The sequence below is a fragment of the Phlebotomus papatasi genome, chromosome 3 (assembly GCF_024763615.1).
Source record: "Phlebotomus papatasi isolate M1 chromosome 3, Ppap_2.1, whole genome shotgun sequence".
Lineage (NCBI taxonomy): Eukaryota > Metazoa > Arthropoda > Insecta > Diptera > Psychodidae > Phlebotomus > Phlebotomus papatasi.
The window spans coordinates 31498493-31625697 of NC_077224.1; the positions used below are offsets into that span (position 1 = coordinate 31498493).

Genomic DNA, 127205 nt, shown 5'->3' on the forward strand with positions numbered 1-127205 from the left:
ACCAAACTCACAATTGTGAGAGTCGAGTCAGAGATCTCATCCACCCAAGACCCAACGGTCTTGCCTATTGCGCCATTGAGATCACCGTTGGAATCTCCGTCTCTTCCGACGACGACGGTTCAAAGTCGCTATCTTTAAGAGTTTGGCCTCTAGCTCTGGTAACGCACTAACGAACTGACGAACAAACACCGTAAACATCATTTTTCAGAAATTGTCTGACTCGCAAATTTCAAAAATATTAAAAAAAAAATAATGATTCTCAGTTAAAATGGTTCTCAATAGATTGAAAAATGCAATATTCGAATTGTAATACCGCGTAAAACTCAAAGTCAAGCAATGAATTTTGGTAAAGACTACTGATGGATAGGTTACTCAAGATAAAGGTGAAGAATCCCACAAACAATCGCCAGAGTCAGTTAATTAAATTAAGTTAAATATGAGTGCTTAATTGTTGTTCGTGCGTCTGAAAATTCCATAAATGGCGGAAAATACAAGAGCAAATCAGCAGCATTTTTTACATTTTTAGGTATATGATACAGCTATAAATCATCACGATGATTTCCGCTTTTTGACACAATGGTAACAGTGGTGCACATTTTTAACAATTACACACATTACAGTGTTATTAATGTAACAATCGCAGTGCCAAGGTGGCGGTCTCAAATGTTGCAAAATATTAAAATCGCACCATAAGTCGCACCATCGAAGTATCGTGTTCATTGGAGAAAATTCATAGAATTTCCGGTGAAGTGGCAATATGGGTCGCTCTGTGTTAAGACATATCCTCCGGCTATCACCTCATCGTACCACCAATTATAATTCATTCCCACATCACGTCTTAACAACCTTCTACTATATTCCAATCAAATGTCATATGCTGACAATTTTGTTCGGAAAATTTAAGTGAAAGAATATAAGCATCATATGTATATATGGCACTGTGAGACCCTCCTAAAAAGGCATTAAAAAACTGTTCATTTTGGAATTTCCGACCTACAAATCCCATCCACTTGCAATGCACTTCAATTTTTCAATCTCCAACACAAACATTTCTCAGATACGCAACAGTGAATTTTAAGTTTTTCTCGTGTGGTTTCATGTATATTCATAGAATTATTTAATTCCAAATTTAATACCAATATGTACATGATTTTGTCAATAATGTAAAATGAAAGCAACCTAGTGAGACACAAGATATACTCAAAGTTTAAATGGTATTTCAGGTTTTATAATAAAGAAAATCAAGTCATTTTAGGGGTTCGATTATTTCGAATAAATTCAAATCAATTGTTGTAAATTGAAAAATTACGAACTACGAACATTTAAAAAAACACGCAACTTTCCTTGCAAAACCTATGACTATGATATAAGTTGCACACGTGTTAGAAAGTTCAAAGTACAGATTTATTCCAATGTTTTAAAAATATGGGCATTACAACTTTCGCACTACATTAATTCTAAATCTAGACACGTTTTTATCGACATAAGATATCATTTTGGAGCTTAAAAATAGAAGCTGTTTCAAACAATTCATAAAATTATGGAAGATACGGAAAAGCAAAAAAGTCAGAACAAATCAGGATTACATAAAAATGTAAGAAATTAAATACTTACATTCTTACTGTAATGTTGAGTGTAAATATCTGCACTGAAACTCACACTTCAGGAGGGCAATACATACAGTACCCGCTCTCTAATCCGGATCGCCGTAATTCGGACGAGTTATCGACGGTTACATTTAAAATCATTTTTAGGTCATGTAGGCATGTGTGTTCAGCAATGAAAATGAATTAATAAATGAAGTATGGTAGCATAGAATTCTCTAATTACCGTCGTTGCGGGTGACTTTGCACTCGGGGGGTGACTGCACTCTGCTGTTCGCGAGACTTTCATTAATTCTAGAACTTATTGATACAGTAGAGTCTTCTAAATTCGAACACTCGGGGGGTATTTTTGACATTTCTTACCTCCCAAATTCGAACGATATTTTCAAAACTAACGAAATTTGTGTGAGATTAAATTGTACTTTGAATCAAATTCCCGTACTTTCTCGCAAATCTTAGTGGTAACGTACTTCCTTTTCATTTTATACGTAATGTACGTAAACATTCGGGAAGAAGCACATAAATATGATTTTCATTCACCTAGAATACGAACTTTCTAACATAACCTCACAATTGACATTTTGAATCCAAACAGCGTTCGAATTTGAGAGATTCAGATTTGAGAGACTCTACTGTAGTCTTCGCCGATCCGGTCTACCATGTCAAAGTATATAGGAATATGTTATGTATCAAATAAAGTACAATGGTCCTCAAAAAGATTCTTGTAGTTTCAGTAATAGTCAATGAAATGCTAGTATAGGTATTTTGTCAAAAAACGGCTCCGTGAAAAAGTTATCTGAAGGTGCAATTCCAAAATGGATTTCAGAGAACTAAATTGCACAAATATATTCTAAATTTATCTAGCTAGAATAATCCACTTCGATTTTGTTGATTATTTTTATTAAAATACTTTCTTTCACTATAATCTGCGTAAGAACGCATGATTTATATTATAAAATTGTATGTAATGGGCTTTCTAAAGCTTTATTATAGAAGTATTTGGCTAAAAATTATCCAATTTTTGATAATTTTTGATAAAATGACCGAGATCTACAAGATGTTGTGGTCGCCATCTTGATTTGACGTTTCTGTCCGCCATTTTGAATAACTGTCAAAACAAAAATCTTATCCGATTGAGCTGAAATTTTAGTATGTTGTAGCTGATGTCAAGGCCTTTTCAGAACATATATAAAATCTGACCTAGGTCAAGTGATTGTCTGGATATATAGGGGCTCCAAGTTTAAAATTTTGACATTTTCATGAATACAGAATTACAGGGAGCCTTTTTTATCAAAACCATCATAAAAAGGCAGCGCTATCGTTAGGCGATGAGATCTGACAAACAAACAAAAAGAAAAGTAATGTTTTTCTTTATAACAGCGTATTATTTGAGAATCTGAAAAACTGTTTTTGCAAAGATTGAAAATAAAAAAAAATAAATAAATGCACTTTTCGTGTATTTGTTTTTAATTATGTAAGAGCAAATAAATATATAAAATAAAAGCCTCAACAATTTTTAATGGTTACTGAGACATTTCGTTTAGGTTTTAAAATTCAGGATTAGAAAATAAAGATCGCCAAAATGTATTTCAAAATTTTAAACTTTGAGCCCCTATATCTAGGTAAATACTTGACGTAAACTGGAACATAGATACGTTCTGAAAATGTCTTGACATCAGCTACAACATACTAAAATTCCAGTCAAATCGGACAAGTTTTAGGTTTTGACAGTTATACAAAATGGCGGACAGAAACGTCAAATCAAAATGGCGACTATGCTATCTTGTAGATCTCGTGCATTTTACCCTTAGATATGAAGATCTTCATTGTCGTTTATTATCGGAAATCGTTGATTTTTTAGTATAGTGCAAAGTCACCCGCACCTTATCTCAAGTGCAAGCCTTTTTTCTTGATTTTTTTGAACATAGTAAAATTTTATTAAATTAATGTTAGTGGCACAAAATCCATTCATTAACAACTGAATACAAATAATTTTATCCATTAACCCCCCTCCTTTCACTTTAACTATCCACTTTCAGAGGGCAAAGTTGAAAAACAGTGAAAAAACGTGCAAAGTCACCCGCAACGACGGTATTTCTAAAGGCAACGGGATTTTAATGTTATGTAATTTAGATAAAAAAAAAACAATTGTAGATTTAATTTAAATAATGGAAAGGTCCCCAGATTCCTTTAGAAATATGCGGAAAAACGTATATCAATGTTGCCTCACCTGCCTCTATTATAATTTTCCTTTGGGTACCCAAGGTCCCAAAATATACAAATGAATTAGTTCAGTTACCCTTAAACTGAAGGGCAGGACTCTCATCTTTTTCTTTTAGTGCACAAAACACTTATAAACATTGTAAAGTCACAAGCTTATTGATGTATCATATCTACTACAAATATTGATTTTTAATTATTAAAGTAAGGATTAGTGATGAAATACAATTTTGAGTTATCCAAGGTAAAGTGCCCTCACTCGACCGAGTTCCTCGACTCGATCGGTGGATCAATTTTTGAATGTTTGATCGGTTTGATGGTCAATTTCTATGAAATTGTCACTGATTCGTATTATTTATGTAATAATTGTCCTATTAATGTTAGATCATACGCTAAATATTACAGCAAATATAAATAAATTGAATAAATAATTCTGCCGGTCGAGACGAGGAACCGGTCGAGCGAGGGCACTTTACCTCATATGCTTTCAGAAGTTCTTTATCGATTTATCCTTAATTACAAATTTTTACACCTGTTTTGCAACTCATTCTTAAATTTAAAAATTGTCCAGAATGAGTCGAGATCTACCAATTTTTGATGGTCTACTGACTGGCTATCTCTAATAAGTCATGCACAATATTTCTCTGAAATAGATAGTGCACAATCTCTGATCCTCATGTTCTTCATTTGAGGGTTAAGAATCTCATTTAACGGACAGTATTCATTTCAAGATGAGACTACATTTTTGCTGACTATAAGCAATCCCGTATATTGCACGCCATAAAAGATAAAATAATTTACATAAAGCTCATAAAATGAAATTTTCTGTGATTTTATTGACAAATTAATCCAAATTAATTTTCATTATTCACTTTAATCTTTATCACTCAATTTTATTGCATGCTCATTAAATTTGTTTCACTGTAGTAAGTAATAGCTGTTTTTTTTTCCATTTTAATGGCAGAAGAAATATTTATGTGAAATTTTATTGATAAAGTTGCTACTTGATGTTGCATAAAATTTTAGCTGCAGGGGAAGCGTGAAGCAAAGTTGAAACACAGATGAAACATGATGGTTTCCCTTTAGCGGAGACACAGTGACTGTTATAAAATTTACACAGCCGATGATAAATATAGGTACAATTCGTGAAAATAAAAGAAATCGTTATCAGATAACATTTGTATTATTTCCTCTTTATAAAATAGAGATATATTTTGTTAAAATACATAATAATAATACATGTACCGTTTGACTAAATATTTTCTCATTTAATCCATAAAAGATAAAATAATTTACATAAAGCTCATAAAATGAAATTTTCTGTGATTTTATTGACAAATTAATCCAAATTAATTTTCATTATTCACTTTAATCTTTATCACTCAATTTTATTGCATGCTCATTAAATTTGTTTCACTGTAGTAAGTAATAGCTGTTTTTTTTTCCATTTTAATGGCAGAAGAAATATTTATGTGAAATTTTATTGATAAAGTTGCTACTTGATGTTGCATAAAATTTTAGCTGCAGGGGAAGCGTGAAGCAAAGTTGAAACACAGATGAAACATGATGGTTTCCCTTTAGCGGAGACACAGTGACTGTTATAAAATTTACACAGCCGATGATAAATATAGGTACAATTCGTGAAAATAAAAGAAATCGTTATCAGATAACATTTGTATTATTTCCTCTTTATAAAATAGAGATATATTTTGTTAAAATACATAATAATAATACATGTACCGTTTGACTAAATATTTTCTCATTTAATTTATTATGTAATTTCTATTTGGTATCTTGTCAACAATTGGAACTATTTTTTTCAAATTTGGATTCAATTTGATAGATTCTAATAGTTTAAAAACAATATTAAATAAACGTAAAAAAATTAAATTTTCGCCTTGTAGTTAATAACAATAACTTAGTAAACGTTAGGTAAAATTGTTATAATTTATAAACTAAAACTGGTCTATAGAGTGCTTTGGAGAGGGTCCTTTTTCACGTGAAATTAATTTGCCATATAAATCAATATAGTGATTTCTACGTGAAAAACATCTACACGAAGCAGGTTTATCAAAGCATACAAAAAAAACTGAAAAAAAGAAATAGTTTACTTTAGTATTGATATGTTAAAATTTTGGTTAATTTTATTATATAAAGAATTACGACACAAAATAATGTATAATCACAGAAAATATCTCCTTTTGATTGAAATTATTTCGTTTTAATTTTTTATTTACTATACCTCGAATTTAAGAGAAAATAGGCCACAAATTCTTTTTTTTCCAATGCAAAGTCAAAAAGAATACAAAATGTTTTACGTACAATCTCTTTTAGGTATTTTTGTTGCTTTTTTTCTTCTCTTTGGCAAATACACATAATCATCGAGAGCTAAGATTACACTTATTTTAATTTCATTTCAAGTTAAAGCTACATTTCTTTTGATCGGGGCTGCTACGTCTGAATATGTGTACAATACAATTACATTTATCATTTCACTTTTTTCTCAATTAGTTGTATTTTTCTCTACAATAATATATTATATATAAAATATCCATGATATTTGTCAATAACATACAAATATATAAGACAGACATTTTCTTTTAGAAAGGGATATAAGTGAATTTTTAAAAATATCTTTTGTGTTTTTGCTTCAAGAATTTTATATTTATTTTTCATTATGGCAAATTTAAATAAATTCTCTGAAATTATTTTTCTTTTAACTTTGTTGTTGATAAAAGTTGATTCTTTGAAGATTAAACCATCATTAACCTTTCAAAATTCACGACTTACTTTAAAGTTATTTCGTCTTTCCCTTCAGTACAACAATTTTATTAAAATATTGTCTCGTAGCGCGCACGTCTCTAATAAAGAGGGCTCTACTAAAAGAGATTTCCAATTTAGGTATTTTTTTTTCAATTGCCTCCATTTTTAGATAACGCCAAAGCTAACCTACCATCTTTGAACAACGCTTACTGCTCAAAGTGGTTCTTATTTACCTGCGTTAAAATATTTATATTCTCATTTGAAGTCTAACATGATATTTTCGTACTTTAGTAAATTTTCTTTAATACTTTTTTTTGTTGTATTTCTATAGACGCATTTTTATTTGATATTCTAACATCCAAAAACACATTTTGTATTCTCTTTAGTTTTGTAACAATTTTATTTTATTCGCATCAATTGATTTATCCTAAATTGTGTTATTATATTAAATTGAAATGTTACATTCCTTGTATCGCATTCATATAGTCTAGTGGGATTCTTATTTACTAATATCATTAAATTGTTTACTATTTGATAAATTTATATGAAGTGCCAGAAAATGGAAATTTTCCAACATTCATATTTAAGTCTCTACACACATATACTCACAATCTTAAAATGTTTAATGAACAATTTCTTTTTATCTTTATTTTGTTTGTGTCTCTAAGAGAGCATCATAAGTAAAAGTTTATTTATCATGTAGATTCATGTATCAGAATTATCCATGAAACTGTCAAAGTGATAAATGTTACAATTTTCAGTTCCTGTGATAGATAAAAGTTCTACCATGTTGTCCCTGTAATTGAGAGAAAATGAGCTTTCGCGATTCATATTCAAAACTTTACAACGTGAAATTAAATTGATACTTTATATTTCTAATAATTAAACATTAAATTGCACACAATATTGTGAAACTCAACTACAGTGCTGAATATGATTTTTATTATAACTACTCGATTGTTCTGTAACTCTATCAATACTTTTATTTTAAAATCCAAAATCATAGGATTTGAGCAACGAACGGGAAAAATAATTTGCAAAAAAAATTAAAGCTTTAATGACTTATGGGAATACGATAAAGGTTAAATTGTGAAGAGGATATTATATAAATATCTTTCCATTTAATCTTGATTCATTTCATTTTCTGGAAAACTTAATGTTAATTGATTCACTTCTGATATAAGGGATGATTAAACTCAATATCTGTAGTGGCCAAAGACATTTAATTTGACATGTTTACCCTTCAATTCTGAGATAAAAATGACTTAAAGTTGTAAGCAAGATTTTTATGATCAAATTTTAAAGATTTCTTTTCCAAGATTAAGTTTAATGGTAATTCTTCATCTATTTCAATCTGCCTCAAAATATTTTTTTAATGTACTTTCCGTCAGTTTTAAAATTAAAGAAAATTTAGCGATATTTGGCATTCCTATATCACCTCCGTTATTATTAATTTAGTTACATTTTATTTAAAAACATTATAAAGAAATTTGATAATTTAAAATTACAGATCTTTTTCAGGGAATATAAATCAGCCTTTAAAAGTAGATTTAAAGATTTAGCACTCAAGAACTTATCTCAGAATTGAGGTGTTATTCCCAATGCGTGGTATAATTAGGTAGTAATTCTAGCTGTTCTAATTCCATCCAGGATAAGATTCTATAAGCACTCGACGGTGTCGCGGTGTCACAAAACAAAAACAAAAAATGTGTTGAAAAACAAAAAAAAATTATTTAAAATCGCTTGAAATGTCAAAATATTCGAAAATAAACAAAAATGAGCTTTTGAAGAGAAAGATTTTAGGCGCCAAAAGATAGGCAAAAATGCAGCGGTCTAAAGCCCGGTGGGGGATTTTTGTGTCAAAATGGCGGTTTCGAAATAAAATTTTTATTTCAAAACCGCCATTTTGACACAAAAATCCCTCACCGGGCTTTAGACCGGTGCATTTTTGCCTATCTTTTGGCGCCTAAAATCTTTCTCTTAAAAAGCTCATTTTTGTTTATTTTCGAATATTTTGACTTTTCAAGCGATTTTAATTTTTTTTGTTTTTCAAGAGATGTTTTTTTCGTGAACTTTTTTCAAAAAAGTCGAAAAGCAGGTGAAATAGGGACACGGTATCGATCACTTTTCCGAATGTATCGTTTAATCTTTATTAGTATATGGTCGAATTGTTAAATAGACATCCTTAAATAGAAATAAAGAAATAGTCGAAATAGTTAAATAGAATAAAGTTGATTTATAGAAAAATAAAAACTTGGGATATTTTCTTAATTTAGCAACAATATTGGCATAAAATCCTGCGGTAGGACGGTTTTGATATAGAGGTTGGGTGCCCCATCTCCTCTTCCTTATAAAGTGTTCGTCACCAGGCATAAATATTAACTTTACCACTCTTTAACAAATTCCTTGATTGTAAAACACTGTGTGATTGACGTTTGAAACGTTTCGAAATAAAATAGAAAGTCTTCCAGACTATCTACTTTAGTTAGAGCACACTTGGAGAATTTATAACAGAGGGTGGAGAAAATTTATCTCAGAAATGAACCACTAGGGGAGATTTCCCGAGACTCACCGGTGCATAGTACAGAGGAGTGCATTTCGAAATCCCCCCGTATAGGAAACGCCTCAAAGTAGAAAACAAGGACATGTTGTAGACTTTGGTCTCCAGAGAAATTTGGCTGGATACTAAAAAGTCGTGATGACTATAGTTTCTAATTTTTCCAACCTGGATGAAATCCTGACCACTAGTCCTGGCTACATTTGACAAAGTTTTAAAGTTTGATCATACTCAATACTTTACAAATTTGTTTTAATTTTTTACCGATTGAATAGAAACACTAAAGATGTTCTATAAATAGAATTTTAATCTTTGTCAAAGAATAGAAAAAAAAGGTTTCAAAGTTCGATTTGAAAACTCATTATAAAACATTTAGAAAAATATGATAGATAAAATCCATCGTTATATAATATAACAGGATTTAAAGAAAATTAAAAAAAAAAACCTGAATATGAAAAATGTTTTTCTAAAAATGGGAGGAAAATGCTTTTGTAGAAGAAAATGGGCTTGAGAGAGGGTAGGCAGTTATTTATGACTTATCATTTGACAATAACCTGGAAATTCTGAAGTAATTTTTGTAACTATTTATCCTAATTTCAAAATTTCACCAAATGGCCTGAAATGGGACTAGTAAACCCTTACGTCAAGAGTGTCCACATCCATTAGCTACAAATAATTGCCATTTTCTATAAATTCACTTCCAAAGAGATAGCTATTGATTTAGTTAATGGCAAATTCCAGCACTTGTAGAGGAATATTGCGATACTCCCTGTTTTTCAACTGTATACCATGCCTTGACTCGTACGAGGGACGGAGTATCCGATGCCTGAAGTCGCTGAGGTGCCAAAAGCTGATGCTGCGGCGTTTGGGCGCGCCGTGGCTGAATCAGATGTGGTTGTTGTGTCGAGCAGGATACAGTGTGACGTCGCGGAGGCCGTGGAGGATCCAGGAAGTGAACTGAATTACAGGTGCTGGATTGTGCAGGCGATTTTCGCACCGTGTTAGTGAGACACGATGCTGATGCCGAGGCCGCAGCTCCATCGCCTGCTGATGGGCTGGCTTCGGGTCAGAAGGATCCGTCGAAGACGGCCATTGAACGTGAGATAGCTTCGTCGTTTAGACAACAATCCAAAAACTCCTCCAGTGTCACAACACCATCACCATTTACGTCCATTTTCTTAAAAAACAAAAAAATAGAAGAAGAATATGAGAGATATGAGTTATGAGAATATAAAATTTTTGAAAAGTGTCCCAGAGTATGAATTCTGTGATTGTGAGTTTATCACGTGATAATTCCACCAATCTGAGTGAGATCGTCTTATCTAAGTGTTTCAAAAGACTTTAACAAATATTATCAGGTAAATTCTAAATTACCGTGAATGTTTCACGTGACACTTTATATGAAAAGCTTACAAACAAAACGCAATCTAACAGATGTGAATTTACCAGGTGAAAAACCCACGAATTCCAGCATTCAACCTCAGGGATGAATAAATATAAATAAATAATGAAAGTATTGCATTATGCCCTACGCACAATAAATTTTGTTTTGTAAATATGTTTTTGATATTTCTATGACAGTAAGTGAAATCTAGACCTAGTCATCTCGCTCACTCATATAGACATTTACGAAAATAAGTTTACAAAACAAGAATTATTGTGTGCTAGGCATTATCCATAATCATAAAATATTTTCTTATAAGCATTTATCATGTGAGTTTAACTCTTTAAAACAAAAGAATTGGAGTAAGGTTTGTTGGGTAGACATAAGGGGCTATATATACAACCTAGGTGTCTGCGGCCCACAGATCGTACCATACTCCCTATTCAATCTATCTAACCCTTTAAAAATGAAATTTTCGCGCATCTCGAATAGATTCGAGCAAGAACCCCCAATTGCAAGCACTTCATGGTCCCCTGTAAAGAATCTAAGCTACCATAAGCTTATCTGAGCTTATCACTGATCACTTTCTGTTTTAAATGGTTTGAGTACAGAAGGCAAACAAAAGAAAAAAATCATTGAAATCGGTTAATAAACATTAGAGATAGAGTCCGGTCCATTTGGATATAATAAGGGTCGGGGTACATTGAAGTGGAGTTGAAACGGATGGAGCCTATCTTTAGAAAACTCATAAACACCGAAAATACAATTCGGTCAAAACATTTTTAAAATTATAGCTCACGTCAGTGAACATCGAGTGAAGAGTGCGACCCATCGTTAAAAAGGTCTCACCTCAGCTGCAATATACTAAAATTTAAAGAAAAGCCAGTTTTCAAAATGTCTCAAAATGGTCTGAGGGGGTAGTTTTGAGAACACCAACTTCTAGCCACCCATCGACATTTAGTCTTTTCCGAAAACCACTTATCGATATCTCATTCCGTTGCCTCTCAAGAAGTGGTTATACGACGATGGATGGACGGACGGGACTCGTGAACGTCCTGAAATCGATTTTTAGAGCATAATACGATATTCGTGATCTATGAGTATCACAACATGTACATAGATCTAAAATCTGAACGAAATCTGACGAGGTCGCATTTCACCTTGGATCACAAAATCTGAGATTGTAAAGTATTTCAGCTAAATGTCTTCTTCGTGACATTCAGATGCACCGGAAGAAATTCAAACTCAGAACTGCGAGGGGCGAGTCGGTCGAGTTAGAGATGTCTTAGCCAATTAACTGACTGGACGCTCTAACTTATTGCTCCCCGAGATTTTCAATGAATAAATCATAACTAATTTTTATTAGAAATTCCATTGTATAACTCTTGAGATATTTTAGGTGATCTTTTTAGTGAATCAGTTCAAAGTTAAAATTGGTTGTGAACCAATAAATTCAAAGCAAATTACGCGCTGAGAAAAACTTTGTAAAATGTTCAAACTCGTGAGCACAGACTCACTCCAAGTCCAACTCTTTATGAGTTGGACATTTTCAAGAACTTAATTAATATTTAAAAAAATGTTGAAATAAGACATTTGTAGTATGAAAGAGTTTGAGGATTACGCAAAACTCAGACGTTTTGTTAACCCTTTTAGTTATTAAGCTTCGAAAGTTTGACAAAGTTTGAAAGCCAATCTGCGGACATTAACAAATATTGTGTGGATTATAGTTAATGGGATTGTAAAAAATCTCACTTAATATATCACTTCCTCAGCTTTACAACCTTATTGATGATCAAGGGAAGTTTTAAAAATCAAAATTCATTGTCTCACTAAAAATATTACAGTTGTAGACATATAGAATCGTCGTTACCACTTTTTCGAGAAGCCACCACAAAAACGCGATGGTGGTGACAAGTACTATAATTTGAGTTCGCTATTCCATCGAGGTGATAAAGGGGGAATTACGACGAGAATTGCTGGTGGCGAATGATGTGAAATGAAAGCTATACTGACATAAATCTCACGAGTATTTGCAGGATTTTTTGATTATGTGCAAGCTATTACATGGAGAATGAAATTCTAGCACATTTTTCTCTCATCCCCAAACTTAACCACAGTACCACATCTGTTGTGTACATGGTCTGCCGTGTTTACTGCATCAATGAAAGCTTCAGCTCTTTTTTTTTTGGCAAAAGTAACACATTATGCATAACATGATGATTTGTAAATTGTTTTGCTCTACTTCACATATCCCAGAATTATAGATAAATGGTTTATATTACTTGTGCAATTACGATTATTTTTTGTACAGAATCGAAAATGTGTTTAATTAAAATAATAATAATAAGACGAGAATAACGAAGATTAAAATCAAAATGATTTATTAATATATTGAAATTTGCTAATGCTTCTTGATCCGTGGATGAATATTCAAAACAGATCTGAGATATTTTATAAAATAAATTTTTCAAACATCAAATATTGGTCGCTTTATCGAAATCTTTGCAGAAAACCGCAAATTAATATATATTCTCGTTCTCTACCTATGGACGGTCAGAAAATATATTTTTAATAAAGTTTGAGTCTGATTGAATTGTGCCGGTCTCTCGTTGGAGCACAGAATCTGATATATTTAAGAACTTTAAAAAAAAATTTTGTAGCATTATGTGCACAAGAAATGATAAATATTTTTAGGGATAGAAAGTGAAGTAAACATAGAGTGTAAGAATAACTTCCTATTTATTGTGCTGGTTGGAAAACGGGAAAAATGTATGTCCCAAGTGTTCTTCTCCTAAAATTTATATGGATGTTTCAGGATTTCCGACAAACAAATCACCACCCGTTTCCAATCGCTGGGGACCATGCACAACTCTACTGACCACCATTCGAGCACGTATAGCCATTAGCCAAACGACCAAATGTCCGTTTCCTGGCATTGTCGATACATCAACTTAGAAAATCACTAAACGAGTTGACGCGATTGAACACTTATTCTATCTATACAATACTAGTTTTATTGCGATTGTGTTGTAAAGTACTAAAAATGCGCCTCACCTGAAATATTCGGTCTACCTTCTCCCTAATTCTATCCTCTTCTGATGTTGCTGTGGGATCGATTGGTAAATGACCAACAAGATCGTAAATGGCAGTCGCTATATCAGTCATTTCCTCTCTGGTTATAAATCCATCCCCATTTATGTCGTACAAAGAAAATGTCCACCGCAACTTTTCCTCGAGGGATCCTCGTGATAGTATTGACAATCCCTGCACAAATTCCTGAAGAAGATAGAAAATATTATTTGTCAATAGTCTCTAGAGAGTTTGATGATGGAATGAATATCAGACATAATTTATCTGGGACAAGGAAAATTTATTATTTTCTCAAAGTAGGAAAAAAAAAGATTTATTATTTTTGGTATACCCTTTAACAAATTTATTGGACTTTCTTTCAATTCGGACGATAAGAGTTAAATGTGACTAGAAAATGTTCCGTATAGTAAATATGACAATAAATTCATTTATGTCCTTAATTTCTGCGAAAATAAAATGAATAATATTTCATTAAACATTTTTCACTATAGTTTTCATTATAAAGTATGTCGAGTTCACGAGCGCTCTTTTAAAATTTCTTTTTTGATAGAATATAAATTGCATTTCAGAACCAAACCATAAAGAAATACATTACATATAATTCAAGTATATAATGCTTTTTTTATATGTTGTTTATAAACGTTTCTTATATTTGTTCTAACGCGACTAAAGTACTTAAGAACGGATTATAGAAATGTATAAATCAAAAGGTTTCAGTCAAATTTAACTGCCATGTTTTAGATAAATCTGAAAAGACCAGCAACACTACGAAATAATCTCAATAACTTAAACGGGTGGCAAAGCGTTGTAAAATGCTCCAACTCGTGATTTAGATGCCGTACCTCAATGTACTTTGGCATCATCGTTTACCGATTCACAAATACTTTTTAGTGATTTATAAATCATTCAAACTTTACTGTTCTCAAGCGCTTCTGCAAAATTGACTTTTCTTTGTATTGGTTCTTGTCACAAAACGACTGTGTGGTGGTGTTAGAACACGGCAAAGACTGAGGAAAACAGTCGAGACCGCAACCAAAAAGAAGAAAATTCGACAATGCAGAGGTATATTTAAGAACAGTAAAGTGCTAAGAAAAACATATTAATTTTTCATTGGAATAGCACCATTATTCCCTATTTTGTGTATTTTTGAATTTGACAATTACTTAATAAACCCATTCATTACCATGGTATTATACATCATACGCAAATTGAATGATTTTTAGATGATTTATTTCTGGGCAATTGATATTCGAATTTCTGTCGGGAATGGATTTTCAATTGCTTTAGTCCTTCAATTACTTGGGAAAAATAGTCCGACAGAGATGGAAACACATTTTGTTTTTCTCTTCGCGAAAAGTCATGCAAAATTTTTGCTCAAAATGGTGGAATGAAAATACGAAATCCCGTCGAATTTGTTAAAATTGGCATTCATCCTCTGCCCTGATTTGAATTCTGATTGCCAATTTGTTTTTTTTTTGTGGTTAGTTACTCTATCGAAATCAATAGAGTTTGTAATGAATTAATGTACAGAATTTAAATTCAGCGACCGTTAAGATGCATGTTTGAGAGAGGCTCCCCGCGCCTCCATAATAGATAAAATTTTTTTCTTTTTAATAAAATCATCTATTAGTCTGTAGGAATATAATTCCAAAATATGAACATTCTATTTTAATCAAGTATTTCTACATTGAGAGAAATCCGAAAAAGTTAAAATAACATTCCGGAAATGTTCATTTTACCCTGCAGTATTGATCCGAAATCGGTATAAATATTACCCTTTTTCATGTTAATTTTACCCTTAAAAAGGTGTAAAATTAACATTAAAAAATGTTGATATATTTTTACACCTAAAAAGTGTTAAAGTTATGAGAAAAAAAAGTTAATCGCACCCTCCTTTTTTCTCAGTGTAGTACATTGACTGAATGGGTTCATGTAAAAAAAACCATAAGATTTTGTCAATTACTCAATTTTGGTAATTATGCAAACGGTAGACTTTTTATACATGCTAAAACTTATCTGAATTTGAAATTAAACTTGCAAAAGGTTAAACTGCCCAACACCTCCCTAAAATTTTACCTAATTTATCAATTTTATAAAATATTTTCTTTGGAATAAAATGATGTCAAAATCAAATGTTCCTGTTCAGGAGTGGTTCTAAATGAAAGAGATGTAAAAGTTGATGGTCGAAAAACATCGAAGAGATTTAACAAGGAAAAATTGACATAGTGTGATGAGGGTTAGCATGGAGCACAGAATTTATCTCTTGAATTAGAAAAGCACCCAATTATTCCTTGTCACCCGGATGACCTAGTTTGTTCTTGTATTTCTGGTTTTGCGCAAAAAAAAAGTATGATCACGTTTCTGACTCCGTTCCCATTTCGATATATGAAGCAAAAATCTCTGTTGGTTTCATATAATTTGACTTTATATTTTCTTCATTTTTTTTCCACGACACAAATGACCAGTTTTTCTTTCAAGGAAACCTTTTCGTCAAGAAACACAACATCTCTCCTGACGCAAATAAATAATAGATAAATGGGGTCACAGATCTTGACATGCAGTGGTAAAGAAGCCGGAGACTCGATACAAGAACTCTATACTTTTGAGATATATTAAATAAATGGGGTAGATTTGTCGCCAAAGGGCTTCTCATATTTCTCTCTTCCTCTTTCACTTTGCCACCCCATTGCTGCCTATGCTTGAGTTATTTGATAATTGAGAAATCTCTCGTAGTAATTTGTGCCTTAAAGCGCATCTAATGTATATTTCAAGAGGGCAATATTTTGTTAAATGACATATAATTATTTATATCACAGTCATTAAATAGGAAGAGATTGTTAGGTTTCATCAAATATAAATGAAAAGACTATATTTATTATTTATAAAACAAGTTAAAATTTTCATTAAAATTATCTAAATTTTCAAACTTCAATAACGATTGATTTTCCAATTCAATACGAGAAATATCTTTATTGTGAAACATGCTAATATAAATTTATCTATTTCAATCATTTCATATAAATAATTTGCATTTCATTTATTTTAAAAATTAAAATATATCCAGTATCTCACCTCGAAACTAACTATTCCACTTCGGTCTTGGTCCAACGTATTGAAAACATAATGCGCATACTGTCCGCTATTTGCTGAAATATAAACAATAATATATATTAATCATCAATAGTGCATAAAGCCATTAATACTAAAAGGTTTTTTTTCCTAACTAAACTCTCTTTTCGACAGCTTTGTCCCTTGTAATTAATGCATAAATAATTGCACGTCGTCGTTTCTACAGTGTAATTTCAGTAGAAAACTTTATATGTTACATAGAATACTTTTTGTTATCCTCCAAGTCAACGGAAGGAACGACAAAGTATAGCCACACATGCTCCAATTTATTTCACAGCACATAGTATTTATACAAAAGAGCACAACACTTCCGAAGAGGAAATTTGATAGCTTACTCTACTATGTATATTTTTTACAGCTGAGGCAATTGTATAAAACATCTGTGAATTCGAAACTTAGACCATTTATAAGCAAAATATAAGACTTAGTATGCATCAGTTCAATGCTTTCTCTATATTATATATAATATATAGTATATACACAGAAATACACACTCATTATATATGTAGGTATATAATATACAAGGGTTAGGACCGTCATATCTCGTGTTTTGAGTGTATCGTATTTTCCTACGGACCGAATAAAATGAAAGCTCATAGTGGGTTATTTTCTAGATTATTTGTTTAGTAAAATATGAGAATTCTTCTTCATTACGGCAGTCATGATTCAATTTTCCATTTTCCCTCTATATATTAATCTTCTTCAGAATTGCGAAATTTTTACAAGGGGATTTTTTTGCAGTTTAGCAAAAAAAAAATGCTGAAGGGATGTCAGCCAAGGGTGAGAGCGTAAAAGCGTTTCACAAGAAATAATGCTGACTGACGACGTCCTTAAGCAAAAATATATATGTATATAAAAGTCGCAAAAACATTTTCTACAACTCCTCAGAACGACAATCTTACAGTGAATTTAATCCATTTTGAGAAAAAAAATAGAATATGGTATTGTATCGCAGTACATACATAAAAAAAACCAACGTCTGACCTAATAAGTTTCTCATAGAAAATTCCATGATGCACTTTTATAAAAGTAAAATTGACCTATATTTAAAACGTTTACCCTTAAGGCGAATAGAGATAGAGCTTATACTTAATATCTCAGAACTTACTATCGCAGAATTTAAGCAAAGAGAAAATATTTGAAAAGGGTGATCTGATCATGTATACTAACTTTGCGAAATGCTCGAACTCGTGACTTATGGCCTCTACACATTGGGAGCAATTTTTGTCAAAAATTGCTTTTTTGAAGTTAATTCCCTGCAGCGTTATAAACGTCAAATTTCTGTCAAAAACTCAATTTTTGACGAAAATAGCTCCCAATGTGTAGACGCCTTTAAATTCTATACCCCAAGGTCGGTTTGGCATCATTCATAAGAAAGAATTTGATAAAGCTTTCGAGGAATTTACTTAGTTTTGTCTATTGCATAATTTGTTTGTAAGTTTACCGGTTTAGAACGGATTTATAAATCACTCATAAGTGCATCCAAGAAATTTTAGGATCCTAAAACAACTGAATTTTGGATATAAATTAATTATCGGCTTATAATCGGTTCATTACTGGTTTAGAACCGATTTGAACCAATTCAGATTTGTGTTGTATATGTATGTGTATGATCAATGTACCATCAATTCAATCAAAGAGTTTACACCGACCATCAAAGAAAAAAGATTGCTTTAATAAAGAACGATCCCGATACTTGTCAAGAATTCTAAGATTTTTCCAACGAGCCCAAAAATAACCCCATTTCGGTTAACAATATGTTGATAATTTTCTTCTAATACTTAATTAATTTATTCTTAAATGAGTTAAGATCTCTTACACGATTTTTTTCTTAAATTTGATTTATCTTTATAGGGTAGGTGAGCCAAATTTCGGCATAGTTGCATGCAAGCGTCAAAGTCTCAAGTTTGAAATGTAATATTTTAAATTCAAATTGATTTTTTTATACTTTCTTCCCAAAGAGTATTGCTTGGAACCTTGTAAAGAGGTTACCGTCTTTATATACTATAAAATTATTCTTAATACATTTAATGAATGAAAATATAAACATAGCTTTGGTGCCTTATTTCGGTCACCTTCATTCTCCACTTGTAAAAATAAAAGAATCAAATTGATCCAAATTTGATCCTTTTATTTTTACCAGTGTCATAGTTCCTTGCCCTTCGAGAATTATTCCAATATCTTTTTCACGTCATCTCGTATGTCGAAGCTACATTTTTTGTTATTCTTTTGCATTGTATAATCTCTAGAGTACGTAAAATCTAAAAGTTCATGGAAATTCGAGGAACAAAAAAGGTGGCTGAAATTGCAAGCTGGCCGTAATTTGGCACACTTACCTTACACTAAATCGACTAAACCTCATTGGTAACACCTCCACGTATTATTTTCTCACACTCAATTAAACTACAGCAAAGGGTGTATTTTTCTAAGCTGATTGTGCCAAGTTTTGACTCGTTTACACGGAATTTGCTTTAACAACATGTTTGAATTGGTTCCAAATTGCTATAAATCGGTAATAAAAATTGGAAGTATGCCGATTATGCTTGGCTGATTTTCGTTCTGTCCTCAGTTCTATAAATCGTTTTTCTAAACCAAGATTAAAAATGTTACAATGAATACCGATATCCACATAGTTCGCGAAATCTTAATGAATACTTCTTCCCATTTTTGCTTACATTTTTTAATTTTCCCAAATGGTATTTAATTTAATTAATATCACACCATTATAGTCGAACTGTGCTGTCTAATTGCTTAAAGCTTAAAAATGTTCAAAGCTCTAGCCAACCAGCGCTGTTGATAATAATACGTACAGTACATTTATAAATTAGCACCATACCGTAAGTGCGCGTGAATTTGACACCCTCCTGTTTGTAAGCTTTTCTTTAATTCTAATGTTTAAGAACGATTCTCACCGATCAGACATGGTAGATCGGATCAGTATAGAGCATCCTTAAGTTCTAGAAGAACTAAGGAAAAACTTACGAACAGGAGGGTGTCAAAGTCACCCGCAGGGGACAAAGTCACCAGAACTTATACGCGCTTCAGACCTAAGACTTAGCCATCTGGCTTAACTCCTCTAATTCCTTATCAGGCACGATTTTTTAGAAAATTGTTGTTTAGGATTGGATTATAAGGACAAATGATTCATTAAATTTTTTAAAAGTCAATGAAATTGCTTGTTATTTAGTTTTTTGTGACCCTCGGGTACTGGGCTAAACCTCCAGTATGAAGCTGACATTACGGTAGTTTTTAAAATTCTTTTTCTTAACCGGACAATCTAGCAAAAAAATGTTATATTAAAAAAATGAGGATAGCATATGCAATTCTAAGGAAAAATGCCAGCAATATGAAACATAAAGAATTTCTCATTATCCTTTAAGGATATTTAAAAGACACCATCTGGATGGAGAAGTAAATGATCACGGGTGATACATTTCTACCATCTAAATGAGAGGAAAATGTTCTTCCTCGGGAGTGCTATAAAAGATAATGAAATACGAGTTGAACACAAACAATTCTTGGAATTTTTTTTGCGTTCATCCTACTTCGCAATCAAAAGAAAAGAATTCTGACTATTTAATTGTTCATTAATTCATCGTTGCAATTAAATTGAACAGGCTTGGACCTCTCCTTACATACAATATTGTATATATATTTTCACGAGATACTACACATCATTAGCATTTAGTAAGGGCTTTAGATGAAACAATTTGGCAACTAATTGCCTTATCACTCATGTCATATACCAATTCTGGAGAGGGAATTGATGTTACTATAAACTTAAAGTGCTTCTACTAAATTACTTTGTGTGTGAAATTAAATAATTAAAATTTTCCTCAGCGTATGATTTAGTGTTATTCAAATTGATATTGAAAATTATTAACAAATTAAAAGCCAAACGATCTAAAAATGTGATCACCTTGCATTATTTAAAGTAAATATTTAAGGGGAAAAATTTCTTAATTACCGTACAAACCTGCCTGAGGGAAGAATTGTGAATAGAAGACTTTAAATGTGTCTTCCCGAACTACTCCAGTTGGACATTCAGCCTGAACGTAATTGAAAATTTCAGTTCAATTAGTAAGATGTAGATGCTTTTGAAAGACACTGCACGTTACCTTGAAACCACGATAAATTCGTTTAATTTCAGCTTCGGAAAAACGTGTTGCTCTGCATAGGGCACTTAGTGAATCTGGACGATATCGTGGTGGTGTTTCCAATTCCTCTAGTTCAGAATCTGCAGAGAATGTGAAGAAAGATACTATAATGAATTAAATGTTTCACTGATCACCCCTGCGGGTTAAAGTACAATTTCCTCTTACAAAAAAATGTTCATGAAAAATGGTCTCAAAGAAGATTAAAACGTTAGAGGAGAGTTTAGAACATATTTTATGCTGTTATAGAAAAGTTATATGTAGCTAAAGCCAAAGTTCACTCAATATTCAACAGAAGGTCGTAGATAATGAAAAATAAATGTTGGTGAACTAAAAAGCCCTCTGCAATTAATTTTCCCCCAAATTGAGTTTGTACACAATTCACATGGGAAAAAAATTGGTACGACCTATGCAGCTTACAGTAATTGTGATTCTTTTATCATTGTTTTTATTTCATGAACCAGTGTAAATGTCGAGTTTGACCAATGTACATTAATTTAGAATTGATTTTTAATTAAAATGAGAAATTCGTTATTCTTCTTCAATCAGGCTGGTAAATATTGGGCAATATTTTGGTAAATTTGCAAGTAGAATTGAAATTTGATATGTATATAAATAAAATGAAAATCAGACTTCAGCTTCACACACACTCTCGTTTCGAACACTTAATATTGTTCCCATATTTCTTTAATGAATCTGACTTAATTTTTTCAAGAAATATGTGACTTAAGACCAGATTAAAGAGATAGATAAGTCAGATATTCATTAAAAAAAAATATGGGATAAACTATGAAGTGCTCGAAGCCAGAACGTGTGTGAAACCAGAAAGCCTTCCCCTAAATTTTAAATGACTAAAAATACTAAAATATATTCTCGACAAGAGTAATTTTTATGTTAATTTTGACTAAAATCATATATTTACTGCTCATTTTGAATTATTTGCAGATCAATTTAATTTCTTTTCTCATTAATAAGCTAATTTATCAACAAGAGATGTTCATCCTTAGTCAAATACCTTCATCCAGTTTTTTTTAGGAAACATCTTTTCATTTGTGAGATAATTTTTAACGCTTTATATTTTTAGCTATATTGATGAGTGTTGTTTCTCTAAGAAAATCATTCGAAAGTCACTTTAAAGAAAATAGTCAGTTTGAAAGTCAGTTTAAATATCGGGCATATTAATTTCTGTTAATTTTTTACAAGGAGGTCAAATGAAATCTAAATCCTATTAATGTACATATATCATATTTCTCGTCATATTATATCTTCACAAAATCTTTCAGTAACAACGCACCTTTCTTAATATGATGTTGTAAAAATTAGTTACAAACTAAAAACTTTTGGACACTGACTAAAATATTCTAACACAATTTTTTTTGGAACAATTTTTTTTTAGAACAAATATGTACCTGAAGAAGATATTTCTTTGTTCCAATATTTTTCTTTACGGTTTTGTTACGAAATATAGTGACAATTGAGTTTAAGTTTGCTTTTAGAAAGGTTTTGATGCGGTGGAATAGCTACAAATTTGAGTCGAATTCGTTTTATATAAATTTGTTCCTAAAGGTTGGAACCGATTATAGACATTTTGTTCCCATTGCCAGGTCAGGAACAAATTTGTGTAATTTAAAAAAATTCATCCGTTTCGTATTACAGTTAAGGCCTATAGTTCAGTGAGATGGGTTTCGGTGACAAAAGTTCATAAAGAACATCAAATAGAAGTCAACTTAACGGTATTTTACACAGACGCGTGCATTAGAAAATCATATGAGAGTGCTGGCAGCAGGAGGGTAAGGAAATCTCGGGAAGGTCGAATTAAAAAAAACAGTGGCGTCCAAAACAAATTTGGCGTCCTCCTCGCTTCGATGATGGCTTTCGGAACAAATTCGTTACTAATACTGGGTGTCTTTTTGTTTCTCCTAGAAGGTACAAATTTGTTCCAAAAATTTTCGGTGTCCATGGACGAGCCAATTTTTGAAACAAATTCGTTACTAATTTTAATAAGTATCTTCTTGAGTTTTGTATAAAGTAATAAGATTGTGCAAAAAAAATTTGGGTGTCCGTGGACGAACTAATTTTTGGAACAAATATGTGCCGCAATTTTTTTACCGTGTAGAAGTAGTTTTCTACCTTTTTCTAGAAACAGAAGTGTTCGAGTTTCATACAATAAATTGGTACTGAAAGTTCCTATTATAGGCGTTTCTTAACCATTTTAAGAACTCTTTCTTAATTTTGTTTTACATCGTTTTATACAAATCATATGCTTAATTTACCTTTATATTCAAGACACTTTTAGAAAAAAAAGAAAAAAAACAAAATAGGCAGCTGCAAAATGTAATTATTTTTATCGTATTAACTAAACATTTATTAATTTAAACTTTGTCAGAACTGAAAAATTACGCATATTTGCAATTAGTTGCATAATTAATCCAAAGAGTTACATAGACGAAGAATATTCTTCGAAATACAAAATTAATTCGGCGCTATTTTTTAAATAGAGCCAAAAATAATACAAGTTCCCCAATAAACATTCACATGTTAGAATATTCAATTTTGCCCAATAGTGAGTAAAAGTGTTTAATCGTGTGTTACTAATCGTGTTGTGTTACCAATCCTGATGTATTTAAACAACAAGCAATTACTATGGTTTTTCGAAACCTGTTAGATTAATTGTCCTTACCATATACAATCTATTGGCAAGATTTTCTCAAAAACTGGTCCGAATACCGTTTCGATGAAGACTAATTGTTTTTATTTTAATGAAATTCTTTTTAAATAACCTAAAAGAAGATTCGAAATTCAATACTTATGGTCAAATAATATACACCAAGCGAACTCAGTTCAAGTTATAAACTTATTTGTGTTTTCTTTTATTTCAAATTTGATAAAATTAGCGTTATTTTAAAATACAGAGTTTCACTATTTCTCATCTAAACATTCCAATAAAATAATATATCATATAATATATAATAATTTAAATGTATAAGAATTTCAGTTTGCAAAATTGTGGTTTTAGATTGCAATATCTGTGAATTCTTAAGAAATTATGAGTCAACAGAGGAAAGGGATGAAGTTCAAAGGGAATGCGAAACTCCAGAGATACATAAATTGATTACGTCTCTTGTATCACGCACTCGGAAATTTTCACGATATACCCAAATGATGATAGCCAGACGTAGATAAACCTTCAATTTTTCCGCCCCAGAAAACTTTTGGTGTTTTCCACAAAATTGAAATTCGACTGCATTCACGAATTGGTGCATTGAAAATTCACACAAGATAAATATTGCAAAAATATTCATGCAGAAGCGAAATTTAAGTAAAATAGACTAACTGTTGAATAAATTCATTATTTCCTTCCCGATGATTGAATGATCACGAAGCGAAAAAGGCGCACGTATGATATTGTGGACTCCAAACACAACACTGCAATAAATCATCAGAGGGAGTCAGTTTGTGACTGTTAGTCTAACCAAAGAAAAAAAAACCTAAAATTAAAATAAAACAAAAAGAATTAAACTGTGAAAACCGCAGCTGATCAATAAATTCCCGAAAAATGTCTAGTTCAGCTATTGTGGGAGGATTTTTTTATACAGTCAAGCAATTATTTATCTAATGGTTTTTTCTCTTTCAGTTTGGCCTCTTATTGAATGCTCGCAGTTATGACTCCTCAGCATCCCGTGGTGAAAATCAACACACATGTTCCACGAAGAACTCATGATGTTGTTGATGCATCACTAATTGTACAATTCAATCAAATTCTAAAATTTGTTGAACATGTTTTGATATTAACTGAGTTTATTTTCACACTATCGTATATCTCACAATAGAATTTTCGTCTATTAGTAAAGATATGTGAGAATAAAGGTCTGAGAAAAGTTGAAATTGGTGATTGACTTGAAATAATTTAGATCTATTTTCTAATTAATACAAGTTTTAATTCTTTTACGTGTATGGTGCAATAAGTTACCTCCGTTGCTTGATTATTATTTTTTCTTTATTTATGAGAAGAAAATAATGTTAACTAAACAACAAGTCATAGGGTAAGTGTGCCAAATTTCGGCATAGTTGCATGCAAGCGTCAAAGTCTCAAGTTTGAAATGTAATATTTTAAATACAAATTGATTTTTTTTTATTCTTTCTTTTGTAAGAGTGTTGCTTGGAACCTTGTAAAGAGTTTATCGTCTTTATTTACTCTAAAATCATTCTGAATACATTATAAAATGAATAAAAATGTAGGCATAGCTTTGGTGCCCTATTTCGGCCACCTTCATTCTCATAGTTTCTTGCCCTTCGGGAATTCTTCCAATATCTTTTTCACGTCATCTCGTTTGTCGAAGCTACTTTTTTTAGTTATTCTTTTGCATTGTATAATCTCTAGAGTACGTAAAATATAAAAGTTCATGGAAATTCGAGGAACAAAAAAGGTGGCCGAAATTGCAAGCTGGCCGGAATTTGGCACACTTACCCTATGTAAGAAATTTTAATTAAGATTTAAATTAAAGTTTTATGGATATTGCGAGTTTGTAAGGAAAGTTTGTTAAAAAAAAAGGTGGCAAAGCGTCCCAGGCTTTACAAACGAAATGCTCGAACTTGTAACTTAGATGTTTACCGGTTCTCAACCGATCTGATCAGTTTTGTTAATCACTCAAAATAAAAGATCTTACTTAATAGTTTTAGTAGTATTAAAAATAATTTTCAAAAAAAAATTACTTATCGGTTCACAACCGATTTGAACCGATTTATAAATCACTGAAAATATTTCCAAAAAAACCCTAGAAGTAATATAATTGAATTACAGATTAAAATTAGTTACCATCAGAAATATATATAAAAAAAGTCAGAGCTGACTGGAACTTGTTCAGTTTTATTAGAAATTCCAAAACCTTTTCACCAAACGCAAACTCAACAGCATTCAGTTGAGAATTATTAACTTTTAGAGCCTTTTTAACTTTTCACCTTGAAAAAGGTTATTCATTATTGGGAGTGATTCAACGGGGATTTCGCATAAGGGCGAAAGTCCGCCTGGGTAATCTCTCTCTCCCTCGCTCGTGTTATCGAGCAATCCCAAAAAAAAACTTGTTTTGGAGGGGAAGGGAGGGGTTTGAGAAAAATAAGGGGCATATTAGCGATCCTCAGATTCGACTTTCGGAGGTGGGGGTTCCCCCCGAAGGTCCAAAGTCGCTATCTCTTGCCGTTTCGCCTCTATAGTTCGCAACAGCAGAGACGGACAAACAACATGACTCCATCTCTCAAAAAACGTTCGAAACGCACAAATTTGTTCTGAAAGGTGGAAATTTTGGAGAGTGAAAAAATCGAGAGATTATTATATTTATAATACTGTTTTCTCTATGGAGCTGGAGCAGTAAAAAAATATTTTAAAATTTGTTTATGTTGTTTATATTGAGGGTAAACTCTTCGTACTTTGCTAAATAAATATATAATGAAAATAAGTCATAATACATCTTTGTATATGAAAATAATCAAACCAAATGTAGTATAAATTTCCTCGTATATTAATTTAATAATAACCCTGGAAATATTTCATGACATTGCTATAGTGTTATGTATATAGTGCATTAATTTACACTCGAAATATGCCATTTTGCATACAATTAAATATCGTGACATCATTGTTAAAGCACACACAAATTTAGAGTAATTTTCAAAAGTTTAAATAAGCGTTCACATATTTTACTTTAATAATAATGTAGTTAGTTATGGTAACTGCTGGACGGATTAGATGGAAGGACAGACTGAGAGTTAAAGAGCCAATTTTCTGGAAAATCTTCAGATTAACAATGATATATATGCTAAAAAAAATTCATCCCTGTAAGGAAGAAAGGAGAGAATTTCGAAGAAAATAAAAGTCAAGGGATATAATAGCTCTTTTTGTAGAGTTCGAGTAATAAAAAGTTCATTGACACAATATTTGCAAAAAAAAAATGAAGTCTATAAAAATAAAAATCCCCGAAGTGCCGATGGAGACGCCAGGTCCCCAGAAAAGCTACTATATAGGTAATTGTTTGTTTAACATTCAACACAATTACATGTAGAACCTACCGATATATAAACAACTCTTGTATTTCCAAGTTTTTATTGTATAAACCTTGTCTGTGTTTTTTTTTATTGCTCAAACTCGAAGAAAGAGAAATCGTAAGTTTTCCCACTCTCCTGCATTATCTCAACAACTCTGTTTCATTCTCCTGGATGTTTTATTTTGACATAATTTCGAGAATTAAAATCTTAAAAATATGATAAAATGGAAAAACTTCACGGATCGCTTTTGCATGTATATGTAAGTTACAACATATCACCCAAACATATGAAGTTGGATATTTTATCTGTTAAAAGCAGAAGTATGAACTGTAAAATTGTTTAAATTAGATTTAAATATCATTGTAGGTTTTGATAGCCATTTGTCGAACAATTTTCAGCTCTTGTTTGAAGAATTTCCTATGATTTTGACAGAAAATCTCTTATGTTATTTACAAATTTAAAGTGTTACCGTTGTTGCGGATGACTTTGCACGTTTTTTCGCTGTTTTTCAACTTTGCCCTCTAAAAGTGGATAGTTAAAATGAAGGGAGGGGGGTTAATAGATTAAATTATTAGTATTCAGTTGTTAATGAATGGATTTTGTGGCACTAGCATTAATTTTATAACATTTTACTATGTTAAAAAAATCAAGAAAAAAGGCTTGCACTTGGGATGAGGTGCGAGTGAGTGCGAGTCATCAATTTCTGATATTAAAACGACAATGAAGATCTTAACATCTAAGGGTAAGATGAACGGGATCTACAAGATGACGTGGTCGCCAACTTGATTTGGCGTTCCTGTCCGCCATTTTGAATAACTGTCAAATCTTAAAACTTGTCTTATTGGGCTGAAATTTTGGTATGTTGTAGTTCATGTAAATACCTTTTCAAAATGCATCTTTGTTCCGACTTAGGTCGAGCCATTACCTAAATACAGAGGCTCAATGTTTAAAATTTTGAAATATTCATATTTTGGCGATCTTTATTTTCTAATCCTGAATTTTGAAACCTAAACGAAATGCCTCAGATACCATTAAAAATGGTTGAGGCTTTTATGTTATATATTTATTTACTCTTACATAATTAAAAAACAAACGAAAAGTGCATTTATTTACATATTCTTCAAAAGAAGCTCCCGGTAGTTCTGTATTCATGAAAATGTCAAAATTTTGAACTTGGAGCCCCAGTATCCAGACAATCGCTTGACCTATGTCGTATTCTATATATGTTCTGAAAAGGCCTTGACATCGGCTAGAACATACTAAAATTTCAGCTCAATCGGATGAGATTTTTGTTGTGACAATTATTCAAAATGGCGGACAGAAACGTTAAATCAAGATGGCGACCACACCATCTTGTAGATCTCGGTCATTTTATCTTGCATTCCCAAAAAATTGGATAATTTTTAGCCAAATACTCCTATAATAAAGCTTTAGAAAGATCATTATATGCAATTTTATAACATAAAATCATGCGATCTTGGAAGAAAATAGTGAAAAATAAATATTTTAATAAAAATAATGAACAAAATCGAAGTGGATTGTTCTAGCCAGATAAATTTAGAATAGATTTGGGCAATTTACTACTGTGAAATCGATTTTGGAATTGCACCTTCAGATAACTTTTTCACTGAGCCGTTTTTTAACAAAATACTTATACTAGCATTTCATTGACTATTACTGAAACTACAAGAATCTTTTTGAGGACCATTGTACTTTATTTGATACATAACATATCCCTATATACTTTGACATGGTAGACCGGATCGGCGAAGACTATCAATAAGTGCCAGAATTAATGAAAGTCTCACGAACAGCAGAGTGCAAAGTCACCCGCAACGACGGTGTGAACTATTTGTCTTAAGATATAACATGGTTTAAGACGATTAAAAAAAAACAAAATATTTTCTCAATTTTTCTTAACATAATAAAAAAAATAAATCAAGCTTTTATTAGACGTTATAAAAATGTTAGCTGTATTTTCTAAAATTTTCATTTAAAAATTATAAAAACCCAACAGTATTAACATTACTCTGGGAAAACTAACTTTACGACAGTCACGATTACACTTTCCCTACCTTATTCTTTTTTTATTGTAAAAATGTATATATTTGATAATTTATGCTATTCTTTTTTAGACTTTTTGACCCGTGTGACCCCTTTATGGGTATGTTATAAATAAATGTAGTGATAATTAAATTAAATGACCATTTTGTCTTAAATCGAATTCAGGAACATTAGAGAGGTCTTAATTTTTCAGTGTATCATATCATTTGTCCGTGAGACACGTTATGATCTTCTAAAGCTTTAGTTAGTTATCGTTAAATAAAATCGTTCCGAAAGCCCAACTTATGGCGTTTTGTATCACCGTCCAGAAATCAAGCATTCTGCCAAATCTTATTCTACACAACCAGTTTTTATCAGTAATGGTTTCATTGAAGAGCTTTGTTTGTTTTTGAATGAATATGGATACAAATTTGAGTAAGAGAACTTGAAGAAAAATTTATGTGCATTTCCAGGAATATTTAATTAGGTGTTATCGCGCATCGTTAGTGTTCTTTATGTTTTTTTTTTTATAAATTTAAAGTTGCTATCTTGTTGACTGATTGGTAAAAAAATATACTTGTCAGAGGAAAAGACGTACAGATTAATTTAAATGTCCTTTATGAATTTAAAATGAAAGTGAAAAAAAATGATAAAATTGAAATGGTAATTTACATGAAATTCTGTACCTCCTTGGGCAGAAAAAATATATATTATCTCCTTATTCCTACACGGAACTACATGAAAATTTTAAGTGAAACACACATGTATAAATTATCAAAGGTAAAAAAAATAAAGTTAAGTGGCATCGTGAAATGAGGCTCTTCCTAAATATTCATTTCAACATTGACAATTTTTATCTGGTCCTGTAAAAAGCATAAACCCAAAATGTATATTTGGTCATGGCTATGACTAAAAGTCATTACCATTTATGAATATGTAATACCTATAGACTTTCTCATTTTCCCAAGAGCTTTTTATTCTTTATATTAAATGAAAAACAGTTTTTTCTGTAGTTTTTCAACTGTTGTAAGCACATTGAGATATCTTATTGCATAGTGGCACAAAATAAACATGACGGTATGAAAAATGTCTTCGCAATGAAGTAAAAAAAAATCCAATTTCAAAAATTATTTATTTTTAAACAATAAAACTTTGAAAGATGTTTGAATTGAATCATTTTAACTACTCTGCATGCAATTAACCTTGGCAAGATACTAATGAGGAAAAAAATAAATTTGGTCATTGAAATACAATTAAATTTTTTGTCCATAAAAACTTAAATCTTTACCAAAAAATAAAGAATTGAATTCACGGAATTATCATCCGAATTAGTTGCAGGTAAATTGAAAAGGGACAGATAATCCTAACCGGCTTATGTAGGTGAGATTCTTAACGTGAGCTAACTCGGAGTGCATGCAAATTCGATTTGATGCTGAAGTAGGGAGACGCCATTCAGTTATCTTGAATCAAATTCGTGAAATTATACAAGTTTTGTATTTGAACCAAAATGTCAAGGATTTTGATGAACTGACAGAAAAGTGTTATATGGGTGAAATGTAGACCAGAATGTTCTCTATAATTTTGCCGTAGAACTTGAACTCATCGATTACTCAGAAGCCAAGATAATCGAGGTTTTTTGTTTCTTAACTCGTTTTTTCATCCAGAGTGCCCCAAGTAGTCATTTGTTGAACTTCAACTATATCAAAGAATTATTGTATTTTGTGGGACTTTCCATTTAAAACCCTATTTTAAGTGTCTTTGTGGAGTAGAGGCAGTCAAATTGGCATCTGAGTGATTTCAAAGCGTTATTATGGGAAAAATCAATTTTTTCACACTTAAACGGAAAAATCGGAGTGATAGCGTAGTCTGAGCGGAAAATGATGTATGGACGAAATGTAGAGACAAATGTCCTCTACAATTATGTTGAAGTAATCATCAAAATCGGTTCAGTGACAGTCGAGATAATTGAGGTTATGTGATATTGAAATTGGTTTTTCGACTGTGGCGCCCCTGGTGTTGGTCCCACGAAGTTCAAATATTCTAGAAAGTTGTAGCATTTAGTGAGATCTTTCGTTTAAGCCCTCATTCATCAAAATCGGTCACATAGAACCGGAGATATGATTTTTTGAATTTCGTGAACTTTGACCCCTCATATCTCCGGTTCTATTGAAACCACAGCGCACATACGCACCATTTTGGAAACGTCCTAGACTGGACTACAACATACTAAAATTTCATTAACTTGCACAATGCCGTTTTTGAGAAAAGTGACTTTGAATTTCGATGAATTTTGACGCTATCACAGCGCCACCTGTGGTGACTTTTTGAACTTCCATCTGAAAGTGCTCATCGAGACGAAACCAAAAAGGTAAAATTTAGGTCGCTATGTTAATTAGAACCGGAGATAGAGGCCGGTCAATGTTCGAACTTTGACCCCTTATAGCTCGGGTCAGGGGTTATGGATCGACTTAAGGTTTTTTTTGTTTGATAGGTATAATCAACGGCTACAACATACTAAAATTTCAGCCCGATTGCATAAGGAATTTTTGAGTTATTTAACTTTTAAGATTTAAAAATTTTCTTTTTAATAATAGCGCCCCTAGCGGTGGTTTTATGAACTTGCGATGTTAGAAGAGGAAGTGGCATTTCACGAGAGCTTTCCAAAAAGCCCTCATTTTTTAAATTCTGACAATTAGAACCGGAGTTATGGCCATTTTAAAAAAAATTTTTTGGACCCTTATAGCTCGGGTCAGGGGGGTCAGGGGACCTTAAGTTTGGTATTGATGGAAAGCTCTAAGGCCCAGCTATAACATACTAAAATTTGAGCCCGATCGATGCCATAGGGGCGGAGCTATTGAGAAAACAAAAAAAGGGGGGTCTTCAAAATGGCGGAAGGAGGGGTGGGGGGTGGGGGGTCAATGCATCAAGTTGCAATTTTCATGCGATATATAACCTTTGCCGAAAACCGCAAGTCGATATCTTTTTTAGTTTAGGAGCTATTAAGCTCCAAAGAGCGGCCGGACGGCCGGACGGCCGGCCGGCCGGCCGGGAACGTAACTTAGCCCCCCATATATTCGTGATCAGGAAGTGGCGAAACACATTTTGGCCAAGTTTGAGCGCGATCGGAGGACATGAAATTTTGTTAGGATTATAGTAGGTGAGATTGTTAAGAATCTCACCTAATATCGATACCATTCCCTTCGTCAAAACTTGTGTGAAAATTTCACTGGTCATTTAGATTTATATTAAGCTGATTAAATTAATTTTTTACTGCTCATTTTTGTACAGTGCTATTAATTTTCGCTTTATGCAATATTGTCGTAAAATATTAAACAATCAAAAGTTTAATGCGTCAGAAAATGTAGTAAAGTATTGTGATAAAATTCACCATACATGAATTTCAATAATATGATATTGCTATTAATTGAACGCCGTAAAATCTACGTTTGTTCCCGTTAATTCATGTAGGTATAATTGAACAATCTCAAAATTTCAAATTGCTATTGATAATTTATTGCTAAGCAATGATTTAATTGCTACAGAAGCAGCAATCTCTCTTATGATTGTTTAAATGAGATTTTCAAGAGCTGTATAAAATGAATAATGTGCGTACGTCTAATCCAGTTTACATTGCTACTAATTCGATTAACGACTCACTTACTGATTCCATTCGAAAACTTCATCAAAAATCCATCCATCATTAAAATTTAGTATCCATTTCGCGGCAGATGAGCGTGTAATTCTAAGAAATGGGGCGCGTTGTAGAAACGATTTCGCGGATTACTCGAATTCATAAGTTTTATTACAGTGCTTCATAAATTGGTTTAATATTGATTAATCTACGTTAAGGCCACTACACACGTACACTAGAGAAATTTATGTCCATATGCAAGCAAATTCCCTACGCTTGGGTAGAAAAAAACTCTTGGACATAAATTTCTCTAGTGTAGAGACCGTTTTGCAAAATCTACTCATGAGACTTGTTGTTGTGAAACTCCGAACCCCCTAACCCGAACCAGAATGGGTCATTTTTTTTCATAAAATGACTCTTGCTCCGGTTCTAAAATTCTAATTATTCATATTTGATTAACGAAGGTATTTTGGAAAGCCCTCGCGGAGAACTCAAGAATTGACAGGATTCGCGCATGTCTAACTTTTTTTTTACATAAAAAACGTTTTAATCAATGAAATGTTTAAATCAATTAATGAAGTTTTCCTGCTTGAATTAAAGTCTTATCTTCATTTTATTAAAGTTTCCTAATAATATTGATACTTAATTATGATATAAGAAAACATCATTTTGCTATTAAAATTTTACTGTTCTTAGACAGATATTCACACAGCATAAAATATAAAAACCGTTGATCATTCAAAAATCTGAAAGTAATTTTGTCCCCTCATCAGCCGGATAACGAAGAGCTCAGCGTGTATTATAGCTGGACCTTAAAGCTTTCGATTAAGAAAACAACTTAAGACCTCCGACCCATCTAACCAGAGTCAGAAGGGGTCATTTTTTTTTATAAAATGACTATAGCTCCGGTTCTAAAGTGCTGATTCTCCGAATTTGATCAATGAGGACGGTTTGGAAAGATCTCGCGAAATACCACATCTCCATATACCTACATCTTTGTAGTCTTGGTTATTTTCAAAAAGTGGCGTGGGTTAGCTATGGTTACAATAGAACGGGATATATTTGAACTCAAATTTCACGAAATTCAAAACGCCATATCTCCGGTGCCATTTGACCAAATTCACGATTTAAGGGGCAAATAAAAGCTCTCAAAAAGCTCTACAACTTTCTAGAACATTTGAACTTCGTATGACTATCACTACAGGCGAGACATTTTAAAAACGAATTTTTATAACACAACCAGAATTATCCTGACTTCCGCTCAACATATTTTGTTGATTAATCATATACTTTGGCATTAATTGTAGAGGACATTTATATCTATATTTCTTCTAGATATGGTTTTTTACTCAGATCATGCCATCTGTTACGATGCGAAAGAATGCAGGAAATAATATGAGCGCTTTTGCTCGACCACGTTATTTAAAATAAGGTTGAAAAGAAAGTTCTCATAAAATTCAATCATTCTTTGCTATTATTTTAATTCGTCAAAAGGGCACAAGGGGTTCTCAGTACAAAAAACGAGTTCAAAAATAAATAAATTGAATTATATCAGTTCCAGGGTAACCATTATATCAAGTTTTGAAGCAAAATTACAAAAGAAATTCTCGTATCATCTTTCTGTCAGTTCATCCAAATCCTTTGATTTAAGTAAAATCAATTTCAATTGCAATTATTTGAGAAATTTGATTATAAGTTGCCACATAATATCTCTCAAATTAAGTTCTAAATCGAATTTGCATGCAGTCCGAGTTTGCTGATTATTTTAGGAATCTCACCTACAATAAGTTGATCTATAGGCTTATCACTAGTTTTTATGCTTTTAGAAAATTATTATAGACAACTTCAAAGCAGTAGTAGAATACTACAATAAATTAATCTATAATTACTCTTATTAAGAATCTATGTAAGTCTCCAATTTTTTGCCTTCTCATTGATTCAATTCAAACAGAGACCAATATATTATTATCCAATAATATTGAGTTTTTATTTGATTTTGCTCCCAATTTTGATTAGAATTAAATCAAATTAAATTTGTTATGATATTCAAAAGAAGAAAGAGGCTTAAAGAGTGTGACTTAAACATATTCAAAGCATTTGGGAAAGAAAGTGACATAAATTTTGACATTATGAAATGTTCCTGATATAAAGGTTGGTCCAGAACCACAAAATACCAAATTTGTTAAAAATAATATCATATTACATCAATACGCATTTTATAACTTTAAAAACATTTTAAAGAAAAGTTTTTATTTTACCTAAAAGTATCTTTGATGCTAATAAACTGAACAAATTCTAGCTCGGTATTATTTCATGAAATCAAAATTCGCGTCTCCTCCTTTATCAAAGGACTTTCTGACCAAAGTTGGTTTATTTGATAACCCAAATTTAATTATTTACTTTGCAGTAATATTAGTTTTAACCCAAATTTTATATTAAATATGTTAACTTTAAAAATGAAAAAAATACTTGTTTATGTCGACTGTACTTTGTAAACTATAATCTAATTTCCAATAAATTACAAAAAAAGGTTTCTTCTCTGGACTAATCAAAATAAATCTACTGTTATTCTATGGAGACACCTCCGGTAATCGCCAGTGGAAATTTTGTTTCACCCCAAGAAGAAAAACAAATTTTCTGTCATGCCCAGAGCTTTCGGTCCCGGATGTGGACTAGGGCGTTTCAACTAGGAAAAATTTTTTTTGACACTATTCTCACGGTGCTGTATTTGATGAGACAAGAAAGTTTTTCTTCTACGACCATATGATCAGACGCTGTTTAGAGGTGGCTGAACGATCCTCTCTGTAGAAAAAATTTCTGATTTTACCGGATTTTACACTACAGAGAGGGTCGTTCAGCCACCTCTAAACAGCGTCTGATCATATGGTCGTAGAAGAAAAACTTTCTTGTCTCATCAAATACAGCACCGTGAGAATAGTGCCAAAAAAATTTTTTCCTAGTTGAAACGCCCTAATGTGGACCTTCTTCAGTGGCTACAAGGTATCCTCATTATACTACAATAAATGCCAGCTCATTATCCTACAATAAATCTACTGTCTTCGATAAATAATAAACTTTTTTCCTTGGGACATGAAAGAGGATCGTTAGAATTAAATAATATTAATAAGTTGAATTATTATGCTTTATGTCTAAAACTCACTTTTGAACTACTTTGAATAGTGCTTGCAACTTACGATGCATTAAAATTATATTGTGAATAGAATCTGAGCTGAATTGATAGATAGTGTTCCTTCTCCTTTCAGTTCGAGCAATAACATCTCCATAGAGAATTGTTTATATAAATTCAAATCCCCTGTGCATACTCTAAAGAAAATCATACAATAAGAGAATTTTCAATAAAACAGTTAGCAATCTCTACAATACATCTGAGGCTATGTGACTCATTGAAATTAAGAAAACCTTTTTAACATATTTATCGTTCTTCTAATTAGATATCTCGCGAAGATATTTAATATTGTGAGTTTGTTAAAATTATCTTTTGTAATATTATAAAGTACTTTAGAAATAGTATTAAGTATTTATATCTAGTTAGTAAATAAATCTTTTCTGTGAAAGTCATGCAATCATTTTTTCAATCACAGTATTACATATCTTTAAAGTTTAAACTATGGTATTGTAAACTCTTCTATGCTGCAAGTTAATTCAAATTATTTCAAAGGCATTTTTTTGTGAAGTCCAGGAAATAGAGAACGAAGGGGTGAGATGAATGGCAGTTTTTTTTTTCTGAGTCAAAGAAAAAGAAGAAAAAGTCGGGAAAGAACTTCTAACTGAGAAATGTGAAATATGTGTGCGTAGGACTATTGCTCGGGGGCGAGCCAGTCAAGACGAAAAAGGTTGATTCTTCAAATTTTTCTTCTGCCATAAAACTGCCAAGAAATGTAAATTTTGGAGAATATGGAAAACAGATGGATATTCGTTAATTTCTGTTGTGTGTGAGCATTGGTCTACTGAAAAATACACAAAAGTAGAATCATTAAATTTAAAATAGGAAGAATTGTGAGAAAATCCATTGAGATTGGGTTTACTGTGTGCACAAAAAGTTTTATTATATCGCATATAAACATGCCAAAAAGGTTTTCTTGATTAATTTCCCTCTTCTGACGCCCCTCAAAATGATATCACAAACAGTTTGCAAGGTGTGAGGCTGGGCGCCAACCCCATTGAGTACCTCATGCGGTGGGGTTAATTAGTACATGGAGAAACTTTTCCATCGTCGCGAGGAAGATTTTCCTCCCCAGAAAAGCAACGGGAGACACTTCCATTGAGTGAGTTTGTGTACAAATTGTGAAGGAATGATTCGGCATTTTGTGGAATGCAATAAACATATGTACATTTACATAGGAAAACCTATTTTTGAAGCAAACACACAAGAAGTCTTTGATCCTAAATTAGAAGTGCCCGATTTAGCACAGAAAATTTTCTAGATAATCTTTCTGGTAGATGGTTACAAACGCACCTGCCAATATTGCTTGAAGAAGACAGATAAATTCTTTATTAATTGAAGAATGTTGTGAATATTTATAATAAAACTTTTTGAAAATCTTTGAGTAAAATATACAGATGATTGGTCAAACGAATTAAAAGATTTATCATCTTAAGGTTATAAGGCTGACAAGCTATTTTTTTTTTGCAAATTTTTACAAATTTAGTTGATCAATTTAAAATAAAGTGCACATGTTTTGAACTCTCTCTCTTTACTGTAATGTATCCCATCTAATCCAGTTTCAGTGCAATTTAATCCTAAATCTATGATCAAGTTGAATCTACTGATTCAGAGTAGACACTCTGTGCATTGATTGCTTTAAATCGGGCCTGATCAGCGGCATATGTTTCACTTTCTTTGACTATTGATAGATGTTTTGTGGCAAGGTTGCCACAACCGATGATCGATTTGCGCGGGCCCCCCACGCTACTTTCAATTTGTAATTGGGCATTGAAATGGAACTGTAATTACCATTTCCTGAGGAGAATGTGACTCCCGTCCAGGCGTTTTTAATGTAGCTGAAGAGGCGCCGGTAGAATGGTTTGTGTTTGAGACGGATGTGCCTAGAGTCTTCGTCGGCTGTGTCCTCCTCCACAGCAATCTCAATGTGACGCCGACGTATGTCGTCGCAGGTGACCAACTCCAACGCCTCCCTCCTGTGATCCACCCGATTGGTTTGATTGAGCAACGGTTGTGCCGCCCGTGACGCACTCGTTTGCTGTGCCTGCGGGCCGGCCATGCTCTTGGCATATCTGATGGGATCCTGGGCACAGGGCCCCCTCCCGTCACCGGGAGCTCACACTACACCTCACTCCGCCACATGTTCACGCGCACTTGCACTCTATTGGCGATGGTATTCAAATTTTTACGATTGTTTTAATTATATTACTTTACTGCTACTAAAGTCACTCACTTAAATGAGAATTTTTGACCACAGTGACAAAGATTTTCTATTACATTATAACATTGCCAATTTTAATACTGCAAAGGATCCTTAACAATCAGTCTAATTAAAAGAGAAGCAATAAAATAAGATCTTCTAACTAAGTAAATAGAATGATTGGTCTTAATTCTCTTGCTGTTATGAAAATAATTTCATGTTTTAAAATGAATTGACTAAAAATTAGAATTGACCATCACACATTTTTACTATATACACTAAGGGACTATCACTTTGTTGTAGCCACACTAATTTCATCCCGATCAGGAATTTATTTAATGAAGTAGGTAGATTTTATGAATCCGTGGATTGTGCTAAGAACACAATTGACCAACGAAGAAAATCTATTGTTGACTCAATAAAGAATTTCTTCCAAGTTGAATCTCACATTCAACTGTTGACCCATCTGACCTCGATGGTATGTTGTCATTGGGTCAGCATTGCAACAGGCGATGTTGCAGCTTTCTACCGAAATTTACAGTTCATTGCAGAGTAGATCTGCACTTGTTGGCGAGATGATGAACACCCGGGAAAAGACTGAAGTCACTCCACCGGACTGCGATGACCACGGCTCTGACTTCCTTGTTGCGTGAATGCCTTCCCTCAGTGTTGGAATTCAAAACTCAACAGTGCGCTCAGTGCGATTTGGAACGTATCACTAATTTTGTATGTGTATTGTGCCAACAAGTGAATTTTATTGTAAATTCTGTGAATTTGAGCTGCCTCTTTGCCTTGCGAAATACAATGGAAGCAACATCGTATCGCACTGAGTAATCTAGAAATATCCACACTCACAGCCTCAGCATCCAAATAATCCCACTGATATAGAGTACTTCCACCTCCTCGTGTTCCAATGTTAATATCAAGTATGTAGTCTATGAAAGTTTGATAAGTGTTTGCCTCCTTATTTACTATACTGAAGAAAGAGTTGTGTGATTTAAGATCTTGCTATTTATAATCAAAATTCCAAAATATACGCTGATGGTAATCCCAAAATCAATTTAATACAGTTAGATTGCAATGAGTAAGATCCTGTTATACTTTATACGGTCATGTACTTTCCATTTGAATACATGCCCGCAATATTTCAATTAATATAAGGTAAAGTACCCTTACTCGACCGGGTTCCTCTATTCGACCGGTGGGTCAATTTTTGAATATTTGATGGTGAATTTCATCAATTTCTATGAATTTGTCACTGATTCGTATTATTTAAAGAATAATTGACCTATTAATGTTAGATCATACACAAAATATTATAGCAAATATAATTAAATTGAATAAATAAATCTACCGGTCGAATAGAGGAACCGGTCGAATAAAGGGTACTTTACCTTATCTGTATCGAAAAATTTGAAATATTTAATCACAAAAATTTTTATGCCAAATGTTAAGGTATTATTTTTTAGAGCGCAGTATTTGGATAGATGGTGTGAAAATTTCTATTTCAGTAAATAATGTGCGTGTCTGTGCAAAGTTGTCAATCTGCGGAAAAGAGTGAGAGAAAAAAGGCGGAATTAGTATCATAAGCATAAGCAGTGTTTGCAGTATTTTTTTTTTTCTTCTTAATTACATTAGTAGAACCTGTGACAAAATGTGACAAATAGATATTTTTAAGTTCGATGATTGAAAAAGACGAAAGCTTTAATTTTTCCCATAGATTTCATATCATTTCATTTTATTAAGGGATTTTCGTCATTATTGGCGATTTCCCTTTTCCCTTAGATAGTTTCTCTTTATGAACCTCATTTAAAGAATAAATTAAAAAAAAATCAAGCAAAGAATGTGGAAAATTTAAAAAAAATGACACTATTTAATCTACATTATTCTATAATATTTATTTTTAATCGACACTATTTTATGACACTAATTGACACTATTTATGACATTATTTATTTAACTTAATGTTGTAAGTCAATTTAAATCAGTTTTTGCAAGCCAAGTCTACTTTTTAATCAATACCATAGTTCAAATTCTAAATCTTAGTTAATCAATGACACAAATTACATATATAAAAGCTCATTAGCAGTAATTCGTTTTAAAATTTTAATGTCCAAGTGTAATATAATATATAAAAAAATAGAATAATAACGGAAAAGAAAAGAATAATAAATAGAACAATAATGTAAAAGGATGAAATTGAGAATTGCTGGGACTTTATATCACCATTCTTTGGCATCCGATCGACTTATGAAACTTTTCAGAAAATCAAAAGTCAATCTTTGATATTGTTCTCATTCAAATATTGCGGAAATACTTTGATGTTCATAGAGTGTGATTCTAAAAATTAAACAAAATTGAAAATTAATTGGCTCATCATCTAAATAGTATTCTTGGAAGAAAATTAGAAGATTAACTTGTTAGTTGATGAAGTATCATATTCGAGAGAATTTCTATGAGGTAAACTATATCCACACACCATAAACCTGACATAATATTTCATGCATTATAGCCATAATATCAATATACTTTCCCAAGAATTTCCTCCCTTGTCAGACAGAATTCTTGGTAACCACAGTAGAAGTCAAATTTCCGATATTCATAAATGGTTCACGATGCAATATTGGCTTCTACCATCTCTGTAACTCTTTTTGCACTATTATATGAATATGCTTCTAAAGAAAATTACTTTTTTCCGCCATCTTTAGCTTATCAGTGTTCTTGGAGGTTGAGGAATTCAGTGCCGTCTCTTTTCTTTTATCATCCATTTTGCCTCCAATCATTGAATGGGAGTCTAGAAAGAATTTACTTTAGCCACAATATTAGTATAGTTGCTGTTGGTAGAATAGTCATTATACTTTGGCAGTTGGTGGACTCAAGAGACCATCAGAGGGGTTGGTCATGCCCAAGGGTAATACAGAAGTACACTTGACCCAGAAATCGGGTCAACTTGCACTTGAAGTAAATACTCATATAAAGTAACATATGGGAAGATTGTGGTGAAACTTTTCACATGTTACTTCAATAGTCAACATTTGCCACCACTTTGTAAACAAAATATCCATTCAGAGAGACCAGTATAGAATATCTTTATAGGCTTAAAGAATATTGCGAAATGAAACTGATCTTTATGAAAAGGGATAATTTAATTAAAACAATTCGTGCATTTAAAATGTTCATGAAAGCATAAATAAATTAGAGTGGCAAACTCGACAAAACTTCGTAAATTAAAAGAACATGGTGAGACCAATGTTAATGCATCTTAACTTAACTTAAAAATAAATCGACTTCAATCAACCAAACAACCAAAATACAATATAACTCACGATAGAGCTACTGCAAAGTTTTATTCAAGTCTCTCCTTTTTATTAAAGATTCTAAAACGTCTTTTATATAAGGCCTTTTGTCTGCCTTTCCGCACTATTATGTCCCTCTTTCACGCTATGAACCGTCGTCATCGTTCAAATCACTATATATTATGTTTCGTTATGAAAGTCTAGCTTTGGCGGAAATAGGAAAATTACAATATCATTTCCATGCAACCACACAGAAAACGACCGACAGCGGTAGGGACAGAGGTTATCCCCCATTCTTCGATACGATCCAACCACCATGGGAGGCTGCGTATGATGACACGTTTATCATAATAAAAGTCTACCATTAACGAAATGGTTTAGTTACAGCTTACGGGCAATGCAGACGAAGCGATATAACAGGCAAAAATTGTAAACGGAAACCACGAGAAAATAATGATGACGCTGAAAGTTGTGATTTTATCGCATTAAACCTAGTTATATTGCCATCTACCACTGCCATCCGCAAAAGGCGCCAATTTTTGCCCATGGGTTCCAAAAATTCCACACAATATCGCTCCTTATACTTTAATGAAGCAATATACGAGGTCACACCAGGCAAAATGGAAAGTCACTTGCTGGAGTTCATGGGGTGAACACACCCTCTCATCCGTATACTTTCGTCACTTATTCAAATTAAAATATAAGGAGTAAATTGCTCGTGCAATACTCGACTTGAGCTCCATTGCTCTCCGGATTTTCTTTTATATTATATTTAACACAACTGTTATATCAATTTGAAAAATCATGAATTAATTTGCAAAAAATAAAGTGTTTTGCTTAATTCTTTTTTATTATATTCAATGAACCAAATTAAAATTGTAACTTTGTAAGGAAACATTATATACAATAAGTTTGAACAAGATATTTCGTAATTAAATATTATAACTGTCTGTTCTACAGAGTTTGCAGATAAAATTTTATAGCTCGAACTCCTTAGAAGCAATAATAATAACAATAGGGGAAACTGGGGCACTACCGAATATGGGGTAGCACCGAACACTTATTTTTATTTCTAACTTACTTATTTTTTCTTTCGTGTCGTTTCAAAACAATTTAATTAGCTTTCTTTTGGTGAAATTGTTGTTAAAAAATATTGAGTTTTGACTAAGTAATTACAAAAAGATGGAGAGGAATTAAAAGGAGGAATGGTTTGAATGAAAACCTACAAAGTTCCTGATGCTCCTCATCGGACCGACAAACATTCTATTAAAGAAAAAAACCGAAATCCCAGAAAAAATCCCAATAAAATTATCTTTCTGAAAATACATTTGTTTTTTCATATATACTGTGGTTAACATCTGAGAGCCTTTTTTCAATGGGGAGAACTTTTCTTCAATACGCTTTAGTAACACTTATTAGCACTTTATGAACTTGTATCATGACCTATTGGCATCATCAGTGGGTCATCAGTGAAAGAACTTTAAGAACTTGTATCATGACCTATTGGCATCATCACCTATGGGTCATCAGTGACCCAATCGTCCAATCGGAACGCAATCAATTTTTTCCTACGGGCATCTAAAGTTATCGTCGGTTGCGTCTACCTCTATCGTATCTGCATTTGTTTTGTATCTGCATTCGGTGCAAACTGCAAACTACAATACAGACGTCCCCTCTTGCGTTAAATCTTGACACAAAATAAATCCGGATACGACAGAGGTAGACGCAACCGACGTTATGTTTCACTCTAATGATGTCTACAGACTAGAAACAATTTTCGTTAAAACTTTCATTTAAAAAAAAAAATGTGACTTTTCTGACTACAAGGATAGGGGAAATTTTCTTTAAAAAGGCATTTTTTTTTAAAGAAATTGATGCTAGTGTGCAGAGGCCTTAAAACGTCAGAAAAAAGAAAAAAAATGATTTTTTAATCCTCAATTTTTTTATCTTCTCGTCTTTAAAACGTTAAAGAAAACACAACATATTTTTTCCATTTAATAGATAAATTAAATTTGTAAAATACAAAATTGACCTATTTTTAATTTTAAAGGGTTCATTGTTCTTAAACCTTTAAGCTAAAATGTAACAGACGCTTCTCAAGAATTGACGTCAATTGAGAATATTATTTACAAAGTGGTCTTTAATTTGAAAGTTGCTCACGAGGACCTGTTAAACTATAAAAAAAAACATAAAAAGTAAGATAAACATGGAAATTTTAAAGTTTTACTTTATTCTTATCGAATTGAGGAGAATATCTTTGAAACAATGACATGACGCTCATCTAATCAGATCACTGTCTGATCCATATTGTCTGTCAGACAATGATCTATATGGGAGAAACAGCACCTTGAAGTCTTTAAGAATTCCTCCTAAATATTAGAGAAATCCATGTGTTGGGACATGATTTTCGGATGTCGTGTTTTGAAAAAAAAAAAAAAAAAAAAACAAACGACTATGCAATCTTTGCAGTCAAATTCGCTTTTTTCTGTTCAAACGAAACTTTGAAGACTTCAAAAAATTAGTTTAAGTTTGGTTGTTGTGTTTTCTGTGTTGAAGAGTTCGAATTACTATTTTTTTATTTTACTTACATTATATTAAAGAAAAGTATGCTATTTTTTAGTCTTCATGACTCCCTTTAGTCGATTATAATTTTTGAGAATATTTTTCTGAACACCATTCGAAAGTTGAACTTTTGGATACGAAAACTCAAGTCAGGTAAACTGGTCTCTTTCGTTCTCACTTCATAGATATTTATACAAAGTTAGGGTTCGATAGGTTGAGTTTGAGTTATACTTTATACGCTTTATACCACTGAAACAATTGTAAAGAAAATGTCAGCCAAAAAGGTTTAGTTTTTTTTTGAAAAAAATTGCACAAATGGCAATTATTTAATTAAAAATATTTCAACATCAGCAAATTCATGCATATCTTATGTATATGTATGCTCGGTATATATGCTGTAAAACATAAAAATTGTTCAGCATCTAGGATAAATATTTTAATGAGAACATTGCAGTAATTCTAATGAAGAATATTGCAATGAAAGAATGTCCTGCCAACTACAAAAGGGGACATTTCATATGACGTGTATATGGATAAAATTATTTGTAATTAAATTAACATCATAATTTAGCTGGAAGCTAAAAAAGGCTTTTTGCTTGTTGGGCCAATAGTTTGTGAACTACTGTTGAACTTTGCCAATTTTTCTAATATACATATACCATACCATATATTTTGCTTCAAGATATTAAGCGGCCTCTCACAGCGCATATATCGATGATTCCGTTTCATACTATTCTTAGTCCATTTAAAATACTTTTGCCTCTTAGGATATATTATTTACAACTATTGATATTAAGTTCTAGGAATAAAATTTAGTTGTTATCGTATGACAGGAAGAAATGCACATATGCAATCTTTCCAACTTCGAATGGTGTTTTTTTTTTACAAAATTCTGGGAGTAAAATAGTAGAGAATGGAATTGTCGATATGTGTATATAAAAGTCGAAAAATGAATATTAAGCATCTCAAGGGTTCCATTTTCGTATCTAGAAACACACACATGGGTATGTGGTAGACTAGTATAATAATATATATAAGATATATATACATTGGCAAGTGTCCAAAAAGGGCCAACCGCAGTGTTAAGCGAGAATGCACAATAAATTTTTCATGATTCACCATTCCAATTTTCAAACTTTAGCAGAAAATAACCACAAAGTCACCCTCAATTTGGACAATAAGCTTTTTAGGGGAGAAAACGTTGGGTATAAGACGAAATATAACCTCTGGTCGGACACATTCTTTCATTCATTAAAATGTCTTTTACAGTCACATACAGTATAAAAAGTGTTCTTGGGCCAAATATCTTAACACAACTTCGACAAAAAGAAGCGAAAATGAGGTAGGTATATTGCGTGATTTTCAAGAGTGAATCACTCACGCAGAAAACTTTCCGGCAACCCGTTGAATACCAAAAGAAAGGCAATTTCGTGTGAAATGTATGACATGAATACAAATTCTTTCCCAAATTTCTTCACACAAACTTAATTCAATTGCGATAAGAATTGCTGATTACGACTTTCGAATTTTAGACGTTGTTTCTCTAGATTAAGCAAAAACTTAAATATTCTTCCTAGTTTCATTTGTTTAAATCGTTTTTCACTCGAGGATTTATTTTAGCATAAAATTAATGAAATATATTTGTGTTAGCGTATGGGGAACCGATAAATCATTAGAAATTCTTTTTGTGAATCAACTCAAATAAAGTGGTACTTATTTTCACACAGGAGAATTTAAGAGAAAATGTATCAAGTAGAAAATTTCAAAATTCGACATCTTCCACGATAAAAGAGCCTGAGACCTCAAATTGTCACTATAGATTGCTATTAAGAATCTCGAATAGCCTCTAGGTCACCAGGAATTTTTCTAGCCAGGCATTCGAATTGCATTCAATAAGCTTCACTGCAATGCACTTGATGAAGAAAAATCGCGTCGAGCTGATTTTGTCTATTTCTGCCGCCGAAAACAGTTTGGTCAACAACATTCTTTACCACCTAAATTCGAATTTTCAAATATTTCGCTAATATTTGAAAATATTTGCAATAAATTTGAATACATTCGCAAATATTTTTCTGATTTTATTAAGCAAAACCTTTATGAATATAGAAAGTAAAATACCCACGCATTAATATTTTTCATTAGAGTTAAAATTATCATTCATTGGAATTGTTAGAAAAATTATTTAAATTACTGGGCTATTTTTGTTGCCATCGTTCATAGAGGTAAAAAAAATACACCTAACCATCTGTAATATACCCACAACCTGTTGGATTTTCCAAGGTTAGATGAAAGACGTTTCATTGATTTTGTTTATCAGTTACATTTTTATTGTTGATTTTTTCAATCAGTGAAAACTGTTTCATCCTTAAAGGGTTAAAAAATGATTTTATCAATCTATAAAACTCTGCTTTTACTGATGTATTTCCATTTCGCCTCTTCCGTATTACAGAAAAATGTTCTGCAATATATTAGTATAGAAATAAGCTTATTATAAAAATATTTTACTTATTGATATGTATTTCTTTTAGGAAACCTGCAATAAAATTTAGTAATAGTTAAAAACTAACCTGCCTATTAATACTTGCACCAGTACTCTTGAAATGAAAACAAAGTTTTCGAAATGCCTCTAAAAGCACATTTCTAATCTGGAGAAAGGATAATGAACCTCGGCAGAGTTGTAGAGCGATAAATTTCCTACAAGGATAGGCTGATTCTAAATTTTTCTGATCTTAGGGGTTGATAGAAAAATAAAATTCTTATTTTGTCATATTTGCCCTATATCCTTTACAGCTTCATATATGGATGCATATCTAAATTGTTACAACGGTTACAACATTCTAAAAAAAATACAAATAGCTTTATTTAAAATTAGAGTATTGAGATGATTGAGATAAAAGTATACTATAAAAATGAGAATAAAGTGAAAGATTTGTTGGAAAATCTCTAGATTTAACTTGTTGAATTTTAATTACGTTATAACTTTCTGCTTTTTTAATCTTAATCTTAGTTTTATAACAATATAAAGCTTTATGACCACACTTTTTACAAGTCAGTGCAAATAATTGTGGCATTATTTGGGGTAAAAAATTTAATCTCCTCTTTTTTGCACCCTAATTTTGTATGCCATTTCGCAAATGCTTTAATTTGCTCCGAGTTTTCACCCCAAAATTCACAAAAATGAACTAATTTTTAACCACCAAAAAAGTGTAGTGAGAGCAAGGAGGTGAACGCCTCTCCGGAGTCGTTTTGAATTTCAAGCCTTAAGGGACTTCATAGTGCTCTATATTTATCACATTGCCACTCTTTCTCTGCCACATTCACCCCATAATTAATTAAACAATTTAGTTGAGTTATGAGTATTAAATCCGCTAGGGAAGTTTAATGAAATTGGCTATTGAGATTGTTCTCTATGTCACTATTCACTCATGTGGATTTTCTAAACTTGAGGTTTAACATTGTTTTATGGATTTATACAGTAGGGTTCGTAATTCGTACTCATGGAGAACAATAACTATGATGTGGTATATTTGCTATATAGTCACGTATTTAGGACTGAAATTAATGAATTTCAATGCATTTATACTTAATAATAATAAAACCCTGAATATATAATCCAATGATAAGTCCTGATAAGCTATTTTCGCCCTTTACTGGCCCTTATTTTACAAGTGTATTGAGACGGGATTCATCAATTGAAACGGGACCACAAATCAATATGTGAACGATAGGAAGTTTTTCGCAGTCAAACTAGACAGCTGCCATATTCATATTCATAATAATATTCATATTAAATTATGTTGATTATTGGTTTTATGTTAAACTTTCCATCGACTAAAAATGTTAGAATTTAATCTTACCTCTAATTCCTTAAATTTCTTTAAGGACGAGAGGGTCAAAAATTGGGAGTCAGAAAAAATCACATTTTCTGACTTCTCAGACTAAAACATACCTTTAGAAGTCCGAACCATACGAAAAAAAATGTTTTTGGGACACCGGTGTCCCTATCGCCTTTATAGGTTTAAGTTAAAACGTATTAAACTTCACCATAAAGAGTCTGATAGTAATGTGAAATTTCTTTAAATTTTCTTTAATTTTGAAGCTGATGACGATGATCTTTTCGAATGTTTCAAGCCCTTGCCTTAGATACTGTAAATTATAATTAAGTGACCACGTTGCCCTCACAAAGGGTTAAGTGTAAAAATCGCACTCAAGCCAATATACTAGGGTTTTTACCACAAAACTGGTATTTGAGAATATGATGGACCCAAGGGGCCCAAGGGCTCATTGTGGAGTTTGGGGTGAGGTGGGGTTTGGGATTATTTCACTATCTCTAGCCATCATGACAACTTTAATACGAAGTTCAACCTGGTTTTAAATGATTTTCTTATTGACAAAGTTAGATTAAAACTGACATTTATTTAGTTATAGACGAATTTAACTGAAGTTCAAATGGATATTCAAGAACCATCACTGCTCATTTGTGTCATCTGTACAAGTGCCAATTTAGAAGCCTAAAAGAATGTGTGGAAAAGACGTTTGAATTAAATATACTTAATTAAATGTTCTGCAAAATACAAGAGACACCGTGTAAAAATTAGTTTTTATTCTTTAGACAATTTGGCGTAGCTATTTTCCATGCTGTTTCTATACATGTTTTCTATACATGTAAATATGGCTCCCCGATGTTAGTATCACAAAGTTTTCTAATTCTAGAGATTCGACAGCCACATAAAGGCGCTTTTCTCTAAATGAAGGATAAAATTTACTCTAAAGTACCAGAGCTATAATCACTTGAGTTACAATAGATGATGAAAATTGTTTGCTAAATTACAGGTGCAAAAGTGAATGTATGAAAAACAATAAACATTTTTGTATAAGATAATTGAACTTTGCCATATAAAGCAAATATGAGGAATACTACAAAAATGACAAATTTCAAAATTGTTGTATAGTATAAAGATGTGGGTATAAAAGAATCCACAGAAGTACAGTAAAGGGTTGCGAAGTGTTTTTCCACAAAAATAAAACGTGACATGCCAATATAATTTCATATATTTACAATGTAGATGCCTTCATATCTCTAGTATGGCCCACCTCAAGGCTCAACTTTCGCCGTAAATACGTATATATCTACATATCAGTACGTTATCGCGATATGAATATTTGTAAATTGATCCTGCATTGAAAATTTATGAGGCACATAGTATTTGAATTATGGAAATATTTATGAGGGTGGGGTTATGTGTTGAAAATCTCATGGGGGTTGTTAAAATTTTCCACCATCATAATGTAATTTCACTCTCGAGAAGATGTCTGAGTAGTAAAACGTTACTTGCTTAACATGATGAATAAATTTTCTAAATTTTCATAAATAGCCTAGTTTCTGATTCTGTGAGCGTGGTTAAGTTTTTCACACACAGAAAAGATAAAATGTTACTTAAAGGAAAATTCTCCATGAGAAATTTCAAGCGAAAGGAAACTCTAAACTATGATATTTATCAAAAAATCATTTTTTAAAGTTTGGTGTTGTTCGAAAAAATATAATTTTTATATTTGTTATATGAAAAATCGAAAAGAATTACATAAAATATATAAAAATGGGTGCGACCAAGCGTCATATGATTTGCGAAATACTCAAAAGTAACTTTTGCGTCATTTACCGATTACCGATTTGAACCAATTCATGCATCACTTAAAAGTTTGCCAAAATAGCTTAAAAGAAATAATAGAATTTTCAGAAAATAATTATTTATCGGTTTATATCTGACAGAATTAAAATACAATTAACGTTTAAGCTTTTCTCTCCTTTACTCTCTTTACAAACTTTTGCAAGCTCTATTTCTTCTTTCCTCAGGTTTACAATAGATGATTTTCACAACTGTGAAACAATTTACAAATTTTAAATGAATAAAGATTCTAAATGGAAATTATTGGGGAGGGAAGGGGGCGGTAAATTGTAGGAAAAATTAATGTGGTTCAATACCTATTTAAACTATTTGAGACTGGTTCAGGCTTGTCAGAAATTCCAAAATCTTTTTCACGAGCTCTCACAAGCTCATTCGGTCAGAAACACTCACTCTGGAGCCATCTTAGCCAGACTTAGAGATGCAACTGTCCCGGATTCGATCCTCTTTAAAAAGCCAAATATTTTCTGACATAAGAAGGTTTCGAATTCGAACCGTATACAGAGAGCATTCTCAGACTCGCCAGTTTCAAACAACTCAAATTCTATATGATTTGTACTGATAACCTGTTACTCATAAAAGACAAAAATGTTTTTCAAAACCTAATCAAGACCTAATGGAGCTGTTTCGCAGCCAATTGCAGAGGTTCTAAATTAATTTAAAGTTTTGAGATGTCTAACAAGTCTGAATCAATTCCAACTGGTTATGAAACTGATAAATTAATTTTATCGAATATCACATTGAATTTCAAACTTTATTATCTTGAGACACTTTCTTTAGTGTTTTATGTATCAATTCAAATTGGTAAGCTGTAAAAAAAATATGCGCTGTGGAAAAATATTTCTCCAAATTCAGATTCATGATCTCGGGCTGGTTCCGTATGAGTTGGATCAGTACTAAACTAATTCAAACAATTAACCCTTTAACGACGAGACACTTTTCATGGACTGAAAATCAACAATAAAAATTAAACTGGGAAATATAATCAATGATAAGTCTTACACCTAACCTTGGAAAGTCCAACAGAGTCTGATTCGGTGTATTTTGTACATCTTTGAACGATAGGGACAAAAACAGACCAAAAATTTAAGTAATTTTTCTGACAATACCAATGAATAATATTTTTCGCTTTAATGAAAAATATTACGTATGATATGAGTATTGTAGTTTTTATTTCCAAAAGGGTTTTGCTTAAAAAAATGGAAGTATAAAAAATAAATAAAATCAATTATGAATTTGAGAATTTAAAAATTCGCCATTTTTGAGCTTAAATATTTACTACATAGCAAATAGCTAGAGACTTGCAAAAAAATATTTTAGATTCCTTCAACCTTCTACTTTACAATTATGTACAGACATAAGAAAAAAATAACTTTATCGGTGTTCTAATCGTCCTTAAAGGGTTAATGCTAAAGTACTTTCCACGTATAAAAATTGGGTCACTAGAATGAGCATTCTTCAAAAGTTCTTTATGACTTTTAAGAAATTCATATAATTATTTAATTTATTTGTTTTAGCCAGGATGCTTCACCCTTTAAGAAAGAAGTATTTTTCACTGACCAAAAATTTACAACAAAAAAGGAAACCCAGAAACAAAATTAGTGAAAACTCTTACATCTAACCATGGAAAATCCAATAGAGTCTGATTCGGTGTGTTTTTTTGTATCTCTATGAACATTGGGAACAAATTCCTACTAACTTCCTCTTTAAGGTTACGTACAAGCATTAAGAAGAAATAACCTGAGGTAGTCAATAAAAATTATTTTCTCTATGGGTCACTGTTAAACCAATCGTCCTTAAAGTGTTAAGGTATAAAGTGAATAATAAAACTGTCACAAATTAAAATAAAATACGAGTTTGAGGTAAGATAATTTAGATTTTTCCTTTTCGAATTATATACATATTACGTATCATGTCAATGATAAAGACTAAAAAATTAATCATTGTACGATGGAACAAAAATTGCATGTGCTTGCGTGAAAAATTATTTAAAAATGGGTGTGACGTTTTTTGCAAATAAAATAGTCTGATTGAATTTTAATGAACACCATCCATTAAGTGCTACTGCACCATTTATAAAATATTACCAAATTTTCACCCCATCGATCTATTTACCTATAACCATTACTTTTAATATATCAATATAAATATAGCATTAATTTGAAAGCTTCACGCGATTTGAGTGGTAAAAAAAACTCTGAGGTATTTTCGTAAATGTGTTGATAATGATATTGCGATAAGATGGATATCTATTACTTTTATTCAGCTAAGCTTGTTGAATTCCTGTTAACTCGCAATTTATACAGCTCTCATGGTTGTAAATCAAACGGAATGATGGATAGGGGTATGCAGAAGCTCTAACTCCTCACTATCACCTCTTACTTTTGTGACTAGGGATGAAAATTTCGTGAATTTGAGGGTAAATTTCCTTTTACTTATGCTTTTTTTCTCGTCTCACACAAGCGGAAGACTTTTACGACTATATTCAGATATAAGCTCAATATATGACTTCCCTCCCTTTACTACCACACAGTTTATTGAAGTAGGAAGCCATTTTTAGGGAGATCTTATCACAACACATATTCACCTTTAGACTTTGGATAAAACGTTGAACGCACCTGAAAGATAAACTTCCTGTTTTCACACAGCGTTTATCACTAGCTTTCACACAGCTTTATACATATCAAGATATAAGAGTTGCTATGCGGAAAACATTGAAAAATTTCAAGCAAAATTACTTTATTCAGATCAAGATATTTTAAATAGAATATTATACGTAATTATGCTAAAAGTATCATAATCAAATAAGAATTTCTTAAGAACAAGTAGAACACACTTCACAGAAATATCACACCCGTGAGTTTGATATTTATGTAATAAAAATTGGTTTTATATTGTTTGCTTGCATAAAGAAAATTGTTTGGTATTTTAACTCCTAAGGAAAATCAACTGAACAAATTTACAACCGACTTTGGTATAATAAATATTTCGCTCCGAACCTATTGGATACACAAAACAGCGTCCCAGTTTTGCAGAATGAGCTGAGCATACTCAGGAGATAAAGCTGTTCATGAATTAACCTTTCACGTAGTCTTTGTGGTTTTTGGATAACAATTTGGTCTACAATCCATTATCGAATATACTAAGGTAAAGTGCACTTAAGTCGACCGGTTCCTCAATTCGACTGGTAGAATTATTTATACATTTTATTTATATTTGCTACAATATTTAGTGGATGGATCTAACATTAATTAGGTGAATTATTTCATAAATGATACAAATAAGTAACAAATTTATAGACACTGGTCATAAAACATTGAAAAGTTGACCACCGGTCGAGTTGAGGAACCGGTCGACTTAAGGACACTTTACCTCACACATTGTCAGAAAACCAATTGAAAATTAGTTAAAAAGTGGTCATATGATTGGTTAGCACCGGTCGTGTGACTTCCAGATTAATTTAACATAACAAAACTTTCAGCACATCAATAGGGAAATAAACTGCGCTTAAGTTATAAGTGTTTATGGATAAAATGTTCGCCTATACTACTTCCATCAGAAAATTAGTGAAATCATTTGGAACAATTTCGAGAAAGTAAGCAAAAAAAAATAGATGGAAAAGCGTTCCAGCTTTCTGTAATATTGAAACTCACGATATACATATAGAGCTATCTGTTAATTATCTTTTTGCATGTTTTTTGGTGTATACCAGTTTATTACGTATTAAATTCATGCACAAATCGAAAAACAATTCTGAACTAGAAAATTAGCTAAGAAGTGTATATTTTAGAATGTTCTTGGTATTAGCAACATGCTTACACGCAAATAAAAAGAGATATTCGAGAAAATTAAATAAATTAGGACTCCTTGTGCAATTCATTATCTATTATTGATACTGATACACCGGATAAGAAATATCAAGACTTTTCCAAAAAATCGAAAATTAACCAAATTGCTTAAAAAATGAGCCCCCCAAAATGACTGACCTTCAAAAATTCAAAGTAACTATTTTCCCGGTCATAGGTATATTTGGACGAAATACTGGCCTAAGCTACCTCTAAACATATACAAAAATGAAAGAAATCTATATAGGATTGCCAAAAACCGTTAGTCAATATCTTTTGCTGTTGATGTTAAAAACTGATGGCAAATTGAAAAAGCGGAGTATAAATATTTACTGCAATCTTTTTGAGTTCGAATACTCAATAGCGTCAATAGCGTTCGAATACTAAAATTCATCATATCGGAGTGGATAGGACGGTTCTAGCGGTTCAGGCAGTTGAAGATTTTTTCTGCACTTCTTTATCAAGCATAAGGTCCCTGACAGACCTGAGGATTAGCCGAGAGACGGCTAAGCGTAATTATATTAGAAATAATGGTTAAACAACATATCCATCATTTTCCACTAAGTCGTCTCTCGACTTAAGTCACAAGTGTGTCTAGGGCATAAACTATTTATTTTAACTAAGTCATGCTAGTTCCCTTTGGGTAATTGAAAGTACACTGCACATACACTTTTCATTATAAATTTATTATTAAAGCGTTCCATAATTTTCGAAGTCATTCATACATGAAATTTCACCACCCTCATCCCTCATACTATGTATTGAGACCGTGTGCAAAAGGTTTTGTGATTTTTTTTTGTTTAAATTGATTCTTGTAGTTGAGCTCATAATACCTTCCCCGAAAGGATAGAATTTCTGTAACATAAGGTTCTTTTTTATATTTCACATATTCATTGTTCCTTTCTTCTTATCAATGGACTACGTGAAGACGATGTCTTATCAGACTCATATAAAAATGTAGTCCCATTTGTTCAAAATTATTTTACTTTTGTTGCATACTCATAGTTCCACCAAGCGTATAAAGGATTGAAGATTCTATGATGTTCACTTTAGCGTTGTAGCATATTTTAGATAAATCAAAATTTCGAATTTACATAAAAAAAACAATTCGGTGCTAACCATCATGCTGGAAACTTGACAATCCCAAAGCATTCGGTTAATTCCAGAGATAATCCGAAATGCTAATTTGACTTTATTATTTCCCAAGTGGGAGTGCAATTCTTTCCAATATTTGCTATATTGATTTTGAATTGCATTGCGTGTCGTATCTGCAAATCACGACAATAACGTACAAGAGCGGGTAGGTGGTAAGATGACGTGAATCTTAATGAATTACATTTTCCTCCTCGTCACTTAATCACAAGTACGAAGCATTATTAAGGAGTATAACATATATGTGTATATTCGTGATATAATAGAAGTATGAAGAATTTTCTTCACCCTTCAAAATTGGCACTTGTACTATGTATTAAACGATCCAACGATGCTGAAACCATAGCAACGGCATTTAGTCCATGGGGCTGCTCTTTGTTAGTGGAGTATCTGCAAGGGCTCGACAAGCCACTGCCTCAGCCGCACATTAAGTATATATACAGTATTTCTTCACCAAATTTTAAAGATCTTTTCTACAGATAAATGAATATTACTGAAAATGATTCTATTCACTGCTTCATATTTAATTGTCCATGAATAGTCTCCGAAAATATTTTCTCCTTTATAGAACTGAAGAACATTTACATAGTATTTCATTTGAAGATTTTAACGATGAGCAAAGAAAACTTGCTCATTAAGAAACTAAATAGAAACAGTTAAACGGAGAAAAAATTATAAACGTTTTAATAGAAAAAGGAAAAAAAAATGAAATACAAAATAAAATTTGAAAAAAATAAGAAATTGCATTTGTGAGTAATTGTGTGCCTCTACTAAAGAAATATCCATATTGTAGCAAATTGCTTACGCTTTTTTAGCTGAGATTCTTTACAATCTGAGCTTTTGTGGTCACAGGTGAAATCCGACCTCGTCAGATCGGACCCAAATTTTGGATACACGCGTTTTGACACTCATAGATTACGAATATCATATGCGCCAAAAATCGATTTTCGTTGACGTCCCGTCCCGTCCGTTCGTCAGTCCGTCCGTCCGTCGTATAACCACTTCTGGAGAGAGAACGGAAAGAGATATCGACAAGCAGTTTTCGACAAAGGTTAAATGTCGATGGGCGGCTAGAAGTAGGTGATCCACCCCCCACCCCCCAACCCTCCTTCCGCCATTTTGAATACCCCCCATTTTTTTGTTTTCTTAATAACTCACCCCCTATGGCATCGATCAATCTCAAATTTTAGTATGTTTTAGCTGGGCTTAAGAGCTTTCAATCAATATCAAACATAAGGTCCTCTGCTGACCCCCCTGACCATCAAAAATTCAATTTTCAAATGGATATATCTCCGGTTCTAATTATCGGAATTCTAAAAATTTTGGTGTTTTGGAGAGCTCTCATTAAATACTACAAGCTTTATGACACCCCAATGTCATCCGATTAACTCGAAGGTCCGATTAATCGAAAAACCAATTTTCGATTAATCGATCTTAAGCATTCCGAAAACCAGACGATGCTATTTCTTTAAATTTTAATATGTTGTAGCTGAGGTCGAGACCTTTCCAACGATGGATCGCACTCCTCCCTCGATGTTCCCTGACCTGAGCTATAGTATTGTCATCCAAAGACAATGGCTATAACCAAAAATGTCTTGATCGAACCATATTTTCGGTGTTTATGAAGCGATTTCGATGAAATTTTAGTATATATTGTATATGAGATCGAAATCTTTCTAATGATGCGGTCCCATCCGTCCCTACTCAAACCCACTGTACCCCGACCCTTACTATATCCAAATGGACCGGACTCTATCTCTTATGTTTATTAACCGATTTCATTGAACTTTTCTTTCTTATGTTGGCCTTCCCCACTCAGACTATTTAAAATAGAAAAGACCAGAGATAAGCCCAGATAAGCATATGATAGCTGAGATTCTTTACAGGCGACCTCGAAATGCGTGCAACTCGCGGTGCTTGCAACTTGGAATGCAAGAAAATTCGATTGTGAGTTGAATTTTGGGGGTAAAGAATCGCGTCGAGCCAATTTTATTCATTTCGACCGCCGAGTACAGTTTACTCGTAGTCAAAATTGTTATTAGAATGCGCACTGCAAAAATTATTATACACTCAAAAAAGAGCTTATTTGAGGCAAGGTTTAAAATCGACTATAAACAGGGTTAGCCACGGTTTAATTTTAAAAAGGTTTTAAACTGTAAACATGAGTTAACCCTGTTTCAGCAATTTTAACTCCTTTTTTTAGTGAAGGATTTCACTATTAACCTTAACACATCGGTTTAAATCTTGCGCAAGGTTTGAATGGTTTTAAATTTCTATCATGGCGAGATTCTTAATGCATTTAAGGGTTTCTCGTGTAAACTTGTCAAGTGGAATCAGTAAGAGAAAAATGGTGTTTAGTGTTCAGTGTGCCTCAAAGAATGGAGGCATTCGCGTTGACATTTCTGGGATTGGGGCTCAATATGAGCCCCCACAGTGACCACCCAGGGACATATCAGCGACAAGAAGAGTAAATTGTGAAAAGTTCTGTGGTAAGTGGTGCTTAATTTTCTTTTCAAGTTTGTAACCAAACGTGCGCGTCAAGAATCAAAGTGCGGAGTTTTCTTTCTTTTTCATGAGATTTTCACTGAATTTAGTGTCAATTTTACCGTAAATGTGTAAATAAATGGTGAGCAATATATTTTCTAAAAAAATCTCGGTGAAATTCTTGAAGATTTTAGTGGAAAAAGCGTGAAAATTCTGTTCACTGAGGATTATCCGCACGCCTAAATTTTAAACCCTGTCAAGATTAGGATTTTACCCCTGTTTTAACCTTGAGTTAACCGTGTTTTAATCTCTCAAGGGTTGATTTTCATCCTTGCCACGGTTAGTATTGGTGCAATGTGTGCGCGTCTAAAGCCATTGTGCGGCGTTTCCTCAAGTTTTCACAGAATTTATCCCAATTTTCCACCATCAATGCCTAAATAAACAGTGAGAAATTAATTTCCATAAAAAATATCGGTGAAATTCTTGAAGATTTTAGTGGAAAAAGCGTGAAAATGCTGTTCACTGAGGATTTTCCGTACGCCTAAATTTTAAACCGTGTCAAGATTAGGATTTTACCCCTGTTTTAACCTTGAGTTAACCTTAAGTATTTTAATCTCTCAAGGGTTGATTTTCATCCTTGCCACGGTTAGTATTGGTGCAAAGTGTGCGCATCCAAAGTTAAAGTGCGGCGTTTTCTGTATTTTTAACGGGATTTTCACGAAATTTTAAAAATTATTATTTTCTTATCTTTATCTTTATTTTCTAAAAAAAAATCGATAAAATTTCTCGTAATTTTAGTGAAAAAACTGTGAAATGCTGTTCACCACAAAATATTCTAAAGACTTTTGAATTTTAAACTGTGTCAAGATTACGTTTTAACTTCTTTTTTTAATCTCGAGTTAACCGTTTTATACGTTTTCTATTTTCCACGGGATTTAGTCTCATTTATTGCTAATGAATAAACATCTATCTATCTATCTACATGTCTAAACGGTTAAGATAAATTTTGTAATTTTAGTTTATGTTACCATTTTTTCTTAGATGTCGGAACTCCAGATTTGCAGAAGTTCGAACGAGAGGATCATACTGAAACATGGAAATTCTACCTAAAATTTCAAGAGGAGAGAGCAGAAGCACGCCAGCATAAAATAATTGCCACCGTCCTGCTTACACATCCTTTGAAGTGGTGCAGGCTGAAGCAGGATTGATTAATTTCAGGAATTACGTAGGTTTCAGAAACCAAAAAATATGCCCTCTTTAATTTTTTTTAAATATAATAAAGAATATTTCTTCAAATCCAACTCTGAAACATAAAAGTACAACATTAGAACAATATTTTCTAAAATTTTCATTTACAAATTTTAAGAGGCTGATCTTTTAAAATGATTTTCGGAGACATAACTCACATAATTTTTCTCTGAAATCAGAAAACTAAATATTTGCTATTAGCAATTGAGTAAAAGTTATATTTCAACGAAAGTTTAAAAACATGAAATTTGTTTTCAATAGCATTTTTTATAAGAAAAAATTGCGTATTTTACACTACATTTCGCCGTGCAAAATAAGGTATGATCAAGGAAAAAAAACAAATCCTTGTTTAAGTTTTAAACAATCAACTCTAGAAGTATGCAAATTTTCGATGAAATTGATGCATTAGTTTTCGAAAAATTTTGCATATAAATCTCACAAATTGAGATTTTTAAAAGAGCTTTAAAGTTGATGCTTCTCAATTGGCTTTAAATAAATTTGTAAAGGCTCTATCCTAAAGTTTCTCACTGGCTTCAAGCTTTGAGATGAGAAAATATTCTTCACATGTTGTACTTTGTTATCAAAGAATATGTATATATTTTTTTAAAAATGCCTTTTTAAAGCAAATTTCCCATATCCTTGTAGGTAGAAACGTCAGAAGTTTTTAAAAAAGGCATTTAAAAAAAATTCTACTAGTGTGTAGACGCCATAATGCTGTTAAGGTAATCTAGATATATTTACTTATTTTTCATTGAGATAAGATTAAATATTGAAAAAGAATATATAGGTAAACAAATACTGTCAATTTTTCTTGATGGATTTTCCTAAGTTTTTGCTTAATTGTTTTGAAAATAACTTTTCTCATGCTGTTGTAAAATTTACTCCCTAGTTTTTGCCAATATTGTTTAAAAAAGCTTTATATAACAGATATTTTTACGATACCTTAAAAAATAATAATATAATAAAGTTTAAAGTAATGAAATAACTAGGAGTTATAAATTCTTATATTTGTGTTAAATTGTAATTATTTAATATTAAAATAAGGAATTATAATGATATATTGTTAGAGAAACAAGTACTATTTTATTGTAATAAATTCTAAATGTTTACTTAACCTAATTATAATTTTTTTATACTTCTACACTGATGTATGTATATGAGAAATTCAAATCTCACTTAAGTAAACTTCTTGGAAATCATTTTTCAATCTTTGTTAGAATTTAAGTCAAATTTACGTGTAAAACAATTAAATAAGGCTTAGAAATTCCTTTTATAATATTTTTCTTCACTGAGATAATAAGAAAATAACGACTAAAGTATAAACTTTTTATTCTAGCCGTTACTTTTTATTTCCTTAGTGATGCAAAATATTATAATAAGAATTTCTAGTTTTATTTAATTATTTTCCAAGTAAATTTGATTTTAATCTTAACAAGGGTTAAAAATAGTCATCCAGGGGTTGAAAGAGGCGAGATTTGAATAAACTCATGACAAGTGTTGTTTTTCCGCTTGCCAGGGGTTGATGGAAACAAGGGTTGAGTGTAACCCGTGTTACGGGTTAAGCCATACTCCTTCCAGGGTTTGACGAAACAGGATTTAAGGTATAAACATGCCGAGGATTGGTCTTCATTCTTGCCAAGGTTTACTGAGAAAAAGGTTTTAAAATATACCCCTGACAAGGATTATAGTTTACTCTTGCCAGGGTTTGACGAAAACAGGGTTTAAAATATAATCGTGACAAGGATTGGTCTTCATTCCTGCCAAGGTTTACTGACGGCAAGGTAAATCAATATCCATAACAGGATTTGACTTTCTACCTTTTCAGGGTTTGGTTGAAACAGGATTTAAAAAATACTTGTACGTCAAACCTTGCCACGTTTAGGTTGAAACAGGGTTTGGCATCAGTTTGATAGACAAACCCTGTTTTACATACCCATTTAACCGTGGATTTTTTTGAGTGTATAGTGCGCGGTGCGCATTTTAACAAATTCTAAAAGTTTTGATTTAAATACGATATTTTTTCTTACATCTGGATTCATAAATATTTCACTGATAATTTTAACTGCACGAACTCCAAGAGAGAGCAGTTTCTATTTGAATTATCTTCCGCAACTTAAATTCTAAATCAAATTTTCATGATATCCTTCTTAGCTCACTTTGAGAATCTCACCTACCACAAGCTGATCTAGGCCTTATATTGGTTTTTAGTGTGCTAACAAAAGTTGCAATATATAGTTGGAATATTTGATTGGTAAGAGAATGATGCGAAAACCACCGAAGCAATAGAGCAACAGCCACATTGGCAGCACTAGAAGTGATGAAGGAATATGAAAATGCTATTTCCCACTATTTGTTATATATTTTTGAAGGGGTGGAGTAATAAAATACCACAGCATGACGAAGTGAGTATTTTGCAACAATGTGACTCGCAACTGTGAACCCTTAACGCGGTTTATACATATTTGCCATGACACAATACACAGGAACTGAAATGGAAAAGCGTATTGAATTGTGGTGAAGTAGTGAGATATTTCAGAAAAGTCACGCATCGTGCCAGATAAATGCATTTATTATTTGAGAAAAGTTGTGCAATTTTTCACATATTCACCGAAAATCCTATTAAATTTGTAAAAAAAAAAAATGTGCAAAACTTCCAATGTCAATGCAAATCCCCATGAATAAGCTGAAAAATCAGTTTTACTGAAAAATTCAGATTGTGAGAGAAATTGGGCAAATCCGCAAATAAACCCTTTTCATGCGAAGTGATTTATTTTCTGAAGAGCTCAGTGTCCGATAGTCTAATGAATTTCCACACTCCCTCTTCTCTGCACTATACACACTTGGACCATGATTGGAAAAGTTTCTATCTCTTGTTTTCGCTTCCAAACACACAGTCAATTGAAAATTAAAAGGATTGACGTTGTAAAGGATTCTTCAGAGCATATCCTTAAAACCACGCAGATATCATTAATAGTACAGTCTTCACAATTTTGCAGTCCCTTAAAGATTATCATATAAAATCTTTCCATATCTTACTTACAAACTACTGATTATATCAGTGTTTCATATAATTTAAATACACAAGGTGATATTCTGCTAGGTGTCAATGAATAATTTACCTCAATTGCAATTACAGCTGTATGTTACTGAAATCAAATATGTAGGTCATGAAAGTTTCTCGTCTAATGGGTTTTAATCATTAAAGAGGTCTAATGGACAAATGAACAAAAAGAATGATTCATCCAATATACAATTATCTTACTCTTCTCAAAATAACGAGCAAAAGTCCGAAAAAATCTTTCGTCAACCGTATATGCAGTATCCACAGTCTTTACGGATTTTCTTACGATTTCACGTGGATCATTAAACAAGAGTAGTTTGTCTGGTCTATAGTCTTAAAATTAGCTCTCAACATTAAAAGAAAAATCACACCCATTAGCAGTAGGAACTTAATTTATCGTGTGCATTGGATACAAGCTCCGGTACGTCCAAACTTATTTTGTTTTTTTTCCTAATCCATAGTATTGCTAAGCTCATCTTTTCAATTTAGTCAGTTACATTTGTCATTAAACTAATTTCAATTTCGAACCGTCATTCTTTGACAATCAGCTTCTAAAACCTACCGAGATTTTTATATACCTATTCCTACCATACCCGGTCAAATTGACCTGTACTGGAAAATGTTATCAAGGACAATACTATCACCTCCTTTCAGTCTTGGATATTTTAGAGAGGCCCCTAGAGTCCATTTCATCCATTTACAGCAAAGATAACCAACCCCTCCTTCCCCCAGATAGTAAACAATCGGTCAGAAGGAAAGAATTTCTTCTGATTTATTTTTTGACCAAAGTAACAGAGCTAGCCACTTAGAATGTGCTCACAACCTCCCCAAAAGTTAATGTAAGGAATCCAAATACCATGTGAATTTTCTTCTCATCCCACTCCTTCATCTCCAGAAACTACTCTTTTGGAAATATCTCAAAAACTAAATCATCGATTCCTTTCATTTTTTGATATTTTTTAGACGTGGTCAAGGAGGACATTTCGTCCTTACGTACCAATACTCCCCAAAAATTCTTTCTTGCAGTTTTCAAGGTTAGTATTTTTAAACTATTTTAGTTGTTCTATAACATTCTAAAACTGAATAAAAGTGCTTTAGGCTTATACAAAATTTCTAGATCTCTGAAAATAAATAAAATATTGTCCAAATCCGTCGAAAATCCAGTTTCATAAGCATTGATTTGATTCATAAGTACTAATTGACCACTAACCTTTAAAAAACCCTGAAGGAATTTTCGGAGAATTTTCTGAGAGCGAAATGTTCGCCTTGACTACCACTAAAACATATCCATATTGATTTGGGATTCATGATCTTTTTAACAATTCCAAACTTGTGTAAAACTTAGTCTCTTTAAATTTTTATGTCAAACTACTATGTAAATTAAATGAAGCTAAATTACACCATGATAAGATTCAGTTCAATAGCAGAAAAAAATATTTCAAAGGTAACCCAATTCAAAGCTGCCACAATTATTCCTGAATTGTGATAATAAGTTTATTATAAATAAAATAAGATAAAAAATTGATGCGTTAAATTTATGTCAGCCTTTAGAGGAGATTGATTTGTATTCGCATATAAACATCTTTAAATTTAAATTGTCCAATGTTTTCAAGTCTTTGAGGTAATAAAATTCGTAATAATAAACAAAAATGAAAATTTCAAACCCCTTTAGGATTTCTTTAATTCTAAAGTTAGTTGGACGGATCTTTTAAATCTTTAAATACAGAATATTAATTACATTACATGAACTTAAAATATGTTAAGCGATATTAACATTTAATTCAAAATCGTAAGTCTTTAATTTTAGCACTATTTTTCTTTAGCATTTTAACTCTTTTAGGACTATCTTTGAGGAAAATTTCTGGGTCACTGGTTATCTAACAGAAATGTTTTCTATGGCCATATGAAGCTATGTTTTATGCTACAAAAAACCAAAAAAAAATATTTTTCTGCTTCCCAATTTTTAACCTCTCGTCCTTGAAGGGTTAACTTAAATCTTTAAGCTTTTAAGTGTAATTCCTTTATAATTACATCTTATTATTTCAAAATTGAGTGAAATATTTTAGAGAAGAAAAGGCATGAGGGAAAAATGTATTTTGTAAAAATAATATTTGTCACTGTTTAAAAGAAGGGAAAGTGTTTCGGATTAATACAAAATTAAGTGTTGTACGAGATACTTAGTTTTGGTCATGACTAAATTTCCAATTAACCAGGAAATCGATAAATACAATAGACAGTAGGGGAAAGTGACCATGCTTGATACGATCCAAGCTTGATAATAACTATTTATTTTCTATGTTAATCAATAGTTATGACTTATCGCAATATATTTCAATAGCTGGAGCTAAGCCTTACATTTCCTTAAAAAAAATTAGGATCCTAGCTCTTTTTTCCTAGTTTCACGAAGCAAAAATCAAAAATAGGTCCAAAACTGTAATTTTGATACATGATATTTTATAAGTATTTATTAATTAATGTCGCTGTTCAGGAAAACTACTATCATAGGCACATAGAGGGTTCATCAGTATTAATATTTACGTAAAAATATTTTTACTTGGGGACACTGTTTTTGTGGGTGGTAACAAATTCATAAATTCGACTTGTGTCCATCCTATATTTTAAGAAGGGTCCATGAATGATAATTTAAATGTGGCAACTCTATCATTAGATGTGATTCTTTCATAATTAGACCTATTGTAATCCTCCAATTTTATCGACAATTGACATAGCCTTCAACCCTGTTGCCTGAATTTTAAGATTGCAGAGTGACATTTTCATGGACTCAAAGTGAAAAAATGGTTTTCGCTAGTGCCCTAATGTCATAAAAACACGGCTTAGAAAAATTACATAAAAGTGATTTTAAAACTAATAACCAGTCGTACAAACGATTTAAGCAGATAGATTAGAGTTCTGTCTAAATATTGATGTGCAATTTTTTGTATCCAGTGAAATTTTTGCAGTGAAAATAGGTCTCCGATTTGTCGAATCAATTATTATACAGGAAGGCCCCGGACCCGACTTGTATAAAAGTCGCCACTGAATTTTCATTTTCTTCTTGAGGAAAATCTAAGGATTTCCAGGAACTTTCTGAGGTTGGATTATGAACCTAATAAGTGAGACATTTTTTTGTCATAGTGGAGGAATCGCTTCGGTTTGTGTGTTAATCAGAAAAAAATCACAAACCTTGAACATCATTTTACAGTATCAAGCATGGTCACTTTCCCCTACCCAGTAACCAGTTATGATTGGTTATTTTCAAGATTTTGACTTCTGAAGTCACTATTTTTAAGCACTTGACATGCAGATAGTCTCATGCAGTTTGAACACGAAGCACTTAAACGAACGAAAACGATGGATCAGATGAACAAATCATGACATCATTTCTCAGAAATCGACTGATTTGTGAAGTCATGTCAAAAAAAAAAAATAGTTCCTGCAGGTGGAAAGTGAATATTTTAAAGTTAAAAAGTTATAATATCATGTTCTGCATAGAGTTCAAAGAATAAAATCTGGATGACTATAAACTTTCTACGAAAGAAAAACCACATAAGATTTCGTTACAGCTTATGAAATTTCATGCCATAGCTGTCAAAGCTCTAATTTAGGTTAGATTGGATTTAAGTTGCCAGGGTTTTACAATAATTGTAAGACTATTTTGTTACACTCAATTGTTTACCAGCACTCCCGACGATAAAGAATAGTGTAGTGTGATCCAATGTACGTGAAAGTCAAGTATTCCACCTCATCTTGCTACTTTTTTCTGCACTATATCTCTTTAAATGATTTACTCTACGTGATTATGCTGTTGACCTCATTTCTTAATGATATTCATTTATACACATATATATATATATATGATATTTTAAAGTAATATTACATAAAATAGCGTCCATTCTGCGATTTTAACAACATGTATTCCATGGAGACTTAATGGTTTTATCTTTTTCTTGCACAGTCAGAAGATGTTTTTGCCCATTTTGCTAAAATTTTCATTGCTAAGCTTACGCTTCAGATGTTTTCGGAAGAATGTCCTTGCCAAGACTCTAATGTATGTATGCGTGTTAATGTGAAAAAGTAAGAGCTAATATAAGAAAAAGAGGTGCTTAATTTCGACTTAGTTCCACACATTTTGCAAAGCATCTTCCACTCATACTCCTCTACCAAGATTAAATTATATCTCTGGGTGGTGTCATTTCCTTTCACACGTTGAAGACAGTTTTATGTTATTCACAGTGCGTAGAATTAGGTTTTGAAAAGTTTTCGTTAGATTTAATTACCGTAGTCACCGTAGTGCTACGATGTTGATAATTCCATTCAATTGAAATTCCATGGAATTGTGGATTCATGTCAACATGGAATATTTATAAGTTTGTAATGACCAGTGCACAATAACTTTTGTTTGTAAACATGTTTTCAAAATTTCCTATGAGAGAGAGCGAGAAGACTAGATCTAGATCTCACTCACTCTTATTGAAATGTCAAAAACATTTTTACTAAACAAAAGTGATTGTGCGTTGGGCATAAGTTTGAATTTTAACCAATATACAAATGTAGTACAAAGGTATTTTTTTGGGCATTATTCTAACAAAAAAAATGTGAACTTTTACAAACGAAAAGAGCTTAAGTACCTCGAATTCCCCTGACCCTTGCTTTTGTCAAATTTCAAAAATTTACCAGTCTATATCTCTGGTTCTACATTTTAATCTAATAATTTTAATTTATGCGTGTAGGTAATCACTTTCGTAAGATTGAAATTTTCTACACAGAATATTTAGGATTTTTAGGACCAAATCTAGGTTCGGTTAGGTCGCTGAAACCGATTTCCATGACATAAGTATTTTGACTCCACTATATCCAGCGTATCTGCCAATTTTAATGATTACATTAGGATATTTGTATTAAATAATTGTGTTCGTATTTCAATTCTGATTAATTTATCTGACTGCCAGCAAGTTTTTTTTTTGTTTCTCCACCTTATAACTCCCCACCGCCTATTCAAGGTCTTACGCTTTAAGTCTTATTTTGACCAATGTTCTACGTGGAAATCTTTTCAAAAATTAAATTACATCAATAAAAATAGATATCAGAATCATCTTTTTTTTCAGAAATTTTTTTTTCAAATGGTGTGGTAAAAACAATATATAATAAAAAGGAGGACCATACACATTAACAGCCATACTGACTAAGTGTAATTATTAATTGGAACTATTATCTATACGAAATATTTTCATCGTAACTTTCTTTAATTCTTAGTACTCTAAAGAATTCACTTCCATACTAGAATATAATTCTATATCGATGTATTGTCATCAGCAAACTTCTTATAAAGAAATTGTAACAATAGCGGCATTTTCGACTTTTCTTTTATTTAGCAATGATGGTGAACGTTATGAGATTCAATTGTCCAGAAAAGATTTATCTCTGAAAGAATTCAGTGTCATTTACTACGAACAAGAGCCTCGACCTCGATTCACCACCCATAATCAGATCATATATCATCAATATTACTATATAGATATTTAAGTAGGGCTTACACATAAATAAAATATAAAACTGTATTATATGCTATCACTATGTATTTTATGTGTCCATTCATTATTCGTCATTACGTTGTAGCATAGCAAAACTACTTTACTTTTATATATAAAATGCATAAAGATATATAATCGGAAATATCTCAGCCATTTTCAGTGACTTTGAAAAGTTGCTGCTGACCAAAATACCATCAACTAGACCAAGTTTTTCGGATACTTTATGTCACATTGTGAATCGCAATGAAATGGACGAAGACATATTTTAGATGTTTTTCATTCTCACTCTTTCTGCCGTTTTCTATGTGCATTATACATCGTCTGCTACAAACAACTAATTTTCAAAGATGTGAGCAATAAATTTCAATAATAATAAGAAAATTTTTAAATGAAAATAATAGAATGAAGCTATACATATAAAATGCATAATTTATTAATACATAACTTTAAATATAATTCCAAATTGTCTTGAATTCTAATGAAACAATTTATGACTTCAATTCAAAATTCAATAAAAATAACTTAAGTTCCATAATTTTCTGAATTAAATTGAAAAGCAAATGGATTCACATAAAAAAATAATAAAGCATCCTATCTTTTCGAAGTGCTCGAACTCACGAGAAAGAGCTCTTCGTGTATTATATTTTTACATGATTTTTTGGTGCATACCAGTTTATTACAGATCAAATTGATTCATGAATTGAAAAACACAATTCCGAAATTTAAAAAAAAAACCTTAACAAAAGCAAATTTATGATATTTTACCACGAGTAACAAACATTCGGATAAATAAAAAAGTGAATTCGAGAAACGTATTATGTGTATACCTATGTCAAATACGGCTACTTTACCGATTTATTACCCATTAAGTCCGATACAGCAGCGGTAAAAATGTCAAGACCTCTTAAAAATCCAAATTTAAAAAAAATCAATTAAAAAATAGGCCCGCTAAAATGGTTTAGTTTTGACTTTTGAATATTCGATATTGAAATGTTTTCCGAACAAAATATCTAAGGACGAAATATTTACCTTGACTTCCTCCAAAACATATCTTAAAATTTAAAAAAAAAATCTTAGGATCCGTTCTCGAAATAAACCAAAAAAACATGGTTTTGGAGGGAAAGAAAGGGGATGAGGGAACAAAGGAAAAAACTCAAAAAATACATTCTAGATAATAATAATTATAGGGTGGGGTCGTCAATTACCGATTCATTGCCATTTGCAACGGGTCAGTGTCTATGGCCATTACACACAAGAGAAAATTTATGTCCTTATTTGGCATTATTGAAGAAATTTTCTCAGTTTTTTCAAGACAAGCGTAAGCAATTTGCTTTAATAGGTATGCCAAATATTGATGAAAACGATTAATGATTATAGAGTGTAGAAGCCAGTAGAATAAAATTTAAAAAAAAAACTTTCTAAAAAAAAAATAAAATCAAGATTGACGTGAATTGGTTGAGATTATGTACATTTTATATAACTTTGACTTTTGACTTTGAAAAAGGGTTATAAGGAAAAAGGGATGATAAAGAATCCCATGCAATGCAAAGTTGTGACTTAGTTGCTATACCCCAAAAGTATTTTTTACATCTTTTACCGTTTATGTTGGTTCAAACCCGATTTGAATAGATTTATAAATTACTCAGAAAATCGTCCAAATAGCTGAGGAGTAATACAATTGATTTCAAACAAAAATTACTTAACGAATTGTAAATAATATCGACTTATTATAAAGTCAGAGAAAACCGCAAGTCAATATCTTTCACTGTCCATTCCAAATAGGTATCAAGTTGAGAATGAAACAGATGATAACTCTCACTTTGAGTTTCAGCAATAAAAAACTGAATGACTTCCACTAAAAGACAACTTCTGGGTGGAATTTTACTCCTGGAACATCAAATGTAGCATACGAAGTGCTCTCTATAATAATATTCGAGTAATAATGTAGTGTTAATAATGTTATTGGTCCCAAAATGCAATGGATGAAATAAATTACTTTGTGATATATTTTTATTACCTACATACTCCTTAGGAAATTGCTGTACATTTAATTTAATCATAATGTTTTATAATTAAAATAGTAATGAAGTTGATATGAAGTTAACTTTTAACCAACTTCATTTCTAAAGGTAAAAACTGTTTTAATTAATGTTAAATGAAATGCTTGACAAATTGTTCGAATTGATTTCGCAATTAATTGAGTCTTTCTCAGCTGTTTTTATTGCTCTTTCGTTCATCATGAAAGAATAGCAAATGCCTTTATGTAGTGATTCTTGTACTGTTTCTAGCAAATTGGCTCTATTCATTAAATTTGTGGCAATTTGGTTGTTATTTCTTAAAGCACTCTCACCAAGTGTTTCCTTGCACGCAACAATCAACGAATTAAATTTCCGTGAAATTCTTCGTGTTGCTCAGTAAAGCTTCTCATTAATCAAATATCACTCTAACCTTCAATCTGATTTACATATCTGCCATAAGTTCCATAAAGGACTCTATCAGGATATACATTTAATTAAGATATCAATGGAAAGTTCTCTGAATAAAATTGTCACGCTTGTTTGCGAAAGTAGTAATTTATACAAGTATAACTATGTAGAAGAGAATATTAAATATCATATTGAACTAATTGATTAGATATCTTTACAATAAGCTGGAATATAATATAAGAAGCATGTGTAATTATCAAGAACATCCATCTATACCTATAGTCATAGTAACAAGAAAAGGGCGTAATGAAGTGTATTTGATTATTCGGAATGATTGAACAGATAAGCCCTCGAAGTTTTGCGCAGAAAAGTTGTTCTTTGAAACTGGAAAAATCAGAAAAAACTACTGATAATTACTTATTTATACGATATTTTAATTTTCACAATATTTTAAAATAATAATAATATTATCATTAAATAAAATATATTGAATCAAAATCGATTTCAATCTTCCAATCTATTCAGAAAATTCAGACATTGAGTTGGTCAAAATAATATTTCCAATTTTTCACAACTGCGAACATTAAAATGAGACATTAACGCATATGCGAAATAAAGAAGTTATTCTAATTACGAATGGGATTTTTGCTTACGAATGGTCGCTGTAATATATTGTTAATTTGGTGAAATTTCCAGATGGGGCCAAATTGCGGTGTGTCCATAAAAAAGCACGTTATTTACCCATTTTAAACAAATGAGGATGCTGCTACGTAATTAGACATTCCATAGGAAAGTTCTCGTGCGGAAACCGTACATTGAAGCCGAATTGTTTTGAAAAATAATAAGTTGGAGAAAGCCACCGTATAGTGTTAGGGGTGACTGAATGTGCAGAATGTTGAGGCTAAAGGCACAGAAGAGTTCACACAGTAACGGAATAAATTAAATGAAAAAAACAAATAAGAGGTTAAAACTGGGGCCAAAGCCAGAATTTCCCCATATTCAGCGCTCAGTCGCCCAAGTCTTGCAGAAATGGGGGCTACTGGTAATTTCGTGTTTACCGAAGGTCTAAAATCGTCAGAACAAACATAACAGACATTGTCGACAGTGTCGAAATTAATTTAATCACCATTGACGAAAAGGGTGAATTGTGCGAACGCGGTGAATGATAGCGTGTTTGTTGTTGCTGGAGGACGTCATCAACAGCGTGAAAGCTGTTCACAGACAGAATGACTAAATTTCAAACGGGAAATGCGTCATACTCATCCTCTTCATTCATGGAGATAAAAATAAAGGAAAGCTCAACAAAAAGGAGAAACTTTTAGTAAAAATCTAAAAACTTCAATATAAGTATTTCCATAGCTTTCAAACACGGAAAAATCTTCGTCATTCACAGTGTACATCACATCGACATCTAGATACTAGAATAGAGAGTATTAAAAGTTTTTGCAGCACAATCACGTCATATTCGCAAAATTCATAAATTCCCCTCATCCATATCCTATTGAAATTGTAAATGGAAAATGTTCAAATTCATTACGCTGGAATGTTACGGCATAATAAATCGAGATAAGTGGAATAGAGCTTTTAGTCTAATAGGAGAGACTGGGGCAAAATTTGTCACAACAAAAATTTCAATATACCGTCGTTGCGGGTGGCTTTGCACGTTTTTTCGCTATTTTTCAACTTTGCTCTCTAAAAGTGGATAGTTAAAGTGAAGGGAGGGGGGTTTTTGAGTAAAATTATTTGTATTCAGTTGTTAATGAATGGATTTTGTGCCACTAGCATTAATTTTATAAAATTTTACTATGTTTAAAAAAATCAAGAAAAAAGGCTTGCACTGGGGATAAGGTGCGGGTGACTTTGCACTTTTTAATACATACTAAAAAATCAACAATTTCTGATAATAAACGACAATGAAGATCTTTACATCTAAGGGTAATATGCACGAGATCTACAAGATGACATGATCGCCATCTTGATTTGACGTTTCTGTCCGCCATTTTGAATAACTGTCAAAACCTAAAACTGGTCCGATTGAGTTGAAATTTTAGTATGTTGTAGCTGATGTCAAGACCTTTTCAGAACGTATCTATGTCCCAGTCTACGTCAAGTATTAACTTAGATACAGAGGCTCAAATTTTAAAATTTTGAAATCATCATATTTTGGCGATCTTTATTTACTAATCCTTAATTTTAAAATCTAAATGAAATGCCGCAGTAACCATTAAAAATGGTTGAGGCTTTTATTTTATATATTTATTTACTCTTACATAATTAAAAAAAAAATAAATGAAAAGTGCATTTGTTAATTTTTTTATTTTTTTATTTTTGCAAAAACAGTTTTTCAGATCTTCAAATAATATGCTGTTATAAAGAAAAACATTACTTTTTTTTTTGTTCTTTAGATCTCATCGCCTAAGGATAGTACTGTCTTTTTTGTGATGCTTTCGATAAAAGAAGCTCTCCGTAGTTCTGTATTCATGAAAATGTCAAAATTTTGAACTTGGAGCTCCTGTATCCAGGTAATCGTTTGACCTAGGTCGGATGTTATATATGTTCTGAAAAGGTTTTGACATCAGCTAGAACATACTAAAATTTCAGCTCAATCGGACCAGTTTTAGGATTTGACAGTTATTCAAAATGGCGGACAGAAACGTCAAACCAAGATGGCGACCACACCATCTTGTAGATCTCGGTCACTTTATCTTAAATTATCAAAAAATTGGATAATTTTTAGCCAAATACTTTTATTATAAAGCTTTAGAAAGATCATTACATGCAATTTTATAACATAAATCATGCGTTTTTAGAAAGATAATAGGGAAAAAAAATATTTTAATAAAAATTATCAACAAAATCGAAGTGGATTATTCTAGCCAGATAAATTTAGAATAGATTTGGGCAATTTACTTCTCTGAAATCGATTTTAAAATTGCACCTTCAGATAACTTTTTCACGGAGCCGTTTTTTGACAAAATACCTATATTAGCATTTCAATGACCATTACTGAAACCACAGAAATCCTTTTGAGGATCATTGTACCTTACTTGGTACTTAACATATCCCTATATACTTTGACATGGTAGACCGGATCGGCGAAGACTATCAATAAGTGCTAGAATTGTTCAAAGTCTCACGAACAGCAGAGTGCAAAGTCACCCCCCGAGTGCAAAGTCACCCGCAACGACGGTACACTATTTTCTAAAATAAAAGAGACTGAGGCTTGAAATTCTTATTATTAGATAGCCTTCATGAACCTTCTTAAACTTATAAAGTTTCAAGGGATTCGAGGAAGGATTATGTAAAATAAAAAAAAAAATAAATTTTGAGCCCTATTTTTAGAATATTTGAGTTCCAGAAGATTTCAATACTGATTAGCTCAATTTAAAAACATTTCTCGTTAAGATAGAGAAAAATTATCTTCGGCAAAGTTGTAGAGGAATAAATTTCCTATAAAAATATGTCTATTTGATATTTTTAACGTTTGCGAGAGTAAAATGTCACAAATTATCCGAAGATAAAATCGACTATATCGACTTTTAGAAAATGATTCGAAAATCACATTTCTTTCGAGATAGAGGAAAATAGTCTTCTGCAATGTTGTAGAGCAGTAAATTTCCTTTAAGAATATGCTCATTATAAAACGTTTAAGTTTTCTCAGAGCACATGAAAGAATTAAATATGCGTTTTGACAAGTTTTGCCCCAGTCTCCCCTACAAACTCGTATTTTATCTGTGTGCAATAGTTCGGCGTTCTCTTTAGGATTGTGTCGAGTTATGCAATTCAAATTCTAGTCAACCTTAATTTAGATGAGAAACAATTTAACTCAAATTGACTTTAATTGAGAGTAAGAAATCAACAAATATAGTGTGCATAACTTGATACAACCTGGGCGAATGATAACACCACGATCGAATTAATAGTGATGGATAGACGAATGTCGGATTTTCACGCATTGTCGGGTCACATATTGTAACCCTTACGTTAGTGTTACAACACGCTGGCGTTAGTCCCTCAGCCACAATATTAAACAAACCTGAAGGTGAATTCTATAGCAGTATGACAATGTCATATGGCAAAGATTCGTGATACAATTTAAAGATATTAACTATATTCTAGACCTGTAAGGCCTGTAAGTATTGAATGGATATTGTAGGAAACCACATCGAGTCCTTAGCAAGTGATGTGAATTGTGTTTTGGAAAAACTGAATGAATTTTCGGTCTGATGATATGTAGCAGATAGTCGACGGAAAATTAGACCTCTCTTGATCTTTAATTTTTAATTCTTCACGACGTTTCGAGGATGCATTTCCTCTTCATCAGGTTTCGAATTGGTTTCCAATTCGAAACCTGATGAAGAGGATATTCACCCTCGAAACGTCGTGAAGAATTAAAGAGTAAAAATCAAGAGAAGTCTAATTTTACGAATTAGTTTCCAATTCGAAACCTGATGAAGAGGACATTCATCCTTGAAACGTCGTGAAGAATTAAAGAGTAAAAATCTAGAGAGGTCTAATTTTCCGTCCACTATTTGGAAAAACTGAATAGTTTAGAATCATTCACATTTGTCATAAGGAATTCTCAGAGAATTCACTTCGTGTTTCGCAGTTTTCAGTGACTTCTACCTGTTACCAAACTTCAAAAGATTTGATAATATAGCAGACGCGCATACAATTTTACTTCTTAACTAAATTTTAGGATAATTTTGAGATTTTCAGAAGGTCTACTTTCAGACTATATTAAATAGTTGGAAAACTCTTATTACTTGATCGAATTACAAAAATAACATATTTTGAAAATTAAAAGTGACGTTGATTATAAAAATTCTCTTTGTTCAATATTTTCAAACTTATTGATCCATCTAGTACATTTGTAATAAAAGGTTCAGATACTATTTCGATGTCTCAGGGACATCGATAATATGTATGAGTTGATACTGTTGCGAATTTGGCCGGAGATTACCACGGCAGGGAGGAAAACCTAAGGTCAAACCTAAACTCAACAACACTTTATTTACTTCACTATCTGACAACAAATTTTGGGAATTTTGCGCAGTTGAAAGCTCACAAAGGAGATAATTCGTGCGCTAGAGAGGAAGGGTGAGAAATGCGCAAGTACGATAGTTCCATTCAAGCTTATTTACTCACTCGAGCCCAGATGATAGACCCAAGCTCAAACTTAACTAAGAGCGCATACACTCGACTTACTTCGCTGCGAGTTTGTTTTGCTTACATGAAGTATAGGAGTTAATTTAAAATCTACTAATGCACGACACGCGTCCCTAAAGAGCGGAGTGCATCATCTTCTGCATAGTATTCCTTAAATCAGGTTCCCAACAATACGAATTGGCAAGTCCTTACAAGTTATGGTTCTCTAAGAAATTTGAAATATGCTTAAATTCGTTTGAGAATTCTGCTCTATGAAGCATATTTTCGTATTTATTATTTGGTGTCAGCCGATTTGTCTGTGTTTACCACTTTGCACTAGTAATTGAATTTTGATGTCTGAGTGAATTCAAACAATGAATTATTCTTACTTAACTACAGGGGATTTCAGTGGCGTAATAGGCAAGACCTTTGGGTCTTGGGCGGAAGAGATCTCTGACTCGACTCTCAAAGTTGTGAGCTCGATTCCCGCCCGGTGGAAGCAACTGAATGTCAGAAAAAGACATTTTCACTGTGACAAAAGATAACGAAATGCACCGCCTCTGCCCAAAAAACACTCTGGGTGCATGGATGAAGCACTAACATTACGGGAAAGGCGCTCTTGGACGATCTACGATCAGCAGATTCTTCCAACGCGGGATATACGACAACATGATTGAATTATAGTAAATATATTGTAACGGTCGTTTTTAATTTAAATTATCCTACAATAATCGACCCTATAAAATCGATGAATTTGGGTCAAAAGCCACAATGATGAGTGTGTGAGTGTGATCCCACCTTTCACCCATCCTCTTTTCCCATCTATTGGGACTTTGTCTCAAGTCTCCGAGAAGTGCACATCTCTAGGAAAGTGAGTGAGTGACTTCGAGAATGGGGTCGCCGGAGGGGCCCCTACAAGAAAAGTGGAGAGGAAGTCCAGCCTATGGAGGGTTTTACCACTCAAAGACCTGGGAAAGCATCCTGCTTTCCTTAACAAGTGTTCCGGACAGCCACCACTATCTCCTCTTCGGGGAGCCCGGAGTTTCGTGGTGGGATTTTATCGGGGATTCCATCGGGGGACATTTCGTCGCCACCGAGGGAGGTGTCCTGCCCCTTTGGGGGAATCCAGCCGGGAATCGTCACCGCCTGCAACTCATCTTCTAGTGGAGGAAAGAAGGCGAATCTTTGTCGCCATCATCAGACCATCTTCTGCAGATAGAGGATGGAAAGAGAAGGGAACACGAGGAGGACTCCGGAAGATTGGACTTCTACACTTCAGGAGAGGAGACTCGTCCTTGTCCTTATAACCTCCTGTACTGTAAGCTCATGTGAAGCCCCTGTTTAACTTTTCACTAGTAATTGCGATAATACTTAGAGGGCAGAATCAATTTATTACATATTCCTTTTGAGTTATAACCTTCCGAATCTTTCTAAATAGATTTCTCCGGACTGTTGTTGAATAAAACTAGTTACTTTCTTTTGCTCGAATAAAGCCCTTCTTTAAATATTATAATTCCATTTTTCTTCAAAATATCTAATAAAGTTTATAACATTTGGCGCCCAATTCGTGGCTTTTAACCACGACCCTATTTAAACTTTCAATTTTTCAGAAATTTATTTGAAATTTTCAAGTCTCATTGCTCTATTTAAAATCTTGCTAGTTATAATCTTTCCGGTTACCTTAATATTTTTTGCAGTTCCATGAAAGAGAACTTTTCTTTTTTCGGTTTTTCTTTTTTTTTCGTGGAGAGATGGTTTTCCTCTTCACAATATTTCATTTTTTCTTGGGCAGCCTGAATAATTTTCACATTCACTCAATATTTCCTAAAATTGTTTTGAATATTCCCAACGAATTTGTCTTTGGAATCGGAACTTTATCAAAATTTATTTGAACTTGAGGGAAATTCGAATCAATTTTCCTTATATTCCCTTCTGTGTTTTATGTATCAATGTGGCATCAATTTTGCGTCGCGGAGTCTCGTTTAAGGGAAAATAGAGTTTTCTAATGAAAAATTTCTTAACTAGAAGGAAAATTTCAAAATCTCCTCGTGGTTTTTCATTGCTACCACGTGGCTTAAAAGTTATTTCGGCTTATCATTTTTTTTTCTTTTCCCTTTTGTGCGATGCAAATAATTATCGGACAGCGCATTTGTGAAGAACTTTGATCAAAAATTAATCACTCATACAGTTAATCTTTTCAAGTTGATCACATTTTGTCGCATTGAACTTAATTTGATTGCGGAATTAAAGATATTCTTCACAATATTTCGGATAATTTTGCTCTTTCCTTTATCTATTGAAATAAATTCTTTTGTGATCATTTGCTCTGCCTTGTTTTACGTTACATCTCTCCTCTGTTAAATTAATTTCACAAATTTCATTTTAGGATTCAATCTTTCCAATATTTCACACGGTGCTGAAACTTTTCTTTATATTCACACGGGTTCATATCGGTCTTTTTCTATACCTTTCCGGTTATATTTTGAAACGATAATCGTTCACAGGGTACTTATCGTGAGAATTATACACAACATTTCTAAATTCTTGTCGTGCCTCGGTATTGTAGGACATTGAGCTAGTCTCTCAAGAACGCGAATGTTGGTTTTTGGTTTTATCTGAGGTTTATCTTCCCGGCGTTGATCTCGGATTGTCCTCTGAAATTCGGCTTTTCTTCGGAGTTCATTCGGTTCACTTCGGTTGTTATGAAAAATTATCTTGGGAATTTCCTTTCTCCTTTACGGATTCGGACTGGTCTTTGGATCTCCGGAATTCTGGGTGTCATTCGGTTAATGATTACCCCCTCCTTTTCCTTTACCGGTTACTTTCCTCGGACAGCTTCGGTTAGAAGCGTTTGGCTTTTGCCTTTCGAGGACCCCTGTCGGTGATATCATGTGATATCAAATTTTCGGATTACACCCTTTGTAGTACTGTGCACGGTCTCTTAGGTGTGTTCGGATCGGATATGTTTCGGAAATCGGGTCGGTTTCGGATGGATCGGTCTCGGGACTCGGGTCTTCTTTAGAGCCAAAATATATTCCGCAAGGGAAGTGCTCTTTAGAATGATGCCGTGGCTCGGATGGGTTCTTTGACTTTGGTTTCGAACATGTGTTCGATTTTCGGATGAGAGTTTGATTTTCAACTCCCGGGAGAAATTCTCCCGTCTCATTTCCTCCATTTTCCTTTTCCCAATGATAAGGCTTCATAATTAGATTCTACCTCCATCTTTCTCATCCCTGTGAGTCGTTTCTAAAGATACCGGTTGTAAATCTAACTTTCTCTGAATTTTCGGTAAATTTCCTTTTCTTATATTTTTTTTTCCTGGCTGCTGATGACGTTCCCGGCGCTAGGCATCGCGTGCGGTTTAAAATCATATATATGCTTATTTTAAAGGGTTCTAAATTTCGAGTAAACACACATCAATTAGTTTTCTTATAGTGTGGAATGATTTCTGAGAGATAGGAATTCTTTGCTACTTAAAGGCTTTCTCTGTTAGTAAGCGGGTCCTTATGACCGAGACGCCACCGGAACTGGTATCCAGTTCAGTATTTCTCCACACTTAGATTCGTTAATCAAATCATGTTTTCTGAACGGTTTATCTTCGGTAGGAAGCGGGTCATTATGACCGAAACGCTGTCCGAACTGGTAGCCAGTTCCGTTTGGTTTTAATGAGGCAAGAACTTTAAATAACTTTTTTCTATTTAGGAAGCAAGTCTTAATGACGGTAATGCTTAGAACTGGTATCCAGTTTAGGTTATCATTATCTTCCTCTTATCATTTCAATTTCTTTAGCAGCTTAAACTTTGAACTAAAAATTTACTAATGTTGACAGCGGATCCTTATGATCAATACGCTTAGACAACTGGTAGCCAGTTTAGGCCATTTCAAAAAATTTTCAATAACTGTCGAAGTATGACAGCTAAATAATGTTTTTTCTATGAGAGTGCGGGCTCCTATAGCCAAGACGCTAGGGGAACCGGTAGCTGGTCCAAATAGCTAGCTAGATGGCTTGTGGTTTGTTAATTTTCAAAACAATAAATCTAAAATCTTTACAATTTTTTTGTATTCTGCCTCGTAAATTCAAATTCTGTTTTACTCGGAAGTTGGATCTTGTTTTGAAAATTCGTATTAGTTTAAATTTTTTTCTGCCAAAAATTTTCTTTTTAATGATCTCTGCTTGGAGATAACGGCATAATTAGGATAGAAAAGGGAAGTTATGTACGAAAATCTGTTTCGTCTAGGCAATGCCTTAACAACCTTTTGTTTCGCCTGATCCTACCTTACCTTCTCCTGTGAAATTCCTTCCGGAATTATGGTCTTTCATCGGGATTGGGGAACGGGGGATTTGTATGCTCTATAGCAGAGACTTTTTAATTTTTTTTTTCTTTCTATTAAAATATATTTGCTTTATATTTTTTCTCGACCGATTATATTCTTCCGGCCCGGTATTTGAAACTTAATTTCTTCGGTATTCTTTACTTCTTCTCCGGTTTATACTACAGTTCTGTCTGCTGCGGTCAAGGTTCGGGATGGTGGGTTTGGTAAGGCAGGGTGGTGGTTCATGGTAAGGCCTGGGACGGAGGGATGGCTACGGAGCCCCTGATATACCCCAGTGATGTTTACTGTACCCTGACACCGAATACTACACCATTGAGTTACTTCCGACCTAGCGATTTTTTTTCCTTTTCTTTTTCGGATCAGTTTCTATAATTTCCAAGTTTTTAAACTTGGTGGCGCCCAGGATAAGACTTTTTTTTTCTTTTCTTTTTCTTTTTTTTAATAAGAAAGAGGAGATGTAACGGTCGTTTTTAATTTAAATTATCCTACAATAATCGACCCTATAAAATCGATGAATTTGGGTCAAAAGCCACAATGATGAGTGTGTGAGTGTGATCCCACCTTTCACCCATCCTCTTTTCCCATCTATTGGGACTTTGTCTCAAGTCTCCGAGAAGTGCACATCTCTAGGAAAGTGAGTGAGTGACTTCGAGAATGGGGTCGCCGGAGGGGCCCCTACAAGAAAAGTGGAGAGGAAGTCCAGCCTATGGAGGGTTTTACCACTCAAAGACCTGGGAAAGCATCCTGCTTTCCTTAACAAGTGTTCCGGACAGCCACCACTATCTCCTCTTCGGGGAGCCCGGAGTTTCGTGGTGGGATTTTATCGGGGATTCCATCGGGGGACATTTCGTCGCCACCGAGGGAGGTGTCCTGCCCCTTTGGGGGAATCCAGCCGGGAATCGTCACCGCCTGCAACTCATCTTCTAGTGGAGGAAAGAAGGCGAATCTTTGTCGCCATCATCAGACCATCTTCTGCAGATAGAGGATGGAAAGAGAAGGGAACACGAGGAGGACTCCGGAAGATTGGACTTCTACACTTCAGGAGAGGAGACTCGTCCTTGTCCTTATAACCTCCTGTACTGTAAGCTCATGTGAAGCCCCTGTTTAACTTTTCACTAGTAATTGCGATAATACTTAGAGGGCAGAATCAATTTATTACATATTCCTTTTGAGTTATAACCTTCCGAATCTTTCTAAATAGATTTCTCCGGACTGTTGTTGAATAAAACTAGTTACTTTCTTTTGCTCGAATAAAGCCCTTCTTTAAATATTATAATTCCATTTTTCTTCAAAATATCTAATAAAGTTTATAACAATATCCTGATACGATAATAATAATAATAACTTAACTACAGTAAAGTTCCTCAAATATGAACATTTGCGGGATAGAGACTACATTTATCACTCCTCAATTGTAGAACTCAGAGGCAAAATTAAACATATTTTGTGCTTGAGCCAAAGGATATGTTCAATTTTGCCTCTGAGCTCCATAAATATAAACAATATTTTCAAAAATGTAATGAAATTCATGTGAAATGCACTTACCATAAGTCCAGAAAAATAAGTTTAGAAATTTTATCGCTGATAATAGTGAAACACCACAAAAAATGGTTCTAATTCAGTCTCCACGGAAAACTTTCTTCACGTAACCTCAAATTTTACTTTTTGAGTTCAAGTATCATTACTCCGAGAAAACTAGGATGGTAAAATTTATCATCCTTTATTCAACGTTTTAATAGCCGAATAGTAAAAAAAAAGTCACCCAGCAAACGCAATATTAGATCGGACTGTAAAAATTGTAGAATATACGTGCTCGCCTTTAGAATTTACTATCCTACGGATAGTACATTCTAATAGCCGGATGAAAAATTTTAATATTAGGATATTAGATTTTACAAGTCAGATGGTAGATTTAACTAGCTGGATTGTTGGACGGTAGATTTTACTAACCGATAGAGTAAATTTTACTAGCCGAATATTGAAATGCGAAATCTTGCATATTTTTCTCCCTGTTGAATTCTATGATCCAATATTCGACTAGTAAAATTTACTATCCGTCTAGTTAAATCTACTATCCGGATATTAGAATCTAAGAGAGGTCAAGGTAAAATCTAAAGGCGAATAGTAAATTTAATATCCATAGGATAGTACATTTTAAAAATTCGAAGCAGTAGATTCTAAAGGAAGGTGTCTATGGAGGATAGTATTTTCTAGTATCTTTTGAGGTGATAGAATTTAATGATAGTCAGCCCAAATTTTCTCGGTGTCATACTTGAAGAGTTACATATTTGAGGTATTTGACTGTAATCAACATTATTTTTTTAAGTTTGTCCACACAATTGTCATATTGATGTTTTCTACTCAGTAGGGTAAAGTACCCTCACTCGACCATTTCCTCGACTTGAACGGTGGGTTAATTTTTGAATATTTGATGGTCAATTTCTATGAAATTGTCATTGATTCGTATTATTTATGGAATAATTGACATATTAATGTTAGATCATACGCTAAATACTAAAACAAATATAAATAAATCGAATAAATATCTACAACTAGGTAAAGAGGGCACTTTACCTTATTTGGGTTTCCATGTAATATATGCAGATTTTCGTGGTTTTTTCCTAAATCAAAATAACATTGACCTAATTTTCCAGACAAATTTCGACTCTTTATTTAATTTAAATTTTGATTTAGAGTGAAAATGAAGTGACAATGTATTTGTAGTACTCAAGTAAATCGATAGAGAACCACAATTTTGATTAAAACAAATTATACCATAGAAATGGTTTATTTGCAGCATAGAATTAATGTGAAAGAAGGCTCTGAACACACTTGATATATATTATTTCCTTGCTAATTGCTTCACAATAATTCCAGTTTTAGCTATATCAGTAAGAAACAGATAAAGGCAATAAATTAGAATTATACAAGTTCTTCTTGAATGAAGATAATTAATAAAGTGAGTGGCAATGGTAAATTTAGCATCCGGAAGGCATTTCTGTTCTTTTTCTGACAGAGACCATAAAGATACGAACAGTGCACCATGGAGTCCCATAACATATACATACATTCTCGTTAGACGTCGCTGATGATGGAATCTGTGGTTGACGGGCTCTGGACAGCAGTTAAAGCTAAATAGGGGCAAATTGGCTCGATGGGTAGGATTTTGCTTACAGTCTCAACGAATTGGAACTGGGAGGTGGATTTGAGTGGGGCTATAAAAACAGTCCCCTGTAGAATGTGAATAAAACATCCCTTGTGAGATTTCGCTTTTTAGTGCTCGTGGCAAAATAAAGCTTTTGACCAAATATCAAATGCGAATGACAATATAAAAGTGTGTTATTTGTATGCGATGTCAGAAAATATTATATCATAATTCTGTGAAAATTGTAGTAAAAAAATCATTTTTTTTTAAATAACTGACATAAAACAAAGTTATATGTTAGTTTACATTTACAATAAAGCCATACTTCTTAAGCTTTACCGCGTAAGACGACAGAAGTATATAAGAAGTGAAAACACGAGATTTTGACATTTTAGCTTCCTCTCCTTTATTCCTTGATAACGATTCGGAGCTTCCTTCTTTAGATCTACAATATATATATGCATGCATACAACATAGTGTTACGAATTTTGGATTAACAATTCAAATTCATGCCTAAAAAATTTGTTATTTAATAAGTCTAACTCATTAAAATAAAGACTCTAAAGGAGGTGTCGTTCGCGATGAGTTGTGGTTGACGAACCCTTCATTAAAACCCTTAAACTAAAATCAATTAATTTTAGTTTAAGATGAGATTTTCATCTTAAGTTAGAATTCATGTGAGCAACACTTAAATATTTATCCAAAAGTATGAAGCTGAAATCCGTAGAATTGAATTGGACCAGAGTTGGTCGATTCCCACAATCTAATGACTGCCTTTTGGACAAGAGAATGTGTTGGCGATCTGTCGCCCCGTTTTCCCCACTCTTGAAGAGAGAGAGAGAGAGAGAGAGAGAGAGAGAGTGTTGGCGATATTTCGTTCCGTTCTCTCCACAGGAGCGGATAGTGTGAGGTTCTAGGCCCCGTTATCCCCTGAGACAATGTGTGAGGCAATTTTCTACCCCATTCTCTCCAGACAGTATGGTTTGGCGGTCTCTCGCCCAGTCCCCCTTACTCAGGAAGAAAAGAGTGTAGGCGATCTCTCGCCCCATCCCCCTCACTCAGAAAAAAGAGTGTGTTGGCCATGTTGGCGATCTGTCGCCCCGTTCTCCTCGCTCTGGAAGCGCAGAGTGTGATGGCGATCTAGGGCGGTCCCCTCGGTCTGGGGAGAATTGGAAAGCAGTTAGGGGTCGCCGTTACCAGGGAGGAGAACTTGAGACAGAACTGAACTGACAGAAAAGTGATATATGTAGACCGACTACAACAATCTAAAATTTGATTAACTTGCACAAAGGAATTTTTGAGAAAAATGATTTTGAATTTTGATGAATTTTGACGCTATCGCAGCGCCACCTGTGGTGACTTTATGAACTTCCATCTGAAAGTGCTCATCGAGACGAAACCAAAACCCCAAAATTAAACTCAAAATGTTAATTAGAACCGGAGATAGAGGCCGGTCAATATTCGAACTTTGAACCCTTATAGCTCGGGTCAGGGGTTATGGATCGACTTAAATATTTTTTTGGTTGATAGGTATAATCAGCGGCTATAACATACTAAAATTTAAGCCCGATGCATAAAGGAATTTTTGAGTTATTTAATTTAGAAAATTGAAAAATATTCTTTTTAATAGGAGCGCTCCTAGCGGTGGTTTTATGAACTTGCGATGTTAGAAGGGGAAGTGTCATTTCACGAGAGTTTTCCAAAACGTCCTCATTTTTTAAATTCTGACAATTAGAACCGGAGTTATGGCCATTTTAAGAAATGTTTTTTGGACCCTTATATCTCGGGTCAGGGGACCTTAAGTTTAGTATTTATCGAAAGCCCTAAGACCCAGCTATAACGTACTAAAATTTGAGCCCGATCGATGCCATAGGAGCGGAGCTATTGAGAAAACAAAAAAAAGGTGGGTATTCAAAATGGCGGAAGGAGGGGTGGGGGGTGGGGGGTCAGTGCACCAAGTTGCAATTTTCATACGATTTGTAGCATTTAGGAGCTATTAAGCTCCAAAGAGCGGCCGGACGGGAATGGTTTTTAGCTATCCATATATTCATGATCAGGATGTGGCCAAACACATTCTGGCAAAGTTTAGGGGCCCATCGGAGGACATGAGATTTTGTTAGGATTATAGTAGGTGAGATTGTTAAAAATCTCACCTAATATTTATGTAAGGACATGGTAATTTTGTGATAAAATTTGTGGGTTTATTACCCGTGCAATCATTTTCCAACAAAATAATTTTCTTCACGTGATTTTAAGCTCTTTGACCGATTAAAAGTTCTCTTGTCTTTTCTCTCTTGTCTTAAGATTTTTTGATTAGGTCTATGATCACAATGTAAGGAATCTTAAGCTATCATTAATTTGTAAGTGAACAATATTATGGCAAAAACAACAAAAAAATGAACTCGAATTACAAAAAACATACAGGATGCTAAATTTTTTGAGTATAACATACTGAAGAAACTTTTCTAAATTTATTCGAACTTTTTAAAGACCTTACTTCTTTAAAACCAGTGATAAGCCCAGATAAGCTTATGGTAGCTGAGATTCTTTACAGGCGACCTCGAAATGCGTGCAACTCGGGGTGCTTGCAAATCGGAATGCGTGAAAATTCGATTGTGAATTAAATTTTGGGGGTAAAGAATCGCGTCGAGCAAACGGTTCTCGGCCACCGAAATGGATAAAATTTTCCTTTACAGTTAAAAATAACAGTCGAGGATCAACCAAAATCTGGGATGAGGATTTTGTCTCCAGAAAAACTGTTAAAATTCTCATATGGCATTTAACTAATGCATGTGACAATATGTTTTGATAGCGGTTTAGTAATTGATATATAGATTGCAGGTATCAAATTAGATATAATTGATTTGCTTTGCAATAACTAGAATGAAAGCTCAGCTAATGGAACTTTAGTACGGTCTTTTGCATCCGGTAATCCTCTTACATCTCATTATTCATGAGGTTTGTGAGTGATTATATTGCACAAGGCATATATGTATAAATTAAACATGTGAAATTCAACTGCAATAACTCAATGCAGTATTGAAAGATACAAAAGTTGATAATCTTTCATTGGGTATTTTTTCAAAGAATTGACATGACAATATATTATTTAAAAAAAAATCAATAAAAAAAGATAATAAAGAATTTACACAAAGAATAAGATGAATATTAAATTCATTTAAAGTTTTCATTTTCTCTGTGAGTATTATTTTCCCGATATAATTTTTATATTTTCATTTCCCTCCAATAAATTTTCCACTATATCACTTGATAGTGTTCAATAGTAGTAAGGAAGGTTTATGATTAATCTATAACAGTTTGTGGTAGGTGAAATTCTTTATGTGGTGCAATTTCCGATTCATGTAAATGCGATTTGGAATCGACAGAAATATAGTTTATATGAATTTTCAGTAGAAATTTGTAGAATTTTACATTAATATCAGTCATAATCCCAGATATGATTGTTGTAGAAGAGATTAATTTAAGGCAACCAGAGGTATGCTTCAACATTGAAGCACAAAAACTAGAACAAGCTTTATAATCCAATGAATTAAACTTTCATTAAAAATGTGGAAAAAATTAATACACTGTAATAAGTACAATGTATCTTTTAACATCATATTAATCATTAAGTTAAAGTTTTAGGTGAATTTTACGCAATTAAATAGATTCTTTAAAAACTCAAGAAAATCTTACGAAGACGTAATCAGTAAAATAAGCAATAAAAGGTTAAAATAATTAACTTTAGGGCCTGAAATGTGTTATTTGAAAAACAATTTAAAAAGTTCCGGTTTTTTCTTGGGTTTTAACTATAAAATAAGCTTATGAATTTTTTTATTGCTCGAACTCAAAGAGAAAGTAGTAATGGAAGGAACGCTACCATCGGATGACTTCGGACAACTCAATTTTGTTTTCCATGATCTTAATGGATTTGACCAATGGCTCTTTTCGGGAAATTTGAGACACTCTGGACTACTTATTAAAATTTAATAACTATTTGGATCAAATTAATTAAGAACATATTGAAGAAATGAAATGTTTGAAGCTTCTGGAAGTAGTTGTTCGAAAGTAGCACGCTTTCCTCTTTATATTATAATCAACTTTTTTTCAAATACTTATCATTGTGGAAATTACTGTAAGAAATATTAACTTCAAGTACTCGGTGACTCTTCCTAAAAAAAACATTATCTAGAAACTTTTCCCTCGTTTCCCTATCTCCTGTCTTCCCTCCACAACCATGTTTTCTGAGTTTTTCTCAAAAATGGCTCTAGTGATTTCTTTTACTTTCGAATATGTTTTGAAAGCAGTTCATGCGAACTTTTTATCCTTCCACCTATAACAGAAAAATTGGCATCGAATTTTTGAAGGTCAAAGTTAAACCACTTTGGAGGGTCTATTCTTCAAGAATTGCTTAAATTTGGAAAAAACGGAAAGTAAAAATGGAAGTAGAGTTTATGAACAAGAAATCGCGCGAAAATATCTCTTTTTAGATAATTTATTTCATATAAGAATTATGACCTGCACATTTTCCGCGGAGCTGCTGCGACTTGGCCCTGTAGTGAATTACTTTAGCAATTTACTTTGGTAAAAATAAATGGATCACTAAGGATCATTTGAAAAGTATAATTTTTTTTTACTAAATAATAAATAAATAATAACAATGAAAAGTCATCTTTGGTGTTCACTTTGATGAGAGCAATATGTTGTGAGTGATAAGTTTATTATAAAATACATGCTCCAATGTGTTAAATGTACATTCAAAGTTTGAAATTTGATCTATTCTTTGCAAAAGGATCAAATTTAGATCAATTTGATGCTTTTATGTTTACCAGTGTAGACGAGTAAGAGAAAAAAAATATTATTTACCCTTTAAAAACTAATTGAATTAGCATTTAATTGTTTTTAAAGTCCTAAATCGAGTAGGGTAAGTTGCGGTTACTTTTGGAATTATGTCTATTTTGGAATTTTGGGATTTTCTCACTGTTTCATATGGACAAAGAGAAGTAGCAAAACCACGAAGAAGTTTAAAACTTCTTCGTTCAGGAGTACTTCGTTGGCTTTTCCTTTTGCCATTTAAAATTGTTACACTGAGAAAAAAGAGAGGCTGCGATTAACTTCTTTTCGTCATAAGTTCAACACTTTTTGGGTGTAAAAATATATCAACATTTTTTAATGTTAATTTTACACCTGTTAAGGGTAAAATCAACATGAAAGAAGAGTAACATTAACCCATAATACACCTAAAAAGGGTAATATTTACACCGTTTTCAGATACTGCAGGGTAAAATTAACATTTCCGGAATGTCATTTTAACTTTTTCGGATTTCTCTCAGTGTAGGAAATCTCACAGTGCAAAATAAGACATGATTCCAAATTACCCCATATTACCCTAATGATCAATTTTTTTTTGACTGTAATACATTTGCTACTGATTTGTACACACTGCCTATATCAACGAGTGAAGTAAACAGGTTTAAATGTTAAAACTTCTATATCTTTAGAGTCACATAGGTTATATCGCCTAAAATATTTTTATTATTTTTTTACGATATTTTTTTTTTTATAAAAATGTTTTAAATTTAAAAGTTAAGATCAGAGATTATTAATAATAATAGTAGTTTATTTAATTCACAATAATAATAGGGTCATGCCTCTTACGATTGTGAAAAAAAGAAATAAAGAATTAAAAAAAATTAATTACAACAATACGAGAAAAAAAATAAAGAAAGAAAAAAGGAGGAAAAAAGAAGAAAAAGTTGAGCGTTAATTTCTCAAAGGCTCAGCCTGAAAATGTCGCCGAACAGCATACGCACAGTTACGGCTATTATCCGGAATGGCATTGTGAAGTACTATGCCCTTCACAAACAGTGTGCGTTTCACTGTTTGTCACTGTTAGATTTAAGTACTATAAGTCTTTTTATTTATTTACTTTTTATTTTAAGAAAATTTATTGACTATCAATAAATGAAAATTGGGAAATTCCAGTGGGTTGAATTTCGAGTCCAAAGGCTCTAAGAATCAGTTACATAGATAATTCTAAGCACGATCCACATGACAGTAACTGAGGAATAGAAAAGTGTGGTTCCGCAAGCCAAAAAAGATATAGGGGGTGGCATATGATGAAAGTAATACAGAGTTTCATTTTCACCAGATATTTTCACCAGATAAAACCTATACTGAAAATTTTAAGTCAATTTCCAAAGCTTTAGATGTATATATTTATCATATATTTGTGTGAAAAATACTTTGGCAGTGTTAAAGTCTGATAGGTGGACATAAAATTACGAGCAGAATGCAATACATGAAATTTTTTTATTAGGAATTTCGCCTAATAAGTACAGGTGATTTTGCTGGATCGATGTTCCGCTGATATTCCTTGCATACTCAGCGTTTTTGGATCGAAGCCAACTTTAACTTTATCTAATTAGGCTTTGTACAAGTATGTTTTGTCAAGATTTGCAATAATTTTGGGCGATTACTGCAGGATTTGAATGAATTTGCAATTTTCGGCAAAGATTAAATATGGGATGAATTACCTAAGAAGCTATTTCAGGTCAAAATTTTAATATCTTAGAGCTTGATCTTGAGTTTTAATAATCTTGATCTTCAATATAATAATAATAATAATAATAATAATAATAATAATAGTGGTGGCACAACGTTCCATAGAGGATTAGGCCTTCCCGCAAGGGGAGTTTGGAACATCCATTTTTATTTTTTCTTGGGGTGTCAGTCCCATGCCCGTGGAATCAAGTGCAGTGAAGCTCACTGGATGCCATTTGAACACCTTTAACGTCAGAAAAGTTCCTGGTGACCTAAAGGGGATTCGAACCCGGGACACTTGCATCATAGAGCGAGTGCTCTACCACTTGACCCACTGAGTGCCCTATTGATCTTCAACAGTCCCTTTTATTAATCGTATTGAGATGTTATAAATGTATTTAATGATATTATATTATCATAGCTCATATTAGAAGAAATTTGCTAAGTCCATCGTAGTCTGTTCAGGAGCCCCTCTATACATACATAAGGGATGCTTCTATCCCATCTACCGTGTCCTCGGATATTTTTTTAGCATTTTACTACGTTTCCTCGCATGTAAAAATGTTTCCTTGCGGACACTTAGTTCTGTGCCCTAGGTAGGACTCGAAACGAATTTACATCGCAAGAATCGAATCAGAGATCTTTCCGATAAAAAACCTGGATGGTGCTCTTACCAATTGCTCCATGAAATTCCCAAACTTTCAATCCCCTGATCCAAGATATTGTACGACAAAATGAATAATAAGATAATTCTAAATCCGGTTCTAAATACACAAATTCAGGCATAACATACAAAGAACATATGAAGGCAGGACACGAATGTCCCTTCCGGAAGCGTCAGTGGAACCCGAATGTCCCGGAAGGGACATTCGTGTCCTGCCTTCATATTATCTTCACGTCAGTTTAACCACTTCGTTACATACAAAGAACACACAGAGGATCGCAAAATATTATAAATCTTTAGATCTTCAAACTCGAATATCAAGTCCATATTTTCTGTTTTGATGAAATTTTAGTATGTTGTACACGAATCCTAAACCCTTTTTTAGCGACATACGCTCTCCTGCAGCCTAACAGAGTCTAGTTATAAAAAGTTTTAAAGTGATTGTACTATTATATTTCTGGTGTTTTTAATTTGTTAATTGTGGGTTAATCGAAAGTCTACGGTTTATTCGACGAGATTCTTTGTACATCATTGTTGGTCTCAAAGTACTCTGGAGTTACTCTATACGAGACATTGAATATATATACACATATATGTATATATAAATATATATAATACCACGTAGGAGTGTTGTTTTTCCATAATAGTGAGCAGTATCATAAAATTGCAATTAAGACTCATCTCAGTTGGTATTTATTAAATAAATGTCTGATAAATTAAATAGATGAAATATTCTAACAATTAAAATTAATTGCCAGGAAGTTAATAGTGAATTCCCCAGTAATGATGAAGTTATGGCAAATATTCAATGGGAGTATGAAAATTATGCTACACAATTTTGTAAAAATCATTTACAATAATAGTCACAATTTCCTTGGGGATAAATCACAGGGATAGCACAAAAACTTAAAAAAAGATGTGTTATTTTCCTATGAGTCTTGAAAAAGGAACCTACACGTAGTTTTCCATATAACACGCACACTTAAACAATTCACATCATATCTATCCAGGGTTGTGAATACGACTGCAGACGCTGGAAGTATGTGATATGGATGAGGAGCCGGATCTATCGCAGGAGATACTCCTGATTTTGTCATGGAAGGAGAAGCGAGAAAGAGTTTTAAATACAACTAGAAAAGTCCTCCGAAATATACTAGGATGACGGTGAAAGCAGCAAGTTTCTGGTGATTGCGCCGAATATATATTTTCAGGGAGAGAAAAACACGAAAGCTGGCGATTTATGGCGGAGCTAATACTCTCTCTGACTCTCTCAGACTCTGCGCCATGGAAATCCAACAGTTATATATATATATATATATATATATATATATATATATATATATATATAATATAAATATATCTACTATATATATATTATATATATATATATATATATATATATAGTATTAACTGGAAGTAAGTCGTGGAGGACGAAAATATAAATAAATTTTTCCTGAATATTCTCACACTGGAAGAAGCTTATTTAATTTTATCACATGCCGTTGAAAGCAAATATTCAGGAAAAGGTATTCGTGGCTAAGGTGAAAAGACTGCCTATATGAGATAGGTCACAAAATATATAGTTGACACAGGATATCTCAAAATACATTTTGGTAATGGAAATAGCCGCAATAGGAATACAAAAATCATCAAAAGCACTCGAATTCGCAAAACCATAGTTCAAAATTCACTTCATTTTATCTTCTTCACATTTTAAACAATTTCAATAATTTATTAAAGACCAGTGTATCTATTTAACTTATGTTCAGTTTCTCAATTAAGCTAAGGAAACATATATGTTGCCTATATTATACTCTACCCTATAGGGTAGAGTAATCACTTAGGATTACTTTAAAAAAAAGTAAAATTAATTTAATAAAAAACTTTGAATTATTATTATTATAAAGTAATTCAAATTTGATCCCTATATAGATTCGTCAATCTAATAGTCCTCCAGCATTAAGACTTATTAAAAAAAAATACTTGTATTAAGAATGCGAAACACATCTCGTCGCCACTTAAATTGGTTCAAACTCGATTATTTTGAAAGATATAATTAAAAGAATACAGTCATCGTTACTTGATTTTTTTTCACAAAAATAATATAAAATTAAAGGGACAGATAATCCTAACCGGCTTATGTAGGTGAGATTCTTAATGTGAGCTAACTTGGAATGCATGCAAATTCGATTTAGAGCTGAAGTTGGGGTACGCCATTCAGTTATTTTGAATCAAATTCGCGAAATTATGCAAATTTTGTATTGAAACCAAAATATCAAGGATTTGGATGGAGTGACAGAAAAGTGATATATGGGTGAAATGTAGACCATAATGTTCTCTATAATTTTGCCGTAGAACTTGATCTAATCGATTACTCAGAAGCCAAGATAATCGAGGTTTTTTGTTTCTTAACTTGTTTTTTCATCCAGAGTGCCCCAAGTAGTCATTTGTTGAACTTCAACTATATCAAAGAATTGTTGTATTTTGTGAGACTTTCCATTTAAAACCCTATTTTAAGTATCTTGGTCGAGAAGAAGTAGTTAAATTGGTATCTGAGTGGTTTCAAAGTGTTATTATGGGAAAAATCAATTTCTTCACACTTAAACGACAAAATCGGACAGATCGCATTATCTGATCGAAAAATGATGTATGGACGAAATATAGAGACAAATGTTCTCTACAATTATGTCGAAGTAATCATCAAAATCGGTTCAGCGACAGTCGAGATAATTGAGGTTATGTGATATTGAAATTGGTTTTTCGACTGTGGCGCCCCTGGTGTTGGTCCCACAAAGTTCAAATGTTCTGGAAAGTTGTAGCATTTGGTGAGATCTTTCGTTTAAGCCCTCACTCATCAAAATCGTTCAAATAGAACCGGATATACCGGATATACAAATAGAACCGGAGAGATATGATTTTTTGAATTTTGTGAACTTTGACCCCTCATATCTCCGGTTCTGTTTTAACCACAACGCACATTTGCACAATTTTGGAAACGTCCTAGACTGGACTACAACATGCTAAAATTTGATTAACTTGCACAATGCCGTTTTTGAGAAATATGAGTTTGAAATTCGATGAATTTTGACGCTATCGTAGCGCCACCTGTGGTGACTTTTTGAACTCCTATTCGAAAGTGCTCATCGAGACGAAACCAAAAAGGTAAAATTTAGGTCGCTATGTTAATTAGAACCGGAGATAGAGGCCGGTCAATATTCGAACTTTGAACCCTTATAGCTGGGGTCAGGGGTTATGGATCGACTTAAGTATTTTTTTAGTTTGATAGGTATAATCAACGGCTACAACATACTAAAATTTCAGCCCGATGCACAATGGAATTTTTGAGTTATTTAATTTAGAAAATTTAAAAATATTCTTTTTAAAAATAGCGCCCCTAGCGGTGGTTTTATGAACTTGCGATGTTAGAATGGGAAGTGGCATTTCATGAGAGCTTTCCAAAAAGCCCTCACTTTTTAAAATCTGACAATTAGAACCGGAGTTATGGCCATTTTAAGAATTTTTTTTTTGGACCCTTATAGCTAGGGTCAGGGGGGTCGGGGGACCTTAAGTTTGGTATTGATGGAAAGCCCTAAGGCCCAGCTATAATATACTAAAATTTGAGCCCGATCGATGCCATAGGGGCTGAGCTATTGAGAAAACAAAAAAGGGAGGTATTCAAAATGGCGGTAGGAAAGATGGGGGGTGGGGGGTCATTGCACCAAGTTGCAATTTTCACCCGATATAAAACCTTTGACGAGAACCGCAAGTCGATATCTTTTTTAGTTTAGGAGCTATTAAGCTCCAAAGAGCGGCCGGCCGGCCGGCCGGGAACGTAAATTAGCCACATATATTATATATTCGAGGGTACTCAAGTGTTAAGGCAAGTGTCAACATCGGATTTTTTGGCTGCCGAGAAAATTTTGTCTAAATTTTGTATTTCTCGTTACCGAGACTCAATTTCAGTGTACCAATTGGCGGACAGAGGCCACGGGCATCTCAACCGTGTGTTGGTTCCTTTTTCCGTGGCTCCTGCAGCTTAAAAACTAATAATATCTGACGGTCGATCTGACAGCTACGTGGCATTGGAGCTTTTCTACGAGTGGTCCTTTCTTCAAGTGAAGAGTTTGGTTGTTACGCTGCAGTAGATCTGGTGACGAGAGGATCGGAGGAACAGGACGATATCGACTTGTGGCTAAGGATCTTTGTCTCAAATACCAAGAAGCATCTGACGGTCGATCTGACAGCTACGTGGCACTGGGAATTTCTACGAGTGGTTTTTTCTTCAAGTGATGAGCTCTGCTGTAACGCTGCAGTTGATCTGGTGACGAGAGGATCAGGAGGAGTAAGGCGACGTCGACTTGTGCTTCAGGATCTCTGTGTGAGAAATTTTGGGGCGCTGTTGAAGGAGATTCATCGTGACATACGGGAGACTGTGAGTTTTGCATCAAGGGCGCATTACTCTGGTTTGGATCTTTGCCAAGATCTCTTAAACTAAGAATTTTTAAAAGTTCAAATAATTCAAAGGGAAATCTCTTAAGTTAAGAAGTTTTAAGAAGTTCTTTATTTTTTCAAAGGGGTTGGTATATGTCGGTGCGAAAAGTAGCAAGCTTAGAAGAACTTAAAGAAAGTTCAGTAAAGAGGGCTCGAAGCACAGAGGATATTAGAAATTTTTTGAAAAGTGTAAGAGTAGAAGAAAGAAGGGAAGCGAGAGATTCTATAAGAGGGGGGTCCAAGCTAACTGAGAACAATCCAAACGTAACCGAAAAGAGTGTAAATATGCCTTTCTCGCCCGGTAAATCCAAGGAGTCACCCACGGAGACTGTAACTGTAGTGCAAGCTATAGAAAAATTAGCAATTGAAATGAAACAAATGAGAAAGGACTATTCATCGCTAATAGAAGAAATTAAAGAAGTGAGGAAAGAATTGCAAAAGGCTCACGAAGAGAGAGAAAAGGAGGTAAAGATATGGAAAGAAGATTTCGGAAAGTTAACTGCTAGAGTGGAACAGCTTGAAAGGCGCGAAAGGAAGAAAAACCTCGTATTGACTAACGTACAATTGACGGGGGATGGATCGGTAAGGGAAAAGCTTGTAAAATTTCTCGAGGAACATCTTGAATTGAGTACTGAGATAGAGGATGCCTTTAGTGTGGGTAGAAAGAAAACCAGGTGGATAGTTAAATTAAGAAGTTTGGAAGATAAGAGAGAAGTGATGAGAAAGAAAAGTCTGTTGAGAGGAAAGAAAATAAATGGGGATAGCGTATACATTGATGATGATCTTACTGAAGCTGAAATGAGAGTGCAAAAACTATTGAGAGACAGGGGAAGAAAAGAAAGGGAAGATGGAAAAGTGGCGAAAGTTGGATATCAAAAAATTTTTATTGATGGTGAAAGATGGGATTGGAGCGAGAAGGATAATGGAATAGTAAAGAGTTCTTTTTTAAGGAGATTTTCCTCACGAGAGCGAATGGACGATCAGTAACGGCTATACAAAACAATTCGGACAAAAGACAAATAAAAATATTATTTTGGAATGTTTCGGGACTACGATCTAAAGATGACAATTTTTGGGAATATGTGAAGGAGATGGAGATTGTCTTTTTAGTAGAAACTTGGATTGAAAAAAAAGAGTTAGCAGTATGGGAAAATAAGTTACCAAGAGAATATAACTGGTTGTGGACACCTGCAATTAGAGAGAGTAATAAAGGTAGAGCAATTGGAGGAATTTTGAGTGGAGTAAGGAAAGAATTAACAGAAAGGGCGAAATCTAACGAAGAAAATGATTTACAAATGCGAGAGATATTGATAAATGGAGAACCTTGGCGGTTGATAGGAGTTTACAATAGAGCTTGTACAAAAGAGATTAAAAAATGTGTTGAGGATTATTTAGAGGATAGTAAGAACAAACACATAATTCTCGGAGGGGACATGAATGCAAGAATCGGACATTTAGGGAGCACGGCTATACAGGAACGGGGACCAATGGAAAAAAGAACCACGAAAGACCCAGTCACGAATGGTGAAGGAAAAGACTGGATGGCTCTGGCTGACCGAAATGGTTTGCTTTTATTAAACGGAAATAAGGAAGGGGATGCAAATGGTAATTTCACATATATGGGGTACAGAGGTCAAACAGTTATAGATTACACATTTGCGGACGAGAGTGCATGGGAGAGAATACAAAAATTTGAGATAACGGAAAGGACGGAGTCGGATCATTTTCCACAAGTCGTGGTATTAGAGAGTGCCTTCATAAATAAAAGAAGTAAAGACAATATGATATATAGACAAGTTTGGACAGAAACAGGAAAACGAAGATTTAAGGAAAAGGTTAAATCGAGAATGCAGGAGATCACAGCGAGTGAAGATATAGTAAATTTGGAGGAAACATTAGGAAAATGTGTCATTACACGGGAAGATAAACGAAGATCAATGTTTCAATGTATATGGTGGGACAAGGAATGTTGGGAAAGAAGAGTACAAGTTGCGTCTATGTTGAGAAAATGGAAAAGAGGAGAAGTTCAGGCTGACGAATATCTTAAAATAAGGAGAGAGTACAAAAGAATATGTAAAAGGAAAAAGAGGGAAGCAGAGGAGAAACTAAAACTTAAACTGAAGAAAATGAAAAATATAAATAGTGCGTGGGATCATATAAACAGATATAGAAAAACTAACAGGGTCAGAAAAGACGAAAATATTTCACCGGAAGAGTGGGAAGCTCACTTCAGAGGACTTTTGAATGTGCAAAGGGATGAGGAAACGTACGTGGATGTTGAAATAGTAAGCTCTGAAGATATAGAGAGAATATCAGAACGGGAAATTGAAAAGGCTATTGAAAAACTAAAAAACAGGAAAGCACCTGGTGAAGACGGAATAAGACCAGAAATATGGAAGAATGTAGATAAAGCGGTTAGAGACAAGATGAGAGATCACTTAAATGAAATTCTGGACAGCGGTGAAATACCCGAAAAGTGGACAAAAGCAATAATCTGGCCTATTCTCAAGAAAGCAGACAAAACTAGAGTTGAAAATTATAGAGGAATATCGCTGCTGAACACTAGTTACAAAATCTTTGCCACAATCCTGGCAGAAAGACTTCAGAACGAAGTAGATAGGCTAGGAATTTTGCCGGAGACACAGTCAGGATTCAGACCAGGAAGATCAACTATGGATAATATATTTATTTTGAACTATGTCGCCCAGCGAACATTAGCACTGAACAAAAAGTTGTACGTGGTTTTTGTTGATATCAAGGCGGCCTTCGACAATATAATCAGGGAAAAATTATGGGAAAAAATGAATAAATGTGGTATTAACTCGCAGCTGATAAATGCTATAAGAAAACTTTATAAAAGAACATATATGAATATAGAGGGAAGAGTATTTGCAACGAATAGAGGGGTTCGTCAAGGATGTCCATTAAGCCCTCTTCTATTCGCAATTTATATAGGAGAGGTAGAGGAAATTTTTAAAAAAGGAATTTTTGGAGGAATTCAGATTGGAGGTATAAGAATTTTTACCATGGCATATGCTGATGATCTTATATTAATGGCAAATACAGCAAGAGAGTTGAAGCAGATGTTAAAATTGTTTGAGACTTACTTGAAAGATATAGGGTTGAAGTTAAGCGTAGAGAAAACTAAAACCATGGTTTTTAGCAGAGGAGGAAGGATTAGCAAAGAGCGATGGACATGGGAAAAGCAAGAACTCGAAGAAGTTAAAGCATATAAGTATCTAGGATACATTATCAAGAATAATGGTAAAAACAACGATCACTTAAAAGAGCAAGCAAAAAAAGCACGACAGAAACTAGGCCAAATCTGGAATATAGGAGAGAAACATTTCAAAGACAACTTTTGTATAAGGAAGGAGATGTTTAATACTTTGATAAGAAGCGGTATGCTCTACGGTTGTGAAATCTGGGGATATGAAAGCTGCGGAGAACTCGAAGTGATTCAGAGAAAATACTTCAAGTGGGTGTTAGGGCTTAAACAGAGCACAAAAAGTGCAATCTTAGAAACTGAGACCAAAATAGAGAGAATATCCACGGTAGCAGCCAGCAGAGCAATAAAGTTCGAGGAGAATATCAGATTGAGCCCGAATCAGGTATTGAAAGAGTGTGCGAACGAGATGAGGAGGAGAGTTCAATCGGAATCAACATGGATGAAAAGCAGAAGAAAGTTCTTCGAAAGAGTTGGTTATTCTGAGAGGATAATTAACACGAGGCTGGAGGAAGGTATGTCGCTGTGGTGCGAGTTACATAAAAAAGATCAAGAATGGGTCGATCAAGAAAGATATAACGCACTGTCAGATGAATACAAAATCCTATGGACGCCTTGGATGCCGAGGTATTTGAAAAGAGGAATGGCAACAAAAATACTTGCAAAATACAGATGTGAAAATGGGGAAAGGGCATTAGAGAGATGGAGGAGTGAGAGGGAGAAAAAATGCGTTTTTTGTAACATAGGCCTTGACGATCTAAGACACATCTTAGTAGGGTGCTGTAGAGATATAAAAGGTAGGGAAGATAGGAGTGAAATTTTGTGTGAGGATGGAAGAGGAATAGATTATCTGAAAAGATTAGAGATTGCCAGAAATACCAATGTTGACAATAATGTATAAACAATGTATTTACAAAGGTCCAAAATGGACGCAAATAAAGAATTATTATTATTATATATTCGGGATCAGGAAGTGCTGAAACACATTTTGGCCAAGTTTGAGCTCGATCGGACGACATGAAATTTTGTTAGGATTATAGTAGGTGAGATTATTAAGAATCTCACCTAATATTACCTAATGAAATACAAATTTTGTCCTTGCGACGGGTGTAGTTAAATAAATTAGTAGACGAATTTACTTAACCAATAACCCGTACGATAAGAAATCGGTGATATTAATTTGATAAGAAATATTAAATTTGATGCACTTGATCTAAACATTGCCTCAAAAATACATTAAAAAAAATCCAAAACAAATGAACATTTTTTGGTAAACTGCTAAACTAAAAAAGAAAACTGCTAACCTTCTTATTCAGGCTTGACCCTTAATCTTATACGGGCTTCAGATCTAAGACTTAGCCATATGGCTTAATTGCTCTAATTTCTTATCAATCATGATTTTTCGGAAAAATTTTGCTTAGGAGTGGATTATTACAGATAAGTGACCTATAGAGTTATCAAAAAGCATTAAAATTGATTACTATTTAGGATTTTGAGACCTTCGGGAACTGGGCTAAACCTCTAGTCTGAAGACCGTTTTACAATGCCATTTTGAAAATTTTCCGTTTCAGTTTTCTCAATGACACCGCTCATATGGCATAGATCTTTTGAAAAATTATATATGTTAGTTGGGCCATTTAGCTTTCGATCAACAAGAAAACTTGACTCTTGACTCTTAACTTAACAGCATCACATAATCCGACAGAAGGGGAATAATTAACACTTTTTCAAAAAAACAGTTTGAAAATTTCCCAACTAGGTAGTGCGGCTATAGCTTAAAAAATTAAAATAATTTTTTTGAAAAACCATTATGTAAATCGTTCAAATTTAGCAATGTGTGACTCTAACTTGGGGTTGAGATAGTGGGCAGTAGCAACAGGAGAAGTAAGTGGACCAATCTGATCAAATAAATCTAATTTGTTTATCTTGAGTACAAATCAATTGTACAAAAAAAACTATATTTTAGTAAAAGATTTGAAAGCCGGAGGATCAACGCTAAAATTTATAAAATGTATAACACCATATCCCAATTTCCGGTAAACCGATTCTGGCATTAAGTAATATATAATTCAATTTAATTCAATTTCAATTAAATGTATTTCTCCTCAATTATGCTTATTTGAGGCTCTCGACCGACATACCGTGACTGATCTCATCAGACAGAGAATAATTATAAAAGATAATAACGACTAGATTTTAATATTACATTGTGTATCGTTTAGTTTATTTTATCTGTTGGGTTTTGGTTCATTCCTTAAAAAAAAGAATTTTTCCTATGAAAATAAAACTGTAAAAATGCTTAGATGCCAAAATATAAATATTTATAATCAGTGAGTTTGTTTAAAACGATTTTCAAATATTTATAAAGTTAGACATTCTTCTAAAATATTTTAATCATTCGCATAATCTAACATTAATATGCCAATATCTCGAAGTTTGGAGTATTATAAAAAAGTCAAATTTTAAGGGGTTACGTTGGTCAAAAAGACTGAAAACACTATCATTTCTCTAATTTTTATTTGAAAATAACAAATTTTTATTTTAGCTCAAGATCTTAAGTATATAAAAGCAGAACATTTGAATTATATTTTCTGAAATTTTCATTTCACAATCTTTAAAATGCAGCCATTTCCAAACCTGATTTTCGGAATTTGAAAAGACATACTTCTCTGTGAACAAGATTTCTCAGAATATATTCATTTGACGTCAAGATTCTAAATATTTCCTATTTTAATAAATTTTTAAGATGATTTTAGGTAATACGAAAAACTCTTTATTTTTTCTTTGCTAAAACCATTGTCCAAAGTTAATACCAAAACTGCTATTATTTTTTTTCTGTCTAAAGTTCTGTTAATACCCAACAAAAGCTAGCTGAATTTAGTTATAATTTGCTTATATATGGGCATAAATTTGTGGAAAGTGAATCTTTAAAAAGTTATCTCAGCCGACTGAAAACGCCCCATTCTTCCCTAATATTAAAATAAAGATTATTTTAGCAATCAAATCAGGGTCCACTAGGAAGCCCTAAGTGAACCCTCATCGATATTTACATCGTTGGGGCTCTTTAAACATGATGTATGTAATTGGTGGACTGGTCACATATTTTACCCAAAATTTTCTTTTTGGAATATTATAAAACAATTTTGATTTATATACATGTGAAGCAATGTAAGTCCCTATAGCAAACATTAAAAAAAATAACATACAACTTCTTTCTTTTTGAGTTATACCAATATATGAACTTTCCCTTTAACATTTTCCCATTAAATTGATTTCTCAAATATACACATTTTACACATTTGAAAAGTTATTTCTTGTGTACAAATTGTGGGTTTTCTTTTATTTCACATTAAGCATGAAATTCTCTTTTAAGACTATGATTAAAATTTTATATATATATAAAATATTACATGAAAAATCGAGCTTGGTTTTCCTTGGAAATCCAAAACATATTTGGTGTGGCGAGCAATATCATGAACACTTGGAATTGAAGTGCAAAGTTCAACGAGTTTAAAAATACTATGCATATACAAAATAAACGTAATACAATATCTGTGTTATATAGTGACGTGACTTACATTCATACATATCTTGTCCATCATCCCCCTCGTCCGACATATCACTGCCTCGTAGTTTTGTCCAAGCTGAAAAATCCGTAAAAATATCACTTAGAGCTTAATTAATGGCGTTAAGGCTTCTTTGCCTTTCTGGTATTCCATTATGTAAATTAAACTAAAATGAGTGTATCACTGGACAAAAAAACTGACCTTTTTTTAGGAAACGCAGAACAAATCCGTGTTTCGAGCACAAACACTCCTTCCTTTGCTCCTCCACGTCCCGCGTTTCCGCGATACTTGCAACTCGATTCACCACTGTCGTTCTTTCAACTGCTACGTACAGAAGATTAGAATTTCAAACACCTTCTAAGAATGCTTCAATTGTTATTTTGGAACTCTTCTCTTAGCCTTTTGTTTAAATAACAAAAGTTTATGGATTTCTTCTTCTTTCGTTGGAAAGTCAAACTAAGCGGTCGAATACTACAAATTAAATATCACCGAAAGAGTATGTTTACAGGGCGATTGACAAAAATGATCATGTAGTCATGTCAGATTTTGGACTGTCGCCAAATGCATTTCTAAAGAGTTTATGATGACAGACTCACTGTCGGAAAATTGACTGGGTGGATACAGTTCTCTGAATACAGCATTCAATATGGAACATCAAAAAATCCAATTGAGCTGTAAAGTCTATTGCAACTAGATGAAACTATTTTTGCAACAATCAGTTGAGTAACAAGATTTTTTGTTTTGAGCAGTCAATTTAGTATTCGTTTATACTCAAAAGTTTGTTTTCAGAAAATTGTAGTAAAACATGTAAATTTTTTTTATAAAACATTAGCTATTGTGTTTTAGTTTTAAATTAAAGTCCAACTCTTAGGATTTTGGCCTTACATATTTTTCAATTTCAAATATATTTTAAAGATTGCAAAGCAATCAATATTTTTTTTTAATAATATAAATGAAAAGCGTCCCATCTTTTTGGAATACTCAAACTTATTATTTTTTTCGAACTGTCTTAACTATGAATTCAAACCGGTTTACTACAGACTACAGATTAAATTGGTTTGTGAATTTTCAGATGAGTACTCGGAAGGATATGGGTAGAAAGGGGAAAAAACTGTTCTTGATTTAACTTATGAGGTTTCATCAAAGACCAAAAGTCGATGTCTCGTATTTTTTGACCTTTAGCAGCTCTATTACAATCTTTCATAATAAATCACAGGCTCTTTACCGATTCATTACCGATTAAAACCAATGCAGTCAAATTGTAAAGGAGATTGGTCAAAACTATATGGGCGCTGGTCCCGGAATCGCCACAAACGAGAGTAGGCGCATTTTGTAGGTACTGATATAAGATTGAAAAATTGCTGGGACCCAGGACGATAAACGCTGGGAGTCCTTGTAAAAATGCCTTTATCCTTTCGATAAATCGCTGTTTTGACAACGAATTACGCAAGAACGGCTAAAGTGATCTTGATGAAATTCGGTATAGGGTCACTGTATGACTTAAAGTTTTTGTCCATGCATATCACCCCCTCCCCCCACCCTCCATTCTGATAGCCCCCATACAAAATGGGGGCACTTTACCTTATAACTCCTTTCTAAGAGGAGGTAGAAAGCTGAAATTCGACAAGGGAACAAAGCTTAGGGAACACTTTTAAACCATGTATAATATCTTCCTCCTCTGTCCCCCTTTCTGGTAGCCCTCATACAAAATGAGAGCATTTCACCTTATAACTCCTTTCTGAGAAAAGATAGAAAGTTGAAATACGGCATGGTAACAAGGCTTAAAGAAGACTTTTTAACCATACTGCCCAAACTCTTCGTCCATCACCCCTTCTGGTAGCCCCCATACAAAATAAGACTATTTTATCTTATAACTCCTTTCTAAGAGGAGGCAGAAACCCGTAATTCGACTAGATGTCTATAAATGCATATAAAATCTAGAAAATTATTGATCACGTTATTAGTTATTCATTTTTTTTCATTCTTTTACAAACAAACTACTTCTTCTCAGAAAAGAGGTCAAAATGTTCTCATTTTGTATAGGATTACTAGAAGGGGTGGTGGAGGAGCGGGTTAACATGCATGGCTGAAAAGTCTTCCATAAGTATTGTTCCCTTGTTGAACATCAGCTTTCTACATCGTCTTAGAAAGCAGTTATAAGGTAAAGTACCCCCATTTTGTATGAGGGCTACCAGAACGGAGGGTGGAGGGAGGGGGTGGTATGCATAAATAAAAAGTTTAAAACATACAGTGACCCTATACCGAATTTCATCAAGATCACTTTAGCAGTTCTTGTATAATTCGTAGTCAAAACAACGATTTTTCGGAAGGATAAAAGCCTTTTTTACAAGGACTCCCAGCGTTTATCGTCCTGGGTCCCTGCATTTTTTTAACCTTATATTAGTATCTTCAAAATGCGCCTACTCTAATGTTTGTATGAAGATGGACCAGCGCCCATATACTTTTGATCATTCTTCATCATTCTAAAAAATAGTTTTTATGCTCTAGAACTGTTCCTCCATGGTTTAGAACATTGATCCCAGAACAAAAGTTGTTACCTATACTAATGTCTATCTAATGACATAGGTCCCGTTCGTGGCGATTCCGGGACCGGATTTGACCATTCTCCTTTCAAGATATGTCAAAAATGTAAATATAACCCTTTAATGGCCTCTACAGATTACAGAAATGTATGTCCATATTGAAGAGTTTTTCCTACATAAGGAAATTTGCTTCAAAATGGATATAAATTTCTTTAATGTGTAGAGGCCATAAGGGTCAAAGATTAGGATAAGAATTTTTTTGGGTTTGTAGAGCAAAACGTAGGTACAAATAGCCGTAGTAACATTTTTTTGGTCACCGTCATTAAAGAATTAAAAGATTCGTTTGAACACTCCAAAGTGATTTAATTTTGATTTTCGAAAATTCAATTTCGAAATGTTTTTCGGTCACGAAATGTTCACCTTGACGAGTCTGAAGTTAATGCTCACTTGAGGAGGGTTCAGCAAAGATTGAAGTCGATATCTTTTACCGTTTGCGCTCCAGAACGGTGATAAGTTGAAAAAGCGAATTATATTATACATATACACAGCTCTCTCTTTTCAAGCAATAATAGAGGAAATAACACTAGTTTCAAATACATAAAAATAAAATAAAAAACAGCAAAATTATAATAAAATGATACTAGAAGTGATTCAAATAGTATGACGCTGTATGAGGCTAAAAATTAATTTTGTCTATTATGCGTTAGGCTATGATTTAATTAAAAATGAATATTCATTACCCATTGTTCCACTTTTATTCAATTTATACATTCATTCGGAACAATCTGCAAAAACATATGAAAAAACATCGATAAAATCCCATGTAACTATATTAAATGTTGTCCCAGCAGAAGTAATTTAAAATTTAAAAATAATGTTACACGTTGTAATTTTATGAAATATGCAAGTTCCTCAAGTTCTGTAGCATGGAAGGAAAATAACCTTAGTAGTGGAACAAAGAAAATTTCCGGTACTAAATTAGGACAATTTATTTCATTTCTTAATATATACATAAGAGTACATTTTGCCTAATTACAAAAGATTGTATCAAAATGTCCCTAAAAAGTGGCTTAATCATATATAACTTAGGACAAATAAAAATGTTTCTGTTTTTAATATTCATAAAGCGGGTTTGGAAATTATTTTCAGTGATACGAGAAAAAACTTTCTGAAACATTACACTAAAAATGAAAATTAAAGTTGTTGTGGAGTAAAATTAATTCCTATCACATCTGTGTTGCTTACATTCAGAAAACGGCAATAATTTCAAAATATCACAATATTGAAATATCCACAAGCAAGAGGTGATAAAGTAGAATATTATTGTGGACTCCTTGAAGTTGTGACTTATTTGCTATAGGGGAAAGGCTCATAATTTTGGACAGTTTCTTATTTTGGACACTTTGAGGATAAAATTTGACACTAAAAACAAATTGATTAAAATGATGGATTTTTATTCCAATATTTGATGAATAATGAATTCTATCTAAATATTTGTTCTTTTTGGAAGATTTGAACAAATTTTTTTAACGTATATAAATTTTGAATATGATTTGAGTTAAAATAGGTTTGTTGAAAATACAGTGCGAGCAATTGCTTACGAGAAATATGACAGAACTTCGTGTCTACTTCAGTCTTATTTAGTTGTGATGAAGTACTAACAATGTTTCTTCGCTTTTTTTGAGTGATATTATTGAATATTCATTGAATATTGTGTTGATTCACGTTACTGATGATTTGTACATTTGACCTGAAGTAAGATTTGCCTTGAGAATTGCGTTTTTCGTATGAAAAATGGGCAAATTTTAAGAGGTTCACCATTGAGGTGATAATCCTTATTTTAGACAGGTGTTTTTCTCACGAAATTTCGTGAAGTTTTAGCTTTTGTGCTGACTAGGTTGGACAAATGCCTGGAGAAACAAAGGAGCATCATCTCTACGAAAGAGATGTAGCGAGAAATGCCTTGAAAGGCTCCCGGAAAGGCCAGGGAATGAGCGAATCCGCACGTACTTGGAGTACCGAAGTTAACTCACTTTAATGAATGATATGAAAGTTTCCGGACTTCTTGTGACATTCTACGTTTCCCTTATATGAACAGGAAGAGGACTTGGTAAGATTGGCTCATGAAATGAAGAATAATGGGCATCCTGTTGAGGCGGATTAGCTGTCCAAATTTACAGCCAAGTTGTCCAAATTAATAACCAAGTTGTCCAAAATAAGAGCCAAAAGAGCTCAGTAATCACGGTACATTCCAAAATAGGTTCCTATATGGACCATTTCTGGTCAAACTAATAAAATTATATAATCGTCGAACTGATCGAATTTCCATGGAGAAAAACGTCGAATTCACAAAATAGAGCAATATGCAAAGTTACATTTGCGCATTTTCAAGTCAATTGGATAACTAATTTTCACAGGTTTACAGCCGATTGTAACCAAACTCCAAATAATCTGTACTAAATTGCGTCAAAGAAGATTAGAATAATTTTAATCGCGTTTGAATCATTTCAGACTTCTTCGAGATTCAAAGACCTTTGAAATCTAAACTATCCCAAATATACTCCATACGGTTGAGAAATATTATAATCTTCTTTTTTTACTCTGAATAAAGTACTTTAAAAAGTGCAAAGGACGACCTTTGAGGGGGTTTCGCTAAGACCCAAGTTGTTATCTCTAGCTTTTTGGCATCTAAACTTGTTATAGGCTGGACAAAACAAGCCTGCGCTGATATTTTTTGACTTTTTTCTAAATTTCATCTTATTTTGTGGAAGTATTCTACAAATTGACATAGAATATTAATTCGTGGTAGAATATTAATTTTTTAAATAATACCTTTAAGATAAAAAAAATATCATTTATTTAAGAGAATACTTTGTATCCAAATAAGTACAACTCAAATCAAGAGATTGTTATTGTTATTCTTTTCTCCTTATAGCAGAGTCTGAGCAATAAAACATTAAACATTAAACTTTATACAATTGAGACAAGGCCTCTCAAAATCAGCATTTTGGAAAAGGCGCCATTCTGTCTCTGAATCCATAATGAATCATTCAATGTTTATATTGAAACGATTGGTTTTTTAGTATTCTAAGTAATAGACGCACAAATAACAATTTTGCCCTACATTTATTTAACTTAGAGAAGAGAGGAATAATTTCATCAAACTTTTGCAGAACGAATTAATTAATTTCCTTTGCTCGCAATATCAAATCTCCTGTGGCTATTGGCTTGAAAACATTATTTATTGGGAAACTGTGAAAGTCTTTACATAACTTTTAATATGATTTAGTGTATATAGCTACTGTTATACGAGTCAAGCTTGATTTTAGTATGGTTTTGCTGGACAATAGAGATTTCATCTGAAAAAAAAACTAATTCTCTTAAACTCCCTTGATTCGAACTTATCGAGTTAAATTTCCAAATCAAAGTTAAATTTCCAATACTATGCTGAACATAATTACGACTAAAGTTCAGATACGACTAAGCTCCTACACAGCCAAATCAGTTCCTGACACACTATATACGAGGCTTAGGATTCTCTAGCACTTGCAAAACATAACTTTTATGTGTTTTAATGTTCGTCTTTTCACTGAAATACACTAATACATAATTTGAAATTCAGTTGCTTGAAAAATTTACAATTATTTTTAGGCATTGAATAAATGAGCAGTAAAAAAATAAAATAAATTAGGTCCATTTTTGTAAAGATTTAAGGTTTTTACTGATCATAATTAGATATTTTACTGCTCATTTTTAATTTTTTACTGCCCATTTAGAACTTTCTACTGATCGTTTGTTTTTTGCCTTATTTTTATTACCAAGAATAATTTGTTGTAGGTGTGTCCAGCATACCTACAACAAATTATCAAATATTACACATCTCAGCTTCAATGACATGACTTAGAAAAGTTAGTTTAATTTGTTATCAAGAAGGTTTAGGTAACCAAAGCCTTACCCTAGTATACGCTTCCTTTAATTAACACTTTTTCCTTTGGCAAAAGGCTGTAGAAATACTCTAGTGATATAACTGGTTTTATTTTACCAGAAAGAAAAAATTAAAAAAAAAATATATTCATTAAAATCAATAATCCGTTAAATTATTTCAGGTTTGTTAGATTAATATGAAAGATGCTTTGGTTTCATAAACACATAAATTTTCAAAGCCATTACCTCATTTTAATTGCATCAAGTCCTATGGCAAAATGTAGAATACGTTCAGGCTTATTCGCCTGTGTTACTGAAAATCCCTAAACACCAGTTCTTCAGGGCCAAGTTGAAATTTAGAATCTTATTTACAAAATACTGTTCTACGTTTATCACTAGATATTCCGATAAAAGCTACGATACTATTAAATTAATTTTTCACATTTGTACAAACACGTTCAAGAATTGGCAAGTTCACTACATATCTCGCCCACACTAAAATCTCTATCACATACATAAAACTTTCGCTTATATAAAGAAAAACTGGCACAAAGAGGACTTTTGTGGTGGAAAAACTTACTCGACTGCGACATTATAACGGAAACAGGCTGCGATATTTCACAATTTGCGCACACTTCGAACTGTACGTTGAATGTGTCATCAGAATCATAGTGAAATTCTCACTTCTTCCCCCAATTTTCACGGCTGTTAGATGATAAAAACAGGATTGTTCAAATAAACTAGCAACAAAATTTTCTATTGGCTTAGTTAGCACCGAATTATAGTTGTGTAATAATACTATACAATTCAATAAGTATAAAAACATTTTTACAATATATCGAATTGCATAATGAATTAATTAAAACAAGTCGCAGAATATTAGGGATGCAGAATCTTGAATATATTTTCACGTCATTCTACTTTTACAATTTACGTTAAATTTAAATTAACGTTAAATAAAGCCTTTACTGGGCTAGAAACTATTTGCCAAATAAATTTTAAAAATGGGGTGGCAAAGCATTTCTACTTTGCGAAACGCTCGAACTCGTGATGTTGATTCAATACCACAAGTTTCGTATTATTCACTTACATTAATAAAGTTTTTTAGAGGTCCAATTCATTGGAAATACAGTGTTCATAAGTTCGAGGATTTCAAAAAAAATTTTCCACTGTGTAACTTTTTTATATTTAGGAGGAGGTGTGGTTACATTAATTATTATATTTTATTTTCGCATATTTCAAAAGACACAACTCTCCTGTTATGATAAATTTTTATATAACTCAACAAATTGTTCAAAAATAGCTTAGGACTTACACAATTGGATTTCTGATGAAAATTGATTAATAATGTATAACCAACAATGAGGGCTCTCTATTTCGCTATGTGCCAGTCTATCTTGTCCTATGGAGCAGTCATTTGGGGACCTTGTGCCGCCAGCGACTTGCTAAACTTCAGAGGTCACAAAATAAATGCATAAGAACATTGTTTCAACTGGATTCCCGCACTAGTTCGTCATATCTCTATAGTCAATTTAACTTAACTGTAGATCGGATAATCAAATTTCAACAAGTCATCTTCGTCTTTAAATTTCTCAATAATTTCTTACACTCAGGTCAAATTCAAACACTTCAACATAATAGAAATACCCGGAATATTAAAAATTTACAAAACATTAAACCAAATACAACTAGATTTGGATTGAAATCAATAAAGTTTTCTGCAATTAATGCCTACAATAAGTTTCTAATAAAAAATCCTAAACTAAATGATGTTAAAGAATTGAATACTTTTAAAAAACTTGTAATTGAAATAATGAAATAAGTTTTCCTGTGTCTAAACAGCTCTTGTGCTGCTCGCTTTTTTTTATTATTTTCAAACTTAATCATATGTTAAAGTATATATTGTATAGTCCTGTTTGTTATATTATGTAACCTAGGCATCAATTAATAAATTATTATTCTTATTATTATTATTATTAACCAGTTCATTACCGATTTTTGTGTAATTGAAAGTAATACAGTGTGGTCATTGTGTGAGATAGAAAAAGCCAAAGAGGTTTTCAATTTTCGTAAGTGTATTTCAAAATTAATTAGAAAAAACGGACAAAATTAAACCTTTTTCAAGTTTTTTTTAAGTGCATATTTTGAAACAAAATATTGACTTTAACGCACTGCAAAAGATTTTAAAAAATATTTTTTCTAATACCATTTAGTTTCGATTAGAGGAGAATTTCAATGTGATCAACATAAGCCCTTATTCATTTCATTCGATTCATAAGATCTAAATCTTTCCTTTCCTTTTCTTAATCTATAGAAAACCCGCTTACCCAAACGCTTGCAAATTTACTCGGTGCTCTTTTGCTTCCGTCTCTGTATCTTCGTAATTATTACGAATTAGTTTCAGAATTTTTGGGGTATATTCTTAGGTAGTTTTTCTATCGATTAAACAATAACTCTATCGATTAATAGAATTAATATCGATAATAATTCTATCGATTAAACCTTGCAATTCAGTTTTCCCTGTTAAGCTGAAATGTAACAAACTTCCCTACAGCCATCCTAAAACTAAAATGTTAAGCTGCTTTAGGATTTATTTATTTTTTTAAAAATTGTCAAGAAGACGTTTCAAATTCCAATCATAGAAAATTTTTAAATAATTAGGATGAAATTAAGCATAATTAATTATCCTTCGACCTTTAACTAAGAATAGGTAATGTTTAATTGAGACACTGAATACTTAACTTAAATCTTAAAGCTCTCATCATCTTAGAATTGGACGGTTGGTTCACCAAATCAAAAGATTAAGATCTTTGATGTAGTTGTCTTTGGTATTTAATCATAGGAGAGACGGATTCTGTGAGTATTTAGTTAACGTGAAACACGTTCTATCGTAATTAAGTACGAATATCTTTTCAACAGAATGCTTTTCTAAAGAATGCAATTTTTTTTCAAAGTTACTGAAATAAAAATAATAAATGAATGTATGTAAAGGACTGAAATGAATGAAAGTCAAATTAAAAACTTCATCACAAGTATTCAACCAACACACTATTCTAACCACCAAGTTTTTTTATTCCCGCCAAAAACTTTCCTCTGTCCACTATGAAAATATTTACAGATTTTTGAGCAATTTGCACTCAATGAGGCTCATTAAATCAACTTCTTCAGCACATTTGAGTAAAACTTACGAAACGACTAAAAGGCGATTAACGGTCAATTAAGATTTTAATTATATATACAGCCAAAAAGAGAGAAAAAGCGTCACCTCTTTCTTCATCGAATGACTGAAATTTGGAAGAACAACATTTTCACTAAAAATACAATTGAAAACTGGCCCATTCCTCTCTTGATGATCTTGATGAAGATGCCGTTGTGTAAATGTTTTATTTTTGGAAAGAAGATACTTTTTCGAGTGTGAGAAGACGTTTTGATATGATGAATATGAGCAATATTTAGATCTGTTCCTGTTGTGTATATTTTAATAATACACATGAATGGATATTAGTTTTATGAGTGATCACATTTTGATCTGTTTATTAATAAACTCTATGTGGCCTTCAGCGCAATCATAGGGAATTATTTTAATTCTGAGATATGTTTAATACCTAGCATTGGGAGAATTTAGGATAATTTAATACTGGTTTGAATACGTCAGGGAAAGAATTATGTTGTCAAACTTACAGTCAAATAATGATACTCAAATATAAACAGATTAATCGAAATAGATGAGATAATTGAGAGCAATGAGAAATAAAATTAAAAAAAAATCTTTGGCCTCTTGGGCTGGAAATTTAACTACTGATTCACCATCTCAAATCGTAATTAATCCTACATAAATATCATTATGGATAAATAATTTTAATCCATCTTATGGTAAGTGCTTTGCGGCTCTGAACTCTAAATATATGTGCAAATAGGACTCTTCTAAATAGAATTTTGGAGACGAAGAATGACCCCCACCAAGTAAAATGATTATGACCAAGTGCACGTACAAAATTGACTTAACGATTTATTATATGTGTATTTAAAATCCAACTGCTTTTTCAATATAATTTTCCCGGTAATGAAACGATTTTGAAACGATAACTACCTTCTACACGAAATTTAATTTAATTTTTTATATTTCTAGCGATCTGCATTTTTATAAATCGATTCAAGTCGCTTATGAACCGATAAATTCAAAACAATTTGTGCAGCGGAAAAACTTTGAAAATCCATGAGTACGAAACATACATTAGAACCCATAAAAAAACTTTATGAATATATGTACATGAGTGTTTCTTATTATATCTGTTATCCGAATGATTGGCAAGGGGACGGAAAATAACCGAAATAACAGACAAAAACCCATAAGTATATAGGGAAATTTTTTGAGTATTTTTTGAATAAATAATCTGGAACTCTTTTTGAGGTTGGGATATTTTGCCAACGCCGTTCTGGTTGCTTTTTAAGTCCCATAAATCCATAAAGATCTCTTACTTTTTTTCTTAACAAGTATTTATTGAATCTGATATCAATTGCATAATCGCGTGAACGTCAAAATGTGTTAATACAAAGTTTAAATTGGATCATTTTTGATCGTGCTTCACTTCTGACAACAGAAAACTAATTTAGAATTCTTAGTGAATCACACACAGTATTTGTGAGACACTTAATTTTCTTTAAATGTGACAAAAGAGTAGTAGGAGTAACAAGTAACACATTCAATACATTATATCTGCGATACAACATTTTGCCAAGAGATTTTACCCATTTCACAAGAATTTGACTTGCTAATTAGAAACATTTTTTAAAAGAGAAAATAAATATATCAGTATATTTTATCTGACTAGACAAATATGCATTTAATACCGCTTCAGAACGGAAAAATGTGAAAGGAAAAAAACGGTGCGAAAAAAAGTATATGCTCACAAACAAGTCTTAATTTATGTTATTCTTATACTACAGAACAGTAATTATCGGGGTTCTTTCGAACCAATCACTTCCAAAGAAGAAAATGATATAAATTGAAATTTTCCGTAAGATAAATTTCCAAAATATATATTTCTATTAAGTATCTACGCAAAGTGATGTGTTTTGGGCTGTTAAGGACTTTGTATTTTTCTACTTTTTTCTGCTTTAGCTTTTTAATTATTTATCAATTTCAAGGATTATATAATGTAAAAAGCTTTTATGCTTTCTATTTAACATTTTTTTGCACTTTGAAAATAGTACAAAAAAAAAGGAATTTCATCACGTTAAAAATGAAAATCACGTTTTTACAATACACAATAACATAAAAGGAGTGACGAAGCAGAAAAGTTCTCACGGAAAACTGGTGAGTATTTGTCAATACGATGAAACTCTTTGAAATTTGATTACGCATTATGTTTTTCAACAGGATGCATTCAACAGTTTTTGTGACCTTCAACCAGCCCTATTTTGACTTTAACGTATTTCGGAACGGTTATTATCTATACAGATAATTATTCACATTATCTGTGTATTATCTTGAAATTCTGAAAAGGTATCTCTAAAAATCGCACGTGGAATTTATCTTCAAACACAAAAAACAGGACTCTACAGGATATTTAGAGGAAAACACTGAATTAAAAATTAAAATAATATATAGGACCCTTTAGTCGCCTTATAGGGAAGAGGTTCCCCGAAATCCCAAGCTGCCATCTCGTCATCTCTAACCATTTGGCATGTACCTTGGGTGTGTCTACTGGATGGATCTGAGGAATAGATGGACAAAATACGTGACGTCATTAATGGAAAATTTTTTGATCCGTGAATATTTCAAGGAAATGGGTACTCTAGGGGTGTGACAATATAGAAATTTCGTGAGGTTAAAAAATCATTCAATTTTTTTTATATATTGCTCACTCCAGCCCACTTTGTACTTTGTAGACGTCAAGTTATAAAAAGATCAAAAGAAAAAATTGGGAATACTTATGCACCTTCGTACAATTATATCCAAGTTTCAAAATTTTTTAGTGAATTCCACACAAATCGAATCAATTTATACTATTTATACTATATATACTACTCTTATTTATTAGATTCATAATCCCATATTACAAAAATTTTCAAAGTTAAAAATTTTCCCCTAGATTTTTTTTAACCATCATCAAAAGTATTAAAAAAAAATACAAAAATAAGTTACAGTAAAATATTATAAATTACGTAGTAGAGAAAATTAGTGAAAAATATTTAAGAAATTCTATTGTCAAGTACATTTTAGGTACCGTCGTTGCGGGTGACTTTGCACTCGGGGGGTGACTTTGCACTCTGCTGTTCGTGAGAGTTTGAACAATTCTAGCACTTATTGATGGTCTTCGCCGATCCGATCTACCATTTCAAAGTATATAGGGATATGTTAAGTACCAAGTAAGGTACAATGATCCTCAAAAGGATTCTTGTGGTTTCAGTAATAGTCAATGAAATGCTAATATAGGTATTTTGTCAAAAAACGGCTCCGTGAAAAAGTTATCTGAAGGTGCAATTCCAAAATCGATTTCAGAGTAGTAAATTGCCCAAATCTATTCTAAATTTACCTGGATAGAATAATCCACTTCGATTTTGTTGATAATTTTTATTAAAATATTTTTTTTGCCTATTATCTTTCTAAGAACGCATGATTTATGTTATAAAATTACATGTAATGATCTTTCTAAAGCTTTATTATAAAAGTATTTGGCTAAAAATTATCCAATTTTTTGATAATTTAAGATAAAGTGACCGAGATCTACAAGATGGTGTGGTCGCCATCTTGGTTTGACGTCTCTGTCCGCCATTTTGAATAACTGTCAAAACAAAAATTTCATCCGATTGAGCTGAAATTTTAGTATGTTCTAGCTGATGTCAAAACCTTTTCAGAACATATATAACATCCGACCTAGGTCAAGCGATTGCCTGGATACAGGAGCTCCAAGTTCAAAATTTTGACATTTTCATGAATACAGAACTACGGAGAGCTTCTTTTATCGAAATCATCACAAAAAAGACAGTACTATCGTTAGGCGATGAGATCTAAATAACAAACAAAAAGAAAAGGATTGTTTTTCTTTATAACAGCATATTATTTGAAGATCTGAAAAACTGTTTTTGCAAAAATAAAAAAATAAAAGAAATTAATAAATGCACTTTTCATTTATTTTTTTAATTATGTAAGAGTAAATAAATATATAAAATAAAAGCCTCAACCATTTTTAATGGTTACTGAGGCATTTCATTTAGATTTTAAAATTAAGGATTAGTAAATAAAGATCGCCAAAATATGATGATTTCAAAATTTTAAAATGTGAGCCTCGGTATCTAGGTAAATACTTGACGTAGACTGGGACATAGATACGTTCTGAAAAGGTCTTGACATGAGCTACAACATACTAAAATTTCAATCCAATTGGACCAGTTTTAGGTTTTGACAGTTATTCAAAATGGCGGACAGAAACGTCAAATCAAGATGGCGATCATGTCATCTTGTAGATCTCGTGCATATTACCCTTAGATGTAAATATCTTCAATGTCGTTTATTATCAGAAATTGTTGATTTTTTAGTATTTATTAAAAAGTGCAAAGTCACCCGCACCTTAACCCCAGTGCAAGCCTTTTTTCTTGATTTTTTTAAACATAGTAAAATTTTATAAAATTAATGCTAGTGGCACAAAATCCATTCATTAACAACTGAATACTAATAATTTTACTCAAAAACCCCCCTCCCTTCACTTTAACTATCCACTTTTAGAGAGCAAAGTTGAAAAATAGCGAAAAAACGTGCAAAGTCACCCGCAACGACGGTAATCTTTTTCTGAACCCGACTAGGACTGTTTTTAAATAATATTAATTATTCAGAAAATATTCGTCTAAAATTAGCGTTTTTGCTAATTGTGTAGTCAAGTGTTGATGTTGTTTCTTCTATTATATTTTCAAAAACATGAACAATACTTTGTGTTCTAAAGTATGGTTCCATTATAAACAAATGACAAAGTATAAATCCATGTAAAAGTAAGCTAATGCTTCTGAAAGCCAAGGACTAATTTAATTAAAGTGTAGATTTATATAGTTTGTGTTTGTCACATTAAAATATATTCATGTTATGTTTCTTCGGCTGCAGATTCTATGGAATGATTCATATGAGAAATTTTGAGAGTTGGAGTAAGGGATGTTTGTTAAACAATGCATTAACATGTGCATATTTGTAAGAAACTTTAGGTTGTTGAGCAAATATTGGAAGATACTCAAAGTTCCTCCAAGTACATATGTACAAGATATATTCTACGAATAAATAGAGAAGAATCAGTGAATTGACTTGATAATGGTTATAGAAGTACTCTTAAAGAATGAACATTGACCTTAAAGTTGTATACAAGGGGTGTATGCAACCAAAGTTGTATCCGACCTCACATCGACATAAATTACCGTTGCTCCATCATGGGAAGTGCTCATATGGCAAAATTCATGTCTCATTATTTCCGTTCCGTGACACACCTCCTCGAGCCAAAATATAGTGCTACATGAAGAATTTACTTGGTAAATTTCCAAAGTGATTCCTCAGCAGATGTTTTTTTTTTTGGGAAAATGTGAAAGCTATGCAGTTTTTGACCAAAGCTGAAAATAAATCACTCACTTTGTAAAACACCTGTTGCAATTCTTACACTGATGCCTTCCAACTACCATACTTGATGATGAATGTGCTTTTTTGCGATAATTATGAAAGGTGATATAGTACTAGAAGGAAAAAAGGATCACACATTGCTATGCATTGGTTAAGATTCTCAGAAAAATACAGTACGACTCCAGTAGTGTTAACACGTTTGATTCTTATATTGCTGTAGTTTTCTAAGATATTTATCGTTATAGTTACAACTTTTCTTGTCTTACTTAAAACAAAAGTAATTTAAGAGTTTGATTTTTACTACTACTACTTTACAAATCGGGGAAAATCTGAAGTAGTTTAAAAGGTCTCTAGTATAATCATTTAGGTGGAAAAATGCCGTAGTGGAATAAAAGTTATGAAAACATGGAACTTATGAATATGAGACTTTTTTCCGTAAGTCAGAGCTATAAGGAACTTCATTAAAATAGGTATGTAATAAGGAATTTTAAGGATATAACTTACAAGTCATTAGTTCTAGCATGCCGCAATAAGATTTGTTAGTTTTTCATCTTCGCAATTTTGCAAAGTTTGTTAATCCACGCACAATGTGAGTCAATTAATATGTCCCCGGAAAAAGAGACCAAGCATGTAAATGTTTTACATTAGACTCTGCTGGTTTACGTAACTTTCCCCAAAGAGAGTTTGTAATCGCGTACCTCTTGTGTAATGAAAATTATTATACTTTTAGATCGGGCTCTTACTTTGTATGTATACTTCTACTAACTTCCTTAAAAAAAAACTTTTTAAAAAATGTGTAACATAAAATAACTGGTGTAATTCCTGCAACATACGTTCCCCCCAGCATTTGATGTTAATGAATAATATTCCTCTGTCATTCTCTATGTGTTTAATGTTCCTGTTGAGTGTCACTTCACGGAGTGCAAATGTGTTTTTGATTAACATGCACAGTGCATTAATTCTAGGGAGGATTTTAGAATAATCATTGAACCAGAAATTGAGTGAATTTCCTCCCATGGTAAGTTACTCGTACAGTACGTGCTAATGTGATAAATTATCGTGACTCAATGTCAATCACGTCATATCGAGAGATAGAATTGGTATTTTAAAATGTACATAATTGGTAAATTTTTGTCACAGTGACCATCACCATTATTGTTGCACAGCTATAGCAAATGTATTTGACCAATTTTAATTATATTTCTATTGTTTCCCAAACCTCAATTGTACTTCAGTTGTTCATTTGGAAGTTTTGTGGTTTGAAATCATTACTGTGGCATGTCGTACAATATGACTAATTCATTGAATTTATGCCAATTCAAAAAAAAAATAACTGCAATTCACTTGGGATTTGAATTGGTTAATTTCATTCAAATATTACTGACACATTGTAAATACATGCTTCCTGTCAAAATTGTTGAAATTATCAAACTCTACGAAAAAATTAGCAAATCGTTATCTCAAATATAGAGTGTTGTGTACACACAATGTGTTGATTTTTGATAACTCTATAACACTGGTTCTCATCCTATAAGAGATCATATTTCAGGAAAATCATACAAATCCGAATATTTGAGAAAAATTGCTGTTAAGTGTTGTTTTTTTCGTTTTTAAGTCGTATAACTTTCTATGAGATTTGCAAAAATATAAGGCTTTCTATTAGCATATTTCAAGACGTAAATGAACCTAACTTAACAATATTGAGACCGATTTTCTAAACAGAACAATTAGGATTCGACGTAAATTGGGAGAATTTCGTCATATAGGGATTTTTAGAGACTTTCAGTGTTGTTCAGTATTGTTAAATAGACAAAATAACTCACAGTGCAATTAATTTAATAATTTTTGTTAGTAAACATGTTTTCAAAATTCCCTATGAGAGTGAGGGAGATGACTAGATCTAATTTCACTTACTCTTATTGAAAAATTAAAATGTTTACAAAACAAAAATTATTGTACGCTGGTCATAATTCTTAGAGTTACAATAACTTTACTTTGTAAACATATTTCGTAAGTAAGAGATGACTAGATCTAGATCTCACTTGCTCTAATAGAAATGTCAAAAACATATTTACGTAATAAAAGTTTTTGTGCGTTGGGTATAATGATCGTTTCCGCGAGTTGTTTTTATTAGGTGAGATACCTTACAACCTCACCAACTTATAATCCGTCCGCCCGGCCGTTCTTTGGAGCTTAATAACTCCCAAACTAAGAAAGATATCTACTTGCGTTTCTTGCAAAGGTTATATCGGGTGAAAATTCCAACTTGGTGCATTGACACCCCACCCCCCACCCCCCACCTTTCCTTCCGCCATTTTGAATACCCCCTTTTTTTATTTTCTCAATATCTTCGCCCCTATGTCATCGATTAGGCTCAAATTTTAGTATGTTATAGCTGAGCCTTAGGGCTCGATCAATACCAAACTTAAGATCCCCCGAACCCCCTGGCCCGAGCTATAAGGGTCCAAAAATAATTCTTAAAATGGCCATAACTCCGGTTCTAAATGTCAGAATTTAAAAGATGATGGCGCTTTGGAAAACTCTCCTGAAATGCCACTTCCCTTTCTAACATCGTAAGTTTATAAAACTACCGCTAAGAGCGCTATTTTTAAAAAGAAGATTTTTCAATTTTCTAAGTTAAATAACTCAAAAATTCCTTTGTGAATCGGGCTGAAATTTCAGTATGTTGTAGACACACATTATACCTATTAAACAAAAAAATACTTAAGTCGATCCATAACCCCTGACCCGAGCTATAAGGGGTTAATGTTCGAAAATTTTTGGGTTTTTGGTTTCGTCTCGATGAGCACTTTCAGATATAAGTTCAAAAAGTCACCACAGGTGGTGCTGCGATAGCGTCAAAATTCGAACTCTTTTTTTTTTCAAAAACTCCATTGTGCAAGTTAATCAAATTTTAAAGTGTTATAGTCTAGGCTATGAGGTTTCCAAAAAGTGGCGTAGGTTCGCTGTGATTATAATAGAACCGGAGATAAGAATCGAAAAACCAATTTCAATATCACATAACCTCAATTATCTCGACACGTGCTTAACCGATCTTGATGATTACTTCGACATAATTGTAGAGGACATATCGACCACTCAGAATATAATGCGACTAACTCGATTTTTTGCAAAATTCGTTTTTTTCGCTTTTCGGGTACTCTGTGACACCCTCTACCTTCCCTGTGAATATTATACCGAAAAGTTAATTATTCCCAAAGTTATATCGGTTCCGATACTTAAAAATCCTATGATCAGCATGTAAAATCTCAGCTTTAAATCACTCTCCTGTAAAGTTGACCATTCGCGAGTTAGTCGTATTATATTCTGAGTGGTCGATATATATCTATATTTCGTGCATACATCATTTTTCGATCAGACAATGTGATCCATGCGAACTGTCCGATTTTGACGTTTTAGTGTTAAAAAATACTGTTTCCCCTAATAACGCTTTGAAATCACTTGGATGCCAATTTGACTGCTTCTACTCGACCAAGACACTTAAAATAGGGTCTTTAATGGAAGTATCACAAAATACAACAATTCTTTGATATAGTTGAAGTTCAAGAAATGAACTTTTGGCGTACTCTTGTCGAAAAAACGAGTTGAGAAACAAACAACCTAGATTATCTCGGCTTCTGAGTAATCTATGAGATCTAGTTCTACGGAAAAATTATAGAGAACATTCTGGTCTACATTTCACCTATATATAATTTTTCCGTCAGTCCATCCCAATCATTGATATTTTGGTTTAAATACAAAATTTGTATAATTTCACGAATTTGATTCAAGATAACTGAATGGCGTACCCCAACTTCAGCTCTAAATCGAATTTGCATGCATTCCGAGTTAGCTCACATTAAGAATCTCACCTACATAAGCCGTTTAGGATTATCTGTCCCTTTAATAAAATTATATAACAAATTACGCAAAGCATCAGCATGCGTCGAACTGTCTTGTAATGATAAAAGAAAACAATATTAGCAAAAGAGGGTCAAAAATTATGGGTTAGGAAAAATCACTTTTTCTGACTTCTTAGAGCAAAACATAACTTTCAAAGGCCGTAGAAAATAATCATTTTTGGGTCATCGTCCTTAAAGGGCTAAGAAGCAGGAATATCTTTAGAGATACTAACTAGGCACTCTTGGTCAGTCCGTCAGTCCATTCTCATGTCGTGTAGTTTCTTTCTTGCCCACATTAAGTGTATATAAATAGTTTGAGTGTGCATCGTGATGTTATGCGTGTGTTTTCCAGCAAACTCAAAGAATGAACTCTCATCAGAGAAAGGTTCATGAGAGACACAATAAGATGAGAAACCCAAAAACTTTAATCATTCTTGATCCTGAACTGTATCACAAACTCTCTCCATCACCTCTACATGTTAAGGTAAAGTCACAAAGAACCACCGAAGTATACCTTTTAACACCAACCTTACTACTATCTATCCTTGTATTGAGAAAAAATATATAATTTTATTTCAAATAGAATTTTTCAAGCTACTGAATCAATTGAGGAAATCCAAGTTTTATTTATGTAGGAAAATTATATCCTCAGCCCTATGCCAGAACTATGAAACTATGAAACTATATCAAATAGAATTTTCTTGACACCAAAGGGGATGGACAATGGGAGATGTGATACAAATGCATAATTGTTCTTTTAATCATATACCAGAGTAATATAGCACAATCAATTGACAAAGGTATTGTCTCTATACGAATTTCGAAGACTGTCCCTCAACACTATAATAAAAAGAATCATGTTCACATCAGGCCCATCAGGCAATCATACTGCACCAAAATAGTCTTAAAGGGCATAAAGATATTATAATCAACTGATACTGAAATTGTACATTATATTATATTCGGAACACAAGAAAGAAAAATAATAATTTAAAATCCTTTTTGTTTTTCCTTTTTTTTATAATTTTTAAAGCTCAAACGAGAGCTCTGAGTAAACAAACTGCTTGCATTCACATGAGAATAGCCCAAAGGCTCATGTTAATGACTTGGATATTTTCTATGATGCTTATTTTCCATGTATTATTTTCCAAGATGAATCATACACGAAGCGAAAGCTCAACTACGGCCTTTGAGTGTTGCAAATTGCAAATACTTTAATGAACTTTCTAAACGATAAAGAGAATAAATCTTTCAAGGAGAACTGATGCGGAAAAAAATTAAATTCTTCGGATCTCGCATTTTTATCCGGATTTCAAAGTCTACGAGCCTTAAGAAAGAAATATAATTATGTAAATCTTCCGGTTCTTTATGAATAGAATATCTCATTGAAATTGCAAGGTAACTTGAAGAAAATTAGTTTGTAAAAGTGTGACGAATTAAATGATTGTGTCGAGTATTGAAGTGAAAATTAACCTCTCTTAAGCTCAAACACAAAGCTTTTTATATAAAAGTAAAATTTCAAAAGTTATATCTTTTAGAGCTTAAAATATATAATGGAATCAGCGATAGAACCAGTAGAATGGTAATTCAATGAAATCTATCTTTTACATTTGATGACTTTTATTACATTGAACTCTCACACCACACACAAAACTCGAATAGCATCAATATAAGAAATATTATATTCAAATATAAAATTCGTTTGCTGCTTTTCCTCTATAGATTTTTAACCTCGTTTCGTATTATTACTTAGCAGTATTTCTCAAAGTACTTTGATATTGGTTTAACACAAGAAATCAAATTCAGAACTCCAAATCATTTTATTCCCAGGTAATATAAAATGAAAATTCAATAGATGGAAATAGAATTATTCTTTCATCTTTTTACAAAGGGAAAATTTATTGAAATAAGCCTAAAGTTGTGAGTAATCTTACTGCACAGAGAAAAATTTTTATTCAAGAAATGGTTTCTAAAATCAATCCTATTGTGGATAAGAGCAGATTTACCCTATTTCACTTATTTTTAGAAATTTTCACTTCTAAAACCCCAAATCTATCCTAAATAGGATTGAATATAGAAACAAAGTTGATTAATTTTAGAAAAATATGGGTTTGATTTTAGAAAATATGAAGATAAAAATTTCTTAAAAGAGTTTTTAGAAATAAATTCTTGATTTCATCTCCAAGTAGGGTCAATAACAGAGTTCTGTTCTTATTTTTAGAAGTTCCGGATTGATTTTAGAATTTTCATGGGATTAATTATAGAAATCAGTTAGGTTGATATTAGAAACAGAGTACTTAGTTTTAGAAATTTTCAGATTGCTTTTAGAAGTTTTCCAAAAGACCATTCTTAGAAATTCTCTGGGTTGATTTTAGAAACCAAAGACTTAAATTTAGAAATTTTGCAGGTTTAATTATAGAAACCATCTGGGTTCTTATTAGAAAAAGAGTACTTAATTTTAGAAATTTCTAGATTGATTTTAGAAGTTTTCCAAAAGGCCATTCTTATCAATTCTTTAGGTTGATTTTAGAAACTGAATACTTAATTTTAGAAATTTTCAGATTCATTTAGAAGTTTTGTGTGATTAATTCTAGAAGAATTCTGGCTGAATTTTAGAAACAGTGTACTTAATTTTAGAAATGTTCAGATTGATTTCAGAAAGTTTCCAAAAGTACATATTAGAAACTCTCTGGGTTGATTTCAGAAAGTAAATACTTAAATTTAGAAATTTTCAGTTTAATTTAGAAGTTTTGTGTGATTAATTCTAGAAGCCTTCTGGGTTGATTTTAGAAACCGAGTACTTAATTTTAGAAATTTTCAGATTGATTTTAGAAAGTTTCCAAAAGTCCATATTAGAAACTCTCTGGGTTGATTTTAGAAACTAAATACTTAATTTTAGAAATTTTCAGATTCATTTAGAAGTTTTGTGTGATTAATTCTAGAAGAATTCTGGCTGAATTTTAGAAACAGTGTACTTAATTTTAGAAAGTTTCCAAAAGTACATATTAGAAACTCTTTAGGTTGATTTTAGAAAGTAAATACTTAAATTTAGAAATTTTCAGTTTAATTTAGAAGTTTTGTGTGATTAATTCTAGAAGCCTTCTGGGTTGATTTTAGAAACCCAGTACTTAATTTTAGAAATTTTCAGATTGATTTTAGAAAGTTTCCAAAAGTCCATATTAGAAACTCTCTGGGTTGATTTTAGAAAGTAAATACTTAAATTTAGAAATTTTCAGTTTAATTTAGAAGTTTTGTGTGATTAATTCTAGAAGCCTTCTAGGTTCATTTTAGAAACCCAGTACTTAATTTTAGAAATTTTCAGATTGATTTTAGAAAGTTTCCAAAAGTACATATTAGAAACTCTTTAGGTTGATTTTAGAAAGTAAATACTTAAATTCAGAAATTTTCAGTTTAATTTAGAAGTTTTGTGTGATTAATTCTAGAAGCCTTCTAGGTTGATTTTAGAAACCGAGTACTTAATTTTAGAAATTTTCAGATTGATTTTAGAAAGTTTCCAAAAGTCCATATTAGAAACTCTCTGGGTTGATTTTAGAAACTAAATACTTAATTTTAGAAATTTTCAGATTCATTTAGAAGTTTTGTGTGATTAATTCTAGAAGAATTCTGGCTGAATTTTAGAAACAGTGTACTTAATTTTAGAAATTTTCAGATTGATTTTAGAAAGTTTCAAAAAGTCCATATTAGAAAATCTCTGGGTTGATTTTAGAAAGTAAATACTTAAATTTAGAAATTTTCAGTTTAATTTAGAAGTTTTGTGTGATTAATTCTAGAAGCCTTCTGGGTTGATTTTAGAAACAGTGTACTTAATTTTAGAAATTTTCAGATTGATTTTAGAAAGTTTCAAAAAGTCCATATGAGAAACTCTCTGGGTTGATTTTAGAAAGTAAATACTTAAATTTAGAAATTTTCAGTTTAATTTAGAAGTTTTGTGTGATTAATTCTAGAAGCCTTCTGGGTTGATTTTAGAAGTTTTTTAGAAACAATCAGAGAGCATTATGAAATTCGATTAAGTCTTCCGTGGTTAAGTCCTCTTTTTGCAGAAAGGTGGGTCGGTATACATTGAGAAATAAAACATGGAATTTATGTCAAAAAAATTTATTTATATCCGTGATCCTTATGATCGCCTGTCTTAAAGAATGCTACCGGTTGATGTGTCAAAGTTGAGACAAATCGTCGGTTGCGTCTATTTCTGTCGTATCTGCATTTCTGTTGTGTCAGCATTTTATGAAAGAGGTGTCGTCTGTATTGTAGCTTGCACCAAATGCAGACACAAAACAAATGCAGATACGACAGAGGTAGACGCAACTGACGAAATTTTATCGTAGTAAAACAGGTATGTGATTATGTGACAATATGATCCACAGATGCATGACGAATGATAACATAACGAATTACGTACCTTGTAGTCGTAAGAGTACAAAAAATCGGAAAAACTATTTTATCCAAAATTTTGAGACTTCCTTTTTCACAGCTCTCTTGATGCGAAGTTGATGAGATTACTTGATGACTCCACTTCTCTCAATCTTGTCGGGCTCTAGTTTCTTTTTCGTCTAAAATGCAAACATCGACATCTCCAAGTTTTTGTGTGAGAACCAGCCCATTATTAATTGAGAAAGACTTGTGATTCAAAAACGTTGTTTTCTCGCATATTATATTTGTATTCAGAAGAAAATCCTTCAAAGGCGTAGTCCAGTAAACGACATCTGATACAAATCTGAAGAATTTTTGTCACAAACTCTCAATTGTTTTAAATTGTTTGACATGAGTTTTAAGTAACAGAGATGAGACTTTAAATTAATAAAACATCCTGTCTGTCAAAGTGGTCAAAATTATGTAGGCGAAGTATTATTTTTGGCGAATGATTTTCAAAATCTTCCTCAAAATTTCTAAAGTAGTCGTCAAAGATTTTTGCATATGTGCAGAATTGATCTGGAGTTCATCTGAAGAATTGAAGTTGACTTGATCTAAAGTGTAGATCTGAAGACCTTTAACGTTGTCATTTTTTCCATATTCGGTATACTCTCCTCTGTGATAAAATTTGGGTATTGCTGATAATGCACTAATCCGACCTCAAGGGCAGATTACTGTAATTGATATTGCTGCGGTCGCTCTTCAGGTGCTTTTTAAATCTATTCAACGCTGCATTTCTTTTTAAAGAAATTGTCGGCTATGTACTCGAAAAATTTTGCCATTCCTGTGTTTGCATTTAATATTCTGAATTAGTACATCACTTGTTGAAAACAACATTTTGGTGACAGCACTAGTAGTTTCGAAACCTCTTCGGTTTGAATATCTGTCAATAATGAAAACCCGAGTTATTTAAAAAAGTGATTAGATTACTTATACAAAAGTTCCATTAATATAACAAAGGTAAGTATACAAAAAAGTTACTTTTAAAACCTATAAAAATAGGGAAACTCAAAAATTCTTCATAATTAATAAACTGAAATACTAAATGATAAAATTGTATCATAATTATTCACGACTTAGAACTATTAAAATTTGGAGAATTCGATTAAAAATATTGGTTAACAACAAAATGATACAAAATGTAGAACAACATAAAATATTTTCCACTTTTAGTAAAACATAAGACATTCTAGTTAAGTTGACAAACAAAAATTGAACAAAAAATTTTTGTTTCTACAAATACGTCAATCTATCTTAATTGGAGCACAGAAAATAAAAACTGCTTCTTCATATAGTTTCAGATGTTTTTGAATTTTTAAAATATATAGTAAAATAATATACACCTATTTTTCCTATGTTACTGAATAAATATATTTTAAAAACAAGACACCTTACCATAGTTTTTAAAATATGGGTGCGATGAGGTACATTTATTGAAAAACATAGAAAAAATTTAGTCATTATAAAGCTTGGGACCGTGTGTAAAGCATAGGTACCTTCCCCTACATTGCCCAAAAAGCAGAGCTTCCACTTTTGCGTTTATTTTTTATTTTCATAAATAAAATTCTACAGCATTTTATAAAATAAAATTAATTAAAATGTTTTTGATTTTCCAAAAAAAAAAAAAAAACATTTTTTGTGAGTCAAAAAAACACAATAAACATTTAACTCAGGCATTAAGTACGTATTTCGTTTTATTATGAAAGACATTTATAACTGAAAAATCAAAAAACTGTTTTCCTAAAACTTGAGTTTCGAAAAATTGACTTTTTACTGTTCATGTATTATGGAGTAATATATTAATTGAAAAGTTTAAGCTCCAATTTTAAGTTAAACTGGATTAATTTCATTTAAAAATATACGTAAAATATTAATAAATTTTAAAGAAAATTATTCGCAAAAGCGGAAGCTCTTGCTATTATTTAAATTTATTGATCAACAGAAAAATAAATTTTTTTTTAGAACGGGATTTTTCAGAGGAAATTGTTTTCAATTTTTAGAAAATAATTAATTTCGACTCGTTACGAGAATGGCTCTTATTGTTATCTTGTCTTAAATTTAATCATTTTACGATACTAGAAAATTTTTTTTTTGCACAATTACGTACCTATCAAAGGGTCAACGATGTAAATGTACGGATATTGGGATCACCCGCTTAACGGACATGGACTGCTGTTGTCTGGAGCTCTAACGAGACTTGCACCAACACCACTGATATTCCCGGATTTTGCAGGAAATCCTTGCAGAACCTGGGCCAAATCGTTTGTCTATTTAGTTGTCCTTAAGGCGATTGTAGCAGGAGGTCCTGTGGTTGAAAGAAACAATTTTTTTAGTGCTTGGTGGGTCTGGTCAATTTCTCCAGAATAAAAATAAATATATTCCGCTTTCTTATTTATTGCTAGAACCTTATTAGATAGATCATAAAGCATTGATCTTGGAAAGGTACGGGAAATATTCTGGAAAAAAACCAACAAAAAATCTGCATTTGTCAAATTTGCCCGCCAACTTTAACCCCCACCCCCTTTCACAGCGCTGAGAAAACTTGGGATTTTGATTCCTTTTATGGACCTCTTGCAGCCCTGTCTGCCAAAAAATCTAGTCAACTAGATAAAACAACTACTCTAAATTTCTACGAAACATAGCTTCACATATTTCCGAAGCCCCAAAAGAAGTCTCACAACAGTCTTTATTTTCTAAAACGTTTGAAAAATGGCGTCAAGCAATGCGCGTGAATTTTTACCTTCCGCCGATAAACCACACAAACACGAGATTTTTCACCTTAATTACGATAAAAATACATTATTTCAAAACACACTCACTTCCTTATAAATGTCCTTTACCAAATCACTTTGAAAACTACTTTTTTAATCAATTTTCACAGAACTTGAGCCGATTGAACATGCTCAGACACTGCACGCTGATGACTTGCAACTGGCGTGACATTATTGTCACAACTGGCACAACCCGGCTGTTCACATATTCACAGATTTTGCATATATTCTCGACCAAAAATTCTGCATTTTTTGCTGAATTGTGCAAGATTTTTTTAAGAAAAAAAATTTATTTCCGAGGAAATATTTAATTAGAGATTTATTAAAATTTTCATTATTTATGAAAAATGTGATTTTTTTTCTTTGCAATAAGCATATTTTCCTCAATTTTTTACATTCAAGTTTTGATATTTGAGAAAACCGCTCCTGGGGCAGCCATTTATGTAATTTCTCACAAACCACGTCACAATTATTGTAATTGATCTCGGAACATGACATTTATGGTTTCCTTTTAGGCTATTTACGATAAATATAGTTGTTGATACATTTAAAAAAAAAATATTTGTAAAAGTGTGGATCCCTCCACTACCACTTATTGAATTCACTAATTCTTAATAAGAACATCAAAAA

The 127205-nt window shown here is 32.6% G+C and overlaps 1 protein-coding gene across 5 annotated transcripts; it reads right to left on the reverse strand.

Annotated features, from left to right (window-relative positions):
• Positions 1 to 9379: 9379 nt before the first annotated feature.
• LOC129805284 (Kv channel-interacting protein 4) lies at positions 9380 to 100861 on the reverse strand. 5 transcript variants are annotated; one of them, XM_055853103.1, is made up of 7 exons: positions 100607 to 100861; positions 100418 to 100483; positions 20866 to 20984; positions 20724 to 20796; positions 16691 to 16764; positions 13583 to 13804; positions 9380 to 10321 (listed from the first exon to the last, which is right to left on the reverse strand). In XM_055853103.1, the coding sequence occupies exons 2-7, from the start codon at positions 100455 to 100457 to the stop codon at positions 10211 to 10213; spliced, it is 639 nt and encodes a 212-aa protein (XP_055709078.1). In that variant the 5' UTR covers positions 100458 to 100483; positions 100607 to 100861; the 3' UTR covers positions 9380 to 10210. The 5 variants fall into 5 exon arrangements, with proteins under 5 accessions (XP_055709078.1, XP_055709074.1, XP_055709076.1 ...); XM_055853099.1 differs by lacking the exons at positions 100418 to 100483; positions 100607 to 100861 and adding exons at positions 37590 to 38124; positions 39100 to 39143 and having other exon boundaries at positions 20715 to 20796; XM_055853101.1 differs by lacking the exons at positions 100418 to 100483; positions 100607 to 100861 and adding an exon at positions 37590 to 39087.
• Between the last annotated feature and the right edge of the window lie 26344 nt (positions 100862 to 127205).

Coding starts and splice junctions, on each gene's coding strand:
- LOC129805284 (XM_055853099.1), bottom strand. CDS start 37,857: ATGGCCGGCCCGCAGGCACAGCAAACGAGTGCGTCACGGGCGGCACAA. Junction 20,985..37,589: donor CACATTCTCCTCAGGAAATG/GTAATTACAGTT, acceptor CATTCTCTGCAG/ATTCTGAACTAGAGGAATTG. Junction 16,765..20,714: donor CCCTCAGGCAGGTTTGTACG/GTAATTAAGAAA, acceptor TTTATATTTCAG/CAAATAGCGGACAGTATGCG.